Source organism: Pezoporus occidentalis, unplaced genomic scaffold (assembly GCF_034315485.1).
Source record: "Pezoporus occidentalis ecotype Australia unplaced genomic scaffold, CSIRO_AGI_Poc_V1 ctg98, whole genome shotgun sequence".
Lineage (NCBI taxonomy): Eukaryota > Metazoa > Chordata > Aves > Psittaciformes > Psittacidae > Pezoporus > Pezoporus occidentalis.
In genome coordinates, this window is record NW_026916347.1 from 2,927,444 (window position 1) to 3,069,142 (window position 141,699).

General features: G+C 41.6%; 9 protein-coding genes and 1 long non-coding RNA gene across 22 annotated transcripts in view; 6 read left to right on the forward strand and 4 right to left on the reverse strand.

Moving 5' to 3' along the window:
• The window catches only part of TMEM72 (transmembrane protein 72), a 7,149-nt gene extending 6,624 nt beyond the window's left edge, over window positions 1-525 (forward strand). For both annotated transcript variants that reach the window (XM_062606829.1, XM_062606830.1), the window contains one exon: window positions 1-525. This exon is cut by the window's left edge and continues 792 nt beyond it. The gene's annotated coding sequence lies outside the window, so the exon portion shown is untranslated.
• A 17,346-nt stretch (window positions 526-17,871) lies between these two features.
• LOC134157639 (lipase member M-like) lies at window positions 17,872-28,405 on the forward strand. Of its 3 annotated transcripts, none has more exons than XM_062606817.1 (10): window positions 17,872-18,161; window positions 19,538-19,649; window positions 20,604-20,721; window positions 21,374-21,572; window positions 22,244-22,353; window positions 23,043-23,179; window positions 23,748-23,894; window positions 24,963-25,034; window positions 26,531-26,602; window positions 27,745-28,405. In XM_062606817.1, exons 1-10 carry the CDS (start codon window positions 18,145-18,147, stop codon window positions 27,976-27,978), a joined length of 1,218 nt encoding a protein of 405 aa, XP_062462801.1. In that variant the 5' UTR covers window positions 17,872-18,144; the 3' UTR covers window positions 27,979-28,405. The 3 variants fall into 3 exon arrangements, with proteins under 3 accessions (XP_062462801.1, XP_062462802.1, XP_062462803.1); XM_062606818.1 differs by having other exon boundaries at window positions 17,873-18,161; window positions 19,581-19,649; XM_062606819.1 differs by lacking the exon at window positions 19,538-19,649 and having other exon boundaries at window positions 17,873-18,161.
• A 1,955-nt stretch (window positions 28,406-30,360) lies between these two features.
• Window positions 30,361-44,675, forward strand: LOC134157640 (lysosomal acid lipase/cholesteryl ester hydrolase-like). The gene is made up of 11 exons (XM_062606820.1): window positions 30,361-30,867; window positions 31,071-31,157; window positions 34,808-34,949; window positions 36,247-36,361; window positions 37,464-37,662; window positions 37,934-38,043; window positions 39,363-39,499; window positions 40,058-40,198; window positions 41,703-41,774; window positions 42,959-43,027; window positions 43,879-44,675. The coding sequence occupies exons 3-11, from the start codon at window positions 34,815-34,817 to the stop codon at window positions 44,107-44,109; spliced, it is 1,209 nt and encodes a 402-aa protein (XP_062462804.1). The 5' UTR covers window positions 30,361-30,867; window positions 31,071-31,157; window positions 34,808-34,814; the 3' UTR covers window positions 44,110-44,675.
• A 2,877-nt stretch (window positions 44,676-47,552) lies between these two features.
• ANKRD22 (ankyrin repeat domain 22) lies at window positions 47,553-81,830 on the reverse strand. 7 transcript variants are annotated; one of them, XM_062606836.1, is made up of 6 exons: window positions 81,731-81,830; window positions 51,721-51,912; window positions 50,144-50,251; window positions 49,744-49,821; window positions 48,764-48,862; window positions 47,553-48,012 (listed from the first exon to the last, which is right to left on the reverse strand). In XM_062606836.1, the coding sequence occupies exons 1-6, from the start codon at window positions 81,797-81,799 to the stop codon at window positions 47,935-47,937; spliced, it is 624 nt and encodes a 207-aa protein (XP_062462820.1). In that variant the 5' UTR covers window positions 81,800-81,830; the 3' UTR covers window positions 47,553-47,934. The 7 variants fall into 7 exon arrangements, 6 of the variants coding, with proteins under 6 accessions (XP_062462820.1, XP_062462822.1, XP_062462818.1 ...); XM_062606838.1 differs by lacking the exon at window positions 81,731-81,830 and adding an exon at window positions 81,414-81,634; XM_062606834.1 differs by lacking the exon at window positions 81,731-81,830 and adding an exon at window positions 56,540-57,088 and having other exon boundaries at window positions 50,144-50,248.
• On the reverse strand, window positions 62,506-83,126 carry LOC134157615 (dapper homolog 3-like). The gene is made up of 3 exons (XM_062606731.1): window positions 83,122-83,126; window positions 81,855-82,615; window positions 62,506-62,579 (listed from the first exon to the last, which is right to left on the reverse strand). Exons 1-2 carry the CDS (start codon window positions 83,124-83,126, stop codon window positions 81,904-81,906), a joined length of 717 nt encoding a protein of 238 aa, XP_062462715.1. The 3' UTR covers window positions 62,506-62,579; window positions 81,855-81,903.
• LOC134157650 (lysosomal acid lipase/cholesteryl ester hydrolase-like) lies at window positions 65,485-73,664 on the forward strand. Its single transcript, XM_062606842.1, has 10 exons — window positions 65,485-65,622; window positions 66,459-66,573; window positions 66,831-67,029; window positions 67,760-67,869; window positions 68,745-68,881; window positions 69,829-69,969; window positions 70,923-70,994; window positions 72,079-72,160; window positions 72,322-72,468; window positions 73,549-73,664. The coding sequence occupies exons 1-10, from the start codon at window positions 65,488-65,490 to the stop codon at window positions 73,662-73,664; spliced, it is 1,254 nt and encodes a 417-aa protein (XP_062462826.1). The 5' UTR covers window positions 65,485-65,487.
• STAMBPL1 (STAM binding protein like 1) lies at window positions 82,279-105,783 on the forward strand. Of its 3 annotated transcripts, XM_062606815.1 has the most exons (12): window positions 82,348-82,429; window positions 90,725-90,845; window positions 93,125-93,312; window positions 94,710-94,927; window positions 96,307-96,382; window positions 98,358-98,453; window positions 99,767-100,121; window positions 100,703-100,827; window positions 101,721-101,858; window positions 102,501-102,613; window positions 104,159-104,258; window positions 105,452-105,783. In XM_062606815.1, the coding sequence occupies exons 3-12, from the start codon at window positions 93,229-93,231 to the stop codon at window positions 105,506-105,508; spliced, it is 1,362 nt and encodes a 453-aa protein (XP_062462799.1). In that variant the 5' UTR covers window positions 82,348-82,429; window positions 90,725-90,845; window positions 93,125-93,228; the 3' UTR covers window positions 105,509-105,783. The 3 variants fall into 3 exon arrangements, with proteins under 3 accessions (XP_062462798.1, XP_062462799.1, XP_062462800.1); XM_062606814.1 differs by lacking the exon at window positions 90,725-90,845 and having other exon boundaries at window positions 82,279-82,429; XM_062606816.1 differs by lacking the exons at window positions 82,348-82,429; window positions 90,725-90,845 and adding an exon at window positions 91,905-92,071.
• Window positions 105,784-106,236: 453 nt separating this feature from the next.
• ACTA2 (actin alpha 2, smooth muscle) lies at window positions 106,237-117,620 on the reverse strand. Its single transcript, XM_062606821.1, has 9 exons — window positions 117,479-117,620; window positions 114,707-114,878; window positions 112,907-113,035; window positions 111,471-111,581; window positions 110,242-110,326; window positions 109,990-110,151; window positions 109,549-109,740; window positions 108,483-108,664; window positions 106,237-107,681 (listed from the first exon to the last, which is right to left on the reverse strand). Exons 2-9 carry the CDS (start codon window positions 114,833-114,835, stop codon window positions 107,538-107,540), a joined length of 1,134 nt encoding a protein of 377 aa, XP_062462805.1. The 5' UTR covers window positions 114,836-114,878; window positions 117,479-117,620; the 3' UTR covers window positions 106,237-107,537.
• A 9,551-nt stretch (window positions 117,621-127,171) lies between these two features.
• LOC134157619 (uncharacterized) lies at window positions 127,172-128,674 on the reverse strand. The gene is made up of 3 exons (XR_009962394.1): window positions 128,403-128,674; window positions 128,207-128,318; window positions 127,172-127,245 (listed from the first exon to the last, which is right to left on the reverse strand). It is a non-coding gene; the product is annotated as an uncharacterized LOC134157619 (long non-coding RNA).
• A 5,583-nt stretch (window positions 128,675-134,257) lies between these two features.
• The window catches only part of FAS (Fas cell surface death receptor), an 11,797-nt gene continuing 4,355 nt past the window's right edge, over window positions 134,258-141,699 (forward strand). The window contains exons 1-4 of one of the 2 annotated variants that reach the window (XM_062606823.1): window positions 136,513-136,633; window positions 138,728-138,861; window positions 140,388-140,553; window positions 141,127-141,261. In XM_062606823.1, coding sequence (XP_062462807.1) covers window positions 136,585-136,633; window positions 138,728-138,861; window positions 140,388-140,553; window positions 141,127-141,261 — 484 coding nt within the window. In that variant the 5' untranslated portion in view covers window positions 136,513-136,584. Of the gene's footprint in view, window positions 134,361-136,512; window positions 136,634-138,727; window positions 138,862-140,387; window positions 140,554-141,126; window positions 141,262-141,699 lie in introns of those variants that run through there. The other variant, XM_062606824.1, reaches the window with a different exon arrangement.

Consider the following 141,699-nt stretch of genomic DNA (forward strand, 5'->3'; position numbering starts at 1 on the left):
CATCACAGCCATGGTGTGTGACTCCCATGAAGCAGCAGCAGGCAGGAGCAGGGGAGACCACCATGTCCCCAGGGCAGCCTCTGCTGGGGGCAGTTGTCTCCCCCCTGCTCTTGCTGCACAATAAAGAGCTCAGTGCTGGGACACATTCAGCACAGGTCATATTCAGCACCTGCAGCAGCTGCACCAGTCCTAAGACATCCAAAATGTCATTTCAGAGGTGGGATGAGACCAAGCACACCCCTGGCGCTAGCACCTGCTAAGTGCACTCCCCTGAAACACACTCTGAGCCCTGCAGGGAGATCACCTCTGGCACTGGGGACACCTATGGAGGAGCAAGGACATGGGTTTTCTTATGTCCCCTGCCTGGACAGCCCTCTTGAGTTAGAGGAGCTTTGGGATGATGTGGCAGCTCAGGTGATGAAATTCAGCACCATGCTGGCACAGCAGATTCCGTGTAAGTCCCAGATTTAATTATGGACCCCAGAGGGCAGAGGCAATAATAAAAGTTACAGCACTGTCCCACCAGTCCCCTCCATGCCAGATCTTCCATGAACCCTTTACCTCTGGCTTAATCCTACCATATTTTATTCCCTTTGAGGACCATCTACCTATAACTGGGCATTTCTCTTCTGTTCAACTCATCCCCTTGGCTCTCTCCCACCTGAGAACTAAGACTTTCTGCTTCCAGATAACAAATGACATTTGTGCCTGCACCAACACTAACACTCTCTCATCAGTGTCATGCAGCTCTTTTGGCTGGCCATGGGAAAGAACTTGGGTATCATGGTTTTCTCAGGCATGGGACATGAAACCACACTGACATCACTGCTGGGATGAAGAGGCACACAGTATTGGGGTGAGGTGGTGGTAAGGAGAAAAGATCTCTGAGACTTCCTAAAATATATTTAGAAGATACAAGCCAGTGGGTCTACTAAGCTTTGAGTCTCGATCACATCTTCATTTAAGAAAGCAGTGGAGTGTGAAAATGTAAAGTGTAGGAGTTCAAAATCAAAAGGTAATTGAGATAAGAACACAGTGCTGTTTCTTAATAAACTCTTTTTAAATGACTCCTAATTTGGAAGATGGATTGAGAGGAAGGTAGAAGATACTGACTCACAGTATTTGACTGCCTGTGTTTGATAATGAAACTCTGTCTACAAGAAAAGCTTATGAACGGTTGCACAGATTTCTCATTCCTACCAACATAAACAAAAAGCTTTTTGTTGCATCACCAACATTTAAATTGATAGCTCTTCTCAATCTGTTCTAAACATGATACATGGATTAGAGAGCTCCTCCATATGGCTGCCCAAATTAACCCTCCTCCCTGTAATTGCATGCTGAGGAAGAGTCATGTACACATCTGCCTTTAAAGAGGTTTTTCACTTGGAAAAATATATTCAGAAAGTTGTGCCCTTTTACAGCCTAACACTGCACAACTGATAGCAGCAAGGCCAGGTTCCAGCCACAGCCGTGCTCTTAAGCTAGTGTATTCATCACATTAACAACTGAACATACAGCTGTTTTCCTCTAAACTTGGTGACCAAACAACATACCTGCACCAACAAAGGTCCTGACCCAGCCATGCTAACAAGGTACCCCCCCGACAACTCTGCCCCTAAAGACTGCGCTTGGAGCTGACTCCCCACCTCAAACACATATCTGCTCTGCAATTAGACCCACTCTCACTAGCAAACTCTGCTTTCTGCATCATCTGAAGCTCTTCTTTGAACACTATAATTACACACACACAGATAAAGTTTGTTGGAAAGGCACTGCTCCCACTACATCAACCAATCTGCTTACTACAGAAAGACTGCATTTCTCCAGCTGCCTCTCTAGCCCCGAGCAAAGCTCCAGAGCAGCCTGGGTGGGGACAACTGCTCGTAACAGATTTCATTCTTCAGCCCTTACAAATTCATCTCCATGCTTCCTACTAATGAGGCAATGGGGCCACCTGACAAGGGGAGAAGTGATATGGTAAGAGCATCCATTGCACCATGAAGTGTGTGAGGAGCAGATTTAATTGCTCTGTGAAAAGCATAAAATGAGTTTGCAATCGTTAGTCTGCAGAATTAGACATTCCAGGATTTAGGCTGTTCTTTTAAAAGTCTATTGTAGGTTTCCCTTAGGGAGCAAGACTGGGAGAATCTATAGGCGAAGTGGTTGAGCATTCCTGGAGACAGTATTAGACCTGGTTGCTTTTCTTGCTTACTCCCTTGTGTTGGCCTGGATCTTCTCCAGCCCCACAGCTAGCTGGCCCAAGAGATGAAGGCTGGAAAAAAAGCTGCTCATCTTTTCTGTGGTATTAAATTGCCTGATCACTTAAGGTACATGGCTAGCTTACCTGGAGTCTGCCAAGAGCCTGCACCAGTGCCAGGGAAGTAGGTGCTCCTGTGAGGCAGCTGAGCTGTGCCCCAAATGTCACCAGACTGGTATGATCCCACTGCAGGCACTGACCTGCTCCCTGGATTGCCCCTGCCAAAGAGTCCATTTGTACATGCCTGCTCTGCTCCTCACCACCCATCCCAGCCCTGGTGCTATCTTCCAGCTCCATCAGCATACAGAGCTTGTTAGCCCAGAGGAAAAATAATTCAGAAAAAGAATGCAAGTAGCTATCTTCTTGGGTAATGAGCCAAATAAATTCATGGAAGGAAGGGCCAGCTACAAAATGAAGGGGATGGGGGATAAAAGCACCTCTTTCAGAGGCAGCAGGCTGTTAGAAGAGCTTAAAGAAATGCAGTCTCAGGCTTTCTTTAAAATCCCAGTGCAGAGGTAATGGTCAGCCTCAGGGGATGTCAGATGACTGCAAAGGGCTTGGAGGTTATTCCCTCAAGTGTGCACTTCTGTGTTGGCTCCTCTCCATACAGCTGGCTGTGAGGGGCGTCCCAGCAGCTGTTGAAAGCACCAGAGATGCTGTAGAGAGCTCCTGGGGGGGGGGGGGGCTGTATTTGAAAACCTCTCATATATGCAGGATAACTGCAGGAAAAGAAGAAAAGGATGAAGTTTATTAACTGTGCAGTGCAGTGATATCTGAATTTGAGCTGTCTGGACAACCAGCACTACATGAACACTGCTATTGAATTTTTGCCTGGATTACAGTTAAGCCATGATATAGCTAATCCACTGAGATAAATCCACTGAGTTAGAGTGCACTAAACTATAAATTCCTATGAATTCACATACTGAAAGGAAAAAGGATGAGTCATCCAAAACAAGTGTAAGGTAAAACTGTGAGTTAATCCTAGTAATCCTGGCAGAAATTGTTTCCTTCAAAATTTCATCCAAAGATTTCCGTGCACAAGATAAAATCCACCTGCTTTGCATGTATATGTGAAGTGGAAACACTTGCAATGATACTTGACAGCTCCCATCACAACTTAGTGAACTAGTATGCTGCAAATATTGCTCCATTTTAAGTTTTATTTGAAGGAAAAAGTAGATTTCAGTCAGGCTTCAGTTGCAATTCCACTCTTCCTCCAGTGCACACTATTGTGAGTAGCCTCAGGGACTCTAAGCCTCAGTTTCGCTATAGAGAAACAGCCCTGCTCCCTGTTTGAAACAAGGATATGAATGTTTTACCCCTAGAACAGCAGAGTCACAAAAATCAGGTACATTTGGAAAGAAAAGTGTTTGGTTTCTGCAGTGTCAGTACTCAGAAATGTCATGGCTTCATGTGCAACACTCACGGCAGCAAACACCGATAGTCACATCAGTAGCGTGGGTGGCTCCTAGTTCAATGTTGAGTCATATCCACATGCAGGAAAGAACCTGTCTGCACTCGATTTCAAATTCTGCATGCTCACACACTGAGCACCTTCTCCCATCCCATTCAGGAGATTCTCCCATGTGCTGGGCCAGAAATGCAGCTTCTGTTTTCACTGGACTCCTTCATTTTGTGCAGGAACTATAGGTCCCATGCCTGCTTGAGATGCCTTGGAGCTGTCAGTTCCCTTATCTGCTTGTCATGGTGTGTGCAAAAGGAGGAATCTGGCTTCCAGCCACTATGCATCAGCTTACATACTACTGGTAAAATGACTGCACTTAGATTATATCCTGGTGAATGATTAAGGTACCTTAAGGACGCTAATTCTAGTTACTCACTCAGCACGTGACTATTGAGTCTTATTTTGAGGCACGATGCAAAACACAAGGAACCTGATTTTCCAACCTGTGTCTTTGGATCACAGACTAAAGAGGGAATCTGTATTTCAGACTGGGCAGGGGAGGGGGCTGGTGTGATAGAAGGGTGGAAGAGAGAAAGAGAAAAAGAAAGAGAAAAAAACACAACAAGCAAACAAAAACCCCCAGAAGAATAGTGAGTCCTGTCACAGCTCCTCCACATCCAAACCTGTATCTAAAATGAACTTCACACAGCACAGGGGGAAGTTGTGAACAGCATCTTAACAATAATTCCCATCCCACCCTCATCTCTTCCTTCTGCCCAGTCTCTTTTTCACCCCAACCTTTTTCCACCACATTGACCAATCCATGCTGAACAAACTCATACATACTGTGGTATAATTGCACAGTTCCTCCTTTCCCTAGTGATATGATTGCACAGTTCCTCCCTGCCCAAATTCTTCTTCCACTGCTTCCCCCTCTGAAACTCCCCTGTAAGAGGAGCTGGGTTTGGTAGTCACCCAGATACCCAGCCTTGCTTGTTAGCCCTGTTAAAAGGCTTGACTTACTGTCAACATGTCTCACGTGGAAGTGCCATAAAAAGGAAATAGCAAACAAATTCCTGCTGACTGGTTTGGAAACGGAAAAGGCTCTGCTGTTGTCATTATTTCTCCTGGCTCTTATCCAGTACTGATCTACCACATTCATGCTATAAATATTTTATCAATCTCGTGCTAACTTGTTTTGTGAAATTTGTGTTCCCTTGCAGCATCTGTTTCTCGTGTAAGCATCTGCAAGCTCAGAAGAAAACATCAGCTGCATAAATGGGAATCAAAGTGTCTTCCTTGGAAAAATTCAAGGCCAGGTTGGACGGGGCTTTGACCAACCTGGTCTTAGTAGAAGGTGTCCCTGCCCGTGACAGGGGGTTGGAGCTAAATGAGCTTTAAGGTCACTTCCAACCCAAACCTTTCTATGGTTTTATGATTCTATGATTCTCCAGAAATAGACAAGTTATGTGTTTCACATTGGGACTGCATATGGTCACAGTGTAAAAATATGACAATCTTACATACTGTCAACATCTCTCATGTGGAAGTGCCGTAAGAAGGAAATAGCAAACCAATTCCTGCTGACTGGTTTGGAAACGGAAAAGGCTCTGCTGTTGCTACTTCTCCTGGCTCTTATCCCATACTAAACTATCACATTTGTGCTATAAATATTTTATCAATCTCGTGCTAACTTGTTTTGTGATTTCTTCACTTCCAGCTAGTAGTCACAGGCACAAACATTCACACATTCAAGCTGATTCCTTCAAAATCAAAATTCCAAATGAAAGCAAAACATAGTCCCTCTGATAATTATTTATCAGATAGTCATAAATACAAATTACATTTTTGCATCCTGACATTATTCATAAGGTTGCTACCACTGTGTGTCTTTGTTTTCCACTTACATAGCACTTTCCACTGTAGAAAAGCTAGCACAAAATGGCAAAATATTTTTGGCTTTGTGCCCAGCAGCTGCAATTAAAATACCCCAAACCTATTAATTACAGCATTACTCTTTCCCAAAACAGCACCACATGTATAAATTACTCCATCAACAGTGAACACTGTGTTTATAGGCAAGGTACCATGACAGGTCATGCAATACAAACTATCAGACAAGGCAAACAGTTGGACAGAGCCTTGGATGACAGTGTTTAGTGTGAGGTGTCCCTGCCCATGGCAGGGGGGTTAGAACTAGATGATCTTAAAGTCCTTTCCATGATACCATAGAGAATTCATATTGCCATGGAAATGTTATTGCAGCCGCTATGCTGGTTCTGCCCTGAAACAACATCCTGCATGCCATTCTGTACAGATGCTCTTCTTTCTTTTTACTTGCTTAGACCTGTAAATGACAGTGGAAAATTACCCAGAGTTCAGCTCCAGCTGCCTGCTCATTCTAGCATCCTCTGTGGTTTCCAGTCTTGTGTGGCTGACACCTGTGAAATGTCCATACAGCCACCAAGGGCTGCATGGAGCTACCATGCAAAAGCTTAGTTTGTTACTCAATAGTTTTATTGAAAAAAAGTAATTATTTGAGTGCCTGACAAGCAGCTAAGTCAGTAAAACAGTAACAAAAGTGTAATAAAGATTAGCTTAGGCAATGTCTTACACCTATTTTATAAGACTATAACTCCCATGTTACTGGAATTCAGATGAGCCATTCAGATGGGTTTTCTTTCTTGATAAAAAAGATTGTACATCTGTCGTGGTTTAAACCCAGTCAGGTAACTCGTTCACTCACTCCCCCCCTTCTTTCCCTCCCCCTACTCCCGGAGGGACGGAGAGGAGAATCGAAAAGAATGCAACTCCCACGGGTTGAGATAAGAACAGTTTAGTAACTAAGGTATAACACAAATCACTACTGCTACCACCAATAATAATAATGATAAAGGAAATAACAAGGGAAGAGAATACAACACCTCGCCACCCGCCGACCAATAACTCGACCCCTAGGCCCAACCAAGCACCGACCGATACCTCCTCCAACCCTGCAGTCTAACTCTCAGTTACATCCTGGGCATGACGTGCTGTGGTATGGAATACCTCTTTGGTCAGTTTGGGTCAGGTGTCCTGTCTCTGCTTCCTCCTGGCTTCCCCACCTCCCTGGCAGAGCATGAGGCTCACAAAGTCCTTGGCCAAACCAAAACATTACTATCAGCTCTGTTCCCAGGCCGAAAGTCAAAACACTGCACTGCACCAGCTACCAAGAAGGGGAAAAATGACTGCTACTGCTGAACCCAGGACAACATCTCAGCAAGCACAGTGCAAATTACAAGTGAATGGGATGCAATCAAAGCTAGTATCAAGTAGAAAATCATTAACAATAACTTGTAATCAAGTTTTGCAGAGCTTTCATGTAACAGTGATTAGATTTTATAAGTCATATTTTTGAAAACAATAATTTCTTTTGGCAGTCTCAATGTTTTTAATGCTGTAGTTACTAAGATGAAAGATTTTTATTAATAGCATTTTGCCTTTGTTCTATCCTTTTAGGAAAAAGACTGACATCTCCTTAAAGGTTTCTTATGAAGCTGAGTAGGTTGTATGTGGCCCACTAAGTACACAGGATAGCTGCTAAGAACAAGTTGCTCTGAAGCCAAGTAGAATTTCTGTTTTACTATGCTGTGGTTTATATTTCCTTTGATCTACCTAATCATGTTTAAAATCTGATTTATTCAAAATAGTCATGAAAAACTTTAACAGACCAGGATGAGAGCTGAAGTCTGAAGTCTGAAGATAAGTTAGTGATTCTGTTTCAAAATTGTGATAATTTCTCAAATGTATGTTTCCCCCACATCTGCTTGTCCCCTCTGTAAACTAAAAAAGGCCATGCCAACTGCTACAGAGTCTGAAGAAAGAGAGCAATGGTATGACCTGAAATGTTACTCTTCAGATTTGTGATCTGATTTAATAGAAGAAATTCCATGACTAGAAGGACTTAGATTTCACTTGGGGTATTGATATGCCTGAGCATTTGGTATGATGTAAAGACATGGTGGACAGAAGAGAAACGGCTGTGAGGCAAGAAAATACTTATGAGGATCATGAAAGCAGAATAGAAAAGGGTGTGTGGGAAAGCCAAGAAATGGGAGGAATTTATAAAAGGCTGAAGAGCTGGAAAAGGACAAAGGTAGGCAAGGTAGGACAAAAAGGTAGGTAAGGACAAAAGGACAAAAGATAGGTAAGAAAACATGACAAGACACTGAAATGAGAAGCAAACGAGGGACAGGAGGTGTTTGGGGCATGCAAGAAAACATTGGGAGTAGAAGGCATTAACAGGAGGAGACGACTGAAGTTCAGAAAGGTAGACAAGGGACAGGACACTGGCTAGGTTAGGAGCTGGCCTCACTTAATGAACAAAGAGATGCTAAATGAAGGTTTGTTTTGATAATCCTGAGCAGAAGTATGGCAACATATGGTTAAATTTGGAACTGAAATTGTCACATGTATTAGGAATGGCTCCTTCCCCTACAAAGACCAGAAGGTAGACTTAAAAAAAGCAAACATAGCAAACCTGGATACATGATAATTAATTGTCCTGTATAACTTTTCCATCAGCTTTTTAATTCTGAGATGGTTTGAACACATTGTGCAATACTCTGCTTCTTGCAGCACAGCTGTGTGGTTTTGTGGGAGGACAAGTGGGACAATATACACCACCTCTCAGTGCAGATGAAGATGTCTGGATGGGGCTCAGAGACATGGTACACCAGGGTGTGTATGGGAATGGAACGTTCTTATAGCACCATGATTGCAGCTAACCAGATTTTCCTCAGCTCATACAGGAGATACCACACCTCTTCGTGCTACAATTGTATTTAGTCAAACCAGGCTCATCCTAAATGATCTCCCCTATCTACTACTAATAAACAAGACAAATGAGCATTGCATAGCAAGAGCCTGCAATTTCATTCTGTGTCACTCTGGTAAATCCACATTGCTTTGATGGGAAATATCAGGATGATTGTCTCCAATTAGTTGCAGTTACACAATTTCTGACTGCGATTTCCCAGACAGAAATACGTGTGCATTCTGGATAGCTGACACTTAGTGCATTTGATGTTTCAAAGGCAGAAAACCCTCTAGGATTAGCACACTAACAGACCTAACCTCTGCAGCACACACTTTTCAGTCACACACACTATGTCTAACACCCTATGTGTTGTACAGAACTGTGCAAGCACAATGGCCTGTTGCATGTAATGAAACACATGACTGGAAGTCTGGACATAAATTGCTTCATCACTAAAGTTAATTCCAAACCCAAATATATCAGGAATGGGGAAAAAAAAACAACCAAACAAACAAAAGCACCACAAAAAAAAAACAAACCAAAGCTAACAAAAAAAATAATCTCAAACCTGCACAAAATCAAAGAACTGGATAAAAAACTAAAACATTACCTATCAAGTATTCTGAAGTTGAAGGATAGTATCAAACCCTATATGTTCATATTAATACTTGCCATGCTTGCAGTAGCTATGAAAAGTCATAACTTTAATTAGTTAAATTATAATGGTGTTATAAATTAATAAAGACTTTATTAAAAAGTTGGTTGGCATTTCCATTAAAATTGCTGTTTCTGGAGTCATGTGAGGATATCAGACACTCAGTTTCTGTTCAAAGAAGTGCCTCAGTCATAGAGAAAAATCCAGCTGCTGCTTTGCAAAACCAAGTGGGGATACCTGCAAATCCAGTCGTCATTATTTACTAATATTTTTGTAAATAAAGCAACCTTTAACAGATAAAGATAAAACACTTCACACCCTCCAGACATGATCCAGCAAGAAACTACTTCAGCCAAAATGAATACACACAAAACCTAGGATGAATCCCAGAGGCAGGCAGGATGCTCAAGGACATCTCAAACAGCACTAGAATCCATTATTAGTTACTTCTTTTTGCTGTATCAGGAACTGATTACTGGTGTGTTGAGTAGCCCCTTATCTTGCTACACTCTGTTTCTGTGTCCAGTGTCCCACAGGTAGTCATGGCCAAAGATTTTTCAAAAAAAAATAATTCTAAAATAAAGCAGACAGATTAGTGACTGAAATTCTGTGACTCTGCAAAACAATTCTGCCCCAAATTCCCTCCGAGGGGAGTTGTCATCTAAGGTAAAAAACAGCTATTGTGAGTAGAGGATTGCATGTGCGCACCCGGTGTGCATGTAAACCCTGTATTTAGGATTTCACCCACTAGGAGCTGACAGCTGGTGTACCACATAGAGAAGTCAGTTTGCCATAAGCAATTATCTAGCTCTGGCTTTGATTTTAATTTCTAATAAATAAACAAACTCCAAGACTGTAATTCTCTGTAGTTCCACATTAAAATTATAGAGCAGTGGTCATAGAAGCCATCTGAGAGCTGACCTGCCCCTGATGCTGCTCACCCTCCCTGGCGCCGGTGGCCCAAACAACCTGGGGAAGGCATCGCACAAGGGAAAGTCACTGCATGCGGAGAAGACATCATTTGGGAGATCTGCTGAACTAGGCAGTCCTGCAGGGGGAAGGAAAGGCTGGATCCTTCCACAGATCAGCCCAATGGCCCTCTTCAGCATCCCTCACTAGGACACGAGCTGTGACAAAGACATGACACAGTGACATGATTCACTTCTGTACAGTCTGGAACAACCTCCAGGGTGCTGAACATGCGAGGTGAGAATTCACACTGTGAAAAACGGTAATGTATCTTTCTGTGTACATGCCAAAACACTTGGAGACTGGGGCCTCCCGTCCATTGTTAGGTGAGTCTTGTGAGGTTTTCTCTGAACAGGTCTAGTTTCAGTTCCTATTTAATTGAAATTGAACCATGCACAGACCATGAGAGAAACAGCACTAACTTCAGGTTCTTCCTAAGCTGGTGCCTTCTGTGGAAAACAAATGTTTTCTCACCAAATTAAGCAGCCAGGTACCCAGTATATGCACCCCATTTTATGCTGCTCATTGCCCATAACGGTGAATCTCTAACATCAGAGGGTCTAGAGTATAACTCGTTCATGCAAAATATTTGTACTTGTCTATATAATTTAAAAATTATACTAGTCTAAAAAAATGTTTCATTTTGAAGTGACACAATCCTTTTTTAAAACATGAAGACAAGAGCAATCTAGTAACAGTTTAGAGCCGTGCAGTGATTTCATTCAAAGGCTTAAGGGAGGATGGTTTAGCTGCCTTCCTAAAGGTGCTGCGTTCAGGAGATTATGCTGTCTGTGTTTTCCAATGTTCCCCTGTAAATTTTGAGCCCTGTGGCCAGTTTTCACTGGTAGCACCATAGTCATTCTGCAGCATGATTAGAAGGTGAAAAGAAGAAGAATAAGAGCAAGAGAGATACCCCAGTCGTTGGAAACATTTAACTGGAATTAGCAAACAGCTGTAAGGTACAAACTGACAGGATACCAGTGTTGCTACATCTACTGCTCAGGGAATGATTTTTTAAACACAGAAGAACTCTAATAAGATTGACTGAAAACTTTAACAACATTGCTAGTTCCAAGGATCTATCTGCCTGTTAAAAATCTGTTTAAATATTTTCTTTTCTTCCAGATATTCCTTCCTTTTTTTTTAGAACAAAAGCTCGTCAGTGAGTTCTTTACCTCCAGTAGCCCATTCTCTCAAATCTTTGTTAATACAACTTGAAATAAGGATATGTCTGTCTTTAGGGCTTATATGAATAAGATCTGACATCCCTTAGGCCACAAAAGTAAGTATTTCAGCCATGATTTTCATTCACTCATCTGAATATTCATTCAGATGAATAAGAATGCAGTTTGAACAGAAATATCCCTTAAACAGGTGCCAGCTGGACAACAGGAAGGAAACAAAAGTCATGGAGATCAAAATGACTTGAGCAGAATCACACAATAGTGACCAGTGCTTCAACGCCCTACTCATTAGACCTGGACAGATATTTCAAGATGCCAGGATGACCTGAGCAAGACTAGATACAAGAAGTGCAAAGGGATTTTTGGCTGAGAAGTGACACAATGATGCTGGTGAATGCAGCATGGAGATGCCAGTCTGGCTTTGCCATCTGAGGGTCAGGGTGCAATGCAGAGCAAACAGCACCTTAAAAGTGGTACTGCCACAGCCAGGCCCATGCTGGTACCTCTATACACAGCTAGGTAGTGATGCTGCCAGCTCAGATCAGAACCAGCCTGAGGATCACCAACAATTGGTTGGGCAGTGAAGACATAAGCAGTTTTCCTGTTGGCTTTCAAAAGGAAAATACAAATTACTGACTTTTCAGACCTGTTTCTCATCCAGCATTGGAGTTTCTCTTCTGCAGATTGACAGTCCCACTAACAGAAAGAATGGAGCCATGGGGCATCCCTGCTGACAGACATGTTGTGCTTCTATCCTTGGGAATGCACCACTTTTCAGATGGCCACTGTTACATGCTCCAGGGGAGTGAAACAGCCAGGAGACCACTCTGCAAAGGGATCTTCCTACCTCAAGGCTCTTCACAAAATGTTTCCAAAGCAGAGGGGTCATCCTGACCATCAAAAAGGCAGGTTTCCTTTGTGATGGTAAGAATTATGCTTTGTCTGACATTACTTGGCTTAATGAAAGAATACTCCCTTGTTTCATGGAAACTTTGAATGTCTAGTGCAACATCAAACAGAGCAGAGCTTGAAAGTGGTTTCGTTTGTCGTATTTCTGTGTGAGACTACGTGCTGGCATTAACGTAAGTAAACTTCCTTCACATAGCAAGAGAATGAAATATTGTTGACATAAGAAAAATAGAATATGTGGACTCTTCATTTGGTTCTGAAAAATACCACTTTGGGGTCAGTTGACAAATTTTGTCTTTATAAGGGAAAGCTGTTATTGAAAACACAGACTGCATTTGATAAGCCGCTTTGCTATTTAAAGTACATTTCTATAGCTAAGGTTAAAATACTTTTATCGTGTTCCATTTCCCTTACAAACAGAATATTCTGAGCCTAAATGCAGGGTAATCATCTTAATTTTGTAATTATTTTTATTATTTTATGGTGGACTATTCTTTTGTCCCTGCCCACAGCAGGGGTGTTGGAACTAGATGATCTTAAGGTTTTTTCCAACCCAAACCATTCTATGATTCTATGGGGGAAAAAAGAGCAAACCAGAAATTTGTATTGGTAACTGTATCTTCACTTTTTAAAGAGAAAAGTCCATATCTATGAGTTAGCTATACACTCACTGTTTCAAAAGAAATTCCTACTGTGTATAAAGATACAAGAAAAAACAAAACAAAACAAAACTAAGTGCTTTACAATTTGGAAAGACAGAGCTATGATTATCCAAGCTGTTTGCCTAGCAAAAGTTAGTGAAAAGTTGTTTGTTATGCATGAAAAAATTCAAATCCAGAACTGAGGTAATTAGGAATGGAATTTGCATTTGAAGAGAATTTTTCAGTAGAAGGAGAAGGGTTTTCACAGGAAGAGAGCTGTCGGTCACAGCTGCCAGCCACCAGAGCCCAGCCCTGACCTCAGCTCATTGCCCACTCTGGGCTGCAGCTACCTCAACCCTGGACCTACCCAGTTGTAGATATGCAAAATCCCAGTTTGAACAGAGGATGGAGGTTTTGTGTTGCCACCTCTAACCCCCAGCAGCCTCCTTCTGTCCCAGAGCAAACCCATTACTTTAATTCTTAGCCCTAAGTAAAACCCAAGCCACTCTGCCCACAGACCCTCAATCCTTAAAAATACTTGGATGGCTTTTGCTGATGCCAACACAACACAGGCTGGAGCAAATTGCTCGACCCAATCCCAGCCTCATTCAGTAGTCCATACTCTGCTCACCTGTGCTTAATGGCACACGCTCGCCAGGACTGACTGGTGCACACTGAGCGTAACTCTGGCTTAGTGCTCACGCTGGTTCCAGTGCTGCCAGAAGACTGGAGTTCACACTACCAAAATTTTATTAAGCAACAAAAGCAAGAGAAATGAGCTCTTCCTAATTCATCTGTCCATTCATGTGTACACAGATGTGTGGATTCTATTTTTTTCTAATTACAGTTGATACATGTGTGGATGAGGAAATATTGCTGCATACATTGCCACAAAATTAGTGGAATGATAGAAAGAATTACTTGTGGATTGTGGGGCAAAACACTTTGAACAGCTATGCAAAGCTCATGAATTGCAACAGAGACTTCATCCACCCTCAGAGGTGAAGAAACCCTGGCTTGCATACACATCCTGGTTTTGGCTGGGATAGAGTTAATTTTCTTTCTAATAGCTGGTACACTCCTGTGTTTTGGATTTAGTATGAGAATAATGTTGATAACACACCGATGTTTTAGTTGTTGCTAAGTAGTGCTTACCCTGAGAACTTTTTGTTTCCTCATGCTCTGCCAGGGACAGGGACAAGAAGCCAGGAGGGAGCAGAGCCAGGACAGCTGACCCGAACTTCCCAGAGGGATATTCCATGCCATAGTATGTCACACTTGGTATAGAAACTGGGGGAAGTTGGCTGGAGAGGGCCAATCAGTGCTTGGGGTTGGGCTGGGTATTGGTCAGCAGGTGGTGAGCAATTGTACTATCACTTGTCTTTCTGGGGTTTTATTCCTCTCTTTATTTTCTTTTATTATTAGTACTCGTATATTTTACTTCATTTAAATTATTAAACTGTTCTTATGGGTTTTACCCACAGTTTTTACCTTTTTCTGATGCTCCTCCCATCCCTTTGGGGAGGTGGTGGTGTGAGGAAGCAAGTGGCTGCGTGGTGCTTAATTGCTGGCTGGGGCTAAACCATGACAATCCATTTCACAAACTTCAGGATCAGCCAAAAAGTACCATGGAAATGATTGTCATTTTCAGAAGTTGTGTTGCCTTCAGACAGGTCAGCAGAGGAGCTGGTGATAAGCTTTGGGGTTGCAAGCTGCCCTACTATGGGTGACTGAGGCTTGGGCAGGAGGGCAGCACTGCCTGGAGCATTTCCAGACAAGGTGTCACCAGTGTGAACAGAAGAGGAGGGCTCTGTCCCTCCTGAGCCCTTTCTTGTAACACTTCTTACTTTACCTTTGTCACACAGAAGATTCATAATGACATTAAGTGCCAACTCAGAGATACCTCACTCATTGCTTAAGAATATCATGCCACTCAGCCTATGTGATGCAAATTCTCCAGGCAAGCTCATGCCATTTACCTTGATGATGAGCACCATGTATATTTTTGCAGACCTGACAGACCTGGGGGGAATGTCTCACCCAAGCAGCACGTGTTCTCACTACTGCTTTCTGCTTTTGCACTTGTGTCTCTTTGTCTGTGGATTCCATTGGAAGGAATCCCTTCTCTCTTTGCAGGCATGGGAGCCATTGTGGGACAGGGGGCTCTGCCTTCACTCCCAGATGTACCTGTGCTGGGAGCTGACAGCACTCCTGCCAACGCAATAGCATGGGGTGGGGTGGCTGAGGGCAGGCACTGCATCCCTGCTACCAGAAGCTGGGTGTTTTCCCAGGGATCCTGTGGAGAACACACTGTTATACCCTGTTCATAATTCCCAGTGTTTTGCTCACTCTCAAGAAACAACAACTTGTTTACACTTTCATGGCATGAATATTTTTAAAGCCATATGAGCGCACAGAGGGGTTCCTTCTGTTTTTGCTGCTGTGTGTTTCCTTGGAGACTCCTGGCTGGAAACCTGGACAAAAACAAGTCTGCCTCTCAATAAAGCACACCTTCCTTTAAAGGCCCTCCTTAACATACTCAAAATAGCTAAATGTTTCTGATAACCACATACACTAGTTATGTATGTAGATGAAGAATCCAAAAGGACATACTTGGTCCATGAAGAACAGCTATATTCAGCTGCTCACAAACATCTTCCATTCTTAAGTCACTTACACAGCCAGGTCTAATTTGCAAAGCAGGAGGGAATGGGGGGAGCAAAGAGTTTGCAGAAAACACCAAAATGCTAGGGAGTATATCCTGTGCATTGCTGTTTGGGTTTTTGGGGGGAATAGAGAGGTTATGCAGAAAGAGCACTGGAAAGAGCTGAGGCTTCATAAACCAAACATAGTCAATAGTTTTTACAAAGGCACTTATTTATATACAGGAACCTAGACTGACCACTTTAAAGTTCATTTGCTCATGACCACATTAGTGAAGCTGCAGCCACACCTCTGTCAATAACAATTCAACCTTTAAGCATTTCCACTGAATTCTACACCTGCTTATAGGGTGACTAACTCACCCTGAAACATATGAACTTACAGCAGAGTGTGAATGTTTGTGTTTAAAAAAATCAGCCTAAACACCCTTGTTTACCTTCTTTCCCCATCTCAAACAGGCACTTCAAATGTGCTGCCACTAACCTTCAATGATGACTTTATCCCTTAGTTCTCTGTTTATGGTATTATGCCCTTTATACATTGTCCTTTTACTCAATATTGATTTACTGAGTTCTTTCTGTCACTGGAGCATTGCTTTGCATTAAGGAATGAAGCTGGCTTTGTTTACAGTGGATTATTAGCACATGTTAATGAGTTAGAATACCATGAGGTACTTAAAAGCAAGTACATATTTAAACAGTTCATTCATGGAATTCATGTCAAGCTTTGAAAGACACAAGAATTTTGAAAAGAGAAAATATATATTTTGGAGAGGGAAGATGAAAGATCTTAAAATATATGAAAGAAAATAAAGAAGGATCAAAAAAAGAAATCCTACCTCGTGTAGAGTCAATATTTGGAAACATTCCATGTTCTTAACCAGCTCTTTGAAAATCATAGTCATAGAATACTTAGGGTTGGAAAGGACCTTAAAATCATCTAGTTCCAACCCCCCTGCCATGGGCAGGGACACCTCACACTAAGCCATCTCACCCAAGGCTCTGTCCAACCTGACCTTGAACACCACCAGGGATGGAGCATTCACAGCTTCCTTGGGCAACCCATTCCAGTGCCTCACCACCCTTACAGTAAAGAATTTCTTCCTTATATCCAATCTAAACTCCCCTGTTTAAGTTTGAACCCATTACCCCTTGTCCTGTCACTACAGTCCCTAATGAAGAGTCCGTCCCCAGCATCCCTATAGGCCCCCTTCAGATACTGGAAGGCTGCTATGAGGTCTCCACTCAGCCTTCTCTTCTCCAGGCTGAACAGACCCAACTTTCTCAGCCTGTCTTCATATGGGAGGTGCTCCAGTCCCCTGATCATCCTCGTGGCCCTTCTCTGGACTTGTTCCAACAGTTCCATGTCCTTTTTATGTCGAGGACACCAGAACTGCACACAATACTTCAAGTGAGGTCTCCCGAGAGCAGAGGGGCAGGATCACCTCCTTTGACCTGCTGGTCATGCTGCTTTTGCTGCAGCCCAGGTTACAGTTGGCTTGCTGGGCTGTGAGCATTTCCACTCCTAATTCCCTGCCAAAAGCTGAACATTGCTCTTTATAGTTCCTTTTGAAGACCTGCTAGCAAATCTTGTAGGAACAGGTCTTCTCCTGAAATTTTATTTCATATTGCTTTCTGGTCTGTAAATATTAAAGAAAATGGCTTCTGAGAGTATATTAAATAATTCTGGTCTAACCAATGCTAGTATTGCAAGGAGAAAATATGCAAACTACAATAGAAATACAAATATTGAAGCCTATTTAAAACCTTGGTAGGTATCTAGGACATCAGTTAAGGAATATGGTTGCATTATGCTTGTACTCCACAAAAAGAAGAGACTTACAAAGGTCATTATCCTGAAGACCTAACAATCTACTCGGCCCTGCCTAATTTCTACTCCTGGGCAATACTGGCCTCCTCCCAGTATGCTTGAGACCACTGGGGCAAGTGGCCATTATGGTAATGTTTCCTCAGTCTGTACAGATAAAGGAAAATTATTCTAGCCTCATAACTATTCATAGGAAATACCTGTTATTCTATGGCCATTTTTGAGGTGAAATATGAATAAAGGAAAATCTCCTGAAACCACTCCTGCAACAAGGTAGAACTACAGAACAGCAATATAAGCATTAAAAGAATAAAAGTATGTGCTATAACATGTATAGAAGTATCCAAGGATCCGAGTTCTTTCCATCCTTTCACATAACATAAGAAGCTGAAATTGGCAAGTTGATAGTAAAAGAGGTTTATTGACAATTTCAATCAATATGATAAGGTATATCTATGAAACATATTTATTTTCAAAATTCCTGATCCTGCTCTGCCACTCTGCAGAGCTGGTATTCTCCTTAAAAATCCAGCAATCTGAGATAGTGAAAAGAGCCTTGTTATAGTTGTGGTGGCTAAGGAGATGAAAAGCACAAGGTGTGAGTATAAAAGGAGTCGCCTCTCTCTGGTGCTACCCTAGGGAAAACCTGAAGTGATAGCAGAACAAATGAGGAGTGGGAAAGAAATAGATGTTCATCATCAAGGTACTGCGTGACTGGGGAAAAAGAAGCGTATGACCATCATTTTATTGCTATCTTTACCCAGCGCTGCTTCCAAACAGCCTAGAACTGTTTCCATTCTTCTGTTGTTTCTGTTGCTCAGCTGAACACATGATTTCTGACACAAGGTCAGTAACACTTTAATTCATCTCTGAACCATCTTACCCAAACTGGTGAAGACTGCAAAAGATGGTATCAAACCTGGGCTTGAAGGGTTGCTTTATTATTTGAGAACAAATGTATTTCATTGTGTTGTTTTGCTTGTAACTCATATAAGTGACAGGATGGCTATTCCTTGAAAGATTCCTTTCAGCTAAAAGCAAGTAGTATGACTTGTCTAGCTTGAATTAGGTAACTGGGATAACTGGAGAGGCATGGGGAAATGGCAAATGTGGGAATATGACTGCAGCAGCTTTCAACCAAAAGAAGAGATGCTTACTCAGTAAAAGAAAGGGTTTTTAAAAAAAATGTTTATTCCTTTTCCTACAAAAGGAGCTAAATATTTCCAGGATACAGATTATGTGAGTATGTATTATAGGTTAGACTATAAATTGTTGTTCTGTGATAAGAAAAAATATTAGGTATTCATATTACTTGAGAAAAAAGTTACAAAGTCTTCTTGATTGGGAAAATAATAAATGCAGTGGACTTTTAGCTGATTCGGTCTAACTTAGAAGTCTGTAACAGAGGCTTAGACATAGCCTCTAGAGGTTTGCATGGTGTAGAATGATAATTCAAACACTCTGTATTTTGTTTGAGCTAAGAGTATGCAGGTGTTCACAGACTGTGGAGCTGCTATGTGTGCCTCTAAGGAAGCTAGTTTTCCTCTCAGTTTTTTGTCCCTTATTTCCTGAACAAAACTGGACCTCCTGGCACTCAGTCTTTAGCTAGCATTACATTTAGCAAAACTTTCTTTTCTTTTGTTCATCCTCATCCTATGGAGTGGATAAATTTTGCCATTTAGGTTCCTAAGTTCTTCATTAAATGAGAAATATTTAAATCTGTTTATTTTCAATTGTCTGTTTTTTCAGCCACCTATCCAACAACTTGGTTGTCTGCACTTTGGAAACTTCACTGTGACAATGATCTATTTAGCTGCAAGTTGCCCAATAACTCTAGTGTTCCTCAGAGTTAGCCAAAAATGTTTCCTAATTAATCTACAGAACAAATGCATGGCATGGTAATGTAAGTAACTTGCTTCTCAGAAGAACGAGTGAAATCCTTTTCTCTGCAACTTTTGCTCCTTTCCTTGGATTCACTGATATTTCTGCCCTGATTGAAAGCGGCATTCTGGTCCAAACCTTAGCAGATAATCCAGGTTGCTGTCAAACTCCTTTAGATAGGTGTTTAAAGTCAGCTTTGTCCCATTTAATTAACAAGTAAGGAGTACCAGACCAGCTCATTCAGTACTAGGCAGCATGTCCTCATCAGAAAAGCAGGGAACCTGTCTGGATTACAAGTGCTGAGCAGGGCTACTGACAGATGAATATACTGTTTTATCCAGAAAGAAGATATGGCTCTTTGTTGCTGTGATGTATTTGTTGCAGGGAATTACTTATTCAGAAGAACTCAGAAGAACTCAGAGAGCTGTGGATCCTGAAGCATTTATGAATATTGTAAGTTGCTCAATAGATGTCATTGAGCTCATGAGCTCAATGCTCAACATGTCTCAAAGCAGAGGGGTTTCTAGGTGTTAGAAATAACATATATCGTCAGCAAAGGCAACTCTAAATAACTTATAGTGTATGTTTTCTCATGTTTTGAATGACCAGCATAGCTCAGAAGCAGACAGCTTTACAGAAGAGCACCTCTTGGCAAGCAAGCTTGTTTAGATCTTTAGTCACTTGTTAAAATCTTGGAGTTTCTGTGCCATGTGGCAAATTACATTGCACAATTCACTGAGTACAAGGTATAAAAACCAATCCTCTTTTGTAACAAAACAGGTTGAGTGTTACATGTCAAAAGTAGTACTTTATTTCAGAGCTTAGAGGTGGCTGTGCTAGCAATATTTCCCTTGTGACTATGCAAGTGGCTGATCCTGGTTTTTCCATAATGTAGTCAGTTTTTCAGTGGTACTCACTGCATATGTGCCATTCACAAAAGGGCAGTTGTGAAGCTCCCTGGTTTTCTCTGAAGGTAGTTTAAATAAACTGGTTTCACTTGCATGACAGCAGATCTGGAACATGTATCTGAGCAGCTCTTCATCTCTAAGGGAAGATGAGAGAGAAGCTAATGGAATCATAAGCTATTTCTATGAGCTTATAATGATTCTTGTATCACCAGAGTGCAAGGGCTTGTGATGATTGTACAGCAGTAGAGTAATACAGGGGGGGGTTAACAGACTGTAACTGAACAGTTGAATCCTAGATCTAATACAAAGAATGAAGGAAATTTGTTGTAGCATTAGGGTTATAATATCCAACCTGATATTGCATTACTCAGATGCTTAATATACATAGACTAAATCCCTAGTTGTATCTGCTTTCTGACATTTCTTCATTGTGAATATCTTATGCATATAATATACAAAATAGACTTGTGCAAACAAATACATTTAACTTCTCTCCTAGAATGAGCTCATTACTTACAAGGGGTACCCTAGTGAGGAGTATGAAGTGACAACAGAAGATGGCTATACTATTACCCTCAACCGGATCCCTTATGGTATACAGAATCAGGGAAACCCAGGTACAGTTTGTTAATATGAGACAAAACTAGCCTAGATAGTGCATGTTCTGGAAAGAGATACCTTGTATTTATAAAATATCCATCAAAGCTTGTATATGCAAGTGAAATTGTAGCAGAGAATTATGGCAAGACCAACCTGATTTATGTCAAGCATACCTATTTATAATAAAACTCCACTATATGTGAAACATATACCCTCATAATAAGAGTTGATAAGTAAAATGGGGTTTTAAAAAATAGGGTAAAGGCTGTAATATGCCCAATCAGCCTGTTTTGTGAAAGCTGTTCCAGCTTCTGATTCTGCTTTGGTTTTGCTTACACCTGGTAAATATCAGGTAATGATTATATTTTGGGTAAAGGAAACCTCTGCAAACAATCCCACACCTTCATTCTTTATATCAGTGTTGAGAATCTCAAGTTAATGCAGCTGAGTTATACAGTGACCAGAGGGTGCCAAACTAGTTTTCACTGGTGTCAGACAGATCTTTCCATAAGTCCTTACAGAAGCTTAGAAGTTCTCTCTTTACAGTTTTGTTTTTATAATTAGTTTTCTCCCTTTAAATTGGTGCAGGAACAAGTCCAGTACTGACAGTAATATTTCTGAACTACCAGAAAATATAATGAATTGTTTTGTTTCTGTTTGTTTTTTCAGCTTTAAAACCTGCTGTGTTTCTCCAACATGGATTACTGGGAGACGCTAGTAACTGGGTCACAAACCTGCCCAACAACAGCTTGGGCTTCCTACTAGCTGATGCTGGTTTTGACGTTTGGATGGGAAATAGCAGAGGGAATCGCTGGTCCAGAAAGCATCAAAATCATTCCATTGATCAAGACGAATTCTGGGCTTTCAGGTAGATGGAACCATTGAAAGGCATCTCCATTGCCCATATTTATTTAAGCTGGCTAAATCAGGGGTTTACATATGCTACCTTTTACAAAGCATTCTCTATGTTCACTTTTGCTGAGGTGCACTTTGATAGTAATGGAGACTATTACTGCTAGAAAAAGTTCTAGAGGCATAACAGCAGAGAACCTACACAGAAGAACCTGCACAGGTTATCTCCAAGCTTTTCCTTAGTTCCAGAAGCAGTTTTGAAGGCTATTTAGAAGCACTAGTCTGTATATTACAATAATACAAAAATCACAAAAGGAGAAAATGTAAATAATTTTGCACTTATTCTAATGAGCTTTTAAAACCAGACCATTTATTTAATGGCAAATTGTATAAAATAAGTAATTCCGTGGAAGGAGCTCTGTAACTATATCACCACTTGTCCCTTTTGTATAGATGCATACAATTCAACCTGACACTTCTTGAAATTATAGTCCTTCCTTTGATGTAAAGGGAGAAAATACCCCAGAAAATTTTGAGTCGTATCTTCCGTATCCAGTGCCAGAAAAATAGCAGAATGATTCATTTCACAGTTCATGCTGTTTCTGTGCTAACAAGCCTGTAATAAAAATGTGAATTCAAAGTCTGATTTTTAATTTATGCATAACTCCTTCAATTTCCTGCCTGCAGTTTTGATGAGATGGCAAAGTTTGATCTTCCAGCAGCAATAAATTTCATTGTGGAGAAAACAGGACAGGAAAAGTTGTACTATATTGGCTATTCACAAGGTACTACCATCGGTAAGAAAAATGTGGGTTTTTATCAACTCTATGCAGGTGTGAAAAACATGGGATAAGCTGTTTCAGCATATAGAATTTTTAATTTATTATAAAGACAGTAAAACATAATGGGCCAAGTTCACTGCTGCTCTAAGTCTCTCTATTTAGTTATACTGGATATTATTGTGGCCATGCAAATTGTTTTATTCCAAGATGCAAGGGCATGCCCAACAGCAGCTGGTCAGTTGACCAAAATAAACAAAACAGGAAGATGAAAGTACAGAAAGAGAAGTTGGCCAGTTTGACAGGACAAAAAAAAAGACACACACACAAAAAAAAAGAAAATATGAAATTGGATTGACCATAAGAAAAACAACTGCACCTCCCAGTAGTACGTGAAATGTATGAATGTACTTCAGAAGTGTGCATTTATGTTTAAATGGGTTTGAAAAAAAGCTGCAAAGGCAAAATATAGACAGAAATTTCTCTCTGAAGAGGGAAATAAAACTACAATCTGGTAACACATGGAGAAGAGGGATTTAACACAAATCGAGGCTGAACTGTGATCTCTGAACAACTAACAATAACAACAACTAACTACAAGGTTGCTTGTAGGTTTGAAATTGCAGAATGGCATTTATAAGTAATGAAAATAATCTGATGTAAAAATGATGATTTTCTTTAACTCGCCTTTTTTTTTGTTTTCTCAGCTTTCATTTCTTTTTCAACAATGCCAGAGCTGGCTCAAAAAATCAAACTGTATTTGGCATTGGCACCTGTTGCTACTATTAAGTACGCTAGAAGCCCAGTGACAAAACTTCTCTACCTTCCAGAAACATTGCTCAGGGTATGTGATATCTTGGTTTCAAATGTTTAACCATATACTTGTTTGTTTAGCTTTTAAAATGGATAAACAGAAAGTATAGGGCTTTACAAAGTCTAATCATCTGCATGTGGGTAGATTTACCTCATGACTGAAGTCTTTGGAAGTTCAGACTGGACATTAAAAGAAGCTTTTTATCTAGGGCAGTAGTCCAGTATTGGGATAGGTCTCCCAGAGACGTACAGAGGTGCAGATCCTCAAAGGTTTCCAAGATTCCTGTAGACAAAGCCACAATCAATGTGCAAGCTTAGACCTAAACTATGAATTGGAGTTAACGTTTAACACATCTCTTCATTAAAAGTGATGTAACCCAAATTAAGTAATGCCTGAGCAGGCTGATGCAATGGAAAAAAACCCCTACCACCTAATTTCTCTCTTGTTTATGTGAACATCATCTGGCAAACAAAGAGAAAGCAAGTGAGAACCACTGAAAGTGCTAGAGAAGAGGAACAGGACACAAACACCTTTTAAAAACAACAGCACAATATACAAGTGTACATTCTTAAATGAATGTTACCTTTGTATTTTGCAGGGTTTGCTTGGCAAAAGAGAATTCCTTCCTCAGACTGAGTGTCTGAGAAGGCTACTAGTTCCTGTCTGCAGCAACCCTGCTTTTGTCAGGCTTTGTAGAAGTGTCTTCTTCGGTCTGGGCGGCTGTAACCTGAAAAACATTGACGTGGTTTGTATAACTCTTTTACAGCTCTACTGAGGGTTTAAACTTCTGCTCCCAAAACTTACCTTCTGTGGTGTGAAGTGAATCCTGAATTTCTATTAGTCAGCATCACATTGCAGGGAACAGTCCCCACTACTGCACAGCAATATCTGCTAGTTGCCCCATCACTGGCAGAAAACCACTGCCTCACTCTTCAGAAGAGCACTTGGCACCATCCCTACAATCAAAAACTGCTCAAAGTCCCCCCAGAACTCTGCAGTCTGCCTTCTGCCATACCTCACCTAGGGCACTGTCTCTTGGTTCACACTGTTGACTACCAGTCTCGTCAGAGATCTTCATTATGCTGGCACACCATGGGAAGAGAAATAAAACCCCTACTTGCTTCATGCTTTCAGGAGCTACAGAGAAAGGAGCACACTCCCTTGCCTTCCTCCAAGCCTTGCACCACCAGGGATGTGCTCAGAGGCACAAGATACCTGGGGGTACCTGACAGAGAGTTGGCAGCCACTGGGGACTAATACATACTTGGACACCTCATGCTATGTACAGCCGTAGGTGAGACCAGCTGGCATTAAACTTTTGCTCCAGCCTTTTCCAGAAACGCCTCCAAGCACGTTCACTGAGGAAGGATTACATAGCAACTTGTTAAGAAACCCCTGCAGAACTAGGGTGTGTTTTATTTCAAGTAGTCACACAGTCCTCAGGCAGTTGTAGTTCCTTTTGCTGTTCTGCCCAACAGCGAACCTCTCACCCAAGATGTGTTATACACTCCTGACAAAAAAGAGCCCACCTAGTGTGAGATCTAAGTTGCTGACTTGCTATCCTATCCTTTCTATCTGTAGATCCTTTTAGATTCTCAGTCATCCAAGAAAATGTTCTGGTTGGGGGTTGTTCTTTCAGTGCTCCTCCAAAACTGAGACATTGCCACATCTGGAGTAACTCTGAGGGAGTCGATGACCATACCACTCCAGTTTCTGTTGTTTCTATTGTTACACAACTCTGCTGTGGCAGATATTTCGTTCTATATCTGAATAGAAGGGAGGAAGAGAATACTCACTGAATATTTTCTTTCAGAATCGAATCAATGTGTATATTGCACAAACCACTGCTGGAACTTCTGTGCAGAACATAGTCCACTGGAGTCAGGTACTAAGAAACTTCTGGAAATCAAAATAGATACTCACTTCTGTCTGAATGGTATAGAATGGGTATAAGCTGATATTCTGCCATGAATCCATTGCTAAGTTCTTGGAAATACATGCAACTTGTGGTTTACAATTGAAATCTTAATTCAAACCACTATTTTCCATTTGTCCTTTGCCAGCAGGATAGAAGTACCCTATGTGATTCAGGTACATTTGAAGCCAACAATGAAACATGGTATTTCTATAAAAACATGTATGCTGGCAGCTGTGTATACAGATGTATATATCTTTCTTCCTCCTGTGTGTCTAGTACCTTTTATAAATGATGTCCACAGTTCTGTACGCTTTACGTTAAGCAATTATTATGTGTCCAATCTGGAGTCAAGAAATGAGCAAGACATAGGCTGCTTTGTAAAATACTGGATTTTACTGGTAAAAGCCTTTGTATTTTCATCACTTGTTTCCAAAGTTCTCAATGTCTGAGCAGTAATAGTACTATAAATAGTATACTCTTTATTTAGTACACTCATTATATGCTTTACTTACAAGGTACTGCGACAGTACATCCTCAGCAGCAGTGCTGAGGAAAGCTGCCTTTCAGGCTTTGGTTTCACACTTTCATGATTCATAAAGTCTGGGCTCAGTCACAGAAGCTGCTGCATGCAGGACAGGTTTCCCAGCAGCACTGCAGGCTCTGGAGCAAAGCAGGAAGCATTTGCAAGCGCAGTGAGCTTGCAAGAGCTTTAATGCACTTTTTAACACAGCACAAATAAGTCTGGGTAACACCTGCACAGGCATTTACTCAAAATCAAAGAATACTTTTGGCTGTGAATTTACATAAAATCTTAGATTTGATTAAGTTGCTTTTGTGACCATCCTAGGCCTGTAAAGAAAAAGGGTTGCAAAAGTGTAATGGGGGGAGCTCTGCAAATTGTTCAGGTTTAACTCAGCATCTAGCCACAGACTGGCAAGCACAAACATGCAGGACTAATACTCCTAAGCCTTCACTGTCATTGCTGTTCTTACTATTAAAGGAGTTAACAGTTTGCCTTCAATGTTAAGATCCCATTGATGGTGTCTCTCACAGTAATAACAACCCACACTGTAGGCAAAGCCAAGGAACATAAGGCAAGAACTTCTTTATTCAAACCAGAGAGGGAAGAAAAAACATAAGAAGGAGTCCCTCACAAAGCTGAGTGATGGTAACATGACTTTCAGAAGAAGACACAGCAGCAGTAACAAAGTACTGGAACAAATTGCCTGCAAAGGCATCCCTGGATCTTTCTGGGCAGGAGCCATGGTAGTTTTGGTTGTAACAAAAACATTTGACTCCTTTTCACTAATTGAGACTTTTAGTTAATTTAATGTTGTCTTTTTCAGAGCTCTTAGAACTTCTGCTGAGTCTTTAGATTGGAGTCAGAGGTTCAGCAGGGAAAGAACCCACAGACTTCTTATACGATGGCTTTGTAACTACCCTTCTCTTGTTCTTCCTCTTAGGAAGCCCATTCAGGGAAGTTCCAAGCTTATGACTGGGGCAGTTCAAAGAAGAACATGGAAAAATACCAACAGGTATATTTTGGTGAAATAATATTATAACACTCGGACAACACAGAAGCACACATGAAGAGAGCAAGGATGTGGTAGGATACATTTTCAGAATACATATAGATGGAAGTATTACTACCTTCCAGTTTGGAATTCAACAGAGAAAGCATGCAAGCACTAATGGCAACAATCAACTAAAAAAAAAGCAGGGGAGGGGGGGGTGAGGGGAGACAGAAACATTTAAATTAAAAAAATGATCAATAAGAATAAAAAGAAATAAGGGCAGGAAAGATAGAATAATGAATTTGAAAAAAGAAAAGTACATCTATTTGATAAGACTAAAGAGGCATCTCACCTACTAGCATGATCAAAGCAGTTGCCAATGTATAAGTGCTTAAGAGAACAATATTAGGAAGAGGGCAACTGGAGAGCTAACAGTTACCCTGGATTCTGGAAGCCAGAGGCATAAGGAATTTGTCCTCAATTCAAGAGTCTAATCCTCTCCATTGACCCTCCTACACTTTAGGTCTCCACAACAGCCTGTCATTATGAATTACACATTTTAATGATAGCTCGCATGAAGGGCAACTTCCTTTGGTTTGTCTTGAATTTGCTTGCCCCTGGAAAGTCACTGGATGATTTCTAAGTTTTGTGTTATGAGAAGTAATAGGGTGATTCCTTCCTGTGCTCTTTTTTAATACCATTTGTGATTGTATAATGCTGTCACTTGAACCTGCTCTGTCCTCTATTTTCCAAACCCAGGAGTCCTAAACTATTTGTTATTCCAGACTCCTTTTCAACCTTGTCACATGTGTTTTCTAACTAGACCATGTAAGTCTTCTGGGGCTGACCAGTGCTTCAAAAGGACCACGATGAGGGTTTATAGAGGCATCCTGACATTTTCTATCTTGTTGCAGTTTCCTGTCCTATGAATTCCTAACTGAGAGAGCAAAGACCAACAGTAACACTATCAGCTCAGGAGGCATTTTTCCTTTGTGTTATCAGCTGCGCCATCCCTACAAGCAGACAGAAAAGACAATCAAGGGAATTTCTTCCTGTTTAGTTTAGGCACCTTTGAACACTGGCAAAAAGAAACCTCAAATGCATGTCTAAAGTTTGCTGTGCTTTCCTAGACATCCATTCCTGTATTTATTCATGTTTTTCAGGCTACTCCTCCTCTCTACAATGTAGAAGAGATGACTGTACCAACAGCAGTATGGACTGGGGGGCAAGACTTGCTTGCAGATCCCAAGGATGCAGCCATTTTACTGTCTCAAATTAAAAGGCTCATCTACCACAAAAGGATTCCTGGATGGGCACACCTGGATTTCATCTGGGGATTGGATGCACCTTTGCACGTGTACAATGAAGTTATTGATCTGATGCAGAAGAATGCTTAACCCACAACCAGTAGCCATACCTGATTCATGCTAAGATGCTTGTTTTCACTGAGTATACACAAAACTTTGCATCTGATGGTTTCTGTTGGAGTCAGAGAAAGGGTTTCTCCTGATGCTAATTTCCCAATACATGTCACTGCAATGCCTTTTGCATCCTGATGTTGCACTTCATATATTCTGGTAACCTTGTGGATCAGTAATCACTTTTTAATTGGTACATCCTCATTCTGCAATAACTGTACTTTGCTGACAGAAGAAAGGGTTTTTTTTGCAGCCTGCTTTCTTCTTTAAACCCTAACAATAGTGAAAGCACTGACTTTCTCTGGATATGTGAACACCAGAGAGTTCAAGGTGTTTTCCATTTTTTGTATTGTTTCTCAGTTTATGGGGCTTGCAGTTATTGCAAAGTAAGCCAAGACTAACTCTAGCAGTTATGGTATTGATTAATTTTATTATTAGATGAGACAATGAACAGAAAGTAAAAACTGAGTTCACACCAAAAAACTCACTCCTGACAAGATGATGGTTTGTCTTCATTTGAAACAGGGCTGCTCACTTTTTTCATGAGAAAGAGTGAGGGACACAGGGAGGGTAGACGCAGCAGAAAACAGTAGTCAGTCTCATGGCTCAAGCATGCACTTGGAAGATAGAAAACTTGGGTTCAATATCTGTCCCCCCCTTCAACACAGAAAAATCTTGGCAAATTCAATCTTTGCTGACAACAGCTTCAGGATCTGTGTACATGAGCTCTCCAGGGTGGGAGAAAGGAGCTGGTTTCATCTTGGCAATGCTGGCACTTACATGGGACACTTTGGTTCAAAGTTACACTCTGAACCCAGCAGGAACCTCCCATCTCTTGCCATTTCACATGGAAGCTACTGGCTGCCAAAGAGCTGAGCTGTTCTAACCCTTATCATGGCTATGAGAAGCCTCTTTGGGTTTTAAACGCTAAAATGAAAAGTACTCAACCACAGCCAGAAAGAATTCATTATCTCCATCCCATGCGTAATTAGACCCCTTTGCTCATTCGTGGGAAGGGCTGCTTCGAAAACAGTGCTGAAGAAATTGTCATCCTATTTAATTTCCTGGGTAACTCTGGCTCTACCAATCCTGTTTCAAATGGGTACTTACTGCACAAAGACTGTGCGTTGAAGGATACCCTCCATGGTTATTAGGTTACACCATCATGGTTCACTGTCCCTTCACAATGAGATGTCATTAGCTTCACTATGAAAAGAAACACAGTGCATTTAGGGGTTTCCTTTCAGAGTGACACCATCATTCTCCATTTGAATCAAATGTTAATATGGACTAATCTGGGATGTTAACCAGGGCAGGTACAGCTGTTACACTAAACTGGTTATACTCTATAACCAAAGGGTCAATGTCTCACTCTGTGATATGGTTCATTAGCTGAACAAATTAACCATGCCTGGTATCACTTCTGCTCCTTTCCCTTCCAAGACAAACAACAGGTCTATTTCATTTCCTGAGCCCACTGCTGAAGCCTGTCCCATCGCTTTGTTCTCCATGAATGTAAGTAAGTAGAGTTTGAACCAAACAAAACAGCTCCCCTCCAGACAAGAACATTCCTTACATCCAATACAAATTCCTGGGGACAAATATCCTCCAGAAAGTCAGCCCTTCAACTAACTCATTGCTTGTAGAAGAAACACGTGAGGACTCAAGACCTACTTTATAAGTTTCCAACACTTAAAATGGGAAATGAAACAGCAATATATCTGAAAGAAGCCAGAGCAACCCCTAAATTCACCCAAGAAAGAGATTTCAGCCATTCAGCTATTTTGCAACCTTGGAAACCATAAGGGAGGCAGGGTGTTGAATTTTCTGGAAAAACAGTAAGAATCAGGTTAGGCAAGGAGCTTTGGAAAAATCATGGGGACTGCTGATCCCACCTGGAAACATGAGGAGGGACTAGACATCATGTTGCAGAAGCCCTTCAAGGTGATTGTTTTATTGTTTGTCACTTAAAGACATCAAAGCAGATGAGTTACATTCCTTTTCACTGAGAAATTACCAAACTACATTTTCACCATCACAAAAAATGTTGTCTACTTTATATGTAAAACAGAAGTGTCACTGTGGCTTCACTGATATCCTGTTCTTATTTCACTCCTTTCCTTCCCCCCACCACCCAACGGCATCATATTATTTTCAGTGCTGCTTCCAAGAACACATCTTTTCAGTGCTGCTTCCAAGAACACATCTTTTCATCTGGTGTTCTTCTAAATGGTCATCAGTCCATAATGAAACACAAGATCTTCTGAAGACAATTATCAATTAATTGGCTAAAAAGGCTGCTCCTCACATAGGAGGATCCTACTTTGTAGCTAGCTTAAAGACACAGAAGGTGTCCTGCCCATGGTTATTAAGCCAGTTTCGGTGAAGACTGAGCCCCCAGGCTGTCTGTAAGTAATTCAGCAGTTAGGCAAAGATCTTCAGTGATACTATCTTTTCAGAGTTGATGAAAATGGCTTTGGAGAAGCGAGAACCCATGTTTGCTCCCTCAGAGAGAAAAGTTGTATGATGTTTTCAAGTCTCCTTTAGCACCAGAGTGTCCTTACAGAAGCCATGTCAACTCTGAGCGACTAATGTAGAATGATGGGTTTCATGAGTTGTGCTGCTCACTGAAAAACAAGACAGTCTGTAATGTTAAACTTAACAGAAAGCAAATGAAAAACAATAGCAGAGACAGTGCTCTTGAAAGTGTATGTTGAAAGAAGCTGGACACTTCCTCCTCTTCGTCCTGAAAAGATTACATCTGGAACAGCCCCTCAGCTGGATGACAGTATAGGGCAAGGTCTGCCACAGCCTCAGGGAACTGGAACACCCAGGTACAAGCTAAACATCCTAATTACTGATTTGTAGGTACTTCTTAAAATCTCCTGCTCCATGGCTCATTTTGGGGTTACAAATTTCACCAGAAGATCTTTTTCATCTCAGAGATTTCCCCATTTCTGAAACATTGCCAAAGCAGCACTTAAACAAGCTCTACAATACATGCTGCCAACTCATGACACTGACAGCTGCTACCCTGAAGTGCTCATTGTGTTCTGGCTTCCTTTTATCAGCGCAGGTTTCTGCCAGTGAATCAGTCTGCTAGTGGAGACAAACTAGGAACTGAGGCAGAGGACACAAGCAAGGCAGTCAATACAGAGGTAAGTTGCTTGTACATATATCTTTATATGCCTTTTTTCTCTGTTGCCTGTCTCCATAAAGACATTCAGTCTTGGTTTTGTGCAGTTGCTTGTAAGAATAGACAGCTTTTTGCCTCTCTGATCCATATGCCTATTGGTATACACAGAAGTGCTTGTTGGCTCACAACAGAAGACACAGAAGTTTAACCTGCACAAAAGGAAGAACAAGAGCAACTATTTCATTTCCCTCAGCTTGTTTTCTTCAGGCTGAGAACAAGGGAATGAAAGTCTCAGTGTTGCAACAGTGTGTGTAAACTGAACCTCCTGCTATTGCAGTGTAATGCACATGCATGTTTTGTGAGTAGGGCAAGGCAGTATATTCTCATATACATTCAGTCACAGTTGCTTCTCTGGTTGGTGTGTGCATGCCTTACAACTTATATGAAATAAATTTAGACTGCTTAAAGAACAAAGATAGATAAATTTCTGGAGGGCTTCTATCTTAGTTTTATTAAAAAGACATAACGAACTTTCAAGGGCATTTCTCTCTCTGACCTTTTTAACTTCTAAGCATTCTTTAATGACAGTTTAACATGCCCATCCATCTCACTAGATAAAATGTTGCTCACATCTCCTAATTGTCTTTATTCCTGCACCGTAGGGAGCAGTGGTCTGCCAAGACTGATACTGCTTAGTCCACTATACCTTGTTTAAAAGGCAAATAACTGGAAGTCCATGAGCAATGCCAGCTAAGCCAGGTGATATTAAAGGGCACTGAGAAAAGTTTGCCTTAACAAGAGGAATAGTTTAGCCTCTGCACTGCATTGGCTAGTTTTGAAAGTGATTTGAAAACAAGCTGAGACATTAGCAGAACTTTTTCTGCCCAAATAAGATTCCCTGTGGAGGGACGGGGAAGCATAATTTACTGCCATTAGAATGGAGTAAAACAACAGAAAGCTAAAAAGAGTGTTTGGCTGTCTATGTAGTTGTGAGACTTCTTGTTTTGACAACAGAAATTAAGAGGGATTTAATATACAAAGAGAATTGAATGCAGTGTGTTTTGTTGCCAAATTTAAAGTTCTGGGTGTTTCCAAACACTGGTTCATTCGAACTCTCCAATGACTCATGAGGTTTGATTCTTTCAAATTTCTTCAGTCAAATTTAAAGGTTAAATTTCTGGTTAAATACCAGAAAAATTTGAAATTCCTTTTCCTATAAAGAGACTTAAAGAGTGCAAAAATATCTTGGTTACCCCTCCCTAACTCCCACAAATCCTGCTCATCTTCCCCATTACTTACCAGAGAATACTTTCTTATTTTATCTTGATTTGTAGCTCCATTTTCAAGTCAGAATACACTTCATAGAACAGCATGTCTCCTCACAGCAGATGTCTTATGCTAGAAGCAGACTCCAGAAACATGTGGCTGCATGAAAACCTCTGTTCTTCTTTAAACATTGGATTCTCCATGTCTAATGGACCCAGCAATGCCCGCTTTCAGAAAAACTTGTTTACGTAGTCTGCTTAACTTCCTAATGCAAACTATAGTAAAGGCAGGTCTCCTATGACATTCTCTCACAAACACCAATGCCCAGCCAAGCTGTGACTACTTTTAAGCTACATGGGCATTGACTAGCTGTCTAGTTCACTTTTGCTGACTGTTAAACTAGTTGCAGAACATACAACAGCTGTCTTTGGCCTGCCTTTCCCCCAGCAACATGCTAACTCCATTGAATAGTCTCCCTCAGCAAAAAGTCCTCAGAAGATCCTGTGAATCCATTCCCTTACAAACTTGTGTCTCAGTGCTGAACATGGCAGATATTTACAAATGACATCCAGAGTTAATTACAGGATGTACAGAAAGGTGAACTAACATAAACACACTGCAGTCATAGAAGTGTGCCCTCTTCTTCTGAGGAAACCAAGCTTACAAAAGCAGTAATGTCCCCAGTCATTACTGGTGAGGCAATTTTACTGGACGCCTCGATGAGCTGGAGACTTACATTGCATTACCTGACCTTTTTGTCCCTGACCCTTTCGTCCCATGGATTCTCTTGCTGAACATTTATATAGCCTGCCTGATCTTTACAGTCTTTTTCCACATGCAGAATGGCTGCTACTTTTCTCTTTGCAGCCCTCATTCTCTCCTCACTGATGCAGGCACAGCATACAACAACTATTAGATATATAATGGCTTTTCTAGAATGTGTAAGCACAGTCCTGAGCTTCATGTACGAATCATTTTTGTACAGTTCGTCAGATTGGATAGAAAAATCCTATCCTACTTACTTGCAGCTCTCTTGTAGGCAAGGACTGCTTTTCTTGCTCTTCAAGAGTTTTTAACTGACAGTCCCACATCCAGTAACCTTCTGGGCTGCAGAACCTTCTCTTCCATTTTCTAAGGAGCATCTAAGTCAACGTTTGTGTGTTGAAAGCAAAGAAAGTGTTCCTGCATTCATTGACTGGGTTCTGGAAAATAAAGACTGAAACCTGGAAGCATGTATAGTGTAGGTGAAGTCAGCATAACCTGGTGCTAGATAGACTGCACTCTGCATTCAGAGAAGCTAATCTGGTACCACCAGTCAACCCAGGAAAGGGCAAGGTCTCACTTTCCCATGACCAATACAAGATTTGCAATATGGACTGCCATTTCTAAGAAATATGGGAGGTAAGCCCTTGGCAACATGAAGTCAGTCTCGGGCTCCACTGTTCACTGCTGTAAAACTAAACCATTCCATGGTTTCTTGGCTGGTAGTAGCCATTGATTTTGAGACAGAAACATTGGACGCAGAAGCAGCAGCAGGAAAAATGCAATTTCTGGGGATAACAGAAGAAGCAGGCAGCAAGGGGTTAGCGAAGAAGCCTGAGGGGCTGGTAAATGGAGACCTAGATGATTCAGTTTCAATCTGAAAGGCAAGGCTGACAGGGAATTGACTTACGGGGCTTCTGGGGAACCACACATGGGGACGTTGCTCACTTCATGTTTTCAAAGGAACTAGTTTCAAATAGAACTTGAACCTGGTCTGGGGCACATCACTCCACAGTGAAAGCACAAGCTAGCACTGACCTGGTGCAAGCATAGTGCCCTAAGCCCATTACATCTCTTCCCAGAGTCCCTGTATAACTGCCTTTGCACCTGTCACAAGCCTCATTGACTGTCCCTCACCCCAGCATACCACTGACCAGCACCAAGAATGGCATTTGAACCCAAAGGAGGAGAGGGCAGGTAGAAAGAGACCTCTCACATCATTCCTGGTGAGACAGGAAACAAACAGTGCTTTCTTCTCCTTTCACTTCTCCTGCTGGCAGAGAAGAGGAGGCAGATAAAGGCAATCTGAGTGATTGTCATCTCAAGTACTCATGCTTCTTTGTCAGGCTTCTGTTAGATTCATGCCAACACCTTGCCCTGTCTGCCAATCACAGCTCCCTTGTTACCTGCAGAGTGTTCAGGCATGTTCACGTGTGGTATGTCAAAGTGTTTTCCTCATCTGTTCTGCAGCCCTGCCTGTTGAACAGGGTGAGCTGCAGAGTGCCTCCTCACAAAGGTACTTATTCTGGGAGCCCCTTGGGGAACAGACTGTAGGCAACCTTCTTCAACTCCCCAGTTGTGTCTTCCTGTGGAATTCCATGCCTCTCCTAATGCAGACAACCCTGCATGTGCTCTTTCACTCAGCCCCAAGATGTTGTGCCTCCTCATGCTGCTCTGCTCTCAAGCAATTGCCTTTTCAGCAGGATTCACAACAACACCCTCCACTCTGAACTCAGATGAAAGCCAGTTCAGGAAGACTCGTAACCCTGAATCCCTTATGAATGTTGTAAGTTGGGTCATTTTCTCTCTCTTTCTTTCTCAAGTGTCTCTCCAAATACCCCATCACTAACAGTCCCAGTGAGGATGCTAAAAAGTGTCCCTTCTGCATTTCTTGTTTTCCCAACCTGCCTTTTCCAAAACCACTGCATTACTGACAGCGCTGCAATGAGAGTTGGCTATGAATGTGCCAGGGACAGATGCAACTCTTGCATATGACATGAGGACAGACACATAACACTGCAATGGAGGGTGCTGGCTGCTACTTTTGCCTCCAGGGACAGGTAACTCTCCAGAGGGGCACTGGAGATCCAGGCTACTGTATTGTGACTCCCGCAACAGGACTCAGCCCTGGACTGTGACCAAAGCTAGACTACACTCTCCACTCCATACCAACTGAATTTCATTGTCTGCATTTAGGGTGAACCCCAACAGAAAAACGACGAACACAAGGCTGGGCGATGCCTCATGACACCTTTTTGCAGTCACCTTTCTCAACACACACTGGTATTTCTGGCTGCCGTACAAAGAAGGGAAGGTATGAACCTGGCAAGAGGACAAAGATCCTCCAGCATTATGATAGGGAGCACCAGCTAAGAAGAAACATCTAAACAGTCCAAGCTGCCAGAGAAGAATTCCTTTGCTGCAGAGGCAAAAGCTGGTTTCTAGTCTCAAAACAAAGCCCTCCCTTTCTGTAACAACCACTTTCCTCAGTATAGTGGCAGGGGAGGATGAATTCCCTCTTCAAGTAGCAGATTCTCATTACACAAAGTAATCCAAGACCCATTGCTCTGAATCACCAAAAATTTCCTCACAGTACATGCAAAATTAGGTGTAGGTGGTCTTATGAGTTCCTTAGTGACAAGAGCTCCACCCTTGTTTGTCTTGCCTGCTTGGCTTTCCTAACTACACTTCGGCAATGAAGGACTGATTATGGACCAAAACCCACAGCTTTTGGCATTGTCTTATATCAACACTCCTATGTACTTAATTTGTAGAAAGGTATGATCTGTATCAGCCTTGCAAAACAGGACAAACTATCTCCCAAAAAGTTAGTCACTCAGTGCAGTCCTGTTTCATCCCATAATGTGCTGTCGAATACCAGACAACTACCACTTAAGCAGGACTGAAGAAGACTCTGGTGCATCTTTTTACAAGACCTGTAATAATCATTCTCAGCCATGGTCCCTGTGGCAGGGGCCTTGCACTGATGTCTCAGAACAGCCCACATCCACACTGCTCAGCTTGGTTACCCTCCAAAACAGGACAACCTGCATGTTCACAAACTCTCCTTTGGCTTCTCACAGAGTGAAATTATCAGATATCATGGATACCCCAGTGAGAAACACGAAGTTACTACAGAGGATGGGTACATCCTTAGTGTTTTCAGAATTCCTGCTGGGAGGAACAGCCGAAATACAGGTATGACACAGTCATAGGATGGAAGGAGGAAAAATAGGAGAAAGCCTGAGGGTCAACCCTTCTATGGGTCCCCCGTCTTTCTCCTTTGCACATGCTGTGACATGTTCCACACCTTTCAGTCTCAGCAAGACCACCTAGTCAGGAATCTGGCCTGAATTCTGAATCCATCTGAAACCCATGCATTCAGTGTCTCTGTTCCTATTTGAGACTTTTCTAATAGTTTTGTAATATCACAGGTTTGTTCTTTCATGTGGGCTGGGGAGGATGTGTTAAACTGGATTTTGGAAGGTTTTGCATTAGCATTCTAAGTAACATACATTCAAAATAGAAGCCTGACAACAAAGTCTCTCAGGTTGGGCATATGACTATTAGTTCCTAGCCTTTGAAGGACAGAGATATTCTTAAGCAAGTTGATAAGAATAAAAAAAGCAAATGCCTTTCATTTTTTTTCATCATGTTTTCTGAATGGAGAAAGAATTTCCACCTGGAATTTGAGGTGCCCCAATGATGTTATTTTGTTTATTACTCCTTACTAGAACTATAGAATAATTCATTCTGAATGCCTACTCCTATTTGGATCTCCTCCTTCAGAGATCATCTGGACCAGCCTCATTGTCAGAGTAAGGTTAACAAAGTTAGATCAGGAACCCTTCTCAGCTGGCTACTAAACAGACCTAAGGGTAGATACGCTGCCTTATCTTTCATACGTTATTTATATTTACAAAATACATTTACAAATACCAAAAATTAATGTTTGTATTTCAAACACATACGCCTTCAGCAGCTTTCAGCTGTGGATATATGGTTTCAATATAGGCACCTGTAAGTTTGCTTTCCAGTACAAAAGGAGCTGGCGACAGGCCTCCTCATTAAATTCCTTATTTGACAGTCCTGTCATGAAATCGTTATGAAATGTCATTAAATGTTTCCGGCTTACATGGAACAAACCCCTCAGGTTTCTCCGACCAATATCTATGCATAGTTCTCCTGGGAGCTTCTTGAAGAAGGAAAGATTTAAACCCTCTTATAAACTAAACTCTGCACCCCAATCTTAAATACACAGTAACGACTGCTCCAATATAAGAATATTTTTCTTTTCCAGGGCAAAAGCCTGTAGTCTTCCTACAACATGCTCTTCTAGGAGATGCTACACACTGGATTTCTAACCTGCCCAACAACAGCTTGGGCTTCCTCCTCGCAGATGCTGGCTATGATGTCTGGATGGGAAACAGCCGAGGGAATACTTGGTCTTTAAAACACAAGACCCTTAATCCCAGCCAGAAAGAGTTCTGGCAGTTCAGGTACTCTGTAGAGGGAAAATTACTCAGACAAAAACTCTGAGGGAACTAGATAGCTTCAGCCTGAAGGCTTTTACCTAAACCAACACCAGAGCAGAGTTTACACCAACCAAGGAGAGTAAAGAACCAGATGAAGAAGGATGCTCACTACTACACAGAGTTGAAAGCATTGGCTGGGGAAGAGATTTCAGACTGGGAAACAAAATGGAATACTCAGTAATTCACACTGTGATAGCTAAATTGCCTGCTCACATTCTGTGTTTCTCCTCTGTAGCTTCGATGAAATGGGTAAATATGACATTCCAGCAGAGCTGTACTTCATCATGAATAAAACTGGACAGAAGGATGTATATTATGTCGGTCACTCTGAAGGCGCAGCATCAGGTAATGTCAGGACACTCACAGTTCACAACCACGCATGTTTATATATGATCAGGAGGTAGGTCACCCTATTGATTCAGTTGTTTTTCTTGTTTATAGAGAGCTAGCAAACATAGAAGTGTCTTCTGAGTTGAGATTCAGAAAATATGCAAAACTTTTCTAAACCAAGCTTTGACTACCCTTAATAAGCAAAGAAACCCAATAGTAGATCCAAATACAGTTCAACTTTTCATATAATTAGAGACATGAGAGTAGTTATTTACTGTCTACTTCAGGTATTTTTCTTAAATTCTTAGCAACAGGAATTTTTAAGTTCCTCTTTTATATTAAAACATTCAGTTAATTCCTTTGTGAACAGGAAGGATAAGCTAAAAAGATAAAACAGAAAATATAATACAGGACTTCAAATAACAAGACAAGGAAAAAGAACCTTAACATTACTAAGTCATGTGACTTAATGGCAATGTTAAAATTTAAAGCATAGCTTATGAGTTGCTTTAACTGGCAATATTACTGTTTAAAATAATATTGTCAGAGACTGAACATTAGGAAAAAAGTGTCAATAACTTATTTTCTCTTGGTGCCAGCCTTTAGCATTAACTCACTGCATGGCCTCTGAATGCAACTAACTTTCTCTTAGAATAAGTTGAGAGTTCCTGATGTTTGCAGTTTAAGTGTAAGAGCTGTGAATGGACATTGACTAGAAAATGAGCAACTGCCAGTTCATTCATGTGAAATGACCCAGAAGACAAGAGAAGGAGATGTGGGAAAATCATATATTGTCACAGTTCCAGACCTTTTCTTTCTTTTCCTCTCATGAAGTTACTTAAAGACTCTCATGGCAAAACAAAGTAATGATCTAGGACTTCTTCAGCTGTCTTTGATGCAATCAGTTGAAAAGATTCAAAGCTCCCCGTATTCAGCTAATTATTCTGCAGTTTAACGGAAGCATGAACATACATAGACCTTTAGAGACTATAATATGAAAAACTCATTTTTCATGAGAGTTTTTTGAACTTTAGGGGAAATTGATTTTATCACAAAAATCTCATTGACGTGTTGCCTACAGAAACTGTTCTGATAAATGCCATATTCTGACATGCTCTAAAACTCAGAATGAACTTTGCCTCCCAATAAAATCCGTTTCATGATTTAGCTTCAACATTTGCCTTAGGTAAAACATGAAGCACAGACAAACATGAACAGACAATGGGTTGCAGATCTAGCCTAATTTCTCATTTGCTACCTACTATTTATTTGTTTATCATCTTGTCTGTGGAAGATGTCTTCACTAACTCAGGCTGTCTCTTATGCACTTGCAGGCTTCATAGCATTTTCTACATACCCTGAGCTGGCTAAAAAGGTGAAAATATTCTGTGCTCTGGGCCCAGTAACCTCATGTTCACATGCTACAAGCCCTCTGGTTAAGATAACAAATCTTCCTGAACCACTGATGTGGGTATGTCATTCTTTCCTCTAAGGGTCCCAATGCTTGACTTAACTTCACAGGGTTCACCCAATCTGAGGCGAAGTGTTCCTGAACAGATGGCATGCTGATGCTGAGCTTGGGATGAATTGAGTGCTTTTGAAAAATATGTTCCCAGACTCTGTGAGGAAAATACTGGAGATATAGGGCTTGTAGCAGCAGGTCCCAGTCAAGCAGGAGACTTGATCTCAACTAATATTTTGCTGGCCTCATGGAGGAGGAACTAAACCAGAGCTGCAATAGCAGCTATACAATCTCTGGGATTTCAGAAATGAGTGACCACTGAGGTCATTTCACTAGAAATGGAGGATGGTTTCTTCCAGTATGGATGACAGTAACAAGAAGGAAGGATACATGATACACTATGGGGAAGAAGGTGTTGCTAGGGGTACTGGGAGGGCAAACTTCTTTAGCAATCTTTGAGTACTGAGTTAGGAGGCTAGGCTGTTAGCAACAGTTTCATGCATAAAATACTACTGTAACAAGGAAAAAAAAAAAAAGTGCTGTGATTGTGCTTTTTCCTTCCCTCAGTTACTATTCGGTTGCAAAGGAACCATGCACCAGGTTGGTTTTCTGAGAGGACCTGTGACACAGATGTGTGCAAGCCTGGATAAGTTTTGTGGCCACATACTCTGTTATGTAGCGGGAGGTAGCATAAAAAATTTGAACACGGTACGTATATGCAAGAACACCTACTCAAAGTAAAACTGAGGTGATATCAGAAGTTACAGAAGTTACATCTGTGCACTCTATCCTTATCTAGTAACTGCCAGGAATGTAAACATATATAAACCACAACATAGTTCTCAGCAGATGGAGGGAATGCCAGGACATTGTGCCAAACAGGATTAGAGCTAATGACGGATGGGAACAACAGTTAGGCAAATCCTAGTCACAAAAAGGACAGAAAACAATCTGGAGCTATACTGCACATGTCAATAAATGTGCACTCTTTTGAGGCTAAGTCAATCATGTTTTGGTCGTACACGGATGCTCTTTAAAAAGAGCAAATGGATGATGGAGTCAGACTTCTTGGTAATACAGTTCCCAGTTTGCTTCTTCAGCGTGCAGACACCAGGGTCCTCTGAACACTGGAATAATTAAAAAGCAGGAAAAAGCTCCTTTTCCCTTCCCACTTTTCAGACTGTTTGTACCAGAACTTGGACCTAAGGAGCTATAGTAACGGGCATTTTCCTTATTTTCCTTTTTTTCCTTTTTTTTTTTTTTTTTGTCCTTAGAACTGTGCCCAGCAAATTAATCTGAAAAAATCTGTAGAGCTACAGAAAGCCCTTCCCCTCTGTCTGTGAAGTGCAACACATCTACAGCGGGATTCACAGAGATTAGCAAGTCAGGCAGAGTGGACAGGAGAGACGGGAGAGTTGTCCCTATGCTTAACAGCACATGGATGCTGTAGTGTGTCTTAAATTCCCCTTACAGTGGCCAAAGTATGTAGAAGCTGGCCTGTGTAATGTTTATTACTGCAACATCTGTAAAGACTGAGGACCGTTTTTCTCCATCTACAACCACTTGTAAAAGCATATACGGGAAAGCAGTGAGAATCAAAGGTTCAATGCAAAAGCAACTAGAGGCATTGCAGCCTCTTTGAATTGCAGAGCTAAACCATTAGGGATCTTTCCTGACTTGGGTTAAATCACTAATGTGGTTCTCAGTGCAAGATAACAAGTCTGAGGAGGAATCTGGGGAGATGGAGTTAGAACATCTCCTTAACAGAATTATAAAAATGCAGAACTAAAAAAAAAACAGAAGAAAAAGCAATCAGTTTTGTAAGCTGGCTTCTTTAGCACTAGGACTAAAGCAAAGAGAAAACCAAAGCTTCGAAAGAATTATACACTCATAGGAATTTGATGTGAGGTGAGGAATCTACTTGGCAAGGACTGGAAGGTTTTTCCCTACCGTTGCTCAACCACAGGATCCCACAGTACTGTCTTCAGGGAACAGACTTGCTTTCATGGAGAAAATGTGCAGGTGCATACAATTAAACAGCTATTCCTAAGTCTGCTTCTCAGTTTTCTGTCTGATATTTGAGGCATAGCCTATTAAATGGGGGTTTAACACAGAAGCAGTATGTTGCTCAGGTCCTTCACATCTTTATTCTATCACAGTGTTTATAACACTTTGGATCACTGTGTTTATAACACTTCTGCTTTCTCTCCAGAGTCGAATAGATACATACGTAGGACATTCTCCTGCTGGAACATCAGCACAGGACTTTATCCATTGGCGTCAGGTATAACTTCATACTGCCCTATAAACACTCTTACTACTGCTTTTTATGCAACCAACAACCCACAGGGGAAGTCCAGAGAGGGTGGATTTGGAGAATCACATCCTCTCACATGCTTCCATGGGCACCTGCCAGAAGGAGCACTGTATCCCATGGAACACCAGAGCATTATCTGAATTGCCCCTTTGGTATCAGGCACTAGGATTTCCCCAGGACATATCAGACAGTAAGGATCAGGATAAAAAGAAAATAACAAAGGCAATACAGCAAGCAGATTTCTATCACATTCCCAGGTACTTGAAGCCTTGAAGTCAGGGTTTTCTAAACTGACAGACAATCCTTTATTACACGCAACCACTCACAAATAAAATTGTTTTTGTGCAAAATAATGTGACAAAAAAAAAAACCAACAAACCAAACCAAAACAAAAACAACCCAAGAAAACCCAACACACACACACAGAGAAACAAACAAACAAAAAACCCAACAACAACAAAACCCACAAAAAAACAAACCAAAAAAAAAATCCTCCAAAGACGAGTACTTAACTCTTAACATCAGTCCTGCAGGGCATATAGCAGCTCTTCTAGACAACCAGATCAGGAAGGCTAATGCCTGTGTCTAATGTTCCACCTCAAAACTGCTGTCAGGGCACAACTCATACATAGCCAAACTCATGTAACTACAGAGCCTTTGCAAGTGCCACCAATTCTGTGAACAGACCAGACAAACCTGACAAACAAAACACGTGATGCATAAAGAGAGGTCTTATATTATGCTAGGCTAGTAATAAACTAGTAATAAAATTGAAATGTTCTAGACATTCAGGTCCTCTTCCTGTGTGACAACTGAACCCAACTGTGCATCACAAACAGGGACTTGATACGGAGAAAACTCCAGGAACAAACTTGCCAACTTTAGTTAACCAAGGTACTCAAGTGAAAATTTAATAACAAAACATACCAAGGGACGTGACTGGAGATAAGAAGAAAAAGTTAGCAAGAGGAAAGGATGGAGCTACTCACCCTACAATCCACCCTCAATGTTTGTGGAAGCCTGCAGCCAGAGGAAGGGGTGGGAGTAACTCAGAGTTCACTGTCTAAGCCTTGGCTTCAATTACAGGCAGGAAAATACCTCCTGCACGCTGCCTTTCGGTCCCTCAACACTTCTGTCTGTTCTTTTGACAGATAAGACTTGCAGGCCAATTGCAAGCTTATGACTATGGCTCTAAGGAAAATATGAAGAAGTACAACCAGGTAAGGCAATACAGTTTCCCTGAGAACCATCCTCAGGTCCTGAAAAAACTAAGAACAGAAGAATTCACATTTCAGCACCTGTAGGTGATACAGGCAGAGGGAGAGAGTGTCTGAGGTAATGTTTCACCTGAATTTAATACTCATAAAAGTCTATTCACAGAGAAGGCATAGGCAGGTCCTTGCAGACAGCTAAGAAAGTTTGGTTTGCCTGTTCTACTGATGCAGACATGTGTCCAATGACATGTCTATTTACCTGCCATTCCCAAAGGGCTAACAGCCAATCCTAAAACTGGATGAGTATGGAGCTCTTCACTGTCCCCAAAATCCTCAAGGTCTGCCTTTCAGCTAAGGAAAGAAATCTTTCTTACAGCTAAAAGTGAAATGCATACCTTGGTTTGGGGAAGCTTAGAAAATTTCTAGAGTGAAATTATAAATGACCAAAGTATTTCCTTGACACTTAAATCCAAAGCATAACAAATAAGACCAACAGTTACACTCAGTGCCCCAGTAAAACTTAAAAATCTTCCCACTCTAAATATACACATTAATAAGCTCCACAGTTCTTGACTGATAAACAGACATGGCTCTTTCCATATCTGTTCTGAAGGCAAAAGCAGGCAAGACAACTCTGCCATATCTTATAGAAAGACACAAGAATAGAATGGATCATTACTTTTCACAGTAAACAGGGAACAGGATTAGGGAAATAGACACTAAGAGGGTGGTCTTCATCCTTACTGTTTTATTGCACTGAGTGCAGAAGGGAAAGAGAGGTGCTTGCACAGAATCCTTCCTCTAAACACAACCCCTGCTATAACAGCATTCACTCAAGTCTCCTCCCTTTCTTACAGTCTTCTCCTCCTGTGTACAAGATAGAGGAAATAAACACCCCAATTGCTGTCTGGAGTGGTGGACAGGACAAATTTGCAGATCCAAAAGACATAGCAAAGCTGCTCCCTCAGATTAAAAATCTCCTTTATCACGAGCATTTTCCTTCTTGGGGTCATCTTGATTTCATCTGGGGCCTTGAAGCAACTGACAAAATGTATCGGAAAATCATTGAACTAATGACAAAATATTGAAACCACATGCGCATGATTCACTCAGCAGAAATCTCCAGAATTTCTGTTTTGCAATAATGGTAAAACCTGGGGAAGAGGTAAACACAGAGACACACATAGTGGATAGCAGTATTTACCTGCACTTGTTTCTTGCATTCCTCATAGTTTGAGGGTTTTTATGGTGTTACTGTGACTGCTGTCTTCCTGAGAAGTTTGAGGTGTATAGGAATGAAAACTGAAAACATAAATATACTTGAGCACGCGCTGCAGGGATCACTGAAGTTGGACAATTTTTATTTCTACAAGACTGCAAGACTGAGTTTCCTAAGGCTAAACTCTGTTGGTCCCATGTGTACCTTATGTACCCCACAGAGCCATTTCCACGCCCAATTTGTATTTTCCCATGAAGACCAAAATGTGGGATTTGTTCATTTGTTTGTTGAAGTACAAGTGACCTTTGCTTTAATTAAATCGTTTATCTACTTGGCATAAAACCTGGGTTTTTTTTTTTACTTCTTTTTCCTTCCTCACATTTACTTACAGTATCGACACAGTCAAGAGATCTTGAGACACAGGTAACTGATCAGGCAATAGCTCAGTAGTTGCCTTCCGTGTCTGAAGGGGGCCTATAGGGATGCTGGGGAAGGACTCTTCATTAGGGACTGTAGTGATAGGACAAGGGGTAATGGGTTAAAACTTAAACAGGGGAAGTTTAGATTGGATATGAGGAGAAAATTCTTTCCTGTTAGAGTGGTGAGGCACTGGAATAGGTTGCCCAGGGAGGTTGTGAATGCTCCATCCCTGGCAGTGTTCCAGGCCAGGTTGGACAGAGCATTGGGTGAGATGGTTTAGTGTGAAGTGTCCCTGCCCATGGCAGGGGGGTTGGAACTTGATGATCTTAAGGTCCTTTCCAATCCTAACTATTCTGTGACTCTATGATTCTATGTGAACATGGCTCTGCCCAACTGAAAAAAAGCAGCCAGCAGAAACTGGGGACTGCCCTTTCTGGGAGATGAATGAAGAAGGAGCTAGCAGTTCTTCAAAATCTGATCATGTGGACACAAGTCTGAGATTAATCTTACTCAGCTTGGAAGCAGCCAACAAGGCGTACTCCAGGATATCAAGTTCAAACTTCTCTAGAGGGCCTTCCTGTTCCATAGAAGAAGAACCATCCACAGTGCTGTGGTTTAAGCCTATCTGGCAACTAAGTACTATGCAGCCACTTACTCACTCCCACGCCCTGCAATGGGATGGGGAGGAGAAACACAAAAACCAATAAAACACATGTGTTGAGATAAGAACAGTTTAATAATTGAAAAGGAGGTTGTGAATGCTCCATCCCTGGCAGTGTTTAAGGCCAGGTTGGATGAGGCCTTGGGTGACATGATTTAGTGTGAGGTGTCCCTTGCCATGGCAGGGGGGTTGGAACTAGATGATCTTAAGGTTCTTTCCAACCCTAACTATTCTATGATTCTATGACTTCCAAACAACAAGAAATCCAACGTCAGAAAAACTTGTAGAAATGTTTTCCTGCCCTCCATGCCTAGATGTCACCCAAACATTTGTTCATGCACTCTAAACCCCCCAGCTTCAAAGACCATGGAGGCAGTTGAGAAATAAGGAGATGGAGACTTGCCAGGCAAGCTGCACTCCTAACAATACAGCTTCTATCCTATGAGTTACTCTTGACACCACCAATGAAGTTAGAATCATAGAACAGTTAGGGTTGGAAAGGACCTGAAGATCATCTAGTTCCAACCCCCCCTGCCATGGGCAGAGACACCTCACACTAAAACATGCCACCCAAGGCTCTGTCCAACCTGGCCTTGAATACTGCCAGGGATGGAGCATTCACAACCTGCCTGGGCAATGCATTCCAGTGCTTCACCACCCTAACAGTAAAGAACTTCTTCCTTATATCCAATCTAAACCTCCCCTGTTTAAGTTTTAACCCATTACCCCTTGTCCTGTCACTACAAGTTCTTGCAAGCACTCTGAGCTGTCAGCTTTAACTTCCAAATAACTCATGGTCTTGACTCGTCCTTGTTCAAGCAATTCCTACAGCATGCAAAAGCAGTCAGCTGTTTCCCCTTTCCAGCCATTAGCCTGAAGAGACAGCCTCTTCATTACCCATGTGAGTGCCTCACATCTGCTCACCTACAGCTTGATCTGGAGGCAGGAGTTTCCATCCCCAGGTTGCACCCAAAGTGTTCATTGCTAAAGACTCAGAAAGGGTAGCGTTTTTTCCTGGGGTGTTTCTGGGTTGGACCTCAAACTCCCATTGCCCAACCAAGACCCTTTATACTTGGAGTCAGCATCCAATAGAATACTTACACTGAACAATATATCTGTTCTGCAGCACAGGACAAATACGTTAGCTGGTCCATGTACCTAGTCTAGCAGTCATTAGCAGTACTGATGATGGCACCTATCATCTTGTGAAATTATGACAGCTCACAGGAAATTACCAAAACTATCTACAAAAAATAAAGATCTATTAGACAAGAAAGCAAGATACAACAGCATCTGAAAGGAGATTCCCCTAATTGCTATATCATTAAATCATAAAGTGCCAGGCCACATTAATACATGCTTACCACTGCAGGTTTTCTTCTGCATTCACCTAGGCAAGAGAAGACTCATGAATTTATTATTATTGGGGTACATGCATCCTCTGCTACATGCACCATTCTGAGAAGCATGCTATCCTGTCCAGTCCTGTGGGGAGGATACATCAACAGCAATTCATTTATTGATTATTTTTTTTCTTTACTACACTGTTTATAATGGAAAGGTGATCAAGAGACTAGTTTATCTACCGCACCAAACATTTTTTCTTTTTTTTTTTAATGCACTAAACCAACATGTGAATTGGCTTTCTTTTTGGTCTCCAGCAACTTATGGAATTATAGAATCATAGAATAGTTAGGGTTGGAAAGGACCTTAAGATCATCTAGTTCCAACACACACACACCCCCCCCCCTCCCCCCCACTGGGCAGGGACACCTCACACTAGACTATGTTGCCCAAGGCTCTGTCCAGCCTGACCTTGAACACTGCCAGGGATGGAGCATTCACAACTTCCTTGGGCAACCCATTCCAGTGCCTCACCACCCTCACAGTAAAGAATTTCTTCCTTATATCCAATCTAAACTTCCCCTGTTTAAGTTTAAACCCATTACACCTTGTCCTATCGCTACAGTCCCTAATGAAGAGTCCCTCCGCAGCACCCTTGTAGGCCCCCTTGAGATACTGGAAAGCTGCTATGCGGTCTCCACACAGTCTTCTCTTCTTCAGGCTGAACAGAATCTCTTTTTGCTGTTTCTTATATGAAAAGAAAAAAAAAAAAATCACTCCCATTGTAAGAAGAGAAATACTAAGCAGAATGTACCAGCCTTTGTATAAACTGCTGTGGCACATTGTTCAGTTGTCAAGTGTACACCCTGCAGAATAAGTAACACACACTCTAAAGGACATTTTAATTTTTTACTGGCTGCCAACCATCATCATTAGGCTTCCAGACATGTTAAAGTTAGCTTTCAAAATCCACTGACCTCACAAGCAAAGTCATAACACTGGGGAAGCAGATGAGAAGAACAATATTTTGCACACTCCTGTAATCATTCAAGGTTGAGTAACACCAAATTAACACTTTCCAGTGCATGTGGCCTTGAGGTTATTGACAACTCTCACACAAAATATTCAAAAGTCTGCAGCAATGAAAGGGTGGATTTGGACCAAGTCTTTATCAAGAGAGAGCCCTCAACCCTCTGCAGGACTCCCACTGCTGCACAAGATGGATCCCCAGATGAGGTAATTTTCTGCATGTTCAGGAGTCCTCAATGACTAGGAATTTTTCCATAGCATACTTTCAATGCTGTGGAACTGCAGCCTTCTTGCTATATCTAAGGGAGTCTCACCATCCTGAAAGAAACAAATGACACATATTGCAATACGATAGATATGGGTCAAGTACAAAGAGCTTTCCTGAATTTGCCACCCAGATGCAGTGCTCTGCTGCACAAGTTTCACTGTCACACCCTTGCTCTAAAACAGAGGTTTCAGAACATCTTGGCTCTAATGCTGCTTTCACTGAAGCCAGGGGCAGAATCCTGTCCTCCCCTCCAGCAGCAACAGCCATTCCACTGTTTCCTGGGGCTAATGTCCAGAGTCAGTGCAGAGCCAAGCTAATGGCTGATTTCAAGAGAAACATGGGCAGTACGTTTCTCACTTCAACTCAATAATGCAGATACTTCCAGGCCAGTATTGCTCTGGATAACATTTGAGCTTTTCTAATGACAGAAGCAGCTTGACTTTGCCCCTCTCAGACGAATGGTGTCCAAAGGCACAAAAAGCACCCCAGAAGGCTCTTGCCACTCCCCTGCAGCCTGCATCTTAAGAACAATTGCAGAGCACTTCTGAGTTAAGAAGAAGATCCAGTAGACAACCAGGCAATGTTTATTGGTGGAAATCCAGCAGTGAAGGATTTGGACTTTACAATTGCTCTTGCCAACAAGGCAATGGAGCAAACTTTGCTTTAAACCCCACAGCAAACAAGTCTGCTGACAGGAAGCTATGCATTCTTTTTTTAAACTGCTGTACATCAGCAAAGGCCTACAATGTACTGGTTCACCATCACGATAAGAAAATACAGTTATCAAATTCACCTTCTTACCTGATTCTTTAAAGAAGTGTCTGCATGAGCTTGAAGCAGTAGAGGAATAACTGCCTGGTTGTTCATTTTACAAGCATAGTGAAGTGCTGTGCTGCCTGACTGAAGGGAAACAGAAGCAGATGAACTTTAGTTCTATTACTTTGTTAGTAAATCATAGGTAAGTAAAACTACCTAAGTACTACTACAAAGCTTTAGCAGCTTCCCCCCAATACCTGGATGCAAAAGACATACCATTTCCTGGCATGACACTACACAACAAAAAAAATACATTTGCGTAAGAGCAACAGGAACAAAAAAAATCATTTCTTCCCTGGGATGCAGCTGCTAGAAAACATCTGTTATCTTCAGCAGGAGGCCAACAGCTCTTTACTAACTTCAGAGGATTCCATGATCTTGATCTCAACGACTATGTCTTAAGCAATACTGTTTGTTCACAGTTCACTTTTAGAACTTGGTTGCTGCTAGAATTGGGTGTTATCCTTTTCTACCTTAGAGTAGGGGGGCTGACTTCCACACCCAAGTAGGACACTGGATACTGAACTCCACAAATGGCAGATCAATGCACTCTGAAGACCAAGAAAAGACGCAGGGTTTAGCACTGTGACATGGCCTTTGCCCTCAAATCTGCTCCAGTCCAAGAACTCATAAATAATGATAAACTCAGACCCTTATATTACTAGAACCCTTATATGATCAGGTATTTAATATGTAAGTGTCTCAGCCTGTCTTGCCTGGATTCTTTTAAGAGGGCATTGATCAGAAACGGAGAATTAGTTGGTCAGTGGAGAATTATTTCTGTGTACGTCTCAAAACCATTGCCTAAGTGTCAAGGAGAAATTCTGAATCCTCCTAGTGCATGACAGTCAGTTCAGTCCTAGATCTTACTCTGAAAGCAGGATTCTGTTGCTGGAAGATTTATAAGTCTGTTAGTATTGTTGCATGCATAAGAAACACATCTGCATTTGTATAAACCCACTTACAAAGTCTGTAGCGTTAACGTCGGCTCCAGCTCTAAGCAACATCTTGATCAGGTTTTCATTCTGTTTAGTCTTCGAGACCTGTTTGGCGCAAGGGAAGGAGTAACACTGTAAGACAGTCCATCTGCATATAGTACAAAGGAGATTATGGCTAAATGCTGTATTATTTCCTAAAAGAAATTTGCTTCTGCAAATGCCAAACTGATGCAGTAATACAGTTCTGTCGCTTCACCAATTATAGTCATGACAAAATCCCTGCTTCTTCTGTTGCTTTCCATCAGCCTTTGCTTTAAAAAAGCAGTCCATACCCTATACAGGTTCCTGGCCTGAAATATTGCCATGAGAAAGGTGATAAGAGGAAAGGAAAAAGTACAGGGTTTTTCCTCATTTCACCCAGACTCACCATAAGAAGGTATCCAATAAGCATCACTGGCATGAGGATAATGATGAGCACATAGTCAAGGAAGGTAAACCTTTTTCTCACAGCATAATGCAGACAAGTGCGGTCCTTCTAAACACAAAATAACTCTGATTAGTACCAGATTCAGTGATCTGATTATATTTATTTAATATTGGCAATAGTAGACCATTTTATATTTCATAGACTTTCTTTTAGGTTATCTACTGGAAATATTTTCTGATTTTCAAGCAGAAACAGACACATGTATTTTACTTCCTTAAGCAGAAGCACATTTAACATATACAGGCTCATGTAAATTGGGCTACACATGCAAGAAGGATGTGGGATCCAAAGGATTCCATATATATGTCTACAAACTTGCACATGGCTGCAGAGAAAGAGGGCACAGTAGACATGTGGCTGCTACTGCCACCCAGCAAGTTAAACCAGTAGGAAAAATCCCCACAGTGACTCTTCCTATAGAGGTGCTTGTTACAGAAACAAAGACATATGAGAGTTTATGGCATCTCCTTTGGCACACATGAGAAACACAGGCAAGTAGCAATACCAGCCTGTATTCTCTAGTGAGAGCAGAGTGAAAAAAAAAACTGTGAATACCAAGTGTACCAAGGCAACTAAAGGGCAGAGCTGTAAATCTGGGTGTTAAAGACCACTTGTGTTAAATCTCCTGTAGGTTGTTATGCTGGAGTTAGACAAACCAGGTTACAGTGCTACACTGTGGCCAAAATAAACAGAAAAGCTTTTCTGTGCTATCCTCTGCTCCCATTCTCGTTTCTGAGAACCATAGCTGAGCTCTGCATCAAAGGGAATGATTCCATCTGCAAAGGTGAAGCAAAGACACATTTAAGATAGGCAAGCACAGCTAGCAAATGGCTGCCAATGCTATTAAAATGACCTTACTGCAAAATCCTGAGCCCTTTCAAAGGGACTTTGAGGTAAGATAGAGAGCCTTTTGCATCAAGAAGAAGAGATGGGATAGAATATGCCACTGACCTCATGATAATTTCCTGCCTTCCTGTGAAATAAACATGCACTGGAAACCAGAGACAGAAGATCATCCACAAATGTATAGGAACTTGCTAAGCATTGCCTTGGAGTATGAGATAATACAATAGAATTGACGAAGTTTTGGGTTGCTTTCCCTGGTTATTTATCGCTTCTAACATCGTAAGAATAAGTTACTAATGAAACCAGAGCACACACCTTTCAGCTACTTTTTATTTGTAACCTACCACAAAACCACACTTCCTCATCACCTTAAGGAAAATAGCGAGTCACAGCTCCTGTGCATGACAAGTGTGTGTAGAATAGGGAACACAGGAAGAACAGTAAAAGGCTTCCCTCCTTGCCCCCCAGCATGCTATTACGAGTCATGCTATTGTTCTGTAGCATGACAAAAGCAGGTCTGCAGTGGCAATAAGGCAGGTTTGTGTGGAGTCAGTTTCTCCACAGGCACACATCTGTGAGAGATGGACAGGCTGTCCTTCAGACCTTCCTTTTAACCAGGGTGGAGAAAAAGAGAGAGGCAAAGAAAGGCTACAGAAGGGGCGGCCACTTACCTTGTTTCTGAGGTTGACATCAGCATTTCTTTTTAGAAGATAGCTAACTATCCTGTTGTTTCCCTGTTTACATGCACAAATTAATGGGGTGTCTCCACTGAAGCTGTCCCGGATATTCAGACAGTTGCTGTCACGCTCCAGAAGGGACTGAACTTCGCTGAAATCGTTATTATAAGCTGCCTGACAAATGGGCTGAAGAAAGACGATAATATTAATCAGCACACATTTCACTAAAGCATACCTACCTCTCGTTCTGACTTGACTTGAAAATCCTAAAATACTCAAGCGCTGCCAAGCACTTTTGATATAGGTGGTTCTAGGCGACTTCCAGAAGATGGCGGTAAGAGATACTTCTGCAGCTGCCACACAGCAGCTCGCAGCCTGGGGAAGTCGCAGCCTTTGCACAATGGAATGAACTTTCTGTTCATTTTGGATCATAATAATATACATATTCCATATATATACGGAGATATATAATCCAAGAAATAAATCCGGTTCATTTGCAACCATAAAAAAACGCCGTCTTCCAATCTTACAGAGTTATTCACTGTATTAAGAAACAAGCACGAACAAGCCCTTGCGTCTCAAAGTTTACAACAGGCTTTCTTTTTGGATGAACACTGCTGAATGAGGTATCACTTTTCACTCATCAGTTCCCAGAACAAAACCACACTTTCAACAAAGAGCTGAAAATCAAACCCCCACAATGTTTCTTTTCAGGGCTTGAAGTTAAACCTCAGACCTAAAAAATACACACATGTATGCCCACAGCTCAGTGTGGCTTTTGAGAACTATTTGCTGCTTAACTATTTATTCACTATTTCTACGCACCCTTCACCTATTCTGCAATTCCTTCCCTCTCCAGCAGCAAGAACTCAATCTGAGGAGTGGCTGAGAATGACAAGAGTACTATGAGCTTCTAATGGCCTGTAAGAATGTACAGCAGACTGGTAGCATTTGAAGTTCTCCAGTGGAAAAGAGAATGAGTTTCTTCTTTTTTGTCTTTGATACTGAGGTTTTTATTCACCAATTTCCAAGATACACATTTTCTTTGAATATTATCTACAGGTTTTCCTTTCTATCCTCCTTTTATTACATCCTAAGTACACTACGTAAACAAGATCTAACCCTGAACTCTAAGCTCTTTCCGCACTCTGCCTGCAGTTAGGTTTCACACACACACATTAAAAAGATTCATCTTATTTACACTTTCACTTCAGACAAACTTTGATCTACCACACAACTTTACCTCCAGCATCATTGCTGCTTAATCTTCTGGACAGCTGCATAAGAGAAGTGATTTTCCTTTCTAAAGAGATTATTTACAAGTTTACCAGACCTCACATCACTTCTTGTTTTGTTTTTATTTTATCAGACAAAACTCTACAAAGAATACATGCAACATTGCACATCTGTCTGTATTCTTATAAAAGCCTACTATACCATTTGCTATTTTACATTCCTCCAGAACCAGAATCAGTTTAATGATTTTGAGGAGAAACTCCTTTTTTTAAACCCCTCTTGTTGTGACCTGCATACAGGTGCCATCTAAATGATCAGTATGCTCTAGAACCTCACTTTCTGTCATGTTGATGTGTAATAGTGCAACTTCTCCAGGAAAGACAAGATCAGGTGCAGTCTGCACCTCTGGTTTTCCTGCCTTTAAGTATTGCTTTGCTTATTTAAAGATTAATCAGATTTGCTGTTTGGTTGAGCATCTGCTCAAATCAGCCATTTTCCACACAAATTTTCTCCTTTTCTACTCTGAGTCTTGCTAGTTCAGTAGCTTGTGTCTCCAAATGGTGTGCTTTTGTGATTTTCTTTCTATTCTGCCTCAAAGAGTTTAACTTGCTAGGCCCTTAAACCCAAAACATTTCTGACCTATACTGTCATTGACTCATGCGATCTTTTTAAGCTTACGCTACTGTTGAACCCAGTTCTAGAGCCATTAATAATGGTGCAGCACTTACCATTCCCTAAAAGACTATGTTATTTGAGGCTGAAGTCATGCACAGAGACCAGCACACAAGAGTCATTCATGCTTTTTTAGCCACTGAAACCAGAAAACGTCCAGGGTACAAAGAAAGTAAGGAAGCGGTTCTCATCCATTCCAACAGCTAATTCAGGAATAATTGATGTACTGGAAGCATTTTTTTAATTATTATTATTTCACTGCAGTTGGGGGTCTATGTAGGATTGATTCTTTCACATATTAATATGTCTCATTCATACAAAAAAAAAACCAAAACAAACAAAACAACAAGCAAACAAAAACTCCACAACTTTTTCCTGGGTTTATAGGATTTTCTTGAGACCCACTCTGCTGGTTTTCATTCTAGAAAATGCCTTTTTTAGTCAAAGAAATATGAAAAGTCCTATAAATCAGACTTGTAATATACCGCCCAAACTGACAAATACAACTCCATGACTGAAGGAGCTAACATAGTAGCAGGATATTTAAGTAAGTACAAAAAACAGTCAAAGTAAATATAAGCTCATTATTTTAATACCAATAGCAATAGGACTTCAGGAAAAAGGCTTCAGGAAAGAATAAGGATAAGAAAAAATACAAATACATGGCAATCTGTCACCTGTGTAAGAAAGGCATCAGAAGCTGCAACCAGTGGCAAATGTTGTATTAGGCAGTCTTTCCCAGAGAAAGAAAAGAAAGCTGTTATAGAAGGCACTTAACTGGAATAATAGATAGAGGCTTCAAGAAAGGTGAGAAGTAGTCATAGAACAGGCAAGGGTTTTTATGGCTGAGTTCACTCAGTACAAGATCACCAGATAAGGGGTGCAAGAAAAGTAAAAAGAACTTTTGCTGTCAGGAAGGACAATACCTCTACACAACTGAATTCTTAATTATTTCTATTTTTTATCAATTGAGGGCAATGGGATTGCAAACAGGACCTTGTAGTTTACCCAGAACCATGTGAACACATCTGCATTTGTCTACTTGTTTCCAGAGCTTCTTGCAACTCCCTCTGCTTAGCTTTACTATTCAAGCTATTCAGCAAGTTCTACCACACGTGAAATAAAGATTAAAGGCTTGGCACTAAGGACAAAGCATTCAGCCAACAGAGAGGAGGGTAAGGTAAAGCCAGTCTTGCAACTGGGAGAACAATTTCAGATTATAATTGCTTACTCCTTTGAGAACTTCAGGGGATTGCCTAAATTGCATCAACACTTTGCAGCTGTTTAGACAAAAAGGAGTTATTTCAGAACATCCAGATATTCTGAACTAATCCATAGTCTCTTTCTGTGCGCTAAAATGCATCCAAAGGCCAAGAACTGAACATGAAAGTCTGAATCATGATTATGATATTGTGTGCACTAGTATCCAATCCCTGCTCCTCAGAAAAGGCATCGTACACCTTCTCGTATGTGTTGCTCTAGATTTCTATACTGTATAAATGAATCATACTTTATCCAGAAAACTCTATCTCATTCAAAATTTTTTAAAATGAAATATTAACTAATAATCATGGAAGATATGGACAGCATTTGAACATTCTCCAAACACCACTTTAATTAAGCTAATTGACACTGTTTTCTTGTAAAATACTAACTCAGAGTAGTAGACATGCAGAGGCAACAAATCCTTTCAGAACAAGGCACAGTCTACCCAGCCCATCACCTTCTGAATGCACAGATTCAGGCTCCCTGTAATACAGAAAAAGGAGAAGACACTTGATTTCATCAAGTAGCCTTTTAAAAATGAAAGGGTGGCTTTCAGCACAGAAATGTAACCTTTTAAAGGAACAGCTATGTAATGCTATCTCCGGGAAAAGAAACAACAGTGCAATCCACTGTATTCACAGTTGAATGGAAGCAAAATTCTCACTTGCTCACAAGTGTGCAAACGGAAACTTTATGAAATAATGAATAGATTTAGGTGTCATTTGTGCTAAAATCCAGGGGTAAACTAAATGGACCGTGGTCTGGGGACAAACCCATAAAGATAAGAGCTAAAAATGAAATCAGGTGGGAGGGAGTGTTTCCTTGGGCAGTAGCTATTACCTATATTTAACACAAGCAAGTTGTTCGCAGTTTGTGAAGTATGCACCATGCTCAGAATCATTCTGATCTCAACACCGAACAACAAAAAGTGTTAAACACGTACTTTCTCCATGAAATCACAATAGTTATGCTGATTATTGCATTTTATTTACTCCTACAAACTGTACTTTTGACAATTTGTAGTAGCTGAAGTACAGCATCTCCAAAGGGAAAGAACATCCAGTTCTGTTTAAGCCTTGTATGGGAGGTTGCAAAGGGAACAAATCAAACCCAGTGAATATCTATATCTTCCATAGCTTCAGTTACTGTGCAAAAAAGGGTCACCTACCTCTGAATAGAGTATCCCCATGCCTATTCTTCACTGCTTGAGTTCGTTCTTGTTCACCAGCCCAACAAGTTAACCTCACTTGAAATATTCTTGAGTTTGTTTGAATCTGGTTAATATTTAACTTAAAAGTATCACTCTTTCTTTAGATACATTTCCTTCAAATGTTTTCCACTTGATAGCATGAAACAATTGTCTTCAGAAACCCAACCCAAGGAGGTAAACCTGAGAACAGCAGCTTACAGGAGACTGACAGAACAAGTTACAACACACAAGCATTTTCCTTTGTCATTTTTGCAATAACACCCTCCAGTTGCCTAAAAAGGAAAGTAGCAAAACAGGCTGAGGAGGGTAGGAGGGAGAGAGGAAGAAGGTTTCACAAGCAAAGAAAGGGAGGAGAAAAGGGTAAAAAAAAAAACAACCATGAACCAAATATTTAAAACAAGTAACTATGAATGGTAGCTGGTTTGTCACCCAAGCTACTTCTGAACGAAATGTATTCCAATCCCTCTGCAAGAACAGCTCGAGATGCCTACTGGGAAAAGGGAAGCAACTAGATCCCACACCCTTCATAAGAGCTCCCGGTATAACTAGCTTCAGTCTCTCATTAAATCAGCAGCTGCTTTCATCATCTTTTGCTTAGGTTTCTCTTCCTAGCCCAGCCCCCCCAAAAAAGAATATGATTCATGTTTAACCTGCTAATTATGTATGTAAATTGCATTAGGTCTTCTTTGGGAAGAGAATTATTGTGGATGTCTCCACCCCCTTTGCGTGTTCATGGCTCTGAGGATAAGATGCTGACAGTATTTCTGTAGTACACTCTTTCCAAGTAGGGCATGCACATTTCATGTGTCTGCGGACAACCCAAAGTATCTTCTTCCTTTATAGTTAAAATTCATGTTTCAAGTATATTTTAAAACATGTTTTAAAACAATACATGTAACTGTCAGTCTTAAATCCAAGCCCCCTGTCTTATGTTTGAGAGTTTTTATTTCCGTATCATTCTCATATTTATTCTTCAGTGAGGTGGAGGGTCATATAAAATCACTTACAGTCTCTCTATCCTTCCCTGGTTGAAGTAGCACAGCACTACTGATGGTAGTGTTAGTTTGCTAGCACCAGTTCTAACCCTTTTAGTGGTTGTTTACCTGAAGAAAATTAGATTGGTTCGTAACAAAAACATACACAACACCCATCTGTAACAATCTGTTGGGAGGATCTCAATAGACTGATCTTTCAGCATGTGGTGGATATTTCTGTTGGCCTAAAGACATGGAGGAGTGATTAACAACTCAAAGGTGAAAAAGCATTCTTTGACAGTGTTTCTTCACACCCAGTTCCTAAGAAATGGACATCCTCCTGCATTAACTAGCCAGCTTGTTATAAACACGATTTTATAAACTATAACTTGTTGAAAGAAACATCAAATTGCTCAGCTGTAACATAAAACATCTTAGTAGTTTACTGAATCTTCCTTAAACAAACACCAATCTACAAATGTATGGTAACACGGAAAGTATTCAAAAAAAGACACACCAACAAACATTAAAAAAAAAAAAAACAAAACCAAAAAAACCCACACAACCAAAACACACCCTCCTCCGTAAAGCACTGCGGTAGCTTCAGGCAACACCTTTCCCAAGATAGTGTAAATTACCATTTAATCCAACATCACATCTTAGGCCCTCTTGAGAATCAGTTAAGTGATTAGTTTGATCAGAACTTCAGCTGGAGAGCAGATAAGCAGCCCAACCATGATGAGGTATTAGACTTATGCAAATTTATCTAGTTAGGTCTAATTCTGCTTCACATACTGCTTTTAGTTTCATTACTATGCTTATGAGGATTTGAATCCTGAAAATTGTATCTTTCTTTGCTGAATCAGTCTTTTTTTCTCAAGAAGGTGCCAAGACTCAATGCTTGAGCAAGCTGTCATCTACTCAGTCTGTGCAGGAAATCTGCTTCTTACTTCCTGAAACGATTTGACTACACTTCAAAAGTTTCATGTGAGCCAGAAGTGAACTAAGAGTTTGTCAGAAGGGCCTTCACCAGAGAAAGAATAAGGTGCTCATCTGGTGACTACTGGATTACTTCTGTTACAGCCCATCCTGTGGCTCAACTCCAGCAGTTCAGCCAGCAGGCTGATCCTAGCCTACATGAGATCCTGATCCCCATAATCAGTTCATGGACACAATGTAGAGCACAGCAGTCTTGTAAAAGCCAATGGGGCTGTACAAACCTGCTGACACATGTATGCATTTTCACTATCAATAGTATCTCATATGCTGATTCTTAATTTAAAATTGGCCAAGTAGCATAGTAACTGGGCAATACCTCAGCAGACTGAAGCATTTGATAAACAGCTAGCTTCTTTCTCGTACATGCCTGCTCAACAACAGGTAATCATGTGGAAAATGCACCTGGGTCAGGGCAATCACAAGCACAACTACAGGCTGGGTGGAGACCGAATTGAGAGCAGCCCTGAGGACAACTTGGAGGAGTTGATTGATGAGAAGCTCGACATGAGCGGGCAGTGTGTGCTCACAGCCCAGAAAGGGAGCCGTATACTGGGCTGCATCAACAGGAGCAAGGCCAGCAGGTCAAGGGAGGTGAGTTTACCTCTCTACTCTGCTTTCATGAGACCCCCCCGAAGTACTGCATTCAACTCTGGGGGTCCCAACACAAGAGGGACGTGGAGCTGTTGGAGTGACTCCAGAGGAGGCCACAGAGATGCTGAGGACTGGAGCACCTCTCCTATGGAGACAGGCTGAGAGAGCTGGGCTTGTTCTGCCTGGGGAAGGCTCACAGTAGACCTCATAACAGTCTTCCAATACCTAAAGGGGACCTACAGGAAAGCTGGTGAGGGACTTCTTACAAAGGCAAGTAATGATAGGATGAGAAGGAACAGTTTAAAGTGAAAGAGGGTAGATTTAGATTAGACATTGGCAAGAAATTCTTCACTATGAGGGTGATGAGGCACTGGAAGAGGTTGCTGAGAGAAGCTGTGGCTATCCCATCCCTGGAAGTGTTCAAGGCTGGGTTGGATACAGCTTTGAACTACCTGGGCTAGTAGAAGGTGTCCCTGCCTGTGGCAGGGATTCTTTAACCGTAGAATCATAGAATAGTTATGGTTGGAAAAGACCTTTGGATCATCTAGTGCCAAACCCCCTGCCGTAGGCATGGTCACCGTGTACTAGATCATTTAAGGTCCCTTCTAACCCAAACCATTCTGTGATTCAATGATTGATTCTATGAAAGGCAGGGAGAAAATTGATGAGAACTATAAAAGTACTTGAGAAGAAGAATAGGGTTCAAAGACAAAAGTAAAAGCATATACAGACTATTTTCTTAGATGAATGTTACTTTTGTATTTTACAGTCTTTGCAAAAGAGAAAGGAACACGTATTCCCCTTTGTCCTCCCCCTCCAAGCCTGCAGATCATCAGGGATGTCTTTAGATGCACAGGCTACCTCGAGGGTACTTAAAAAAAGAGTTGGCAGATACTGGGGGTTAAGACATAGTTGGATACTTCATACTATGTGAAACTTTTGCTCCAGCATTTTCAAAACAAAATATTACCATCTCAGCTAGCATGGCTCTCTAAGTAAGGACAGCACATGCTGAGAAGTTTCTGTATACCTGTCGGGGTTCAGCAGTAGCACTCATTTTTCTCCTTCTTAGTATCTGGTGCAGTGCTGTGTTTTTGACTCTCAGCCTGGGAACAATGCTGATAACACCAATGTTTTAGTTACTGCTCAGTACTATTTACTCTGACCAAGGACTTTCTGTGTCTCATGCTCTGCCAGGGAGGAGGGGAAATTGGGAGGAAGCAGAGACAGGACACCTGACCCAAACTAACCAAAGAGGTATTCCATACCACAGCACATCATGCCCAGTATATAAACTGGGTGCAGTTACCCAGAAGGGCTAGATCACTGCTTGGGTCTGGTAGGGTACCAGTAGGTGGGTGGGGAGCGGTTGTATTCTCTTCCCTTGTTATTTCCCTTATCATTATTATTATTGGTGGTAGCAGCAGTGATTTGTGTTATACCTTAGTTACTGGACTGTTCTTGTCTCAACCCATGGGAGTTACATTCTGTGGATCCTCCTCCCCATCCCTCCGGGAGTGGGGAGAGGAGGAAGGTGGGCGAGTGAGCAAGTAGCTGCGTGGTTTTGAATTACAGGCTAGGTTTAAACCAGGACAGTTCTTTGCTGCACTCAACATGGGGCCTGGAGGGTTGAGATAACTACAGATCTGACCAGGGTGTGTCTAATTGTATTTGTGATAAGCATTCATTGTTTCCGATTTGCTCTTGGTCTTGGAGTTTCAGCATGTTGTACCTTATTTACAGCTGGTATTTGCTGTTTTAATCTTTACTGGCTGGGGGGCCTTGGCCTAAGTTTCTTGGTTTGCTGTACTTTATGATAATGACTTGTAATACAATAGACTCATTGATCATGAAACTGATCTGGCTTGTGTTCCCAGTGTGGTCACCACCTCTATACTTTGGGGGGTATATAATGGAAATGTTTAGCAATTACACATCTTTTTTTTCCCTCCTTGGGTGGTCAACCTATGAAGGAGACATTCTCTTACATTCCCAGCTCCCCCACCAGACTATTTACAGCATCATTTGAGAGTTCTGAAGGTTTTGAATGGCCTTTGGGCACCCCTGAGACCTGTTTGCTGATTGTGATGGGGATCACCATGTCTGCATGCATACAGAGTGTGTTTTACTCATGACCATTTCATCTGATCTCAAAAGTAAAGCAGAGTCAGGTTTGGGTCTTGTCTGGGGTTAAATGACGATATAGGAGGACCAAGAGATTTTCCCTGATGCTGGACAGCCATGAGTGGCAGGGTCTGTGGGATAGTATGGGCAAGTATCTAGGCCAGTGAGCCCCTCCAGTGCTTTGGAACCTCACCACTGAACAAGTGCAAAATCCAGAAAAATTGGTAAAACACTTAAATGAGGTAAGTGGTCATTCTGGCCATACCAGAGACGGACAAATCATGGCAACGTGCTGCGGCTTGGCCTATGCTTACAGAGCCCTGTTCAATACTATCCAGCACCTTCAAAGGGAAAAAACTGTCTCTGGATGTGATGGCAAAGCAACAGACAATGCAGCTACTCCAACTCAAAATACAGCAGCTACACCAACCCCAGTGACACGTACAGCAGCTACTCAAACTCTGACAGCAACAGACAGCACAGCTGCTGGTGCTACTCATACCCCAAGTACAGAGGCTGCACCAGCCCCGACAACAGATACTGCAGTCATCCCAACCACAGTGATAGTCGTTGCAGCTAAACCAAAGGACCAATTCATGCCAATATCAGTTGCCCCTGTACACAAGGGGAAAGGCAAAAAAAGAGACACAAAAAGCAACCCATACAATGAAGAAAGATAAAGAACCAATGCACTTACTACATGGGACAGCATCTGATCAAGAGTTATTATTATGTGAATCAGAGGAAGAAGAGGTGAATTCTTGACCCAGACTTTAACTGAACTATAGAATATGCAAAAAGATTTTACCCATCAACCGGGTGAGCACATCATCACCTGGTTGCTCCGATGCTGGGACAATGGGGCCGACGGTCACAAACACAAACTAGAAGGTGAGGAAGCCAAGCAGCTGGGATCACTTGCTAGGGAAGGGGGAATTGACAAAGCAATTGCAAAGGCAAAACAGTCCCTCAGCCTTTGGAGGCAGCTCTTGACGGCTGTGAAAGAAAGGTTTCCATACAAGTATGATGTTATGAGTCATTCAGCCAACTGGACCACGACAGAGAAAGGCATCCAGTCTCTGAGGGAATCAGCCATTGTAGAGATGATCTATCACAGGCCAGATGCTGGGAATGCATCTGTAGATCCAGATGAAGTCGAATGTACACGACTCACGTGATGGAAATTTACACAGAGCTCACCAGCATCATATGCCCACTCATTGGCAGCAATAACCTGGAATGACATAGTGCCTCCAACAGTGGATGAAACTATTCATCAACTCTGAGAGTCTGAAGACAATCTCACCCCTTTCATCATTTCAGCTGTGGAAAAACTATCCCAGGTGTTCAAACAATTGAGAGACGATCTATCAGATTTATCCAGCTGCCCACGTGTACCAACCCATGTCTCAGCCTTTAACAAAAGGCGTCCTACTACTAGAGAGAGAAGATATAGGAGGGAGAGAGCGCAGACACAGTCCCCCACTACCGCAGATTATGTGGTTATGTTTTTCCTGCATTTGGGGAAATCGCAGGGGTCAACACACCCGGAGTGCAAAGGATGAGCCTTGCCCTGGGAAAACCACCTGCCTGATCATTTTAGGTTTTCTGTTTCCTATGCTCTTTTTACAGGCAGTACTTTCATAGTCTCTTTTCCCTGTTCAGGTAGGTTAACCTATTTTTCATTCTTTGCTAGATTTGTACTAACAGTATCACAAATGGTATCACACATCTCTGGTGAAAGTAGGTATAATGTTGCAGATCATTCCAGGCTGACAATTCTACAAAACAAAAAAAAAAATGTAGCATGTCATTAGCTGAGAATAAAGCAGAGAAAAATCTTTTGTATCTCTCACTAGGCAGGGGTATGAAATGTGCAAGCCGTAATGTTTTTCATTGAGAAATCACTTTTTTGGCTTTTCCATGGACTGCACTCTCTAAAGCAGAAGTGTTTATGTGGTGACTCTCTGGTTTTGTTTACTAACACAGACTTACTTCACTGTTTACCCATACAAAACAGCAGATGATTAGCACCCACATTCCAGAGAATTTGCTGTACCAGGGCACCAGGCCAATTCCAGTGAGTACAGAGCCCCTGGGCTGACTACAATTAGTTCAGTGGTTAGGCAGAGGTCTTCAAACACACTGTGTTTTCAGAGAGTTCATGGAAATGGCTTAGAAGAAGCAAGAAATCTTGTTACCATCCTCTCTGACTCAAAGTTTACACATTTTCAAATCTAATTCAATACCTGAGAGCCCTTACATAAGCAGGCTAATTCAGAGCGAACTGGTCTTTGCAAGTTGTGGTGTTCACGGAACAACAGATTTAGGAATGTATGTTTGAGGTTAAACACACACCTTTCAGATCACTTTTATTTTTATTCTAAGATTACCTAACAAAGAAGAATTGACCCTGAGCAATATGCAAACAGCAGTTCAGAAAACAAGTGGCAGATGTGGAATCAGTGACCACACCAGCTTCCGTGCAAGCCAGAGCTGCAGAGACCATGTTCATGGGTAGGAAGTGTTGCGAGAAACTTGATTTTAACTCCCTTCATCTCAAAATAATGTGGCCACAGCAGTCCCCAACACAGGCAGCAGTACAGAACAAGATCTGTCACAGCCTCAGGGGACAAGAATCCCCCAGGTCCTTGCTAAGTATCTTACCCACAGGTTAGACGCCTCTTTACCTCTCCTCCAAGATGCAATTTAGTCATTCAGAATGTCATGCAAAGGTGCTGTTTATCATAAAATAACTCCACTCCTTAAATACTGCCAAATCAGCACTTAAACATGCTCTCTCATACGTCCAGACATCACACAGCACTCTACTGCTGCTCCTTTTATTGGCAAAGGTTTCTGCCAGTCAATCACTCTGCTAGTGGAGACAGACTAGGAACTGCAACAGAAGACACAATCAAGGCAGTCAAAGTGGAGGTAAGTTGCTTGTACATATGCATTCATATATAGTTTTCTCTGCCACCTTTCTCCATAAAGATGTGCAGCCTTGCTTTTGTGCAGTTGCAAGTCAGAGTAGACAGCCTGCATCTTTTCTGATTTACAAGCCTGATGCTATGCATCAAAGTGCGTGTTTGATAAAGTTGAGAAGAAGACGTCTTTGCCCTGGGCAAACAGGAAAAAGGAGTATCTGATGGTTTAATTTTTTTCTAATGGTTGGGTTTTTTCCTAAGGATGGCACTGTGGATGCGTGATAATCTCAGTATTGAAAGCATGTGCATAAATAGGACATTTTGCTCTCATAGTTCCAATTGCATGTAAGCTTTCCTTGTAATTTAACCAGGAGATTCTGACGTTTGCTAGCCACATTAACTGCACTGGTGCTTTTCTGTTCCATTTACAGCGTATGTGAAAAAAAAAATAAAACTCTCTCAATAGTACACTGATGAATTTTTAGAAGATTAAAAGCCTATTTTCATTAAATACTAACAATCTCCAGAAACGGCATTTTGAGTGCGCCTTTCCAATCTCTCGCTTTATATTTTTATTCTTTTTTTTTTTTTAATAAAATTTTTCAGTTAATTCTAGTTTGTCATAGTAAATGCTGCTCTTGCTGTTTCATTACATAAAAAGACTAGATTGTTCTTCAAGGCTCCTACAGTCAAGAATTTGCCACTGAAATTAATGAGACATCATGTGCCAAGCCTTGGAGTTAATTGGCGCACTCTGATTTAAAAAGCATTCATCTGAAAGTGTGTCAAAACATGTCAGCTAAGTCAGGTGACAATATAGTATATAGAAAAAAATACGCCCTAAAAAGGCTGCAATTTAGCTACCCTATTGCCGTCCAAAAACAAACTGTGACTTAAGCTGAACGTTTTGGTTTTGTTCTCAAACATTGTTCCACATGTAGAAATAGAGGAACAGGTTTTACTTCTGTTTGAACTGAATAAAACAGCAGAAAGCAGTGGAATATCAAGTATAAAATTGTGCTTCCAGAGCACAATGCTATTCTATATGACAATAATTGAAGTCTTCTCCTACCAAGTGGGGGGACCTGAATATATCCAGTTTTGGTTTAATCCAAATGTTCCAGTGACTCAAGGGTTATGACAGATTTAATCAAAAATGTAAAGAACTGAGAACTCTCTCCTTCATGAAGAAGTTCAAAGAAAACAAAACCTTAGGCTATCCATTTCAGGCTCTCAAAATCTTAAAAATCTTCCCCATGATATGGTCTTATAAGACACTCTGGTTTTATGACCTGTTTCCTCTATGCTGATTACAGAGGTGGATACAGCCAAAAAGCAGATCATTAAGTAAAATGCATTTTGAGATTTCTATTCAGAAGAGCTACCGTGTGACCATTAGTCAATCCATAAAAAAACATGAAAATGCAATCTTTTCTTCAGGTGGCCAATACACAGATTTACAATAGGGAAGACTATACGTGAGAGAGAAAGGAAGGAACTTATGACACAAATTAGCACCAGTATTATACAAGCATATTGCCCCAGGTTGGTTCCACATCCTCTCGGAGCCTTTGATGCGATCCTGGTCCTTGTTGAATGGGGTGAGCTGCAGGCAGTCCCTCCTCACTTATTCTGGCAGGTGCTCGGGGAACAGACCATGGGCAACCTTCAGAAGCCTCCCCACTTGGTTTTTCCTGTGGAATTCCATGCCATTCCTAATGCAGACAACCCTACATGTGCTCTTTCACTCAGCCCCAAGATGTGGTGCCTCCTCATGCTGCTCTGCTCTCAAGCAATTGCCTTTTCAGCAGGATTCACAACAACACCCTCCACTCTGAACTCAGACAAAAGCCAGTTCAGGAAGCCTCATGACCCTGAATCCTTTATGAATGTTGTAAGTTTGGTCACTTTTCTCCCTTTCTTTCTAAAGTGTCTCTCCCAATACCACTACCCCACCCACAGTACCAGTGAGGAGGTTAAAAGTAGCTCCAGCAACATGAGAGGGAGCACTAGCCTAAAAGCCAGTGCTAGCACCTTGATGTTTCCATCCAAACAGTCTGAGCTGCCAGAGAAAAGAATTCCTTTGCTGCGGAGGCAAAGGCTGGTTTCTAGTCTCAAAGTAAGCAAAGCCCCCCCTTTCTGTAACAACTTGCGTAGTGGCAATGTACGATGAATTCCTCCTTCAAGCAGCAGATTGGCATTACACAAAGTAATACAAGACCCATTGCTCTGAATCATCAAAGATTTCCTCAGGTTAGTGGCAGGAGTGTAATAGGTGGTGCTGTAAGTGAATTTGTAATAGGAGATCCACCCTATCTGGCTTGCCTAACCACACTTTGATAAGGAAGGATTGATTATGGACCAAAACCCACAGCTTTTGGCATTGTCTTATATCAACACTCCTATGTATTTAATTTATAGAATGGTATGATCTGTATCAGCCTTGCAAAACAGGACAAACTATCTCCCAAAAAGTTAGTCACTCAGTGCAGTCCTGTTTCATCCCATAATGTGCTGTCGAATACCAGACAACTACCACTTAAGCAGGACTGAAGAAGACTCTGGTGCATCTTTTTACAAGACCTGTAATAATCATTCTCAGCCATGGTCCCTGTGGCAGGGGCCTTGCACTGATGTCTCAGAACAGCCCACATCCACACTGCTCAGCTTGGTTACCCTCCAAAACAGGACAACCTGCATGTTCACAAACTCTCCTTTGGCTTCTCACAGAGTGAAATTATCAGATACCATGGATACCCCAGTGAGGAATATGAAGTTACTACAGAGGATGGGTACATCCTTAGTGTTTTCAGAATTCCTGCTGGGAGGAACAGCCGAAATACAGGTATGACACAGTCATAGGATGGAAGGAGGAAAAATAGGAGAAAGCCTGAGGGTCAACCCTTCTATGGGTCCCCCATCTTTCTCCTTTGCACATGCTGTGACATGTTCCACACCTTTCAGTCTCAGCAAGACCACCTAGTCAGGAATCTGGCCTGAATTTGGTGTACAGGTTAAAAAACTCCCGCAAAACCAGAATCTGCACCCCAGTTTTAACAGACATTACCTACTACAGCATAAGAAAACCCTCTTCTTTTTCAGGAAAAAAGCCTGCAATCTTGCTACACCATGGTACTTTAGGAGATTGTATTCACTGGATTTCTAACCTGCCTAACAGCAGCTTGGGCTTCATCCTCGCAGATGCTGGCTATGATGTCTGGTTGGGAAACAGCCGAGGAAACACCTGGTCTTTAAAACACAAGACACTTAAGCCCTGCCAGAAAGAGTTTTGGCAGTTCAGGTACTCCATGGAAAAAGAATCACTGAAGAAGGAAACTCTCAGGGGACCTCTCCCTTTCTGGTTATATGAAAAATATACCCTTCTTGATTATATGAAAACCATTATGGTTTCTGACTTCAAGTGGGATATGCATCATCTAAGGAGACTAGAGCAACAGATGCAGCCACTTCTGGTTAGGTCAGGGGGGACATAACAAGGTCTTGGCTGCATGATCTGGGCAGGCCCTTCTGGAATCACCATATACAGAAGCACATCTGCAAGCACACAGGTCACCTTTGTCCAAACACAGTGTTGGTTCCTTTGGGGAAAAGACTTTCAAAATTGGGACGCATTTGTAACTTTGAAGTCTCCCATACCATGTCCTGGGTGCAGACAGGAGAGGAGAGTCCTCAGCTCAGTGTACAAATCTGATCTAGCACAACTGATATCAGTTGAGAAATATTTTTTTGTAACCCATGCTGGTGAGAGCAATGATTACATTCACTTCTGCAAGACCCTCAGCTAAGAGACAAAACTAACACCTCCCTTACAGAGAGCGCAAGGCATCAGACAGCCTTGCAGTTCACTGTGTCCCTCTACCCCCTTCCCCAACTCAAGCAAGAGTGCAGACAAAGCATGAAACATCATCTTTAAATGAGTCCTGCTTGGTGCAATGAAGAAAAATTATATTCAGTAGCTCACATTGTAACAGCTAAATTATCTGATAGCTTGCTTTGTTTCTCCCCTGTAGCTTTGATGAGATAGGTAAATACGATGTTCGAGGAGAGCTGTACTTCATAATGAATAAAACCGGTCAGAAGGATGTATATTTTGTTGGTCACTCAGAGGCTGGAACTGCAGGTAATGTTAGGACTGCCTGGTCCAAAATGTTGGTAGTTAATGTTGGTATTTATGACATATATATATATGTATATATATGATCTACGAGCAGACATTGGGACTTATGCCATGGTGTGCTACTGCATTTTGCAAAAATAAACTCAGAAACAGGAGAAAATGTAAGTGGCTACATTCTTAGGGAATTCTTCTTTCTTCCCATATGTGTATTCTAAGGATCTTTTTCCAGAACAAATCATTTAGGCCAAAACATCCCCATCTTTGTCTTTAGATTCCTATGTTTTAGGCAACCAGTTAAAGTTCTCAGCGAATGCAGCAGTGGAGAAATATTCAGGAAACAGGATGTGATACATCCTTTTTGTTTTCTCTTCCTTTTTTCCTTCTCCATACTCCTTCTTTATGTGTGCATTCACTGTTACCTGGGTTTACTCTTAGTGACGAGTAAAAAACTCTGCTCTTAATCTTCAGATAATTGTTGTATTACTGTGTGTCAGTATAAATATATACAGTCTTTCAGAGACTGCAAGCTGAAAACCTCATTATTTTATTAGAGTTTGGGGAACTTCAGAAGGAATTTGCATTCAGAAAATCTGATTAAAGCAACTTCTCCCCCCAAGAATGGACTGAACACAATATTTTCAGTTCTGAGAAAACCAATACCTAGACATGCTCTAATGAACCTCTATCCTTAGAATGAACTCTGCCTCCCACATAAGTTTCAAGAATCAAACAGTTCCTTCAGGCCAGCAGCACAGAAATGGGCAACTGCCAATGGCCTGCTAATCTAGTCTCAATTTGCTGCCTACTGCTTTTTTATTTATTTATTTGATCTGTGGAGGTCTCTTTACTAACTTGACTTGTGTCTTCTGCTTTTGCAGGCTTTATAGCATTTGCCACTTATCCTGAATTGGCTCAAAGGGTTAAAGTGTTCTTCGCTTTGGGACCAGTAGTCACAACCACATACGGTACCAGCCCTCTGGTAACACTTACACGGTTTCCCCAGTTTCTGATCAAGGTATGACATTCCTCTTGCTAAAATACATAGTTGTCTGCTTTGTCTCTACTGAGCTCACTCAACCTAAACTGATTTTAAGGGGTGGCAAATTAAGAATTAATTCAGTCTATCAGACTGCTGACAGGGCTGGTAGACTTAAGACTTTGCACAGATCTAAGCTACAAGGCTTGACGCGATATCTCTTTTGCAACTACTTTCACCTAAGAGGCATACTTTCACCTTTTTTTGTTTAAATCAAATGTTTTTGAAGGAAACTCACAAATACCATAATCTAAATCTACTAAATCTATCCTTAAGCACTAGTAAAATCTACAAATGAAACACCTTATTTCTATTAGACACGCAGTTAATTTATGCTTATGAACATTTCCTTAAAGGGAAATACCTATTTCACACCTGAATCATAGAATCATAGAATAGTTGGGGTAATTTGCCAATTTAATAGAACATGGTGGGAATGGCGGAAATCCTGCATGCTATATAGTTTATGTCAAACTTCCAGAGCACATATTCTTTCTGCCCAAGTTGTACCCACTATGTGATATAGACCATCCAGCTCTACACCCTTCTCATTTGTCTGCTCCCTTTTTACTTAGCAACAACACTCACAGCACAGTTTGTGCACCTGCCTGGAAAAAATATTAGGGCAAAAAGGGATTTCCTAGACTTTGCAGTTATGAGTGCAACCAACTGCCCCTTCTCACTGAGGTCAGTGCACTAAAACAAGACAGATAGTGATCTGCAGAACTCATGTGTAATAATAAACAGCAGGAAGAACCTGTGGTGTGGTCTTGGGAAGAACACACTTATAGGATACTGGGATGGCAGTCAGTTTCAGCAATCTTAGTTAGGAGGTAAGGCTGTAGAGAAGAAGGAGTGACTTTTTTCTATGTGAAATAATCCTACAAGAAGAAGAAAAAGAAGGTTTGCATTTTTGCTTCCCTCAGTTATTCGCTGGCTGCAAAGGAGTTCTTCGCCAGAATGAACTGCTGAAACCACCTCTGGTATGGATGTGCGAATCTCTGGGAAAATTTTGTGGCAGTGTCTTAGGCTTCATAGCTGGGGACAAGGTACAAAATCTGAACACGGTAAGCATGTCCAAGAGCACCTTGATGCAAGTATAACTCATGTAATTTTAAAGGAAAACAATTTTTCTGCCTTATGGCTACATACAGTTCCAGAGGCATAGAGAAATGTGTTAGGGTTTTCAGGAAATGCCAACTAGGACCTCAGCTAGTGACAAGGTATACCACCTGGCACATTCAAATCACACAAGGAAGAAAGGCTGAATTCAGGATGGTTCCATCGTGCAATGATGTCCCTCAGTGTCCCATCTTATGGGGCTAAGCCAAAGAAAAACTTCACAGATACCAAAGCTTTTTAAAATGGAAAACTGGATGGAGAAAGATATCTTTTCTTTTGCACAGTTCATATTTTCCTTCCTAAATAGGAAGACATCCAGATCATCTGAACATAAAAGATTGTTTCCTTTTGGTTGTTACCCATCAAAACATTTTCAAACCTGTTTCTTCAAATTTTCTCCCAATGGCAAGATTTCATTCCTTTACGCTGGCCAATAGCTTTTTTCTTGCAGACATTCCACATGCCTGTTCTCCGATGGCCTTCCATCTCTCTTACTAAGACTGTTTAATAAGTGTTCCCATAAAAACCTCCCACGCATGTAGCCTCATTATGCTCAAGCAGACGATGTATTAACAATCTTTTACTGATTAAACACAGCACTAGGCATCATACAAACTGCAGAAACTGGAAAAAACAAAGGCCATACAGATTCCCCAAATCTTGTTTTCTGTATGACTGAGCACTAATGTGGAAAAGAAGCTCCCAAATGGATAAAATTCTATATGCTCATTCCTACTGTAATCTCACACGTTTCTCTCAATATTCTTTTTGATATTTAAAGAATATCATATTAAAATGGGGTTTAACACAGAAGCAGTATATTGCTCAGGTTCCTCACAGCTTTGTTCTGTCACAGCACTGGATTAATGCACTTATAACACTTCCGCTTTCTCTCCAGAGTCGAACAGATGTGTATGTAGGACATTACCCTGCTGGAACATCAGTACAGAACGCTCTTCATTGGCATCAGGTATAACTGCATACTGACACTCTTGCTACTGCTTTTTATGCAACCAACAGCCCACAAGGGAAGTCCAGAGAGGGTGGATTTGGGAAACTGCCCATTGCATCTTCTCACATGCTGCCACAAGCACCTGCCACAGGCAGCACTGTTTCCCATGGCACACCAGACCATCACCTGAATTGCCCCTTTGATAACAGGCCAGGGGATAAGCCAGACAAAGAAGGGATCCAGGTTAAGCTTTATTCCCAGAGAGTTAATTGCAGCCTGGCTCACCTCCCAGAGCCAGTTAACTACACAAACTCTTCTGCTGGCACAAGCAGCAAGTGGGGAACTGCCTCTTCTGCTCATCTTATGCCACTCTCAGAGCTAAGCTTGTCCTACCTGTGCTTCAAATCAGACAAGGGCAAAAGAGCACTGGCCCAGAAACACATGACTGTATGTGCAGAGAACTGTGTTACTTCTGCCAACGCTTAAATACATGCATACTCCTGCACACACCCCTGACTAACATTCCCAGGATCCAGACCACTAGCACCCAGAGCCAGAAAAATAGAGACAAACCAACAGATTTCTAGCATATCTTCAGCTACTTAAAGGTTTGATTTAAAAAAATGCGCACATATTTCAGTAAAGCAGGTTAATCTTTCAGGTTTGTTTTTGGTTGGTTGGTTGTTTTTCCTTTTAGACATAGCACATTCAAGAAGACAACAGTTTAGTGTTGAGATAATCACAACTTTCACAAGAAGCCCAGAGTCTCTGTGTCAGGGTGTGTGCAGAGGTATCATATGTTACACTAGACTAGTTACAGCCCTGGTACATTTTGGTGTCACAAACAGGGACACCAACTACCAAGCTAAGATAGTCAAGCAAAATTTTAATAACAAAACATACCAAGGGTGGTGGCTGAGGACCAGGGCAGAAAGTTAGCAAGGGGAAAAGTGATGAAGCCATTCACCCTACATTTCATCCTCAGTACCCCTTGAATACTATTCACTGCCTGAGCCTTGGCTTCAATCACAGGTAAGAAAATTCCTCCTGCACTCTGGTCTGCCTCTTAACACTTTATCTGTCCTTGTTACAATATTAATAGGTAATATATGCAGACCAATTGCAAGCTTATGACTATGGCTCTAAGGAAAACATGAAGAAATATAACCAGGTAAGGCAATACAGTTTCCCTGAGAACTCATCCTCAGGTCCTGAAAAAAAATAACAGAAAAATTCACATTTCAGCACCTGTAGGTGATACAGGCAGAGGGAGAGAGTGTCTGAGGTAATGTTTCACCTGAATTTAATAGTCATAAAAGTCTATTCACAGAGAAGGCATAGGCAGGTCCTTGCAGACAGCTAAGGAAGTTTGGTTTGCCTGTTCTACTGATGCAGACATGTATTCAAAAACACTTCCAAAAGGCTAAGAGCCATAGCCAAGTCCTAGAACTGGATGAATATGGAGCTCTTCACTGCCCCAAAAATCCTCAAGGTCAGACTTTCACTTATGGGAAGAAATGAATCTCACAGCTAAAAGTGGGTATGCATACCTTGGTGTGGGGAAGCTATTTACTGCAAAGATAAAACAGAAGGGATGATTCAGTACTGCTGTGATGAACTAATATATCCTGTATAGAAAAAAGGAAAGAGACAAAACTTGGTCACTGGGCACTTTGGTTATTTCTTAGTCAACACTCAGAAATACTTCACTCCTGCAACACTGGTAACTTATCTGACAGCTTTTTTTAGATTTGATCTAATCAGTTGAACTACAGTGAGCATTTCTGAGTCAGGGCAAGTTATTTTATGGGTGGCACACTATTTTACAGGTGGAGAAAAACTCCAGAGGTTGCATCCACACGGGCTTTAAATACTGAAGTTTAAATTTTCAAGTGGCAATAGTCTATTCCCCATACTTTGGATGGTTAGGAAACTGCCCCCAAAAAGCAGTCCATGCAAAAAATAATAGAACCACCCTTAGATAATAGGGTTAAATTTAAAAGCATCTTGTGCATGGTCCCTTACCACCCTGTTGACTAATAGCCATCCTGCATTAAGTCATTTGCCTCATGTCTCAGAAGATCTCTATTCTACTTGTCCATGTTTTTTTGATTTCCTCTGTAATGATATTACTCCATCAGTATCAACATTGTGATCTACAGTGTCAAGTGAAGTCTGCTCTAATACAACTGAAAGTCTTTCACTCCCTGCCCCATAAAAGCATGCAGAGGACCCTATATAAGCCAAACACAGGACACATAAGAACAGTTACTCTGCAGTCCTTGCCTGATAAACACACTGCTCTTTCCATATACCCACCTCTTTAGTACACAAGTAGGTGTCAATTCATAGCTGTATATTAAGGAAAGACCTAGAAACAGAATGGATTGTTCCTTTTCGTGGGAAGCAGGGAATGGTGTTAGGGAAATAGACACTAAGAGGGTGGTCTTCATCCTTACTGTTTTATTGCACTGAGTACAGAAGGGAAAGAGAGGTGCTTGCACAGAATTCTTTCTCTAAACACAACCCCTGCTATAACAGCATTCACTCAAGTCTCCTCCCTTTCTTACAGCCTACTCCTCCTGTGTACAAGATAGAGGAAATAAACACCCCAATTGCTGTCTGGAGTGGTGGACGGGACAAATTTGCAGATCCGAAAGACACGGCAAAGCTGCTTCCTCGGATTAAAAATCTCATTTATCATGAGCATTTTCCTTCTTGGGGCCATCTTAGTTTCATCTGGGGCCTTGATGCACCTCAGAAAATGTATCGAAAAATCATTGAACTGCTAGAAAAATATCCTTAAAGCTTCACACACAGGGAATTCAATCACTCAGTAAAAACCCCCAAAGATTTCTGTTTAGTGGTAGAATACGGGTATAGGGATTGGTATAGGTATTTACAAGCCACTGCTGGTTGGTTTGCGACTTTCTAACATTGTTTTCCATGGTGTTACATTATCTTGGTGACTGCAGTCTCTCTGAAGAAGTTGAGGTACATGGGGATGACCACTGAAATTACAAACATACTAGAAGGAATACTTCATGAATTACTTCGTTTGGAAGATTTTTAGGACTGATTTTATTACAACTCAGATTTCATTTTTTTTTCCCCTGTACATCAATACCACATATTACACCAGAGACAGAGGCGTTATCCCATGAAAACTCCAAACTGGAAGAAGTTTTTTCTCTGCTGAAGTACTACTGATCTTTGCTTAAATTAAATCATCTATCCTTTTGACAGAGTGTTTTAACTGTTTTCCTCTCATCACATTATCAACAGCAGCAAGCCAGACCCAAAAGACCTTCATGTGTGAGATTACCCTGGTGTCTAAGCAGGCAGTAGCTGGCTTTAATGGCCCAAATGCCAAAGAATCCAACATCAGAAAACCTATGTCAGAGTGAAATCATCTGATGGTTGGACAGATGCAGAAGCTCACTTATCCTCACACTAATGGTTTGTTAGCTCCCTTACTACAAAAAGCACAACTGTCTTCACGCTCTTAACCTGGCAGCTGAGGAAATGCACACAAGGAATGACAGATCCACCTCAAGAGATGTTCCTGGCACTGTCAGTGAAGAAGTTAATTCAAGTTCTTCTGGCTTCTCAGTTCACTATGTTAGTGTGCTCACCTACAAGATTATTCCAGGAAGCAAAAAATCACATGAAAGGGATCATCATTTCAGGCTAAGACATGGTAGTTCTGCCACTATGGGTATTTCTGGGCAGGAGTTTAAACTCAGATTCCTCAATTAAGACTAGTGGCAAGTGAAAACCATTTGATGATAATCTGGGAGATAGATATAAATATATAAGCAAAACATGTTTGCCTAATGCAATATAGAAAACACATGCTAAGGAGATGACACACTTTCTCTAGCAACTTGTGGTACCACCAGAAACTGAGCTCACATCTTCTGGAGATGTTCCCAGTCCAAGACACAGAGATCATGAAGGGGCTGCACATTATTTATAAACCCCAGTTTCCTGACCATGCCATAGAACTCAGAACAGACCTAGCCCACCTCCACAATGTAGTAGGGCAAGCCTGGCACAGGCACATCAAACATTACACTCAATACAAACGTGAGCTTTAGGTCTGAAGGGAAGGGGAGCAGGGCCAGGAATTCCATCTTAGGTAAAGATGAAGCAAGAACCTCTTTGAACTGACTGGCAGCAAAGCCTCTACTTTCATTCACACTTCTGCAACACCACCCAACATTCAAACAAGATGCACATGATGAACCTAACAGCATGATAGTGTACAAAACATACGATGGAAGGGAGGGGAAACAAACAAAAAAAATCACAAAACCAACCTCCTACCCTCACCTTTTACCTGCCACAAAATGAGGGCTACCCATGAACCAAGTTGGAAACCCTGTGAACTATTGTTGGAGCAACCCCCGGGCACAGTTACAGGTTAAGCAAAGAAGAGATTCAGAGCAGCCCTGCGGAGAAGGACTTGATTGATGAGAAAATGAACATGAGCCAACTTCAGTGTGCGCTCACAGCCCAGAAAGCCAACCTTATCCTGGGCTGCATCAAAAGGAGCATGACCAGCAGGTCGAAGGAGGTGATCCTGCCCCTCTACTCTGCTCTCGTGAGACCTCACTTGGAGTACTGTGTGCAGTTCTGGTATCGCCCGAGACAGCCCCTGCCCTGTAGCTGTTGCACAGAGGTAGGGGACCAAAAAGACGACGAGGGTTGGAAGAGAGTTCCAGCTCGACGTCGTGGGAAACCCTCCCCCCTTCCTGCCCTGCTTCCCCAGGTGTCCCTCCGTAATAGGTTCGAGGCCCTGGATCTTGAAGGAGAGGTAGGTGAGAATGTGGGGCAAGGCCAGCCCACAAGGCCACATAGGAAAAGGTGGTCGACTTTGCACCTCAAGACTGCCTCTGTTAAGAAAGAAAGAAGGGTCATTGTAGTAGGGGATTCCCTTCTGAGAGGAACAGAGGGCCCGATATGCAGAGTTGACCCTCATCATAGGGAAGTGTGTAGTCTGCCTGGAGCCCGGATCAGGGATATCACCAGGGCGCTCCCCAACCTGGTGCACCCGACAGACTACTACCCGCTGCTGGTCTTCCAGACAGGTGGGGAGGAAGCTGCTTCCCGCAGTCTGAGGGGGATGAAGAAAGACTACAGGGCCTTGGGGCGGATGGTGAAAGAGTCTGGGGCTCAAGTGATCTTCTCCTCACTCCTTCCATCTTCCACTGATGATGTGGGAAGGAATGGGAAGATTCAGTTCATAAACGATTGGCTTCAAGACTGGTGCTACAAGGCAGGGCTTTGGATTCTTTGATAACAGCTGGTTTTATAGGGCACCAGTCTGGACAATGACAAGTGAGAAAGGTTTGTCTCACAGAGGCAAAAGGATGCTGGGGCACGAATTAGCAGGGCTCATTTGGAGAGCTTTAAACTAGATTTGAAGGGGGATGGGGTTGTAGCTGGGCTTGCCCCAGTGGGGCAGCGCTCCAGAATTGATGAAGACTGGGAGGCCTCCTATAATCCTAGGGTGAAATCGGTGTGCTCAGCTCGCTCCCTGAAATGTCTGTACACCAATGCGCACAGCATGGGAAATAAGCAGGAGGAGTTGGAAACCTGTGTTAAGTCAGGAGACTATGATCTGGTGGCAATTACAGAGACATGGTGGGACAGCTCACATGACTGGAATATAGTCATGGAGGGCTATGTCCTTTTCAGGAAAGACAGGCCAGCCAGGAAGGGTGGTGGGGTTGCTCTTTATGTGCGGGAGGAACTACAATGCACTGAGTTCTGTCTGGGGACAGATGATGAGCGAGTTGAGAGTCTGTGGGTGAGAATTAAGGGGCAGGCTGGCAGGGGCGATACTGTTGTAGGTGTCTGTTACAGACCACCGGATCAGGGTGAGGAAGTTGACGAGGCCTTCTACAGGCAGCTGAGAGCGGCCTCACAGTCACAGGCCGTGGTCGTCGTGGGGGATTTTAACTTCCCTGATGTTTGCTGGAAGGACCACTCGGCAACCCAGCCGCAGTCCAGGAGGTTCCTCCAGTGTATGGATGGTAACTTCCTCCTGCAAATGGTGGATGAGCCGACCAGGAGAGGAGCGCTGCTGGATCTCATCCTCACTAACAAGGAGGATCTGGTTGAAGCAGTAAGGGTTGAGGGCTGCCTTGGTTGCAGCGACCACGAGATGGTGGAGTTCAGGATCTTGTGTGGTAGGACTAGGAGAATATCAAGTAGAATTGCAACCCTGGACTTTAGCAGGGCAAACTTTGGCCTTTTCAAGCAATTGCTAGGGGAAATCCCATGGGCAAGGCTGCTTGAAGGTAAAGGGGCCCAAGATAGTTGGTTGACATTCAAGGACTGCTTTTTCCATGCTCAAGATCAGAGCATCCCGACACGTAGGAAGTCAAGGAAGAGGGCCAAGAGACCTGTGTGGCTAAATAGGGAATTGCTGGGTATGCTCAAGTGGAAGAGGAGAGTTTACAGGTCATGGAAGGAGGGGCTGGCCACTTGGGAGGAATATAAGGCTGCTGCTAGAGGATGTAGGAAGACAGCTAGGAGGACTAAGGCATCCTTAGAATTAAACCTGGTGAGAAGGGTCAAGGACAGCAAAAAGAGCTTTTTCAAATACATGGCAGACAAAACTAACACCAGAGGCAATGTAGGCCCACTGATGAACGGGATGGGTGCCCTGGTGACAGAAGATACAGAGATGGCAGAGTTACTGAATGCCTTCTTTGTCTCTGTCTACTCTGCTGCAGGCAGTCCTGAAGAGCCCTATACCCCGGAGACCTTAGATGAAGTCAGGTCGAAGGAGCGGTTTGCCTTAGTCGATGAGGAATGGGTTAGAGATCAGTTGAGCAATCTGGACATCCATAAATCCATGGGTCCAGACGGGATGCACCCGCGGGTGCTGAGGGAACTGGCAGAAGTCATTGCTAGACCGCTCTCCATCATCTTTACCAAGTCTTGGGAAACGGGAGAGGTGCCTGAGGACTGGAGGAAAGCAAATGTCACCCCAGTCTTCAAAAAGGGCAAGAAGGAGGACCCGGGTAACTATAGACCGGTCAGCCTCACCTCCATCCCTGGGAAAGTGATGGAACACCTTATCCTTGGTGCCATCTTAAGGCATATCAAGGATAAGAGGGTTATGAGGGGCAGTCAACATGGCTTCACCAGGGGGAAATCATGTTTGACCAATCTCTTAGCCTTTTATGAGGAAATAACACGGTGGATGGATGATGGCAGAGCGGTGGATGTGGTCTACCTTGACTTCAGCAAAGCATTTGACACGGTCTCCCACAGCATCCTCACGGCTAAATTGAGGAAGTGTGGACTGGATGATCAGGTAGTGAGGTGGACTGCGAACTGGCTGAAGGAGAGAAGCCAGAGAGTTGTAGTCTATGGGGCTGAGTCTAGTTGGAGGCCTGTATCTAGTGGAGTGCCTCAAGGGTCAGTACTGGGACCGGTATTATTTAATATATTCATCAACGATTTAGATGAGGGAATTGAGTGTACTATCAGCAAGTTTGCTGATGACACTAAGCTGGGAGGAGTGGCTGACACGCCAGAAGGCTGTGCTGCCATCCAGCGAGACCTGGACAGGCTGGAGAGTTGGGCAGGGAATAACTTGATGAAATATAACAAGGGAAAGTGTAGAGTCCTGCATCTGGGCAGGAACAACCCCAGGTTCCAGTATAGGTTGGGGAACGACCTGCTAGAGAGCAGTGTAGGGGAGAGGGACCTGGGGGTCCTAGTGGACGACAGGATGACCATGAGCCAACACTGTGCCCTTGTGACTAAAAAGGCCAATGGCATCCTGGGGTGTATTAGAAGGGGGGTGGTTAGTAGGTCGAGAGAGGTCCTCCTTCCCCTCTACTCTGCCCTGGTGAGACCCCATCTGGAATATTGGGTCCAGTTCTGGGCCCCTCAGTTCAAGAAGGACAGGGAGCTGCTGGAGAGAGTCCAGCGCAGGGCAACAAAGATGATTAAAGGAGTGGAGCATCTCCCTTATGAGGAAAGACTGAGGGAGCTGGGTCTCTATAGTTTGGAGAAGAGGAGACTGAGGGGTGACCTTATAAGTGTCTATAAATATATAAAGGGGGAGTGTCACGAGGATGGAGCCAGGCTCTACTCAGTGGCAAACAATGATAGGACAAGGGGTAATGGGTGCAAACTGGAACACAAGAGGTTCCACTTAAACTTGAGAAGAAACTTCTTCTCAGTGAGGGTGACGGAACACTGGAACAGGCTGCCCGGGGAGGTTGTGGAGTCTCCTTCCCTGGAGACATTCAAAACTCGCCTGGACACATTCCTGTGTAACATTATCTAGGTGTTCCTGCTCCGGCAGGGGGATTGGACTAGATGATCTTTCGAGGTCCCTTCCAATCTCTAGCATACTGTGATACTGTGTGATACTGTGATCCTCAACACAAAAAGGACATGGAACTGTTGGAACAAGTCCAGAGAAGGGCCACAAGGATGATCAGGGGACTGGAGCACCTCCTGTATGAAGACAGGCTGAGAAAGTTGGGGCTGTTCAGCCTGGAGAAGAGAAGGCTGCGGGGAGACCTCACAACAGCTTTCCAGTATCTGAAGGGGGGCCTATAGGGATGCTGGGGAGGGACTCTTCATTAGAGACTGTAGCGATAGGACAAGGGGTAACGGGTTAAAACTTAAACAGGGGAAGTTTAGATTGGATATAAGGAAGAAATTCTTTACTGTAAGGGTGGTGAGACACTGGAATGGGTTGCCCAGGGAGGTTGTGAATGCTCCATCCCTGGCAGTGTTCAAGGCCAGGTTGGACAGAGCATTGGGTGAGATGGTTTAGTGTGAGGTGTCCCTGCCCATGGCAGGGGGGTTGGAACTTGATCTTAAGGTCCTTTCCAATCCTAACTATTCTGTGACTCTATGATTCTATGTGAACATGGCTCTGCCCAACTGAAAAAAAGCAGCCAGCAGAAACTGGGGACTGCCCTTTCTGGGAGATGAATGAAGAAGGAGCTAGCAGTTCTTCAAAATCTGATCATGTGGACACAAGTCTGAGATTAATCTTACTCAGCTTGGAAGCAGCCAACAAGGCATACTCCAGGATATCAAGTTCAAACTTCTCTAGAGGGCCTTCCTGTTCCATAGAAGAAGAACCATCCACAGTGCTGTGGTTTAAGCCTATCTGGCAACTAAGTACTATGCAGCCACTTACTCACTCCCACGCCCTGCAATAGGATGGGGAGGAGAAACACAAAAACCAATAAAACCCGTGTGTTGAGATAAGAACAGTTTAATAATTGAAACAAAGTAAAATATAACAACAATAGTAATAATAAAAGGAAATATATACAAAAAGGAATAAAACAAACAACAACAACAAAATTAACAAGTAGTGCACAATACCATTGCTCTCCACCCACTGACCAATGCTCAGCCTGTCCCCAGTCAGTGATAAGCAGCTCCCAGCCAACTCCCCCCAGTTTATATACTGGTCTTGATGTGCTGTGGTATGCAATACCCCTTTGACTAGTTTGGGTCAGGTGCCCTGTCTCTGTTCCCTCCTGGCTTCTTGTGCCCCTCCTCATTGGCAGAGCATGAGAGACTGAAAAGTTCTTGATCAGGGTAAGTGCTACTGAACAATAACTGAAACATCGGTGTGTTACCAGTGTTGCTCTCAGGCTAAAGCCAAAACACAGCACTGCACCAGTTACTAGGAAAAACCCCAAAACTCTATTCCTGTATGAAACCAGGACATACAGAAACAACCTGCAAAAGGTTACAGGGAATCATTCAGGTCAGTAACCAACACTTCTTGTGAAAGAGCACAAGATGTAGTGTCTTCCATACTGAACACCTAAATTAGCCTGGTGTTCAACCTAACATCACCTCTGACCTGAGTTTCACAAAGGATTGCAAAATTCTCTAATGGAAGACAGCGTTTTCGAAATAGTCTTCAGATAGCCTCTCTAACTGTCATAATTTTCTGCAACCAAACACTTTCTTCTTACTGCTCCCTGGAACACAGTCCTGGAATGGGCAGTGTCTGGACAAGAGAAACACCCACCGCTTACACTTCCTTACAAGTCAGTTAGCACTCAGAAAACAACCTTGCAGCACTGCTAGTGTCCCTTGCACCTCTGTTTCTGCATACGGTTAACTCAACAGTTACAGTGAGCACAGATAAAGCCCTCCATGGCATAGACCAAAGCCTGTATTTTATAATATTTTCAGCCAAACTTAGTGAACTACAAGTGTGGCAGGAAAACCCCAAGGTAACAAGGTGTTTGAACAAACAGTGTTTTTACTGCTTGCCCAAATCAGTCCCTTCTGTTCTTAAAGCCAGGACCAAGACCTGTTGCCCCATATCACAGCCACCAGCACCAAGAGTGATACTTCAAGGCTGGGATGCCAAGCAGCCAGAACAGCCACACACACAACAGAAAGGATGGTGAATGCCCTTACCATGCCTGGGAGTGTAGGGTGATCTAAATATGAGTATCTTAGACCACACCTAGACTTCTATGTCCAGGTCTGGGCTACAGGAAAGACAACACGATCAATATCTGCTGAGCAAGTTTAGCAGAAGGCCACCAAAAAATAATTCAAAGTTATCACGGGCTGACTGCTATGTTGACTGGACATTCCTAGCATAGTTTAAGGCCAGCCTATAGTACTGCACTGCGCTGCGCTGCACTACACTAAACTGCACTGCACTGCACTGCCCTGCCCTGCATTCTTGCTCAGAAATCCCGGCTGGCAGCCTACTGCAACCCCCCTACCTCCTCTGCCTTAGGGAAGAAAGTCCCCTCCTCTCCAGCGACTCCTCTCTCCCGGTTCCACACCCCCATACGGACCACCACGGCTTCATTTAAACCTTCCTCCTCCTCCTCCTCACCCATATACCTTCCTTAGCAACAGTGCTGTGTTCCCCCTCAGTCAGCCGCACTGGCGTTCAGGTTAGCTCAGGTGCGGCACGCTGGCCCCGGTACCTAGCACCTATGGACTGGAATGGCTGGGCCGACACAGGCGCGCGGGTGAGGTGCTTGGGACACCCGCGGATGTGCACGGGCCTTCGCGCTCCCCTCGCCCTCCCGGGCAGTCGTTGGGATGCAGCCGCAGCCCCGGGCACGCGGCGGCGCCCGCGGTCGTTGGGTTGTGGCGGCTGGGGACCCCGCGGTGCAGAGCGGACCGCGGCCACGCCGCTCGCCCCGGCGCCGCGCAGGCTCCTCCCTTCGCCCCGCACCGTAACCCGGGCCGGCTGCGGCGGCGCAGGGCGCTCCGCTCGGCTCCTCACCGCCGTGCCGCCGGCACCTGCCCGGTCCTGAGCGGCGTGCCCACGGCACCGAGTCCCGGCGGCGGAGGCCCGGGCCGCCCGGCCGCTCCTGCCCGCTCCCCTAGGCCCCCCGCAGGGCCGCGGGAGCCCCTCGCTTTGTCTCCAGAACCGGCCGCCGGAGCCGCTCACACGGATGCGAGATCCGGTAAGCAGCCGTCGCCTTTCCCGGGGAAGCGCGGGGCAGGCAGCTGGCGGAGCGCTGCTTCCATCCCGCTGCTTTGCGCCAATGGTCCCTGCGGGCAGAGGGAGAAGGGGGTGGCGCCGCGCTGTGCCGTGCCGTGCCGTGCCCCTTCCGGGGCCGGGGAGCGGTGTGAGCCGTGGCCGGTACGAGCTCCATCAGCCCTGCTACCTTGGTGAATGTCCCTGGTGCGTGATCACCCCGTCCGGTCCCCGCCCCGGTGTCAGGTGCCGCGATCCCGGGAGGCCTGTTGGAAATTGCCCTCCTCCCGGCAGGGCGGAACTTTGTATGCGAGGAGCTTCGGGCATGTGCGTGCTGGGGAGAGGAGGATGGTGCGGGGATGCGGCGGGGGCATCTCGGTGTCACTTCGTGCGGGAGGCGAAAGCAGCGAGTCCCGCTGGGCAAAGCTGCGGGTTTTACTGCGCCCACGTAAAGAGGTAATGATAGGTAGTGTGGTGGGGAGCAGAGCTCGGAACGTTATCCTGTGTCAGGGAGAAAGCAAACTCAGAACAGCACTCTATTTTTAAGTAATTTCCATATATTTGTGAAAGATCAGCATCAAAACTTAAAGTGAAAGAATGTAAAAATAAAACACTCGAGAAGAAACAGTGTTCGCTGGGCATCAGTAACTCTCACATAAGCTGTTTCTGCTCGAGTACCTCATTTTGCACCTACCTCTGACTGAGTGCAAGTGCTCTGAGAGCGTAATTCGCTTCTCTCACACATGGATGCACTGCCCTGTTTCAGAAGGGTGGCAAAAAGTAGCTTCTGGAAGAATTCCTCTTGGTTTGGAATTATTTTATTTAATATGCCAATGGTTCTGAATGCTTGTCTGAGAAATCATGGGCAGGAAAAAGCCACCTTTTACTGAGAACAGAAAGTGGTGAGATTATGAAGTCTTGGATGGACTGTCATTCCCAAGGAATTAATTCCTCTGGCAAAGGCCAGCCTTGAGAAAGTTCTGTCTTCACAGTAGCGGATTTTCTCCTTATTGCAGGCTGAAGAGCTTGACTGTCCAAAGCTGTGGCTGGCATATATTTGATAAATTGCCTTAGACCATCAGGTCCTAGAAAATAGGATACAGACTCGGAACTTCATTAAATAATCTTAGGAGAAGGGAGTCCAGGTTTGTTGTTATGGGTGTTGCAGAAGCAATGTATTGTATTACTCTAACAGCTGGATTTTCTGATATACTAAACGCATTTCTGCCTGGTATATTGCATGTTTATTTATACCTTTAGGTGCTAGTATTGACAAGCCCAGAATTTCATGGATCACAGGAGAGCGTAGGAAGCATTCCTCTCAAATCCTGTATAATTCTGTAGGTGAAAAAAATCATGCTTACATTTCTTTAATGGCATTTTAAACGGCTGTAAGTGCAGGGGGGTTGTTTTGTAGTATAATGTTTAAAAACAGGGTTCAGTGTCTTGATCAATCTTGCAGTCATGTGTATTATTAATATTGCTGTGGGGTTACAGCAGAGGCATTTCTCATGTGTTTTTTTTTATGTGTATGAAGTATGTTCAAGGTCAGGCCTTCAGGCATTTCCTGGAAGTTAATTACCAAGCTGAGGAAAAGTATAGCTCAAGGTGAGGGGCATCATGAACTCTTCAGCTGCTGAGGGAGTGGCAAGGTCACTTATGCATGAACACACAGAGCACATGCTGTATAAAAATAAATATTTGGTCTCTGCTGGACTTGTATGCATAGGGGGCTATTTTTTTTTTTCTCTTCTTATCTAATTCCTGAGATTTTATTTCTGTATCAAAGGTTACATTTCAAGTTTGTGTTCTGAAACTTAGTTTGCTGCTGTGAAAGTCTTTGTCTATATCGTTTTAATAAATATTAAAGATTTAGATTGCCATGCCAGAAAACAAATTTTCTGGCCATAGTTTCCATTATAAATAGAAGTATTGGTCCATTAAATCAAATTATCTTGCTCATAAATTTCGTGAATGATTCGTGTGTAGTGGCCTCATACTGTTGTTGCATTGGCATCCCTGTTACAAAAATCCGGCATTTTCAGTTTTACATGGATGGTGATACCTTGTGGTAATGCTGTGAGTCAGGCACCTGCTCAGACACAGCCCATTGACTACCATTTCCTACTGGCAGTTCTAGATGACTCACAGTTCAGTGCAACATGGAACTGCATTAGGGAAGCTGGGGCTCAATGTGCAAAGCGTCTTCCTCTTTTAGCATCTCTGAACCACTGTTGAAAGGCCTTCAGAGATGTCTAGGTCTTTCCATTGATACAGAATGGGGCTTGGCTAGGCTGCAAAGGTCACTGGAATCATCCTGAAGTGATAAGCAAATAATTCTTCAATAAGCTCAAAAATAGTCTGTGCAAAGCTGCACTGGGATAAATAGCCTGTTGGCCAGCCTGTGCTCAGCTTCGACATTCTGGGTAATTCAACTAACTTTCAAGCAGCCCTGTGAGCTGACTGTGTTACAGTCAGTGCTGCTATAAAACACATGCTTACCATTGTCACTCTTAGCAAATTACAAGAGATGAAATATTATAACTATCCAAGGGGGGGGGGGGGGGGGGAATTTGTCTAAAGTGCACTGTATTCTTCTCATAGAGCCTGACATTCCTTTTCCCCCATCTGCTCATAGCATGAGAAATCCTGAATCACCTAGGACAGGGAAGGAGGTCAGAGACTTCATTATGAAACCAACTAACTGTGTTATCTTACTATAAGCATCATATTGCAGAAACATGCCAGATTAACTGGTAGTTATTTGTACTGGTTGACCACATTCCATCCTTTGGTAACATAGTTATTAGCTTTTTGCTTGCACCTTGCTTACTCAACTATTAGTGTACAAAATAGTCAGAATCCATTGAACTAATGCCCCAGATTAGTTTTTGTAGATTTGAGACCACAACACAAGCTTCATTCTTTCTAGACAATTTAATAGACTTCAGATGAATGTGAATTTGTTTGGGGGCTTTGAGCAACCTGGTCTAGTGGAAGATGTCCCTGCCCATGGCCAGGGGGCTGGAACTAGATGATCTTTAATGTCCCTTCCAACCCAGACCATTCTATGATTCTATGTCAGAAATGTCAATTAATTTTACTTCTCCTTTTCTTGTTGCCTGCATTTTGAACCATAAGGAAGTAAGGCAGAATAGGAATTTTCAACAGATTGCACAAGAAATGTATTATTGCAGCCAGTTATTGACCCAATTAACAAATATCCTTATTAGAGGTTATAGAGTATGAAAGTGTTATAAAATTAAGTAGCAAATATTTCCAGAAGAACCATTACCTTTATAGGAAGAACCGGAAGCTTCTTAACCCTTTTTTATTCTGGAGGGTCTTCGTCTTTGTGGGGAAATAGGGTTACAGGTAGAAAAATCTGTGAAATCATGCTTTCTACATTTCTTGGAAGTCTATGAAGCGTTGCAGACCTCTGTGCTGATTTTAGCCTCTCATTTGTTTCCCTTAGCAACACAGCTGCTGGTCTTTATCTTGGAAGTCAGTTTTATCAGTGATGTTGTGTATTGCAGGTATCTTTTTTTCAGTATTTCAGCTAAATCATCAAAGGATAAATTACGTTACAACAGCTATTTCTTTTATTTCTGCCCTCTTCTGGTTTACTGTGCCTTGGTACACTAATTTTCATGCGGGATTGCTGTGGACTTCCTAAAGGAAGGAAAATGACGCTGTTTATGTCACGTCTAGAACACCTTTTTAGTGGGTCACTGTCAAGATGCTGTTCTATATTGCATAAGTATATTTCAGTGACTGCTGAAAAGGCTACTGCTTGTAATCCAAGACGTTCTAACATCAGTGATACTTTATCCATTATCCTAAAAATGCTTTTCTGCTGAAACTGAATGGTGTTAACAAAAAAGGGACAGGGAGGGACTGTGTTTTGTTTTGATACAAGAAACCACAAGAGAAAGAACTTTCAGCAGTTCACAGATGAATGTTTCAATGTTCAGTGATTCTAGTCTGTTTTTAGCATATTCTCTTAAAAGTGACTGATATCTTTGTAGACAGAGCATATTAATAAATCTGGTAGAGAGCCATCACCTATGGGTACAGCTCAGATGCATAGGGTTATGTTGTAGCAGCACAAACATACTAGATTTTGACTTCAAAACAGTCTGCATAAAAAATAAATGAGAAAATAGGTGGAGTCAGAGGTCTCCTCTGTGCTCTGAAGCAATGGGAAAAGCCTGTAGGTTCTACACTCATATTCTCTGTAGCAAGTAAAAGACAGGATCTTCCATGTGTCATTTTGGATGTTATCTGTATATTGTAGTGGTTTATCAGTCTCAGCTGACCCAATAGCAATATAATTTTATTTCTGTAGCTTCTTAATGCAGTAATGTTTGTATCTGTTCCAAAAGGAAAACTGTCCATAGAAAACAGCCAGTCAATGATATTCAAGTGGCTACATTAACTAACTGAAATAATCCAAATATTTGTACAGCAACAATAAAAGTGTTCAGATAATTGGTATAACTTTTTAGCTATAAAAAAAATAGACCCTTATGTCACCCACAGTTTCTGTAGGTGAAAATACAGCTCAGTTTTGTGAGGCAAGATACAGCACTGCATGGCGTAGCCATATAAGCAAGACTTGGGTTTGTCAGATCTGCACGTGGAAGATCTCCTCTGCACCTGATTTCTCCCTCTCAGTACCCAAAGCAGGTGAAGATGCTATTGTTGACATGCTGCAGACACAATCTGCAGAGAGACCTGTGGGCAGCGTGCTGGGAGATGGGTGAGTCTGGGCCTTCACAGTAGGTGAACAAGAGGATACAATCTTGACCCACTTCTAAGAAAGATGATTGTATAGCTTGGCATCTGTCTCTGGGAATTAGTAGAGCCTGGGAGGAGGTCTTGGCTATGTTTTTTAAATGGAGTCGTATAGCTACGGGGCAGTGTTATGAACTGTTACTGAGACAGGCGTTTCTACAGGCAGGTTTAGTAGCTCTTACTATGAAGAACAACTTCTCCATTGAAAGATGTGGGGTTCTCAGCAAGCAGCTCCTTGCGGTGCTTCTTTGCAATGAAAAACCATTCTGTTGGTTTTGTTTGGTTTTTTTGTTTCTCTGCACAAGAGAATGATTTTGCCATGACATTCAATGCTTTGTTGTTTTTTCCAGAAGAGACTACTTGCTATACTAGCTGAATCATTTGCTGTAGCAGTGAACAGTTGTTTCAGGAAACATGTTGACAGATGAACATGCTGTTTCCTTTTGGAGAGAACCAGCAGAAGGCAATTTTCTATTTAGGCTGTTTGTTAGCAGATTTTATGTGAAGACCAAGTGTGTGTATAAATTCCCGTGCGCTGTGCCAGTATATGGCCTGGCATTTCAAAAAGAGCTGAATGAGTTTGGTGCCTGCATTTTTAACCTATTTTTCACCAAATTGACTTGAACATTTCAAGGTACAGAAGTACAAGTGTCTGCATCATGGGAGACATTGGCCTGAAACAGTCCTTTATCTGTCAGTCACTGACTGACACTTTTATATTTTGAGACACATCTAAATTCTAGGATTCTATAATCATCACACATAGAAAAATGGATTCTTACTGTTTTAACTTCTCATGACAATACTGAAGTAACCTTTTTCTTACAGTGGGCTAAATGCAGAGTAGTGCTGTCAAGTAGTTTATAAAAAGCAGAGCTATGCCACATTTTATCTCGTATATTAGCAAATATTTCTCAGTATTAGGGTTGGGATCCTTATGTATGAACTGAAGTGAATGCTTTTGGTGGGAACCACATCTGGGCTTTACATTCCATGGAAATATAGAACAAAAGGATGAATATTTCTAAAATAATCCACTATTTAAAAATATGCAAAGAATAAGTCATTGCTAATGCCCTAGGTCCCTGTTATTCTTAACAGAACCTAAGATTTGAATCAAAATGTTCTTTGGAAAGTTTTACCCATGATGTCTTTAATGCAGTGTTTTAGTAAGACCAAGAGTCAAAATATTGACAAATGTTTCCAACAGCGGTGAAGTCAGTGTGTTACAACTAATTCCCTTGGTATTTGAAAATATGTTACAAAGGGGAAACAAAGTTTCAAAGTAACTAATAACAATGTTTCAAAGTAACTATTAATGAGTAACTCAATACTGAAATTTGGCAGTTACTTGTTTATAAATATAAAAATCTCTCTCAATATTTGAAAACGTCTTCTGAAAAACTGAAGATGGAAAAGCAGCCTCAAGATAATAATAAGTACTTGAAATTCAGTCCTCTTGCTGTACAGTCAGCTAGTTTCTGGAAGGTACTGGTACTCTGAGCTCCTCTTTGACTGTGTCTTCTCCAGCAAGTTTGAGCAGCACAGCTTGTGCTGGGGTACTACCAGTCACTGTGAGCATCCTTCGGCAGAGCATGGTCCTGCTTGGCTTCACTGTCTTTGCTGGTACAATCCACTCACATAGGTTATGCTGGTGAAGGATGTGTCATAATAAAGGGACATTTCAAAGCCCATCATAGGAATGCATGAAGACAGATAAAAGCTTTTTCTGCCCAAACTGTGAGCTGGCTTTACGCAAGCCATTGCAAACACAGAATGTGTAACATAAACAGTTCATACTGCACTTGAGTTAATAAGCCTTGCTGTGCAGCTATGTGTACCACATCTTGCTATCACAGAGCATAGTTATATAGCTTGAAAACTTAGCAGGGTCGTGCCTCTCAGGCTCCAAGCACAGGCAGAGAAGCTCATTTGTCCACATCCATCCTTCCTAACAACTGTTTGAAACATGCCAGCATGCAGCAAATTGTGAGGGCGTTGGGGAATTTGTGATGAATTATGACATTATACCTCTCAGAAAACCATGAGAGTTTGTGTATGCATTCTCCAGATCTTTTCATGCCACCTCTGTCTTACTACCCGACTCTTGAGGTACTCTATATGTCTTGATAGACATATTCTATCTTCATGCATTACTATTTGCATATACTTTTAAGTTAAAATTTCTCTCTCTGATTCTCACTTCTCTGGTACTTGGTACCGTGCTTGTTAGCCTGAACAGAAAAAACCACTTTCAGTGCCGTTTAAAATGCTGATTTTCTCACTTTGCTCTATTTCTTATAACTGAAAGCATCTGATTTAATCTAGCTGGATTTTGCAAAGCATTAACGCATAGTAAAAGAAGATGGATCATATAGGAAAGGGAATGTTCTTTGAGGATTTGTTGAGGAGTGCCATTACCAGTGAAATTGAGAAAGGTTTCTTAACTGTTGAAAGGATGTTAAATTCTTACATTTAATAACTGTCAGAAAAGATATAATTAGAAAAAGCTTGATTTGCATGCTAAATGTCCAGGCATTTCTTCTTAATCAGCATTACCTAAGTCCATCTAAGTTAGTTGGAGCACCTAAAACTGTAAAGCAGAAAAAGATGCATCTTTAGTCCTTGAATTTAGAACACTTGGCACTCTAATAAACTAAGAGAGCTCCAAGCTGGCGTTGTTTCTTATGGCCTGTGGTTAGGGTTGGAGTGTAGTTCACTGTGTTAGCTTAATTATTTTGTATGTTTGAATATAATTAGTTGTAGTTACACAGAGAGGTTTGGTATTTTGCTCTTTTAGAGTGAAATGTAAATGTTTTTCCAAAAGACAAAGAGAATGGCAATTCTTGTAGGCACTATACAAGCTCTTAGGGTGCATTTTCAAAGCCAGCTCGTATTGATCTAGGACATTACTGCCTCAGAAATGGGCAAGTCTGCTTGCTGGCTTCATGTTTCTGCCTCCTCCCTTGCATTTCAGAGTTTGAGATGGAAGTAATTAATTTTAAATTTCTATTTGTTTTTAATTTGGATCAGCTACAACTTGTCTTGAAGTCACTGGAGTCAACAAAGAGGAAGTACAAAGAAGTGTGGTGGGGGTAAGAGGAGCCCCTTGGCAGTGTCATGGCCTTCAACCAGCTGAAGGCGATTGTGAAGCTGCGCCATGAGGAGCATTATGCACAAAGGCATCCCGGGGAACTGACTGTGGTGGTGTTTTTAGTAAAGCTTAACTTTCTGCATTTTAATTGTTTATAATTCTGGCCAGTGTGTCTGCAGCGCAGTCATAATAGAGCCCATGTTCTTTTTAGTTTTAGGTTTTTTTTAATTATGCTGCCACCTGTAACAGCTAATATCTTTGATTTTTATTTGGCATTTTTGTAAAAGTGATACAAGTTCATCCTAGTATGTATTCTTTATCTGCAGTGTCTGGGTTTTAATGTGTTCCTGAAGCCAAATTTAAACAGTCAGTTTCCTCTTTTATTTGCAGTGATTCTTCTGCTAAGCTCCTGCACTGTGACAGAGCTTCTTCATCCTTTCAAAACTCTGACACAACTTTAAGGAAGTGTGATTTTTTGCTGTTACCAGACATCTCCTCTTTAAAATACCTGGTATTACACTTTGTTTTTCCTTATTATTAATACTTCTTTAGTTTTAAAAAATCACTGAAATCACATTTATAACTTTATATTCTTAAAGTCAATCAAAATGAGACATTTTTGCAGGTTAAGAGTTCCATGATGTCTCCCTGTGCCAGTTCCAAAAAGATTTTGGCTGGAGGATACCATAGGCTTCTTTATTAAAGGCCCAAAGCAAACCACCAATTAGTGGCTTTTGTGTTTCCCACTTGTTGCAGTAACATTTTTCCCCTTGCCTACCAGGAAGGTTGAAAGGTCCAGGTGAAGTAATAGCTGAATGAAGCATGTGATCCATATCCCATGCCCTTCGTTGGAAAGCATCTCAAGAGCATTCTCTTAAATGTTTATTTCCTCACTAGATTTTGGAGAAAGTCAAAGCAGTTTTCTTGCCCCAAAGCTGCTAACTGAAATAGAGAACTGAATAGAAATACATTTCTTCTTTACTTTTGAACATTTTTTTTTTTAATATATAAATACAATTCTAGAATATTTTGCAGTTGTCATACTTGAGCGTACTCTAGACCAAACCCATCCTTCCATTCAGCTATTTTAGATCTCCTTTTGTAATTGTTATTCCCAAGACACACAGAGCATATGAATGCAGGGTCTCTTCTGCAGGGGCAGAAGGCTAATGTGAGCTCTGCACTGGGCAAGCTTTTAGCCCTCTCCTTTCACAGTCTACCGCACCTACAGCGGCTCAGTTGAAGAAGGGTTTCAGGTGGAACTAGGCGTAAGGCAGTAGGTTTCTTGTATAGGCTAAAGCAAAAAAAAAAAATAACCATTACTGTGATCCCCTGAGGTCTTCCTACAGTTCATGAATAGGCAATGAATAGGCTCTTCCTCCAAGGTGATCATTTACACCAGATCTCCATGATATAAAATTAAATTGTTTAGAGAACTGTTTCTATTGGCACTGCAACCACAACTAATGTTGATGTCTTGGGCATATATGACATGTTCCATTTTTTTGTCACAAGCTGTGCAAGGATTTTTAATACCTTAATTTCAATACCTTAATTTCAAAAAAGCAGGTCTTGAAATTGAATTCACAGACCTGTGACATACCTGATGATGAAAATAAAAATCCTGAAAGTGGAAAACATGGATATAAAGTCAAGCAAGAATATATTTATTGAGACTGGGAGGTCGTACAGAAAAGTGGAGGAAGAATGATTTAATAATGCAGCATGAGAATACCAGTAAGGGCTTTTACAAGTAAAATAGGATGATTCTGATTATTTCAAAGAAAGTCTATTACTGAAATGGATTCAATGTCCCCTGTAATACTTGCACTGATGGTTAAAATTAATGACTGATCTAATAGATACTGTTAGTTTTTTTTTGAAAAAATAAGGAAGACCCAAATACAGAAATCAATACTTGGGAAACGCAGCCAGCTAAAAACACATTAGGGTTGTTTTTCTCTAACCCAGAGTCCTCTAGCCTCTAGAGAGAGATGTGCTGAGAAAATATCTTTGCTGAACCCACTCTTTATGCTTTTATGAAAGCATAAAGCATATTTCATATTCATTGCAACATATAAAGTGCCTTTGACATTCAGGAGCAAATCTGTTTAGATTGAGTGCACATAAGTGAAAAAAAGAAACACATTAAGAGCTTCTTTTTCATATTTCCAGTGTAAATTAAATAATTAATTTGCCTTTCACAGTTGGGTTTTTATTAATTTTTTTCTGATGGCCACATGTCTAAATATTTGTCTTCACTCTTCAGAGCTGTGCAGGGAGCAATTAATATCAGTTAGCTCACTAGAGTTCACTGTATTTTGAGTGTTGTTGAAGTCAGGAACACATGGTGCTTGAAGTATTTCTCTGCTTTACTTTACTGGTATGAGTTTGTGCTCAGTTTAATTACAGGTTTAGCAGAAAAAAAAGATGCCAGATTCACACTGTTTATAATTGTGTTTGTCAAAACATAGTCTTTGAACTTTTGAGCTTTTCACTTAACACTTGAAAGTTGGGGAGGTGTGTTAAGTTACTGTAAAAATTGTAAATATAACTTGTTATTACAGTGGATTTGAACATGTTATAATATTAGAACAAGTCAGCTAGTCCAAACTGTCCTGTAATCCCCTATGCATTCCCATTTTAAATTCTAGATGCCTGGTAAATTTTAGATTATTATTAAATATGCAAATACTGTGATAGTGAGGTTATGAGTAGGTGCAGGCATGAAAACTTACATGACATTTGAATGTAGTACTAAATCAGAATGACTTGCCTTATTTTTTCCAGCACATGACCACAATTATATATCTATGTTTCCCTTGGGCTGATAAACCCTGAGACAGCTGGCTGCAAATACTGAGTGCTGGATTCCCACTGCCCTTTGCAGTCAGATGGAGACTTTGGAGGAAAAGAGCAATCTCCTTGGTTTGCAGACAGAAAACAATATGGAACAATCATTTACTGTCAGCTCATTGGTATGTATTACAAAGAAATGCTTTAATGGCTGAGCACCCTCCCTTTCAAATAGGAAACAATTCAAAAGAGATGCTTAGCAGTGTTGGCTGTCAGCTACAAGGGTTGCTTCCTGCATACTGCCAGTTCCTCACACATTCTGCCTGATGGCTTTGTTGCAACATATTTTATTTCTATATATGTGGTTTATGGGTTTTCAACTTGCTTCAATGATCAGTTTTTTAAGAAGTTGAAATGAACATTTTGAATAGAAAGGAAAAATTTTCATCAGAGGAAACAACTTGCAGTTGCCAATTATTTAGCCACTTAAGAGGAAGTTAATTATTATAATAAACAGCTGTGCTTCTTCAGTAGTGTTAGTTCTAACTTCTTGGGCTGTAACTGCCTTGTTTGAAACTGGAAATGAACATTTGAAGTGAACTGTTGACTGAGCAGGGAAACTGACTGCTCTTTATTAGGAACTATACCCATCAGTCGTGTGATGGAGTCAGAGTATTCAGGTCCTCCATCAAATTATTACAATAATTTAGGACAGAATCCTGTAGAATTTCATGCATGGAGGTTTCTAAAGAGAACACATTTTGTGTTGCCTTAGATTTACTTAATTTTCTCTTTTTTTTTTTTTTTTTTTTGATTTGAAGATTTGGGAAGGGGGTAAGATCACTTTTTATTTGTGATTGCAATCACTATTCATTTGCAATTAAGAAACATGTTGGAATGTTTTAACTGTTTTCCTGGTGGTGAAACCAATGCCTACTTTGAGAAAAAAAAAGCTAAAGATTACTATGCTCAGCTCTGGGGCCCCCAACAAAAGAAGGACTTGGACCTGTTGAAACAGGTCCCAAGGAGGGCCACGAAGATGATCAGAGGGCTGGAGCACCTATCCTTTGAAGACAGGCTGAGAGAGCTGTGCTTGTTCTGCCTGGAGAAGAGAAGGCTCAGGGGAGACCTTATAACAGTCTTCCAATACCTAAAGGGGGCCTACAGGAAAGCTGGAGAGGGACTTTTTACAAGGGCAAGTAGTGATAGGATGAGGGAAAATAGCTTTAAACTGAAAGAGGGGAGATTTAGGTCAGAAATTAGGAAGAAATTCTTTACTGTGAGGGCGGTGATACTTCACATAGGCTAAAGCAGGAGAAGCTTTGCCCAGCGAGGATGTGGCTGCCCCATCCCTGACAGTGTTCAAGACCAGGTTGAATGGGGCTTTGAGCAACCTGGTGTAGTGGAAGATGTCCCTGCCTGTGGCAGGGGGCTTGGAACTAAATGACCTTTAAGATCCCTTACAACACTAACCATTCTGTCATTCTATGATTTCCTTTGAGTTTCTTGAATAAGATCACTTACTGAAAGCAAAACATAACATCTGGTTCTGTTTGCCAAACTCTCTGTTCTTTTTCAGAAAAAGCTGGTAGCTATTCCTGACCATACAGACATCTCTGTGACCCCAGAAGAGAGAGTACGTGCCTTAAGCAAACTTGGCAGCAATATCACAATCAATGAAGATATCACTCCGCGTCGTTACTTTAGATCTGGAGTAGAGATGGAGCGAATGGCATCAGTATATATGGAGGAGGGAAACCTGGAGAATGCTTTTGTGTTTTATAATAAGTTCATAACGTAAGAAACTGTTTGTAGTCTTTACAGCTTATAATTCTGAGTAAACTGAAGAGCTGCAGTGAAAACAGGGCACACCTTTAGCTCAGGGGAAAAATGTTAAGTGTGTTCTTGCAGAATAGCTTTGTTCTCTGGAGATCTTTAACTAGAGGCTTTGTTGTAATTTTGTCTCCACTGTTAGTACACTACTCCTATCCATCTATTAACTGCCAGACGTGAACTAGCCTAATATACAGAAGTTTAAGTTTACTATACCAGGCTACACTATGAGCACTGCTTCCTACAGGTTATTCTGTATCTGTCAGCATGTTGGTAAAATAAAGTGCATGGCTTAAAAAACAATGGTTAGATAAAATTTCTGAGCCTTTAGTAGCTACGCCCTATGAGCTTCTGCTGGTCTTAAAGATGGTAGTATTGCACAGCACTTAAAAAACATGAAAAAATGGCTTTTTGCCTCATTTTAGTTTTCTTCCCTAAAAGGATTAAGTAAAATGTATTGCTGCTTACATGAATAAACACAAAATCCACAACGTATGTTCTTTGTATTATTATTTTTCCCATGCAAACCACCAAATCTGGAGAGCTTTCTTTGCAACTCTCAAAATAACCAGCTGAAAAATATATCAGTGGCAGATTTAAAACTAGATAGTTTTGTTATAGTATCGTTTGGTTTTCTTACTTCTGAAATGGGGTTTTTTGTATGTGTATTTTTAAATTTTTATAATGTTATACCTCTTTCCTCCTCCCTTATTTTCCTCATGCTTTGAAAACTAGACAAATTCTTTCTTAGTCCACTTAATTTTAAACATCTGTATCTCTATAAAAAGAGGGTCTGGAGGTGAACATCATACAAATTGCTGAAATAATGATAGTAGCTGTGTATTCCAAAGTCTTTGCAGCTGAGTATCGCCATACTTTAGATGCCAGGGTAAGTTCAGAACACTGCAGTTAGCTGTGCATCTTGGTCTGGTAAAAATAACTGCTGTAATGACAGTCTGTTCTGCATCCTGGACTTCCCATGTAAGATTTGGCATTTCCAGTCAGGATAGATAAAGACTGGAGAAATAGGATTTATTAACACTGACTAAGTGTATGGTGATTTTGAGAGCTATTTTTAGGTGCTGGCTGCTAGTTAGCCCTTTTTTAACCTAACCGAAATATGTTTAGATGTAGAAAATAATCTCCTGTCATTACCCTGTGTGTCCCATGCAAGTCTATGCAAGCATTTAAATGTTAGTTTAAACAAATGTGTAGAAACCTGCTCTGAGTCAACTGGAACTCAGCGTTCAACAGTTATGTGAAACTGATTTTTCTGCCAACATAAAAGTTCTTGTGAATGTTCCTCTAGCTATTGAAGTGAACACACACTTTTAATTTTCTAGGTTGTTTGTAGAAAAGCTGCCCAATCACCGAGACTATCACCAATGTGCAGTACCAGAAAAACAAGATATTATTAAGGTAGGGTTATGGTTTCTTGGCCTTTAAGAAATGTTTGCCCAGAATCTCTACCTATTTCTCAGCACTCCCAGTTCACACATACCCCATGGCAGCCACCACACCTCTTTTCACTAATGATTCATGTCCTTTTTTTGGTTTAATCACCTGATCATTATTGGAAATCACATTATCCATCTACAAAGTGAACAAGAATACTCTATGAAGAAGTTAGTAGATTGTTGGAAACCCAGGTACATCTATTTCTGAAAGTCTATATATTAACTCAACAGTACTTGGGTTTGATTCTGGTCCTAGTTACATGAGTAGATAATGGTCCAAACTGACTATTGCAAACAGGAAAAGAGAGATGTGTGGGTATTACTGGTGTCTGTGCAGTATTTGTTTACCCTGCTAAATAATCAAAGTATATTTTTGCTTGCTTTATTACCAAATATGTAGTTACTTCATACCAGATTTTTTCCTCCACTTGTGTATGAAGTAGTTTTACCTTCTCTTTTTTTTTAATTTCTAAAAGAGAATTTCAAATACAGTCTTATTCTGAGCTTAAACTATCTGGAATTGCCCAGTGAGAATTGTTAGAATAAGCATAAGTGCCCCTTGCTTGATGCTGCCATATTTGCATCCTTTCCCTACAGTTAAAGCTCAGTGGTGTTATATTCAAAGCTGTCAGGGTCCGACTGGGGAAAACCCCAGTGACGGAAATATTTCATTCGTGAACCCCAGAGTGAAACTAAGACACAAGCCAGGGCACGTAACAAAATCTGTCAGTTCGTTTATTATTAAAAGACAATTATTATAAAAAAGGAAATGACTATAAAAAAGATAGCGATAGGACAGATCAGAAAAAAAGATAGAAATTCATTCATAGCTCAGAGAGATGGCCACCACCATGGACCCAGTGGTGTCCTGAGGGTTCATAGTCACTGTCCTTGGTAATGGGAGTCCTCCGGGTTCTGTTGCTGGCATCAGAGGACTGTGTCCCCAGGGGCCCATAGTAGTCTTTGGAGGTGTGTGATTAGCTTTTTCCCCATTCATTATGAGGTGGGCTAAGTACCTCTGTTCTTAATGTCGCCTACTGCACATTCCTGGTGGACCAGTTTCACTGGCCTTTCAGCCAGCTTTTCAACTGGGTATGTCTGTCAGCTATCCTTGAGATAATGCGCAGCAATTCCTCACACCAGTCCTTGAGGTAATGAATGGAGGAGTATTGTCTCAGCTTCTCCCACCCATCTCTCAGATAATGGACAGTTTCTCATACCAGTTTTTGAGACAATGGAGAGTGGAGTCTGGTTTCAGTTCAGTCTCTCACAAAAGCCAAAATGCTTCATGTCAAATTTTTGACCTGTCTCACACAGTAGGGCACTCAGTAGGATTAAGCAAATGGTCTCTTTCCCTCTTTTCCCTACAGCCTCTAAATTATTTTGTAGTAGCCTCTGCATCAGTAGAAAACATGGGGCATTGTTTTTGTTTTACAAACAGGGGTGTCACGGGAAGCTACTTGCTGTCTCTGCAAATAAACATTTTTTTTTCTCCACCTGGAAATAGCTATATTTAGACATATTTCTGTCCATGGAGTCCCAGAGAAAACTGTGATGATCCTACCTGAAAGTTTGACTTGGCTTCTTTAATAAATTACACCTACAACAAAATGTTAGTCATCACACAGTTATTAAAGAAAACAGAGATAACAGATAGCAATCTAGAAAAGAAGGATTAATCTTGCATTGGGATAAGTAGTAGTCATGTCACATCTTTCACTGACATATAGCTTTATTGAAATCAGTGTACTACAGAAGTTTCATAATATGATGAATTAGTTCCTTTCTTTCCTGGGAGAAGATCAGTACCTTTTTTTTGGTTTTTGCTATTTTGTAATTTTAAGATCTGTATTACAGCTGAGTTTATTTTTCCAGGTGGTTCTTTTAAAAAGCAGAAAATAAACTTATCTCTCTTTCTTCCTCATCCCACCCCAAAGAAATTGAAGGAGGTTGCATTTCCACGGACAGATGAATTGAAGAGAGATCTTTTAAAAAAATACAACCTAGAATATCAAGAATACATGCAAAATCAAGTAAGTTTTATATGCTTCTTAAATCACTGTCGGTATGAATTTTTTCCTGTCATATAAAACGTCTTAAAAACGAAGCAGTAAAATGCCAGTTCTACAAGAACCTAATCATTTCACAGGCTGCTTAAAATGACTTCTCACTTCTCAGAATCTAACCAGTTGGTCATTTGAAAATAAATAATGCAAATGTGTGCTTGGAAATAAATGTGCTGTGGTACTTAATAACTGTCTACAAGTATCTAAATAGATCTTGGGCTGCATTCTGGTTCTGTTTTGTAAGAAGGGTACTGTTAATACATCTGTATGAGTATATGGAAAAAGTCCCTTAGCTCCTAATAAGTTCAAGTTTGAATTGAACCTGATTTAGTCTTTAAATAACTGGAAATACATGTGTCTTGTGTATTGAAGTCACTGAGAACAGGGTCTATAGTTTTAAAAGCTCGTCTTGGAAAGAGTATCTGGGAAAAAACACCTTTTTCTTTCCTTCCCTTAAAATTGACTCCATATTCCTGTCACTGAGCGGCTTGAGGCTTTCTTTCCTGCTCTGTTTTGTTCACGACACTTAAGAAATGGCTTTTCTGTGGGTTGTTTTTTTTTTTTTCATTTGCTTCTGAAGATGCTTGAAGTTCTCCTATACTGGGGAGGAGGAAGGGCTGTCGAAACCCAAAGCTTCCCTTGCAGTTTGTGGAACAGCAGGTGGCCTGGGAACAAGTGCACATAGGCCAGGGTGGAGAAGCCACCTAATGTGTCTAAGGCTGGGGAGGCTATGCACCAAAACCAGATTAAGCAATCCAGGGAAAGCTGAGGAAAGAAAGTAGCAGAAGAAATTTTTCCAAATAGCAACTTATCCAAACAGCAGCAACAAGCAACAAAACAGATAACAAAATGGATTATGAAATCTACCCAGAAAACTCATGTGTTCATAGATCTCTTATTGCATTAAAAAAATGCAAGGGCTTACTCTTCTGTCTAGTCTCTTTACCATCACTGTTCCGAAAAGTCTTGTTCTGATGACTTTATATATGGCAAATGAGGCCAGTGTTATAGCTGCTGAAGAAAAAAACAAAACAGCACGCAGCACACATATGCAGATTGGAAACTTCATGTTAGTAATTCCTTACTCTCTATATTTCTTTCCATATCCTACTGCATTTGGGGATATAGTTGTATTTGCCAGTTCAGCAAATTTCAAAAGACTTCATTTTTAATGACAGGATTTGGTGGTTTTATTAAACAATTAGATTGCTTCTTTCCCTTCATTTTTTTGTAGCTTTTTTTAGTGTTTTGAGAATGTCACTGGTTTTCATATGTTTCAGAACAAACGTAGAACTGAATTTCTGAAGAAACTAGAGCATCAAAAGCTAATAGAGGCAGAGAAGAAACGAATCGCGCATATGAGGCAACAGCAGCTTGAATCAGAACAGTTTCAATTCTTTGAGGATCAACTTAAGAAGCAAGAACTAGCTCGAGATCAGAAAATCAAAGAGAACATGGTTATGTCTGAACAGGTAGATGGAAGTACGCTATCTTGTATTTCTGTACCAGACAACAGATCCCTATCTACCGCACTGCTTCAAAAAAAAGAGGGAAGCAGCAAATCTGGCTGCGCTGGACATTCACCTCCAGTAAACCGGGTCTTAAAGCCAGCAGCTACTTTAAGTGCTGTTCAGAGTAAGTGCAGAGATTTTTCTTTAATTTTTTTTATCTGCCTCTTTGCCATTCATAACAGCCCACATATTGCATATGCCTACATATATATTCACCGTGAGGATGTCCATAGTGAAATAAGCATGAACCGGTTCATGTACACACAGCAGTTCCATATAGTTCCTTCATTTTAAGAGAGGAGATTAGTTGCACAGTTTCACATTTTCCATTTGAGTACCAATAGATGGATCTGGGGACTGAGCCTTAGTGTTCCTGTGTAATGAACTCCAAATCTTGCCACGGACTTCAAGAAAAGCAGAACCTGCAGTGCTTCAACCTGATAAGCCCTGGCCAGGGATGGTATCAGCTCACTGTCACCTCAGGAGCAGGGTAGTGGGCTTATTTTATGGGCTGGTGACCTCAATTTAGGGTGAAGTGATCGTGCTATAGATTTCGTCTCATTAGAAATCTGTGATTTGGGATTATAATTCTTTCGCTTTTACTAATTTCTTGTAACTTTGTATATTTCCTTATTTTAAGGAACTTCACTGTGTAAGCTGCAAATGCCTTTTTCTCTCTCTCTTTTTTACTTTCTTTTTTGTCAGCTCAATTGGCAGAAGCACTCAGAGGCGTCATTTTGCCCAGGGACCTCTGTCACAAATTTCTGCTGTTATCAGAGGCAAATACATTAAGAGGAATAGAGACATGTGGAATTCTCTGTGGAAAACTGGTACAGTTTAACCCTCACATTTATTTGGGGAAGACATTTGATAGTGTGTATTTTCCTGTAATGTCTTGACTTCAGAACAAAAGCAGATCTAAACAATTAGTCTTTAGTGTAACTAATTTCATATTATAAATTGAGTGGTCACTTCAGCAGTGTAGGCTTGCCTGACTGGGGAAACATCTGATCAAAGTACATTGCTGTTACAAAAGGTAGCAAGTTTTTCAGCTGTATGCACTGTACAATACAGGCTTTTTCTAGTACTTTCTCTGGCATTCATGTAAGGTAAGTGAGGTTTAGTTGCAGGACAATGAAATATAAAGACTGTTAAAATCTACAGGAGTCATCAAATTCATAACAGCACAACAAAAAAGAAAATCCCTCCCCCCATCAAGCTGTACTACATCTGATTTTCAAGCTGGGTTTGTTTGTTTTATTTTGTTTTGATTTTCCTTTGACCTAGATAACAATTAATGTCCTTTTAGATCAAGGAAGCATGCCATGGATGATGCTGGCATATATAGAATATTAAAGATGATGTGCAGGTGTATTTGAATCGTGTAAAGAGAAAGAATAGCAAGAGTAGTGATAAGTGTCACAGAAAATAATAATAGTATTCTCAAACTTCTTTTTTCATGTTATTTTAAAGGACAACCTTTTCACAGTCATCTCTGAGAACCCTGCAATACAACAATCTCGTGTTGTTACTACTACTACTCTGTATGTTTTCATGATAAAATGTTAAAGCATGTTTTCAGGTGCAGTAAGTCAGTATAGCTGCACTGGAATCAGCAGAGCTATACTGCTTTGGTTTAGCTGATAGGCTGACATCTTTCAGATCCTGATTTAGCATTTATTTATTAGTTCATTTTTTCAAACAGTCAATGTTTGTTTTACAGACACATAATGAATTTACTATCACCCATGTAATAGTGCCAAAGCAATCTGCAGGACCAGACTACTGTGACATGGAGAATGTGGAAGAGTTATTTGGTATTCAGGATCAGTATGATCTCCTCACTTTGGGTTGGATCCATGTACGTATGACTCATAGATTCCAGCTTTTCTATATCGGCTCTGCATACTATGTGGAAAAAAACCTTGGAAACAATAAACTGAAGAACTGGAATAATCCAGATTAATTTGCTTACTTAATTCTCATTGTTGGCATGTAAATGAGCAGTAATATTCTCCACAGATAAGTGTTTCTTAATGCAGTTGAGTTATCCTGATAACACAATGGGCCTGCATTTGCCAGTACAACTTCTGTTTATGTTGACCTAGGGGTATTTTATTACTTTCTAATGCCATTTATTTTCTACTGTATTCAAAAGGGGAGGGGAGGGAAGTATCGTGTTGTTTAAATTTTATATTAATTTCACTCTTGGGGATTTTGGATAGTCGAGTTATTTGCCTTTGTCTTGTGCTTCTTCATTCCACCTCTTTTCTCCATGATCAGAAAATTGCTTGTGCATCCGGTTGTGAATATGCCACCATAAATCTCGTACTGAAAAGCCACTCTAACAATGTAGAATCTGGTTTACAGAAACTTAAGAAACCAATGTGGGGAAGTACGGATGCTTTCACTTCTTACAAATTATTGTTCCTTCTTGAATGTATATCAACCTTGATTGGTAAGAAGTATTTCATGATGTTGAGTTTTCCTTTTTTTTTTGTAGACACATCCAACACAAACAGCATTCTTATCCAGTGTTGATCTTCATACTCATTGTTCTTATCAGCTAATGTTGCCAGAGGCCATTGCAATTGTTTGTTCTCCAAAGCATAATGAGTGAGTTCCAATTTTTCTAAGTAATATTTAGATATTTTCCCCTGCTCTTTATTGCAAAATCTGATCAAGTGCAAACAGCACATGTCATCTGGGATGAAGGGCAGGAATACTGTATTGTGAGTTTGCTTTCTTTAGATTGCTTAGACTTGCATTCCAATTAGTCTCTATGCACGGTATTGTTTATGGCTTCTCTCTCCTCCTCCTCCTTTCCCAGCCCAAGGTTTTAAATTTTATTTGTTTTCATACCCTGCTCAGTCAAGTGGTAGTGAGAGGAGCTGTTCTTCTGGAGACCTCAGTGTCAGTGCCCTACCACAGACCTAGCTTCATTCTGTCTGATGAAGGAAGTAGAGGGGTTAGACATATTTCTCTAGGATGAGCTGGAAAATGCAGTTTGGGGAGTAGAAGAGTAAAGATCACATTTTTTATAAAGTCCTATTTTTGTACTTCATAAAATACAAACAATAAGTTTCTGGAAAATAAATGAAAATATGTAAGTATTAATATGAAGGTTTATAATGGAACAGCTTGCCCAGAGAGGGTGTGAAGTCTACATCCCTGTAGATACTCAAAACCAGGACATGGTCCTGGGTAACCTGTTCAAGGTGATTCTGCTGAAGCCGGGTGTTGAGGTTCTGTAGAGGTTCCTTCCATCCTCAACAATTCCATGATTCTCTTTTGGAGTGCTTGGCACTTCAAGACCCCAGGGCTAACTCAATTTTTTAGATGGTGTGTTGCTTCAGCCTTCCTTTCTGGCCTTCCACTTTTGTAGATGACTTCTGTGAATCCCATTCTGCTTGCCTAGTTTCCTATATGAGCCATTCAGGTAGCACAGCTCTAAATACAGGTTGAGTGACAAATGCACTAGGCCTTGTAACCTAGAGTACACCTGCATACCTTTTCAAAACTCTGGCCTTCCAAACTTCTTTCCAAGTTTATGCTGATACTCTCTAACCAAATGGAACCTGTTACTAGTATCTGTAAGATTTGTCAGTCAGGTTCTGTCCTGAAGCTAGCAGCTCTTTTCAGAAGGATGTGGTTTCTGACATTTTAGTCAACACTCAGTTTTAGGTCATACGTATGCAGCAGTGCATTTTGTAGTACTGTGTGTTGCTTAATTACCCGAGAGTGGTGAGGACATGTACTCTCACCAGTCATTTACACAGCTAGCTGAAATGCTGCTCTATTTTAAAGTTGTCCCTCTACAGTTCAGTGAGTGAAATGCAATCCAGAGCACCTAAGTTTCTGGTTTCTATCTTTCTGCGTGAACTAGCCTCAGCCCTTAGCAGCCTAACATGCCTAATGGGAATAGCTCCAGTACTGTAATTTCTTTTTTTCAGTCTTCCCTTCCCCTTATCATGTCATGAATACAACTCCTCCTGATTTCAAATACTTTTATGTATCCAACTCAGCCTTGGCTCCTGTGTACCAAAGGTCATTGAGTACCCCTCTGTTGTCCTTCTGTTAAGCTAAGCAATTTGCATGTGAAACCTTGAACGTGTATTATGGGAGCAGTATGTAACAGGAATTTCATCTTTTGCTTTCCAGCACCGGCATCTTCAGACTCACTAATGCTGGCATGCTAGAAGTTTCTGCTTGTAAAAAGAAAGGTTTCCATCCACATACAAAGGACCTTAGGTTATTTAATGTAAGTATATAATCCAGCATGGTTTTGACTATTCAAATTCTTGCCCATCGTTCTGCTGCAAGCAGAAACCGTATGTGTTTCAGGTTAGATTTCTTTATAGTTTTTCCTCCATGTTAATAATTTGTTACCCATAATTCCTTCATTGCCCATAATTTTCCACTGGCTTGTCAGTAACTACCATATCTTTTAATGTTTTAATTAGCATAGTATGCTATATCTATAGTATGGTTAGAATGATCAGAAATGGCACTGTCATCCAGAAGAAAACAATTTTCACTGTTGAATAATGAAGACTTTCTTTCTTAAGAAAACTCATTCTCCCACTTCATATGCAAAACATCTCATATAGCTCAAATAAAAATGATCAGATACAGAGAAGTAATGCTGAAAAACATTGGAAATTATTTCTTTGTTGAAGGACTCTCAGAATATCAATATTACTCCTCAAAAGGAGGAGAAATTGGGGTTGTTCTCTTATTTTATCATTGACTGTAGGGATAACGAGAAGGTCATCCAACTCTGAAAAAATATACAACTTCTTTTTCCAAATGGGCTCTTTTCAGTGACCCTTTACAGACTTAGTTCATTAATGAAATTACTGCCCATTTGAGCTGATTTATAAACATGAGACCCACTGCTGGTATTGTATATTGAACACAAATATCTTTTCAAGTACAACCCCTAAAACACATGGATATTCCAACAAAACCAGTGAGATCACAGCCTCTAAAGACACAATCTAGTCCTAAATGCTTAAAAAAAAATCCACTACATGGGCAGACACATCTGAAAACACTGCAGGAGAACAACAGTGCTCACATATTCCTTGCTGCTGTCCCCCATCACCTTTTCTAATGCAGCACACACCACCTTCCTTCTCCATTTGAGGTATCCCACGCTGTGATACCTAAACGATCGCACAGAACTATAATCTGTTTCACAGGCTAAACCCTGAACAATATTATCTTTAGAAATTTATTTCTGATTGGATGTTGTAGTCCTTGCTTTATTGAGCATTCTATACCTGTGATGGTCGGGTTTGCCTGTCAACAGGCACAGTGACAGGTAGAGTCAAGGCTGGATAGATAGGCATAGTATTAAGCAGGCTCAGAAAATGAAAAAGAAACCATAGCCCTCTTATGCTGCTTTACTGAAAATTATTTTTGTGACTAATGGTTTGACTTCTTCTGCAGCCATGTTCCCATGTGGTTGGGAAAGACATAAAGATCATTGTGCTGGATCTGAGGTGATACAGATGGACAATCACTATGTTACTGTACAAATGGCCAAAACAGAAAAATGGATCCCTGTTTTTCCTACATTTTCAGAAATGAATTTTATATTTATACATTTTAGATTGAATGGTTTGATATTTATTGCTCTAGCCTGTTTCAGAGTTATTTTGTTGCTCCTTCAAGATGGATTTCAGCGGCATTACCTCTGAATCTGGAAACATCTCACCTATAAACCACAATAAAAATAACTTCAAACAACAGTAACTGTGTTGAAATAAATAATGTTTCTTCTGTCACATGTTGGCATTAATTGCTTTCTGAGAACTAGAGATTTTTAACAGTGGTTGGCTTTTTGTGACCTCTAGCTACTTGTATCTCTTCACTGCTTCAGAGTCTTTGCATTGTATGTAGTAGAGACAAATATAATATTTTGGGTGATTTTTGGGTTGGTTTCTTTTTTCATCCTTTTCTCTGTCACATCCTTGTATAGCTCAACTCTTGGCTAAGTTATTAACAGAAAATACTTAGGAAAACACAAGTCCTTTACCTGACAGCTGGGCATCATCACATCTTGAAACATGAGAGATACATCAGAGTCCCCTGGAGAAATGTGTCTTCTCCAGTGACCCTGCAGTAGTAACCTTTATTTGAAATAAAGTTCTTATCCCAAAAGGGATTCCTTGGATCTATCTAGTGTTAGATAAAAAGATGTAGATAGAATTAGAAGGAAGAACCATACAAAGTTATTTGCTCTTACAAGAGTTTATTTAGTGTCTGTTCCAAGAACCTAGATGGGCTGTACTTTGAATAGCAAGGTTAGTATAAAAAAGTTCAGAACATGTGCTAACAGTCAGAAGCTGGACAAGATCTGGAACCCAGGGGTTATGCAGACATGGTAAATAAAAGGTGCTCTTGCAAAAAGCTTACAGTTTGAAAGATAACACATAACAGAGGAGTGAGGTAAACTATTGAGTTTAGACAGGAAAATAGGTAACAAAAATAAATAGCATCCTTTATCCTGAACTCTAATGCATACAGATTGCAGCAAGTTCCTTAGAACTGACCTTTTCCAGATGTCTCAGTGAATTCTTTTTTTCATGTATATACTTTTAAGACAGTATCACTAGCATCAGCTGCTATGCGTATACTTCTAGTTGAATATCAGTTTTTATGTATTTAAGACTACAAATGGAATCAGAAAAAAAATCACAGAAAGAGAAAACTGTCTAAATTATCTACTTACATTACACCCCCCGCCCCCATAAAAACAACCCAGTTTTGAAGAGAAAGTGTATTAAGCCAGCTTAATTACCCTTTAGAACTTGCCAGAAATCACAACATAAAAATAACAGGCTGCCCCCATCCTGAGGGCATGTGATAGGGAAGTCACATGTTCAATCTAATATTAGTGTTTAGATGTCCTCCCAAATGAACAGATTCTTTAAAGAAAACACACAGAATTGTTGTAGTACACATCGTACACCTCTGGGGCACAAACTGTGAGAAATTAGCGTTTCCAGCGTGACAGCTGTGAGTTAAGAAGTGGTGTGTATAGATAATATTTGTGGATAGAGCAGATGCAAGGCAGAATGCAGATGCTCATCCTGATATTGAACACATGCTATGCTCCTTTGGTACTGCCCAGAACTTTGGAAAAATTGAAACTGGTTCTGTTTGAAGAATAAAATGCTTTCAGAGGCTAAACTTTGACAATGTGCAGCCTGATAGCTGAGCATTTTCTAGCATTGATATCGACTGAAAGGTACCTCTAAGCCCAATATAGTGTAGTAGCAAATTGGCGTCACAAGATGGAGCTTCAACCCAGCTGTAATGGTACCTCCACACATGCATTTTATTTTATTTTATTTTATTTTAAATAGGAGCAGCAATTTCATAGTATATTTAAAATTTATTAAAAAAAAATACAGTACCCAATTAATTAAAGTAATTACGATGAAGGATTTATGGAATGAAATTATAAGAATGTATTTTCCTGAATACATTCACAGTTATACACTGGGGAGGCATATAAAGATAAAGCAATTTAAAAGCATTTGCGGTGAACAATGGATGGCCCAGCTTCATCATATTCCTGTTTGCTGATCCACATCTGCTGGAAAGTAGACAAGGAGGCAAGAATAGAGCCTCCAATCCAGACGGAGTACTTACGTTCAGGAGGAGCAATGATCTGTTTAAGAAAAAAAAGCATTAAGTACAACTGTCTCCAGTGAATAAAATACATTTGTTACAAAAAATTGTTAAAGCAGTGATATTTGATATGAACAAAAACATTGTATCTCTGTGCTAGTGTCATCCCTGGCATTACAATTAGCCATTGCTACAAGCAGTAAAGTTAAAAAGTTGATATTTAAGTCTGAGTCTAAATTCTCAATTCCTCTGCCTGAGTCAGTCTGCTGAGTAGGAGTAGTGCATTCATGTTTTCGTGGTTGCATATGGGAGAAGAAGAGATGATACTTGCTCTGGAAACATAATGGTAGCCCAGGATGGCTTGGAAAAATGAGTGACCTATGGAGTGACCTTATTGGTACAGCTGATAAAATGTTTGTAAAGCGATGAAGGAAGATCTGAAGCACAGAAGGGATATTGGCTTGCCAGAGGCTCTTCCTTTTCTGAGCTTACAGGCCAGGGATAAAACCAGTATTTCCCCTATCTCATCTCCATCAGCCAAGAAGGGCTGAAGAAGCTCACATATAGCCGCAGTGGAAAATTTAGCCTGCTGGATCCATACTATTCTTTGACCATGCTAGTGCACTTTGCAGAATTCACTGTGAACAAGGAAATGAGAGGAGGGAAGGCTCTCTTCCTTTCAACAACAAAGTCACCAGGTGGTGATTATTTGGTAGAAGGTACAAACATGACTCAAAATATGTACAAAGCACTTACTTTGTAAAGTGTTGCTATGTTTCACAAGATTTTTGATGACTTTGTACGTGCCAACTCAAATAGTCTACAAATGATTGCACCATACCTTGATCTTCATAGTGCTAGGAGCCAGAGCAGTTATTTCCTTCTGCATCCTGTCTGCAATACCCGGGTACATTGTAGTGCCTCCAGACAGTACGTTGTTGGCATAAAGATCCTTTCTGATGTCTATGTCACACTTCATGATGCTGTTGTAAGTGGTTTCATGAATGCCAGCAGACTCCATGCCTGGGTAAGGCACAGAAGAACTCTGAGAAAGCAGCTCCATACAGAGACTTCAAATTGCTAATAGAGAACTGACAACATGAACTTCAGTGTCTCTTTAAAAAGACATCAATCTTCAGAGCTGTGGAAACCCGGAAAGTCATTCTGCAGATGCCCAAATTATTTGCTTAGTAGTTCCTTGTGCATCGCTCCTCTCCCCTTTCCACACACAACTCCTCCTTCAAAAGAAAGCTGGGGGTGTGGAATAGTAAAGTTTCCACTAGACTTTTGCAGGCAATCTCAAACGTCCTAAGAAATCCTTATATGGTCTTGGAATCATTTCTGTTCTTTTTTTTTTTAACTTCTCTTTTTCTTTTCCTTATTTTTTTCTTGTTAATGTAATGAGCCAACCCAGAAACAGAACAGTCACAATATGTCCTAATACCTCTAACTATGCAACTACTTCATCTATTTCTGAGCTGAAATTCTGCCGACTGGCAGAACTGACGCTGGGTTTCTGTGTGACCTCGTTGTAAATTCACCTCCATGGCTGGAGCAGTGTTTTGGAAAAATAGAACTAGTGTTGCCTGCCCCCCACAATCCTCACACTACTTAGAAAAGTGACTTTGTGGCCACACTTCTTGTAGTAGCCAGCTGCAAATGGCACAAACCCAGTGGCAGAAGCCAAGAGTAAATATTCAGGGTTTATTCTGAGAAAGCATTTTGCCTTATTGTTTGACCCAAAGTTCCTCCTACCATATTAATAGCGCTGTTCTAAAAAATTATTTTATAATGGGTGCTAGGACATACTTGTCTGTAGGTCTGACTGAGTTAGCAATGGGATACAATCAAAAGAAAATAGAAACCTTATGTGCAGTTTATGAAGGCAGAACAATCATTCAACCTACCAATGAAGGAAGGCTGGAAGAGGGTCTCTGGGCAGCGGAAGCGTTCGTTTCCAATGGTGATCACCTGGCCATCAGGAAGTTCATAGCTTTTTTCCAGAGAGGAAGAAGAGGCAGCAGTGGCCATCTCATTTTCAAAGTCCAGGGCCACATAACACAGTTTCTCCTTGATGTCACGGACAATTTCACGCTCCGCTGTCAAGAGGATTCAGTGTTTAGAATGGCACTCAGGAAGCACACAGACATATTGACAAGTTGTTCCCTTTCATCCTCCAGCACCCTACCTGTTTTTTAAACATATCCTCTGCTAGTCTTACAGAGGACTTTCCTGTTGGATTCCTTCTTGTGTCTATTCAACTGCAGAACTACTGTTAGAACTTCTAAGGCCACTAGAAACATTGAACATTAAACAACTCCCCTCCATAGACAGCAGCATGTCCTTACCAGTGGTCACAAAGGAGTAGCCACGTTCCGTCAGGATTTTCATGAGGTAGTCTGTCAGGTCACGGCCAGCCAGGTCCAGGCGCATGATGGCATGCGGCAAGGCATAGCCCTCATAAATTGGCACGTTGTGGGTGACACCATCCCCAGAGTCAAGCACAATCCCTGTGACAAAATAACACATTTCATTCCCAGGTGGACATCAATGCGCTTAATCATTTCAAACATCCATGTCATGTTCCTCAAGAGGCCTACCTGTGGTACGTCCAGAAGCGTAGAGGGACAGTACGGCTTGAATAGCTACGTACATGGCTGGAACATTGAAAGTCTCAAACATAATCTGAAATGCAGTTAAAATAATTGTCTTAACACGACAGGGTTTTGCTTATTTGAAGCAATTTACTGAGAGAGTGAAGACAAGGTTATCTGTATTTCTTGATGGTTGCTAACAGCAAAGAAAGAAAGTACAAACTCTAACTCAAAAAATATTTGTCCTACAAGATATCTTCCTACACCTATATCTTTAACATATGCACATATTACAGTGTTCTGGGTTCAGCAGTAGCAGTCAGTTTTCTCCTTCTTAGTAGCTGGTACAGTGCTGTGTTTTTGACTCTCAGCCTGGGAACAATGCTGATAACACCAATGTTTTAGTTACTGCTCAGTACTGTTTACTCTGACCAAGGACTTTCTGTGTCTCATGCTCTGCCAGGGAGGAGGGGAAATTGGGAGGAAGCAGAGAGAGGACACCTGACCCAAACAAGACAAAGAGGTATTCCATACCACAGCTCGTCATGCCCAGTATATAAACTGGGGACGGACAGTTACATGGAAGGGCTAGATCACTGCTCAGGTCAGGCTGGGTATTGGTTGTTGGTGGTGAGGTGTTGTGTTCTCTTCCCTTGTTATTTCCTTTATCATTATTATCATTGGTGGTAGCAGTAGTGATTTGTGTTATACCTTAGTTACTAAACTGTTCTTATCTCAACCTGTGGGAGTTGCATTCTTTTGATTCTCCTCCCCATCCCTCCAGGAGCAGGGGGCAGGAAGAGGGGGGAGTGAGCGAGTGGCTGAGTGGTTCTGTGTTGCTGGCTGTGTTTAAACCATGACAGTTCTTTTTGGCGCCCAACATGGGGCTCGAATCCTCGACCCTGGGGTTAACAGTCGCGTGCTTTACCGACTGAGCTAGCCAGGCTCTGTCGGCTTAAACCACAACTTACGGACATACAGTAATAAGCCTGGCCATAAAAACAGATTAAGATGACATGAAACTTGGACAGGCTGAAGTACATTCAAAGCAGATACACTGTTTTTCTAAAGTAAATACAATTATTCAGATATGAAAGGTGATCACTATTCATTTTGCATCTTCCATAACCAAGAAAGACTGACTACTGGAGAGCATGACTAACTGAAACAATGAAGTTCACATCCTGTTGGATTCACAAAGTTGGAATTACTCCACATCTTTAGTGTAAGTTTACCTGGGTCATTTTCTCTCGGTTAGCTTTGGGATTCAGTGGTGCTTCAGTCAGCAGAGTCGGGTGCTCTTCAGGTGCAACACGGAGCTCATTATAGAAAGAGTGATGCCAGATCTGAGAGCAATGGGAGAAGCCAAAGGAAAGAAACACCATCAGCCAGCAGCTCAGAATCACTTTCAGACAGGTATTGTGCTCCAGCTCTCTGCTTAAAGCCCTAGATATAGGCTAGTAGCGTTTCTCATGCAGTTGTTCTTATAGCCTCCACAGAGATTACCAAAGTAACTGCAGAAAGAAAAGCACTAACCTCGGGTTTTACTGCTAGTAATACATGACTTATTTTAAGGTCACTTAAGTTAATGAAAATAACTTACTGTTACTCTAACAGTAGAAGAGACAGAGCAAGACAGCATTGATTGCAGCAACACTGTTTCAATAATGAATGAAAGTTCCAGAACAGCTCTAGAACATGTGCAGACCTATGTAGTTTAATTCAATAGATAACGTGTCTCTTGAAGACAGTTTCACCTTTTGGTTTGTAGAGGCCAGCCCAGGAATTCATAAAAAGAAATGGAGTCAAGTGGTTTGTGAGGATGAAAGTCAGCTTGTGTTTATCGCTTCTGCACAAATTATTCCTACCAGCTATAAAAATCTGAGGCCAAGTGAAGTTCACTGAGGAGGTTAATAAACCAGCAAGAAGTAAAACCATCAGACTTTCTAAAGACCAAGAAAGTTGTTCTAAGCTTATTTTCAAGCTGGTGGTGATGAGGGATTGGTTGATATGTTAGGCATCTGAAAGGTTTTGCTCCCAAGTAAAAGAGTCAGTGAGTTCTGTGTTACTCCACACACCTGCAGTATGATTTGATATCCCAACTGTTTCAGATATCCTTATTTCCACAGCATAATCGAACAGAGATTCCATCTTAGAAATTATATAGACTGTGACTATAAACACGGCTCTGGAAGCCTTTCATCCAAACTCTGCCTCTGAAAGGGATGTATTGCACTGCAACATTGCTAATCTTTCCAGTGTTAAAAAGTACATGTGTAAACAGTGCCCTTCACATCAGAATTACACACATACTTCGTATTTTTGCAGAAACAGGTAACTTCCTAAATTGTATTTCCTTACTGGTAAATTGAAGATATTCTTACATTCATGTTCTTTACTTTTACTTTTTTTCTTTTTTTTTCTTTTCCAGTAATTAGGAAATATTTATAGATCAGACTGAGCAACAGAACTTCAAATAACTCTTTTGATGTATTCCTAGGGATACTTCAGCTTCAGATGCAAGTTGACCTTTGCTGTTAACAAGCTTCTCATCAAACCATACTTGATAACATAATGCTTTCATCTAAAATTTAGTGGGTATTCTATAAACATTTGGTTCACAAAGTTCTGTTTACCAGTAACACACATCAGCTTTTTAAAGTTGAAATACCTTCTCCATGTCATCCCAGTTTGTGATGATGCCGTGTTCTATGGGGTATTTCAAGGTCAGGATTCCTCTCTTGCTTTGAGCCTCATCACCTACGTAGCTGTCTTTTTGACCCATACCAACCATCACACCCTATAAAATAACACAAATGGAGTTAGTTTCTCAGGGAGAGGTGTCATAAAGTTGGTAGAACATTACCTGTGAAATAAATCCAGTTGCCAGTTATTCTAGTTACTAAATACTTTACAAATACTAATGAATGGAGAGTAACTTATTGTTCTTTAATTGCCTAAATTAAATGTTTAGTTCACTTAAAACAGTTCATGTTTCCACTACAGTTTAAGTAAACAGAACAAGTACAGTTTTAAATGCGTCAAGATAAAGTGGAAAAATATGTTTAACATTTGCTACTATTTAGGGATGAACTGTCTACTAAACTATAACAAAGTGGAGTAAAAGCAGAAAGTATGTTGTGCCATCTAAGGGTCAAGTCAGAGCAATACACAATTCACATTTCCCAAAGCTTAAATTTCAACATTTTTTAATATAATTTTTGAATACTATAATATTGTCATTAGAGACAATTTAAGTCTACTGCTACAGGTTTCTTTTTAGGTATTTTCGTGGATCCTGTAGAGATGGTCCATGGACCAGAAGCTAGAAAATATGGATATACACTAGTCTTTATGTTAAAGTCGGAAATACTGGGAAAAAATAGTATGTAGTAGGATGCTTTGAGTGCATAATACTCTTGTCAGAACTAAGTCATTACAGACTCCAAATCTTGGCATCTCTAACACTGTCTTAAAAAAAGACAACTTGGATTTGCAATTTTTGATGGTAAAATCCTTCAGGGGGCTAATAGTATATTTGATACATGATCAAGAAAGAAAGGTTTTAAAAACCTGCATTGGTTTCCACTGTGATGGTACTGCTTGGTTTTGAGCAGTTAATAGCATTTACACTGTCTTCAGAAGCTGGTGCTTTAATATCGTTTTTAAATTCTGGTAACACTCAGAGGCCTCAATTAGACCTTCAGCCCCAGCTGCTATACTGAAAGCTCCTAAAGAACTTAAAATGCTTTTGCTGGATATATCAAGTGCTGCATTTTATGACCAGTTACCTCTTTCCACTTCACCAGGGCCTTGGATGGCATAGAAGCAATTAAGTGAATTAGTTCATTGTGGCTTAGCCAAGCTGCTCTAGTTCATATTAATAATGATCTGGCTCAGAAACTCCCTATTAACAGCTCAGATAATAAATGCATTTTACCAACTATTAAAACTGAGTGGAATGCATCATACACTTAAATGTAAACCTTGAAGCTGAAGAAACCCAACCCTAGGCAGGTGCTCATTTGTGATACAGTTAAATGAATAAACTCAGAAAGGTTGATAGGAAGCTGACTGAAAACTTCTCCTTTCTCCTTTAGTTTTTCACACATCACCTATCATCACCTTTTAGGGCAGTCAAAATTTCCAGGTATTTCTGTGTTGGGCTTTTTGGTTTGGTTTGGTTTTTTAACTAGTTTTATTTACCAAGTTTTCTGAGTGATACAAAATTAACAGCCAGGGAAAGGAGGGCATAGAAGGGAGTGAAAAGTTTTGGAAGGATTCCTCTCACAAGACAAGAGACCTGCTTTGACTTAGGTGAGTGCACTCTGGATTCATTTTGCCTGGAAATACTGTTACACAGATAAGCCAGCCCCAGGCACAGAAAAGGTGCCTCTGAGGTGGGGAACTGGGGTTGGTGCAGCAAAACTTTCTACAAGCCTAACATGGAATAACCAAAGCAGTTCATCACCTGGTGCCTGGGACGACCCACAATGGAAGGGAAAACTGCTCTTGGAGCATCATCCCCAGCGAAGCCGGCTTTACAGAGCCCTGACCCATTGTCACAAACAAGGGCAGTACTGTCCTCTTCCTCACACATCTTCTACGTCAATGTCCTCAGGCCCTCCAGACAGAAGACAGCCCTATGAAAACAGGAAAGAAGTTTTTAAAAAGGAACAACAACAACAACAACAAAAAAAAAAAGCCAGAAAAAAAACCCAAACAATTGAAAATACTCAGCCCCCCAAAAGCCCCATACTCAGGTAGCAGACCCACCCTTGAAGACAGAGATGGCTGTCTGAAAGCAACCAGGACCAGCAAAGAGAGGTACCAGTTGGCAACCACCAGGTCACTGCATGACCATATGAAGGAATGGGCTTCCTTTTGAAACCATGAGAGGTTTCGACCATATCTGCCAGAGGGATGTATGCACTAAAGATTATCCATAAGATTCCAAAGGAGAATTCCAGTCCTGCAGCATGGGCAGACAGATCAGGGAGCAGCAAATGTTTATCTAAATTTGGTGACAGAAATCCATGGCTGGGGTGAGAGATAAAAGAGGACACTGGGCTGGCAGCTGCAAAAAAGGAGATCCCTTTGCATCAGATTCAGCACAACTTCCCCTGGTCTTCTATCACCCTGACCCTTTTCATGTGGAAAGCTGTCAAAGGTAAGAGCACTCCAGTCTTCTCCATTCAGTCTTGGACTTCCCCAAAACTAACCAAATTTAATATTATGCATATACCGGGGATATTTTCCAGTAACCAACTGGGTGAAGGTGGCCAATTAAGTTTACATTTAACTTTCTAAACAAGAAGAAATATTCCCAGTTAAAAACAACAAAAAAAATTAAAAGCCTTTTCCAACTCTCCACTAGTCACTTAACGAAGATAACCCACCTCTAAAGTGAAGGCAGGGACAGTATATGTTTTAAAAACAAGCCATAGCATATGCTATACCATCATTTCAAAGCAGCCAATAAGCCTCATTTGTAGAGTTTCAAAGTAATTTCTGTTGGCTCCTTGTCTCAGTAAAAAGAAACTGTTTTCCTCCTCTGGCAAGAGGAAGATGATATGGGTAATAAAAATGTTTTGAAGGCTTTGTATTAAAGTGAATTACAGAAACAAGCACTGAATACCAGGACTCAAGAAGAACTATTTGCTCACAGTTTATAGTGTGGTAGGGAATCACTTGGCTAGCTCTGAGCCCAGGCTTCCATGCAGAATTCAATAAATTGCAATGTGTTAACAGCTAAAGGAGACAGCTGGCATCCACAGACCAGCAGACTCTGCATGCAGTCTCCAAAACCTTCTGCTGCAGGAATACTGGAAAGTCAGGGTGAAGCAGGAATGGGGTCAGCAAGAGCCACGGCCGATGGGCAAGGGAGCTGACAACCTGTTTAGCCTCTGCAATGGATGGGACAAGCATGGACCTTCCTTTGAGATTCTCTGTCTCTCTCCAGTGAGACAGCCACAGGACGTAGCTGCAGCCCTGCTCCTGCAGGCTGCTTGGGCATAGCTCCCAGGAGAAGACAAGCATAGGGAAATCTAACTTGATGTACTTCAGATATTTTATCATTATTATTGGGAAAGGAAAGTAAGTTGCAATTTTTGCATTTATTAAACTCCTGGGAAAACAAGCTTTATATATCCAAACATTTACTGAATGGAGTACAATTGTTATCTAACATGAATGAACAGACTGGTTTGGACAAACCATTTCCTAATTAGGAAATAGGCTTCTCAACCGTCTGTTTTTGGAACAGAGTTCGAGGTCAGGGGTTTTGCTCAAACCAATGCAGCTAATGCAATGCCAAAAATCACTTGGGGGAGGGGAAAGAAGGGGGCAGGAAAGGCTACATTTCTGAGCTTAGTGGACTCTAAATGAAAACCATATTTAGTAATAAAGCACAAAAAGTTGAAAAATCAAAGCTGAATGATTTCAGATAGTGCTCTGTGCCAGCCAGTGAGTTAACAGCTCAGGACTGCCATGGCAAGCAGTAGCAACATCTTACAGTGGAAAATGACACTCAGTACTATGGCAGAAAGGATTTTTTTTCTCCCAAGTAATTAATAAAGTATTTAGCCTCTTCTACCTGCTTTACATTTAAAGATAACCAATCACCTCATCAATATCCACAAAACACTATTAAGAGAACTCCAGCCCCACAAGAAATACTGTGTAGTCTGTTCCTCAATGAAATGCTTGGCATTTTACAGAACAGTTGTTTCATATACGCAGAGACAAGTACAAATACACACACATCCACATTAGATACTGCTGATTTGCATACTTCCCAGCTCTTGTTGCAGTCACCTTCCCCAGTACACTCACATCACATTACAGAGTTAACAGCACTGAAGTAAACCTGCTGAGAAGCACTACTACATACCCATCCAGGAACTCTGTTCTGTCCCAGACTAACACAGGTCCATTTAAACATGAATATAGCTGTAATTCCAGCTGTGGCATTACACAGACTATGTCTTTACACAGTTGCTGGAGTGCTGGTAGAATCAGAAAAATCATCAGGTAGAAATCCTTCCCTTTCAGACATGGTATAAAATAAAAACAACTCAGTATAGACACTACAAGCATTTTCATCATCAATTCAGTTCTAATAAGTTTGCTCAAGCAAACTACAGCACAGCAGTGCATCCTCCTGAATTGCTTCCATTTGACACTACTTAATTGAAGTCCTCCAGCAATCTGTAAATCATGCTACTGGGTCTGTGCCACTTACCCTGACAGCGCTTGGCTGGGGATAGCTGCTCTGGTATGGTGCACTCTGTCTGAAAGCTCTGAGGTTATATAGACCCTTCAGCTCTTCTCCTCCCACTAGCTTCCCAAACAAGGAACAGAGGCAGACAGAGACAGAGCTGAAGTCTCTAACAAAACCATATAGGGACCTTATTACAAAAACCTCTAATCTGGATGGCTACAGGCCCTGGGTCTCTTCCACTGCATTCCAGTACAGAGCTCAAGAAACAGAAGGAGACTTTCAGCTATGTAAGAGAAACACTTCAAAACTTCAGAAGAGTTGCTAAAATACAGAGAGACAGAGTGTGCCCACAGTAGACACTCTGGCAGGAGGAGCATGTGTTCAGACAAGAGAGGTCCAGGCCTCCATAGTAACATCCAAGAGACGGAAGGAGAAACTGGAAGAGCAGTCATTTATACCAGGGAAGGTGTTTTTAAAGGAACACTTTGCTTTCTTTAATGATTTTGACAAAACCAATGGAAACATTTCTAGCAAGAGAAACAGCTGCTGAATTTTACAGTAAAGTTTGGCATTTTGCTTGTATGCTAAATGTTGTCCATATGCTTAAGGGTAGTGAAAAAATTACCTGCTGTTGTACAGGGTTCACAGTGAAGTCTTCAAAGGTTGTGAGAATGTTCTGTTAAAAGATTGTTTGATCCCCTCTGGACTGTGATGGGTTGGAATCCATTCTGTTTCTCTGTCAGTTTATTTTCAAAACCCCAGAACCTGGAGGCCAACTTTGCGCTAGTGCTACTCCACTGGCAATCACAAGTCTGGACTGACATAAACTCACATCTCAAATTGTTCAGAGTGAAGTTCTTGAATTTTATAACCTTCAGCTAAATTTTTTGTTGAGCATATCTTTAGCAAATAAAGCAAGGGTTCTTACTGTACAAGTTATTTTCAGCACAGGACTGGATTTTTGCAGCTGTAGCCAGCTGTTCTCTGGACAGGCTGATTCTAGTGAAGCAGCCTATTCATACTCAACAATGTTTTGTCATTAAGTTTGTACTGAAGACCAGAAATCAGCATCTCTGAAGTCCGATACTAAACCATCATAAATTCAAAATTGGTCAAGAAAGATGTGAGAATCCCAGTGAGACCCTTGCTTTGTGAATCTTGTTACAATGAGGAAGGGCATTATGTGTTTGCTTACAGAGTGTTTTATGCCTAATTGAGTAGTCTTAATGCAAGAAAAGCTCCCATAAAACCACAGTGGGAGTTTTTCTGATGTGGAGATTTAAGGATTAGGCGACTAGTAGATACAGCAGATAAGCAGAATTATGGATCGAATACCAAAGGAATTTAACTTTTAAGGAAAGGAACTTTTAAGGAATGTAACTGCCTTTGAGGGTCAGAAACAGAAGCTAACAAGTGTTGGAACATGAGCCATGCAAAAGCTATTTATTATTTCACTTCCAGCATTGGGCAAAAGATAACAGATACTTTAAATTAAAATAATAAAAGGAAAAAACCCCACCAAGGGAAGCAACCTAAACCAGAGGATATAAGATCCTTTTTTACATATCTTCAACTGACACTCAAAGGACAGCTAAACCCAAATTCTTTGTTTTCAAACAACACTCAAAAACATAGCTAAGAGCAATTACATACCTCGTATAGAACGTATGGTATTAGATCAGGGAACTCAGGTCAAGGGGAAAGAGAATTTCACACGGCAGAATCCTTCACTGCAGTGTCGTATCTGATTTTCATACAAACATCAATTACCTTCAAAGCCTACAGAAGCATCATCTACCACAACTCCTTGGAAATACCAAGACTGGGACAAAGACTGAAAAGAATCCAAACTCTTCACCTTATTGAGAAGAAGTTCAAGCTCCCAAAAACGCTTACTGACTATAGCAGTTACAGCACCTATGAGATTACAGAGCCACCTAAACAACCCTTCGGTAGGACTGGTACACCATTCACACTGCACCACAGCATAGCTAGAAATACAGGCAACAGTGTTCTGCAAGAGGCCTCAGTGGATATTAGAGGAGTCAGTGGCCACACAGATACTACAGACACCTTCATATCTCTGTTAAGCTTCATCACAACTCCTATAAACGTAGCCTGGTGTCTACCGGTGGTGGCAAAGATGGCAGCACCACTGCCTTGCCTGCTATGAGGAATGGCTATTGGGTGGGGATCACACATCATCTTGCCTGTCATGGGCACCAAAGATGTTGGAATCCTGGTTTTCAGGGTGCTCATGAAAAAGATATGGCTGACACAAAGTCTGCTTCAGAGCAGGCAGTTGTTGATATGGTGGTAAAGAGGAAACATCAGTTGTTTGGAGGTAGCTACCATATGAAGGATATTTGTTAGAGGCAGGGCTATGCAGACTAGAAGGGGAGAAGTACTCCCAGAATAGTGATGGATACACATGAACAGCACAGGAAAAATGCAGAGATGCCGTACAACCGTGCCTCCAGCACACAATGGAGAGCCAGCGCTCAGCAGGCACCTTGTCTCTGGAGCATTATGTTATGGAAGGTGCTGGGGCAGGAAGGAAGGAAGGAAGGCAAACAGGTGAACTATGTGAGGAAATTAGATCAGTCTGTCTTGAGAGACATTGTAGAATATAGGTATTTCTCTTATTCTTAGTGACTCCATGCTCAAGTTATGATTACACAGATATTACTACCAATAAAAACACATGGGAAAAAAATACATTAGTAGTTTTATGTCTTTCTTCTCAGCAACATAGGTCATTGCCGGGGATGGGGGGGAGGATGTACGTGGCATGAGACAGGAATAAGAACCTACAGGTAACTGAACAGAGCAAGTCTTCTGAAAATCAAGCCTAATGCTGGGGATCAAACCTCTGAACCCTCTTTTGTAGCTACAGACAAATACCAGCTTAGCCCAAATATATATAGAACTGGCTGGATGGCCACATGCAAAGAGTTGTGGTCAATGGCTCAATGTCTGGCTGGAGACCAGTAACGAGTGGTGTCCCTCGGGGATCGGTGTTGGGACCGGTCTTGTTCAACATCTTTGTCGCTGACATGGACAGTGGGATTGAGTGCGACCTCAGCAAGTTTGCTGATGACACCAAGCTGTGTAGTTCGGTTGATACGCTGGAGGGGAGGAATGCCATCCAGAGGGACCTTGACACACTTGTGAGGTGGGCTGATGGCAACCTCATGAAGTTTAACCATGCCAAGTGCAAGGTCCTACACCTGGGTTGGAGCAATCCCAGGCACAGCTACAGGTTGGGCAGAGAAGGGATTCAGAGCAGCCCTGTGGAGAAGGACTTGGGGGTGTTGGTTGATGAGAAAATGAACATGAGCCGGCTTCAGTGTGTGCCTGCAGCCCAGAAAGCCAACCGTATCCTGGGCTGCATCAAAAGGAGCGTGACCAGCAGGTCGAAGGAGGTGATCCTGCCCCTCTACTCTGCTCTTGTGAGACCTCACTTGGAGTATTGTGTGCAGTTCTGGTGTCCTCAACATGAAAAGGACATGGAACTGTTGGAACAAGTCCAGAGAAGGGCCACAAGGATGATCAGGGGACTGGAGCACCTCCCGTATGAAGACAGGCTGAGGAAGTTGGGGCTGTTCAACCTGGAGAAGAGGAGGCTGCGTGGAGACCTCATAGCAGCCTTCCAGTATCTGAAGGGGGCCTATAGGGATGCTGGGGAGGGACTCTTCATTAGGGACTGTAGTGATAGGACAAGGGGTAACGGGTTAAAATTTAAACAGGGGAAGTTTAGATTGGATGTAAGGAAGAAATTCTTTCCACTTAGGGTGTTGAGGCACTGGAATGGTTTGCCCAGGGAGGTTGTGAATGCTCCATCCCTGGCAGTGTTCAAGGCCAGGTTGGACGAAGCCTTGGGTGAGATGGTTTAGTGTGAGGTGTCCCTGTCCATGGCAGGGCGGGTGGAACTAGATGATCTTAAGTTCCTTCCCAACCCTAACTATTCTGTGATTCTATGATTCTCTATATAATCTTTCTTCCAATAAAAAGAACTCTCCATTCCTGAAAGCAGTTTAGATTCCCCTCTGAAGGCCACTTCATCACCATTTTCTGCTGCCTATCTCTCAGTATTCACCCCACTAATTTGTTTGGAAACTGCCACACCACTATTTGCCTGGTGTGTCTATACCCCAACATTCTAGTCCTTTCATTGTAACCATAGTCAAAACCTGTGGGTTTTATTTGGCTTCCAGTGAGAACTTTTCTGTTTGTCCATGCTGAACCCTCATGCAGTCTCCATCACAGGAACACGTCCAGAGTATGATCAAAGAAAATAAGCAGAAAAAGTAATTTTGCCTCTCTGTTTCATACCCTTTTCCCTGACTTCTTTATAGTGACAGCAGCAACACTCCCATGCACGTTAGGAACTTCCCTATTGACTTCAAACATCTTTCAGCATTTCAGTGGAAACTGTTGACTACATATTCCTTAAGTTCCTTCTCTTTCAGTAACTTCTGCAGATTGTCATATGGACACAAAATGTGCTTGGGACTCCACAGCAGCAGGAGCTGTACTGTCACCATGCCTAGAAAACAGGCTTCAGCTAGCTGGCCTGAGGAATGCTCGCTCAGAGGCCACACACCAGTTTGGAGATGCCATACTTTTTTGGTAAGGGAGGGCAAAAACTGCAGTCTTATCCCAACTGCTAGAGAAAACCAGGAATAAAGTAACCCCTTTGCTCATAACATTACAAGCCATTACTTTATAAGGGAAAACAACTTCTGAGACGTGCGTGGAGACCTTCCTGCCTACATCCAATTGGCTGTTGAGGAATGAGGCTCTGCTAAATATGTCTCTGGCTTCTTTTTATTTGGGGATTCCTTTCATCTTCGTAGCATTAGCAGAATCTCTAAATGTTTTGGTTTGTCTGGCTTCAGGCCCTCTCCCCTATCTCATTGATAGGCTTTACACATCCCCACCCGCCCATTTTGAGAAAGACAGGAATAAATAAGCTTTAGGGAGCAGAAAGTCCCTCTACTAACCTGATTTATTGCAGCTGTCACACAGTATGTATCTGCAAAGTGTCAGATCAACCATAAGCTGCCAGGACCATAGACTAGCTTTCTCTATGATTGTCAGGCTCTTACACTGGTCTCTCCCTAACAACTAAAAAGAAATGACTAATCATTCTCAAAGATGGAAGTTTTCAACCTAAAAAGTTTGGAAAATAGTTATGCCAGTGTTATTCAAGAGCTACAGGATACAGTGTTTGCCTCCTGGGCCTCTCGAGCAGGGTGCTGAAGCATGTTAATTCACAAGCTTCCTTCATCTTCTTGACAAGCTACCTTCCTCCATGGTAGTGTGGTAAAGTTATCCCTTATTCAAAATCAAAGGAGCATATTCAGAGTAAAAATGAGCTAATGGCTCCTTCCTTGTCCTTCTTAGATAAATAAATAGAACCTAAGAATGAGCCCTGGGTCAGGCTGATATCCATCTAGCTCAGTATCCTGTCTCTGAGATTTCCTGATACAGATGCTTAGGAAAGAAATAGGACTTGTAGTGATAACCTTCCTCCTATACCCTTTCTGCTTCCTTGTGTGTAGCATAAGGATTTCTTGAGACAGGAGTTTGTACCTATATCTTCCTGCATAATAGATGCAGGCAGATTTTTCCTCTATAAATCTGCCTGATTTAAACACATGGTTTTGGACACAGAGTGCTCTCCTTTTTGTTTTTTTTTTTTTTGCTTTTATTTTTGTGGAAATAAGCTCTACATTTTATCTGCAAGGCAGCATCCATAGCTCACACTCCAGCTGGCATAAACATGCCTAATATTAGAAACAAAACATCAAATATACCAGAAGCATAGTCAAAGAAACGCTGTCGTTACACCAAGAGCTGCAAGTCCACCAGAGATCCTGGATAAGCCCTGAAGCCACCGGCTGAGCTCTGTCCCACTTTGTGTAAACTCCTAGCAGCCCCTCAGTAGCTTGTTCACAGGTCATGCAGACATATCTGCCCTAAATGAGACTGCAAGGCTTCAGCATAATGTTACATTGGCATATCTCCTAAGGGCTAAGAGAGAACAGGCTCCCCCAGACAATTATCCAAACCTTTTCAGTAACATGCTCTGAAGTTGTCAAAATGCAAATGCAATCTTCCACCATATTGCTGTACTCCTAAGATCTACGCAACATGTGCTTGGGGCAGGCAGAGCACAGGGGTCCTTCCTGCACAATAACTTCCAAGCTCCCCAACCAACATATTCCCAGACTGACAGTAATGAGGAGACAGTTTCCACCACATTTTTGGAAGTGGTTGCTGTGCTGTTATCTCATCAAAAGAAAGGCTTCTGGATGAGCTTGCACATTAAGAGAAATCAGATCATTCCCATCAGAGAAATTTGCCGGAAGCAGATGTCATAAGGTTATGACTTACAGATTAAACCTGTCGACTGCATGCCTTGTTGTATCAAGCAGCTTCACGAGCTCAAGTGCCTCTATCAGCCCTTTTCGCTGGCCCACCAGCAGTGAGGAAAAAGACCTCTCCAGGGCAATTTCTTTCACTATCAAATTTAATAATTTTCTGTAGTGCCAGAGTTACAATTTTTGTGACAAGCACAGCTTCTTTGTCCATGGGCTCTGGATGATGGCAAACCACAGGCATCAACAAGGAGGTACCTGCCTCTCCAGATGGCCCATCCCTGCTCTCTAGACCCTTTCTCTTAGCACCTGGGCTCAGTGGATGCAGAGCAGTTAGGTGTCGCTGCTGGGCAGAACAAGGAGACACGGCCCTGCTGCAACTTCCTTATCTTCTGTGTGAGCCACTCAGCGCAACCTATAAACAAACACCTCTTGAGAGCACGGCTGAGCTCTTTTTTTGAACCTACATGAGAACCACCCTATCACAGTGAAGGAATGAACATTATGTGGCACTAAACTAAAGAACGTACAAAAAATACAAGGGGAAATCCACAACCTGTGTGACTAAAGCGAACGCATACTTTTAGAAAGACGTTATGGTAAAAGGGAAATGTACTTTTGGGACCGGCATGCAGTTCTATGAGGATATATGCTGTTATATGGAATTGTCAAAAATAACATGGCAAATGCAAACATATTTAACTCATGTGCATTTTCTGTACCAGGAAAAAGTCAGATGTCAATTCAAATGACTGCAAAACAGTTTGGGTATTTCTATTTTAACTCCATGCAGGAGGGTGCTAAAAGAGCCAGCAGTAAAGTTGGGCATGCACAGCGCAGCAGATTCAGATAGCCTGCATTCATCCAGGTGTTCCACAGAACAGGCCAAATTTCCTGAAGGACACTTAACACTTATTTTCATTAGTCCTAAAAAATGCTTAAGGGGTTTTCCCAGAACATGGAGAAAGGCAGTTAAGCAAAAATTTCAAGCACGTAATGGCAAGAAGTAGCTAGTTACAAACTTGCCAGATGAGCGCACCACTCAAAGTTAAACTATCACAGCTGCCAATACAGAATCCAAATAATAAAAAATAAAAGATCATGTAACAAATGCTGATGAATAAGGCTTTATAAAAATGAATTCTTGACAAAATTTATATAAGAAGTATTACAAACATTGTTGTAACAGCCCTTTAAAGTCTTACTTTCTAAACCATGAGCTAATTAAAAAATAAAGCAAATGCAGAATCGACATGCAGAGCAGCATGAGAAGTGTCTAGCTGAAGTCTCACAGCACAGCAGCACAGGGAAGTCTTTGCTGAGCAGGTGTGATTCTGTGGGACCTTCCCTACCCATCATTGGCTATGCACGTTCCTGCCTTTATCAGTGATCTGAACAATATCATGAGTTACAGATAAACATTACAGATAAAGTGTATGTGTTTTTATAACTTGCTACAACCTACCTTATAGATCTATGATAAAACAGAGTCCTCTCCAGCAGAATCTTGTTTATAATATGAAGCCTTGAGAAAACTCTTAGCATCTTCAGCCTGTGCAAAAGGATCCCTACCCCCACCCATCACACTTTTGATGAATATTATTGTGGTTGATGGAAAAAAGGCACAGACAAACAGCCAGCAAAGTGGCGCCTGACTCACTGCAGGCTGCAGAAAGGATGTGACTTCTCTGGTGCTCTCCTCTGCCCTGCGTGCAGGGCCAACCTGCCTCTGTCGCCTTCTTGCACACATCCTGACTGCTGCTCGGGCCTGTAAGACACTCCTTGTACCTGCTGTGGTGCTCCAGGAGACTGACAGCTGACCAAGGCAGGTCACTTAACCAGAAGGAACTGAGCACATAGCTATTACTCATGCTCTAGCACGTTCAGCTTACGTACCTCTCCCCAGACAATGCTCAAGTCTCACAAGAAGACTGAAGCAGGCAGGCTTTTTGCATTTGCTTTGAAAACGCATCTTAGTTATGTAAGGTAGTTTCTTCCTTCTCTTTCTTACAGACAGTCATAAGAGCTGTGGGAAAGTACAGGTAAGATGTTGTTTCTGTTTAATAATTTTGTTGGTTTGCTGAAAGTGTAGCAGCATTTTCCAGCTAAATGTAGGGTTTTTTTTTCCCTTCCACCAAATGTGTTTCACATGCCCACCTTTAACCATTTACCCAAATTCCCTATCAGACCAAAGAACAATGTTTTGTTCTTTTCCTTTTATGAGTGTAAAAGAGACTTAGAAACAAACTTCTGAAACAAACATAACCATCCTTCATAAATAAGGAAAACCACATAATTCTGCAAAGCTTTTGTTCATTCCAGCCCATTTCAACACCAATTGTACCACTGGCCTTGTGCAGGGTGAAAACTGTCAGGACTCAGGTCTACTCAGCCTATAGCCCAGCTGGAGATTTCTCCAACCTAAACTGCTCTTTGATCCATTTCTTAACCAGTTAATGTCCTGTATTGCACACACACACACACACATACAGTGTGCCCATAGGGGCCAGAACAGATACAGTTTTTCCTGAATGCAGCTCTCCATTCCATCGATGGAAGGCAAGCATCTGCCTGGTTTCACTACAGTTTTCAGGATTTCAAGAATATCCCAAGTACCTACATGCAGAACATGTTAAAGCTTACTGATTTATTTTCTGTTCTTCTTGCAAGTCAGTAACAATAAATAAAAGACGAGGTTTTGTATATCTCTGTCTCAGAATTATGGTTCCTACCACGTTGTCAGTCCTTTAAGTGCTTCCCAGGTTTCTGTGTCTTTCGGTTCCTTGCTAGGAACTTTTTTAAATAGACACAGTAACTCCTTTCATGGCTGCAAAACACTGTTACCCAAGGATCTTGAAAAAGCCTGGATAGTTTCCACATCAGGATACCAGAAATACATATAACAATTTCAGCTTCCTAATTACAGCCTGTTACTTACTGCATTGTATTTAGCTGTCTCTGAGAATTCATTTACAAAGCCAAACGCTCAGACCCCTTCAGCGTACTATAAATCTTTCCTCTGCACACTGATTAATCTGTGTTACACAGCATGAACACATTGTTTAATAGAAGATGAAAATGATGTAATTAGCAGGTCTTCAGCATAAACATGCCCCCTTTTCTGCATCTCATTTCAACAAAGTAGTGTTGCTGTAGTATTTCATATTGTTAAAAACTCACTGCCATTTGCACTGCAAATGGCCAGGCCTTCCCAGAAAAATGGGCTGGGGGCACAACCACACTTGGGGAAAAGGGCTGACATTTGTTTTCTTTTTTCTGCTTACACAATACAAACTACTGTTTTCATGAGAGCTAAACTTCCTCATTACCTTGGCTTTAAAAATGTATAGTTATTCTTCTATAGATTTGTTTTTGTCAGATCCTGGTTTTCAGGTATGCGCCCTGAAAAGAAAACATGCAGGTTTTTTACCAAGTCACTCAGGAGTAATGGAACAGTATCTGGGAGAGCAAGGAACAAGCTCCATGTAGCAACAACCCTTCACTGCACCAAGCCAAGGTGCTCCAGGCTGCTGCCACAAAGCAAGTGCAGGGCAGACCAGGCTGCCCCTTGGAGGGGCTGATGGACAAGGAGGTTGGCAGATAGCCCTGCCTCCCAGAGGGAGGGAAGCCCCTAGTTACTGATATAATGTACTTTATGTACGTGTTGTGAAGTTTCAGCTTCAGTAAAGACAACATCAAAATTACCATCGATCTTAAGTCAAACCATGTCTCACTTAAGTAATTCAATGAAAGCTGACAATTTGGTCCAAAAACTCTACTTCAAGAAGGCAAGACAATTTCCTTACACTGTTATAGCAAAGGAATGTGAGTCTTTCTCCATTTCTCACATTAAACTGAGGAGCTACTCTCCTCTCAGCAGGCTACCTTTAGACAGGGGATTTCTGAGTATCCCCAAGCTGGGGGAAATGCATGGGAAACCTTTGGCTGTTAAAGCTGTGGCCTACACTGGCACCAGACTCTCTTGCCTATCCCAGGGAACCAGAAGCATATGTTTTGCTGTTCATCTCTCTGCAGTCCCCCATCCAGTCTCCCATTCCTGTGTGTGAGCTGGCTGAGAGCAAAAGAGGCAGCTACCCTGAAGTGCGGAAAGGATGCCTCTTCCGAAATACTTGGCTTCCAAGAAGCATTTGAGAAATGATTCAGCTGAAAAACATCACTAACATCTTATCTGGGAAGTTAACACACTGCTTTAGGCAGCAAATATCAGTGTATCCCTTCTTGTTACGACCACCCCTGGAGACACAAAGCTTTCTAACCCATCATTTAATTGCTGATGAGAACCACCAACAGAAAATAATGAACTGCATTTTGGTAGAAATATAAATTAGTCTGTACAACATACTCATTTCATTTGCTTCATGCTTATAAAATCTTGACTATGCAGCAGGCTGTGCAGCTGAACAGAGAAGATATGACTCACTCCTGTAGCTGCATGAGCTATGCAGGCCTCTGGTCTGCGCAGATGTGTGGTAGAAGTGGGTGAGTAGGTGAAGGCAGAGAACAGTGACAGCCCCACCACCTCCACACCTTGCTCTTACCACAACAGCCCCTCTCTGCCAGAATTAACCCTTGATCGTCCACCTGAAACACAGGCCCTTGTTAGACGTGCACAATAGTGTCCAGGAGACAAACATTCAGAGCAAGATCACTGCATCCTGTTCTTGCTATGAAGAACGTCTGATGTCTCAGAGGGTGATGAACTGCATCTGAGACATTAGTGGGAGGGATAAATTTTTTCACAGTGCTGTCCCTCCCCTTCCCCTTCCCCTCCCTCCTCAAAGAATTTCAAAGGTTGAGCAATTTGCCCCAAAGAATGAGTTTGAAGTCTCAGCTACAAGGCACTGCTTTGTCTAAGTGTGCTAGTCTCACTTATTAGAAAGAGGAGCATGACAGAGCAAAGTAAACTGGTAGAACTACACCCCTAAAGACATGTTACTTACAGTGTCAGAAATTCTAATCAACTGTGGTATGTTAAGATCTTTAAAAATGTTTCCTTTATCTTCTCCTCCTCACCACCACCTTTAATAAAATTTGTCTTAGATAACTTTAAAATTATTATGAAAACTTCTTTCCTTGCAGGGTGTTTTTTTGGGTGTCACTCAACATCGGAAATAAAGACATCTGGTATGTCTGTTACTGCCATCTTCAGGTCAAAGTTTAAAAGCAGAACTAAAGACCGTTCACTCACATTTACCGTTCAACACCAGATATTTCTCTATAGATCTTTCGTCACTCATTCTCAGTACAAGGATTCAGCCCTAGATTTCACTCACAAATGCAGAAAAGTACTACTACTCACAGACTAAATGACCTGCGCTGTGGGCAAGCAGTGTCTGAAAGGAAAGGTTTGAACACTTACCTCCCCAGAGCATCTAGCCTCCCTAGTACGTTATTTCAAGAGCTTTTACAGCTCATCTGTTACACATTTGACCGTTAGCACTCGCTGTATGCCAAGCTTTGCAAGCATAAAGCATTATCTTAGTATTATTAATACCATCCTCAAAAAATAACTAAGAAAAAAAGCCTGAAAAAAGAGAAAAGAGCACCAGCCAGCCTTTGAAGCAAGGGGCTGCCTGCTGTAGTTCTGTAGAACACTTAAAAGAGACGCATTTACAATATATCAAGTCACAAAATCAAATTTTAAGTGAACCCATGTGATGTGCAAACTATTTGCTAAATAATGCAACGTTCAGGATCTCAGCACTCACTGGTAGAGCGCATACACAGAGGAGTGGGACAGGATGGTCCCATGGCTAAAATAAAGTCAATAATCCACCCTAAGTTAGAAACACATCTACATTTATGGTAACGTTATAGTGATTGGCTGCAGGAGCCACTGGGCATTCAGCCAATTTGCTTGCCCAGTGTAAGGAAATGCTCAGTTTGTTTGAATTTTTTTTATTTTTTTATTTTTCCTGCTGTGAAGAATGGATTGACGTCATCAAACTGGATCTGCTGAACAAATCATGGATCCAGGGGCGTGCCAAGGACTTGAATTACAAGAGAAAAGACACTCATTTGTTTCAGCTTTCTTTTAGAGTGACAGGGACCATTCCCAATTCCCCTTTATCACCTTCTTCAAAGAACTGCCAGAGAGGACAAGTGACTTTGCTACAAGTCTTGGTTTCCACTCTGTTTTGCTTCACTCTGTTTTGTTGTGTTTGCACTCTGTTTTGTTGCTAGTGTGGGTTTTCTTTAGATAAACTCTAGCATCTATGGCTCCACAGGCTTGCATGGAGATCTCATAGCAGCCTTCCAGTGTCTGAAGGGGACCTAATAGGGATGCTGAGGAGGGACTTTTCATTAGGGACTGTAGTGACAGGACAAAGGGTAACAGGTTAAAATTTAAACAGGGGAAGTTTAGATTGGATATAAGGAGGAAATTCTTTCCTGTTAGGGTGGTGAGGCACTGGAATGGGTTGCCCAGGGAAGTTGCGAGTGCTCCATCCCTGGCAGTATTCAAGGCCAGGTTGGACAAAGCCTTGGGTGACACGGTTTAGAGTGAGATGCCCCTGCCCATGGCAGGTGGGCTGCAACTAGATGATCTTAGGGTCCTTTCCAACCCTAACTATTCTATAATTCTATATCAGATCATTATTACTTCTAACAAGAACACGCTGCAAGAACTCTCTGATCTGATTTGATGTAACACCATGCAGCAACGTTACAAAATAACCCGAAACCCACAGGGTGTTCACAAACTTTTCTGGTCACACACTGCTTTCCCGCTTCTATGCTGTCATATCAGCCAGCCTCTCCACCTGCAGAACAGGGTGTTTGGGCCTACACAGTGCTTTTCTACCACATCATCTGACCGAGAACTTCTCACTGTACCATAAATCCAGTGGTTATATGTAGTATCTTAGAAAGGGAGAATGGTAACCTCGAATTGTCAGAATCTGGCCATATCTCACTGCAGCTAAACAGCCAGTAGTTACCGTGGTTACAGACCACAGAGAAAAGGGTGCAGCTAGTGGGTGGAGCAAGGTCACCTCTTTAAGGTCTCACGAAAGATCTGGAAAACAAAAGGCAAAACATTCCAACATAAAACGGTACTCAGCAAGAGCTGAGTCAAGGACTGGTGCCACTCTGATCATTTCCCAGCAAAGTAATCCAATGCTTGTCAGGAGCCTCACAGAACGAAACCGAAAGCTCTAAACCAAAGGTGAAGGAAATGTGATAGGGCTGTGTGAGTAATGGATTACTCAGCCTAGTACTTGAACCAAAAGTTAAAATTAAGTTGCTCTGAACATACATGAGCAAAGGGGAGAGACAAAACAGAAAAGCAAAATAAACCAGAATACAGACAGAAAATGACTGTACTTTGAGTCTGATAAAGTGTTTGAGCTTTATCCTCTTCCCTTTAAATTTCAGGTTATTTACAAAACATGAATCACATAACAAAATGTTTCATTTTACGTATTTCCAAAGCAGGTACTCCTATTTTCCTCCCTTCTCAGCCAAATCAAGTTGTCTAAGTACAACAGTGTGTCCTTGAATCCACATTTTAAGGAAAACTTACTATCTACTAAAAGACAGAAGAGTAAGTCAACATATAGCAGACAAGAAAATGCAAAGCCATCAGGAAGGCAATTGTAGTGAGGAGTTCATAACTCTTCTCATATTCAGCACCTCCTACATTTATTATATTAAGGTATCCCAGTCTAAGTCTCCTAATGTGTAGGTCAAAGGAAATTTTAAGTTTGATGGAACTACTTTGGCTAAGTTATACTACATTAATCTAATTGATCAATCTTAGTACAAAAGTACTGCCAAAACAAATCTAAGCCAAACATTAGAACCAACCAAACAACACAACCCAAACACCACAGTATAATTAAATTTAAAAAATTTATAACACTATATCAAAGAAAGAAGTACTAGAAATCAAGTCAGATTTATCCCCCCATCCCTCTGGATATCTGTACTTTGAAATGAGACCAATACAGTGCACAGGCCTCTGGGCCCTCAATCTTATTGTATTTCACCTTGACAAATTTTTCTTCACCTGGAGAGACTAGTTAAGTTAGCCTTCTCAAAAACTTAGCATTTCATAATATCATAACACCGATAGAGTCAGCTTCTCTAGGTGCAGGTAGTCTTCTGGAGAGGGAAGAAAAGGCTGAGGTCAGTTAAGGCTTGAATACAGATTCCAACTCAGCAACTCTCAAAGGCAGAACACTGTGATCATGTGTGCTCAAAATTATTCTTTGGGTGCTTTTGCAGAATTTCCTATGACCAGTGCACACACATGGACATAAAATAACAACAACAGTAGTAGTAGTAGTAGAAGTAGCAGCAGCAGTAATAATAATAATAAATAATAGTGGTGGTAGTAGTAGTAGTAATAACCACCACAAAATCAAAACAGTAAGTATATAAAACACTCCACTTTAATACCAAAGCCTTACAAGTTTAAAGATGAAATTGCAAACGGAACTAAAAAGTCAGTCTTCCGTGTGTTAAGCGTTCCTGGATTTTGATCCTGCAGCAGTCCCGATGCCTCTTTGCATACTAGGAAATGTGCAAGGCCATCTGCTGGTAAGAAAAATAGCGCCATGTCTTGTGCGGCTCAGCACTCCTCAACTGACGCCTGAATTGAGCTTTAGATGAAGTGTGAGTCAAGAAAATAGTCAAGGCTGCCACTTTTACCAGCCAAAACAAAAGTTGCTGAAACCCAAGGAAGAGTGCAAAGATGAATACACTGGCATTACAGGGCTCACCAATACCAGCTCAGGGCAGTCAGATGACAAAAAACCCCTCTCCACTGTTGTTTCTTGGTTTATATCCATTATATAGGTAGGGGAAAAAAATCCCAAACAGCTACAGTTATTAACTACATGAGGTATGACTCCAAGTCATATGCACACACTAACTCTGTGTCTTCTCAAACGTCTCGCAAAGCTCCCTGCCAAGACAAAAACACTCCACCGCAAAACACGTGCAGTCATCACACCTCCGGGGGCCAGGAAAGAATGCAAACCACACGTGCTCAGTTAGATGTTACCCATGTTAGCAGATGACATTGGATAATCAGGGCAAGAAGCACACTGAAGTATTACTGAACACAAGCGATGCCTGCTGAGGGCACAGTCACATTGGTTTTGGGTTCAGGGCAAAGCAAAATGCCTCAGGTGAGGAATTTGGAAACAACTGTACTGAGCTTTCTGCTGAAGCAGGCATCCAGATTCGGACAACATTGCTCGCAGTCCCTGCTCCACCCTTACGCATCTGCAAATTTCCGCTAAAATCAACAGCCCTGGCTACACACTGATTTGGGTTTTTCCCGTAGGAATAAGAGATGTGCAAGACAGGCACTGCACCAGGAGAGGTGCCTCTTGTTCGTCATGCTCCATAGTGGCATTGGAAGGCAAAAATTTGGTTGTTGAAGGATGCTCCAAAGGCAGTACCTCTAAAAATGTGTCAGCAGTACATTTCTGTTTATCCGGAAGTGGTTAAAAAGCCTGAAATATTTAAAACAGCAGCTATTTTTTGATGATATTACAAACCCAGCTTAGCTACAGGGCAGCTAAGAGCCATACCAGCAGAAGATCTGAAAATATGAGTCGCAAACCACTGAAAGATGGTGTTTAAAATGAAAATGCCAGCTCAATTGCAACCATGGTTTTCCCAAGGCAAAGGCATCATGTCAAAACCTGAAAGATCAAAACACATACCAGTAACTGACACCATCAAGTCATTTCTAACACTGCGAAGGCCAGACTACCACCAGCATTGCAACCCCCTGAAAGCATGCAGGAAAAACACAAGCGACTGGAAATAGCTGCAAAATACAAGTCACAGGCTTGAGCAATTCTTTCAAAAGAAAAGCAAAGGCAGCATATTCTGCTGCAATGAATTATAGCCTGTTCTGAATGGCTGCTCCACTCCTAGCGATTCAGGACTTCCCTCCCTGAGCACGTCTTTCCCAATACTGAAAAAGTGGAGTTTCTGCCCTAAGTGGGGGTGCAACTGCTCTACCAGCAGCTGAAGAACCTCAAGCATCTTATGTCCAGCCCAGTGTCTTATTGGCGTTTTGCTTCGTGACTTTAGGACCATGTCTGCCATTCACAAGCTGCTGACTGGGTGCACCCGACCCCCACACAGCCCTAAGACTTAAGATCCCCGTGGAACGCACGGTGCCCACGACACCCAAAAGCCGCCGGCGTGCCCGTGGCCCGCTTTCAGAGGGGAGCTCAGCACAGAGAGCAGGGGCTGCGCGGGATGAACTTCCCGTCCCATGCCTCAGGGTCACTCGGGGGCGCAGCCTCTGCCCGGGATCTGCTCCCTGCAGCCATGGCAGGAGCAGCTCTGCCCGCTACCGCGCTCCTCCAGAAGCCGGGCCAGCGCAGGGTTCACAAACTTGGGAAGAGGCGAGTGTGGGCGGGGCGGAGGCTAACGACGGTTGTGCCGGGAAGCGCTTTCGCATTGCCGGGTACGGGACGATGCACGGCGGCGGCGGCAGCGTGGCCCGGGGACTCCTTCCGCTGCTCCTTGTAAGTGCCTGCCCGAGCGGGTGAGCGGCACGGGTGGCGGGGAACCGGGCGGGGCGGACGGCGAGGACAGACCGGCTGGGCAGCTGCAGCCGCGCCGGGCCGCGGGGTTGCCGCCGGGAGCGCTGCCTGGAGCAGTGCCCGCAGTGCTGCCGGGCTCCTGATCGCTGCCGGCCTCGACAGTCGTTTGTGTCGAGATTTCAGCCGGTTCCTCCTTCTCCTTTAAGAAACTCACCTTCATGTTCAGGCAGTTACGATTTCACTGTCACTGCTTGGAATGTCCGGGCAAGGGAGGTAGGCATTGTGGAAAGAGGCGGGAAGAGGAAGGGAAAGGGGATGGATGCAGGCGGGTATCAGGGACGCCGGTCGTGTGCCACAGCAGAGAGGGGACTCTGCCGGAGGCACTGGCGGAGCGGGCATCCAGGAACAGGCAGCACTGGCTGGGTATCTACCCGGGCAAAGTTCCGCATGAGTGGAAGCCGACCTGCGCTGCACCTCAGGGGATCCGTAGCAAAGTGATCTGGTAAAGCAACAGAAAAGCAAATACCTGTGGCAGGGGAATTTGAACCATACCGACAGTGACCCAGAAAAACCTAGAAAATAGTCCCAAGTCCAGTGGCATGAAACACGGTATTTACTGGAAGTGCTGGGGCAGGGCCTTCCTTGCTCGCTTTAGTCATCCCGTATGGATGCAGAGTATGAGTGTTTGCAGCTCCAGAGCATATCTGTCACCAGTAAACTTACTTTTGCAAATGACCACTTTAGAAGGGCTACCATCGACGAGGAAGGTAAGGAAGTGTGTCAGTCTCTGCAGCACAGAGACCTGCACTGGTACAGGTGCATCAGGCCAAAAGGGCTATAGTGTCAGCAAGCTCCAGGCAGGAGATCCAGGCAGGGGCAGATGCACTGGCTCTGCCGACCTGCCCCGAGGCAGCCCTGCTCCAGGAGCCCCGAGATGGGATATCTGAGAGCTCAAGGCGTGATAGCAGGATCAGGCAGGTCACAATAAACCCTGCTGCATAGCAGAGCCATGACCTGCCTGGAAGTGTGGATGCAATTTATGCGGCTTCCCCAGCCCCAGTTCTCACCTGTTTCAGGGGTAAGTCACTAGAGTTCACATTCAAAATCTCTTCACAGTGTGGTTATGTTGTTAACAGTGCAGTATGCTTTGGGGTTTGGCAGGTTAAAATCAGGTGTTAAGATAAAAACTACTCAAATTCTGATCTGATTTTCTATATGACAGGCAGTAAACTATTTAAAGTGTTTCAGAGGATTATATCCCTGCCTCTGCACAAAACACTAGAGCATAGTTAAATACAAAGAAGGATTTTAATTTGCTGAGAAGTGTGTACTATCCGTTTCGGTACAGGAGCAGCAAACAACTGGCAGAAATGTCAGTCTCGCTACAAAAAGATACTTTGTAGTATCTTGGAACTATCGAGAATAAAAATTAAGATGAAAAAAATATCACACGGCTCTCAGAGAATAAGTATAATTTCTATTCTTACTTTCTATTTGTTCCCAAATGCCAGCACCCCTTAGAAAGACTGTAGCACTCCTGACATCCTTTCTATTTAAAAAAAAAATGGTGGTTGTTTTCTCTTTTTCTCATTAGCATGATGTTCCACTACTTCTAAATCAGTAAACTTGAACAGCTTTTGACATAGTAGTTTGATTAAACCAGAATGTAAGTTTGTTGGATGAGACCTCAGTTTTGCAGTGAAGTAGCAGCAGTTGCAGGGACAGTCGTGCAAAATATCAATGGCCAACGTAGTTAGAAAACATCTAACCTTACCCTGTAAAGCTGCAAAACCACATAGCGCTCAGAGACAGATTCTCAAAGGAGCAGGCCATCTTGAGGGAGTGAAGTGTTATTTAAATGTCTCGTAATTGTCCGAAATGCCTACGGAACAGCAGTTTTCTGGAAATTTAGAAGACATACCTTTGAAAACAGGATTCCTACATCACTGCGCTGACCCTTCTTTCTCATTTCCCAGACAATTAATCACACATTTAAAGCTATACATATAAATAGCCATGAAGTCATGGGGTGACCCAAGATTCAAGTGAAAAGTATAAGGGCCTCAGTTCTGGAAATATTTATTTGCTCATGTTTCCATAATCAACTGCCTTTACCTTCAAGGCAACTCACTGAACAGAGAGAAAGTGCTAACAAGAAAACTCTATTGTGCTACAAAAGGAAAGGGGAAAGAGCTGCCAAATTTCTATGCTGTCCAGCTCTTATTCATCCTTAGTCACAACATCACCAAAGCAAGGTGGGAGCTGTTAATACTGCTCCAGCTCTCCAAAATTGCATGGTATTTAATGGGTGTTTACTAATACAGTACTCCTACAACCAAACCCCAAAACAATCAAACAATCAAAATGACCAACCATACAAGTCCCTCCTCCCAATATGCTGCTGTAATTTGCAGGTGGGTCACACAAGATCTGAAATAGCAGTGGACTGAATTTGAACAGCAACTATTTTAAGACACTGGACAGTAACTGAGGCTTTTTGCTCTCATAGGCACATGCATCTCTCTTGAAACTTTAGCAGCACAGGATGCTTCTAGTCATGGGGAAATACCATAAAAGATTTTGGAACAAAACCTACTATTTCCATTGGTTATTTTGGTGCTAACTACCACCTTCTGCCTTGGAAGCAGAAGATACCAGAGTAAAAGAACTAAGGTAGAGAATCCTCTTAGCAGGCAGTGTGAAATTACTTGCACTTTGAAAAAGCCTTTGAAAAAGCGTTAACCTGACAGGGTTAGTGCAATGGAGGCTAGTTACATAGAAAGCTGTATTAAAATGGGGCTAAGTCTAGCAACTATTGATCAAAAGTACCAGAAGAAAGTCAAACTTCAGAAAATGAGTTCGATTTCCCTCAGCTTCCACTACACAAAAAAAGAAAGAAAAAGCCCCTCTCCCCCAGCTTTTTTTAACACTCAGAAAGCCCCTGATGAGCTCATGCATATTGCCCCATGTAACAAATGTGGAGTGAAAAACTGGGCCAGCAACCTCTGAAGGCATTGGCCTTCTCATCCATAGGCATCTATGGATTAGAGATGGGAGAAGTCACTTGCCAAAAATAAAATGTGTTATAAAGACAACAGGAGAAAGCAGAGACAATTTTTTTTCCCCCAGGGTTAAAAGTTGTAAAGCTTTCACAAGTCTTGTATGCAAATGACATGTTCACACACCAGAGCTGAGATTACAAACCCATAATGAGATTTTTCAGTTGAAGGAAGTTGACCTTTATGAAGAATACTCTGACATAGGAAGAATTGAAGGCCTGCAAATCTCAAAATCACACAAGGATTTGAAGAAACTGAAGTTCCTGTCACTCTGCCCTGGGAACACAGATGAAAACAGATTTTATTAGTCTCCTTAGGGGCCTGTTGGTGAAAGAATTTTGGAGGACTCTGTAGGAATGAAGGAGAGGTCTCTTAATGCCCAGGCAATGCAAAAGAAGAGAAACAAGAAAATTTGGGCACATCATAATTCTTACGGGTTCTGCTAAGCTTATATATATCCCTGATTGGTTTATTTTATTCCCATTTACTGCTTAGTTCAGTCTAAGTTTTCAGTTTAATTATGACAACTATATTTTAGGTTAAGATGAGAAAGGTAGAAGAGAGCCTTTGTGAATCATTTTAGGCTGAAAACAGCTGCTGTTTGAATGTACATATTGTGAAAACGCACCTATCACCCCGCCTGTGTAAAAACCCCTGAAGTGCTTCCTTTCTGCTATTGGCAGAGGAAGGGAAGCTGCTGCTCAGTGGCAAAAAGGAAAGCAATTGAGATGCATGCAGAAAGCTAAATGACTGTTGACTTCTTTTTTCCTGTAAGACATGCCCAAATTTTTATATAGTAACTGGATTGCTTTTAGCCAGTGTAGGTGTTTGGTGCTGCTGAAAAGTCTAGTTCTGAGAAGTGATCCCTACTTCTTGTAAGTGTACCAGGAAGTCCATCTCCATGAGCAACAGCAAAGGGCTTCCATCAAAAATTATTGCATTTCTGTCCCCCTGCATTGTATCAGTGTAGCTTGTTTATATAAAGGTGTAAGCAGGTGGTGGAGAGGTATGTTTGCATCAGGAAGGCTATGTCTGTGCACTTACTGTGATTGAAGGCAGTCAGTAAACACATCCCCCAAAATCAGCTAAGTTTTACTGATATTAGTAATTTAGAAAGATGTTTCCTTCTTTCATTATATCACATTTTCTGCATGACACTAGATGTTTGCTTTCTTTGTGCATGCTCTGTGCTTTGCCAGTGTCCTTCAGTTTCTCTTTTGTGCCCAGGTACTGTCTGTAGTTATGTTTGTGATAATCTTCACTCTCCCTTTTCTCTTTGCTGTTGCCCAGGGTTCTTCTCCCCTGACCCTCCTGCAAAAAGGCTTGACTTCTCTGTTCCAAAAAGTGGAGATTTGGGTGCTGAAAGCAGGAATTCGGGGTGTCCTGTGGGTGCAGAGCATTGCCAGGTGTGGCTTTGTAGGCAGGTGAGGCATTTTAGTAATTATCTTTTAATCAACTTTCTACCCCAGTTTTTAGAGACATGTTTCTCCAAGGCAAAAGGAAACAAATCACACTAATTTGACACACCCATTTAACAGTTTTTATTAAGGCCTTACATTAACTTTGACCTTTTAGCATCATTTCACTGGGATTCCAAGAAGAGCACCCTCAAAGCTTTGGCAGGAAGAGAGTCAGAGCACGAAATGGGGGAAGTGACAGGCTGAGCATCCATACCCACAATGGAGGAAGTGACAGGCTGAGCATCCGTACCCCCAGTTTCTCAAGTGCTATACTGCTTTATAGCGCTTCTCCTTCAGGTGCAAAGAAAGTCTTCCTCACCTTAGCCTAGGAATTAACATTAAATACATTTTAAAACAGGTGGCTGCTAAGGAAAAGAAAATGCTTTTCAACTTCTAATTTCTGAATAGATCAAGGGATCAAAAGAAGTGGCTACATGTAGAAGACAGCAGACAGTGGTCATACTAGAAACTTCACTTAATTAGTCACAGATAACACTTCCTTCACTTGAGAGCCCAGTTTGAAGTCCAAGCTCGTTTTCAGTAAGTTAGTACTTAAGAGAATTAAAGAGTTTTCTGCCTCTAACTAAAGTTACGGTTGGCATCCAAGCAGTTTTAAGCAAAATGATGATGATTAAGTTAATCAGCCATTAAATATCACCAGATTCAAAGAGAAATCTTTGAATATATACGTCACATTGTTAGCAGTAACAGATATGGTCAAATTTGTATTAAGCTGCAATTCAAAAGTGTTCAAAGATAACCAGCTATTCAGATTTAACCTCTTTCAAATAGCCAAGACAAGATTAAAAATAAATTAGTCCAGTCAAGGTTTTGCTGATTAAAAATGTGAGTGAATCTGTGATCAGTGGGATTTCTAGTCAATGCAGTGCACCTTTGGTATAAGGATTTTGAATCTTTGTATTGCACCTCATTCCCCACTAATCTCCTTTGCAAAAAATGTACCCTGCCACCCCTCTCCTTCACAGCTTGGGCTGTTTTGCCGTTTTGCCAAGGACAGTAGCATGGCTCTGTTTCTTCCCAGGCATCATTTCCCCCCCTCCTTCAGTATCCCTCCTGGTGTGTATATGAGTCTTGTAAAATACAAAACGCTTTTTCATTCAACTAAAGAGGAGCAAGAACAGTGAATGTAGAGCTCATCTTAGATGTTAAGACTTCAAACTCTTCAAGTCAAGGACTGCTTTGAACTATAATTAATCATATGATCATCTGTTATAACAACCCCATGTATGGGTTTGTCCTTAAGCATTAATGTTCAATCAGTACTTGTAGTGGGAGTGTTCATAGCATTAAATCTGTGTCCTTATTGTCCACTATCTCTTCTGGAGTAATGAGTACCTGTAATAAAGGGGTAAATATCATCAATATGTTTAGCAATAGAGTAATAGTACTGATATAACTGTGCCAGTAGTAAAACACACCTATGATCCTTGACAGACTTTTTTATGTAACTTGTTGTTCTTCTCTCCCAGGTGGTGGCCTTAATTATTGAAACACAGTGCAAAAATGAGACTGAAGCTATAATGCGTATAACATACAATAAGTTAATTACAAAGAGGATCATTGCTAAGAGGGAAATTAATTGCAACTGGGACGAATACAGTCTGGGTGTTCAGTGTTGCAAGAAATGTGAACGTGGTGAGTATCATTATAAGACTGTTGAAAAGTCATTAAGAGTGGAAAAATAACATGCGCAATTGCTTTCCGCTGGGATAGCTAAGCGGCGTGCTGTGGTTTTCTGGAGGTAATGCTCCATTCTAGCTGTATCTTTCTCTACTAGAGGGCATGAGACACTTCAAAAGTATTTCTTGAGCTGAGTGAACCAGTGACGTTTTACTACAGATGATAGTTCTCACAAAACATGCTTGTCACAAAAGAGTGAAGAATTATATACACATCTTTGAAAGAGGTTAAAAAATTGCAAGCGCAGGCTTTTGCCTACAAGACCCCATATATTCATGGATTTTCCAATTTCAAATATACAGTTTTGTTTGGTGTGTCCTAAATTGGAGGGAGAAGGGGGATAGTCAGATCTTGTGTATGCTACATTCCTGAAGAGCATAAACATTATGCGTAAAGAATATAGATTCTGTCCATATTTATAACTCAGAAAATATTAGGGATTAGAAAGAAAGGCTGACATAGGTCTTAAAGCTAATGACTTCTGTCCAAAGATATTGCAAATCCTAATTCTTGGTTTTCTCTCTACAGGTTTTGTTAAAAATGTCAGCTGCCCAACAGATACTAGCAAACACTGTGTTCCATGTGAAAATGGAAAGGAGTACATAGATCATGTCAATGATCTGGCCAAGTGTTTGAGGTGCGCTTCATGTGACAGCGTATTTGGTATGTCTATAGAAATAGCTATTGCAGCAATGCCTTTCATTGATACAGCATTTGACTGAAAAATTTCCACAGTCCCTGAGTAGTGAATAGCAAGCATGTGTTTGAGTGTTTTAGTGGTAGTACATGCAGGAATTCATGTTTAAGTCGTAAGTTTATTCTCCAGTTCCCTTTCATCAAGCACAAAGTAGCAAAAAGAACAAGCTATGTTGGTCTGGTTTTTTTTTCTTATATGTACCTTTGCTCACCCAAAGCAGAGTCAATACAAACTGGTTAGAATTCTGGAAGAAAAGTTCTCACTCTTCTTTTTCCTTTATTTAAAAGAAGAGGGGTGTTGTAAAAGCAGGGGTGGAAGATTTCCCAGTGGTTTCCTCCATAGTCATTTATGTAATTAGTAATATTATTTCAAATTGCTGGAGCTAATAGAGTGATGACTTTTAT

Coding starts and splice junctions, on each gene's coding strand:
- LOC134157650 (XM_062606842.1), top strand. CDS start 65,488: ATGTGGTGCCTCCTCATGCTGCTCTGCTCTCAAGCAATTGCCTTTTCA. Junction 68,882..69,828: donor TTCCCCAGTTTCTGATCAAG/GTATGACATTCC, acceptor TGCTTCCCTCAG/TTATTCGCTGGCTGCAAAGG. Junction 72,161..72,321: donor TAACCAGGTAAGGCAATACA/GTTTCCCTGAGA, acceptor AGGCATAGGCAG/GTCCTTGCAGACAGCTAAGG.
- ACTA2 (XM_062606821.1), bottom strand. CDS start 114,835: ATGTGTGAGGAAGAGGACAGTACTGCCCTTGTTTGTGACAATGGGTCA. Junction 113,036..114,706: donor TGGGTCGTCCCAGGCACCAG/GTGATGAACTGC, acceptor GTTATTTTATAG/GGTGTGATGGTTGGTATGGG. Junction 110,152..110,241: donor CGCTTCTGGACGTACCACAG/GTAGGCCTCTTG, acceptor ATTTTGTCACAG/GGATTGTGCTTGACTCTGGG.
- ANKRD22 (XM_062606833.1), bottom strand. CDS start 56,638: ATGAAGGGTGTGGGATCTAGTTGCTTCCCTTTTCCCAGTAGGCATCTC. Junction 51,913..56,539: donor TTCGTTCAGAAGTAGCTTGG/GTGACAAACCAG, acceptor GTCTTTCTTCAG/CCCATTTGTCAGGCAGCTTA. Junction 48,013..48,763: donor ACACTTCTTTAAAGAATCAG/GTAAGAAGGTGA, acceptor TGTTTCTTTCAG/GATGGTGAGACTCCCTTAGA.
- LOC134157640 (XM_062606820.1), top strand. CDS start 34,815: ATGTTGTGCCTCCTCATGCTGCTCTGCTCTCAAGCAATTGCCTTTTCA. Junction 34,950..36,246: donor CTGAATCCCTTATGAATGTT/GTAAGTTGGGTC, acceptor GGCTTCTCACAG/AGTGAAATTATCAGATATCA. Junction 43,028..43,878: donor ATATGAAGAAGTACAACCAG/GTAAGGCAATAC, acceptor CCTTTCTTACAG/TCTTCTCCTCCTGTGTACAA.
- STAMBPL1 (XM_062606814.1), top strand. CDS start 93,229: ATGGAGACTTTGGAGGAAAAGAGCAATCTCCTTGGTTTGCAGACAGAA. Junction 101,859..102,500: donor TCACTTTGGGTTGGATCCAT/GTACGTATGACT, acceptor TTTTTTTTGTAG/ACACATCCAACACAAACAGC. Junction 104,259..105,451: donor AGGACCTTAGGTTATTTAAT/GTAAGTATATAA, acceptor CTTCTTCTGCAG/CCATGTTCCCATGTGGTTGG.
- LOC134157639 (XM_062606817.1), top strand. Junction 21,573..22,243: donor GACGAATTCTGGGCTTTCAG/GTAGATGGAACC, acceptor TCCTGCCTGCAG/TTTTGATGAGATGGCAAAGT. Junction 23,180..23,747: donor TTCCAGAAACATTGCTCAGG/GTATGTGATATC, acceptor TGTATTTTGCAG/GGTTTGCTTGGCAAAAGAGA.